At 42.2% G+C, this 144,179-nt stretch overlaps 2 protein-coding genes and 3 long non-coding RNA genes across 7 annotated transcripts; 2 read left to right on the forward strand and 3 right to left on the reverse strand.

Moving 5' to 3' along the window:
• Positions 1-1,000: 1,000 nt before the first annotated feature.
• Positions 1,001-52,989, reverse strand: PLCXD2 (phosphatidylinositol specific phospholipase C X domain containing 2). Of its 3 annotated transcripts, none has more exons than XM_066175033.1 (4): positions 52,872-52,979; positions 38,197-38,657; positions 36,734-36,975; positions 1,001-1,913 (listed from the first exon to the last, which is right to left on the reverse strand). In XM_066175033.1, exons 1-4 carry the CDS (start codon positions 52,951-52,953, stop codon positions 1,898-1,900), a joined length of 801 nt encoding a protein of 266 aa, XP_066031130.1. In that variant the 5' UTR covers positions 52,954-52,979; the 3' UTR covers positions 1,001-1,897. The 3 variants fall into 3 exon arrangements, with proteins under 3 accessions (XP_066031130.1, XP_066031122.1, XP_066031114.1); XM_066175025.1 differs by lacking the exon at positions 1,001-1,913 and adding an exon at positions 7,554-7,615; XM_066175017.1 differs by lacking the exon at positions 1,001-1,913 and adding an exon at positions 32,437-34,293 and having other exon boundaries at positions 52,872-52,989.
• Positions 52,990-60,956: 7,967 nt separating this feature from the next.
• Positions 60,957-89,438, reverse strand: CD96 (CD96 molecule). The gene is given in 16 exon segments (XM_066175043.1): positions 60,957-62,452; positions 63,503-63,623; positions 64,680-64,769; positions 67,328-67,396; positions 69,269-69,343; positions 70,234-70,278; positions 72,095-72,148; positions 73,327-73,475; positions 73,477-73,501; positions 73,859-73,906; positions 73,909-73,948; positions 76,595-76,650; positions 80,806-81,029; positions 82,494-82,602; positions 86,062-86,484; positions 89,381-89,438. Coding segments are annotated over 16 exon segments (1,695 nt in total). The 3' UTR covers positions 60,957-62,343.
• Positions 62,721-67,245, forward strand: LOC136284687 (uncharacterized). Its single transcript, XR_010719256.1, has 3 exons — positions 62,721-62,746; positions 64,600-64,702; positions 66,951-67,245. It is a non-coding gene; the product is annotated as an uncharacterized lncRNA (long non-coding RNA).
• A 7,182-nt stretch (positions 89,439-96,620) lies between the features above and the next one.
• On the forward strand, positions 96,621-102,624 carry LOC136285819 (uncharacterized). Its single transcript, XR_010719554.1, has 5 exons — positions 96,621-96,857; positions 96,996-97,063; positions 99,007-99,128; positions 99,988-100,092; positions 100,647-102,624. It is a non-coding gene; the product is annotated as an uncharacterized lncRNA (long non-coding RNA).
• Positions 102,625-118,331: 15,707 nt separating this feature from the next.
• On the reverse strand, positions 118,332-137,395 carry LOC136285820 (uncharacterized). The gene is made up of 4 exons (XR_010719555.1): positions 135,754-137,395; positions 132,679-132,810; positions 125,729-126,002; positions 118,332-118,768 (listed from the first exon to the last, which is right to left on the reverse strand). It is a non-coding gene; the product is annotated as an uncharacterized lncRNA (long non-coding RNA).
• Between the last annotated feature and the right edge of the window lie 6,784 nt (positions 137,396-144,179).

Raw genomic sequence — 144,179 nt, forward strand, 5'->3', positions numbered from 1 at the left:
CCCTCCTTCTGCACTGACCTTGGTGTCTGCAGAGATGTTTCTCTCACATGTTCTCACTCTACTTTTCTCTGGCTGCAGTTTGCTTCTGCACAATAACTTTTTTCCCCTTCTTACACACGTTGTAACAGAGGCATGACTATTGCCACTGATGGGCTCAGCCTTGATCCATGGCAGGTCCATCCTGGGGCCATGTGGCATTGGCTCCATCGGACACGGGGGAGGCTTCTGGCAGCTTCTCAGAAAAGCCTCCCTCCCCTGTAGCCCCCCTGCTAGCAGACCCTTGCCATGCAAACTCAGTTCAGTGGAGTTCCTGCCACAGCAAGGAAAGAGAACAGCAGCCGGGGCAGCTGTGGTGAGTGCGGCCATGCGCATGGCAGAGACCCCGGGAACAAAGCACAGCAATGCAGCAGGAGAGCCTCAGGAACCCAAAGGCCCCTTGCTTCCTGTGGAAAATGATAGCCTGTGACAAACACAAACCCCTGTGGCTAACAGCAATTTCATCAAATGCAGTAGCATGGGAAAAGAAAGCTTAAAATAAAGCATGGCTTTAAAAAGAAATTAAGCCAGTAACTTAATTTGTGTTCATTTACCAGACCAGAATATTAAGGGCTTGAGAATGTTTGGAGATTACCAAGTATTTGTAAAACTGTTCACGGCTCCTAAAGCAGTGATCAATATTAACAAGATTGTGAAATTTAGGATGTCTAAGTGTATTTCCTTTCTTTCTTTAATGCTCTTCTGCCACTGTATTTTGGTCATGTAGTGAGGAAATAGCATAATCGGGATTACTAGACCAGGTCCAGAGTACAAATAGCAAATAATCTGGAAAGAATGAAGCAAACCATATACACACACCATACAAAAATGACTAATGCCACATACATCTGGAAGAAATTAGAACTGATTGAAAATAATGAACAAACCAAGCAGGGCTAGCTTTATAGTCTCTATTATTTGTGGTGGCTAGAACTAGCAACAGTCAAAAGATACATCTGTATTTCTGTGTTCCATTTTTTAGCTGTCACTGCAGCTCTACGTAATTAATTCTATCACATCCCCCATCGTCCAGACATATTGCCTAATATGTAAAAACAAATTGCTATATTTCTTCTCATCTCTATCCTATCCAAACCACAGATATCTCCTGTATGTAGCTTATTATTAAAACTTTGAGTAAGGCAAAAGTTAATAACTGGTTTCTCCATAGGAAAATATTTTATGCTATGAAGGGATTTATTATCTGAAGTCAGGCAGGCTGCAAAGTCTGCTGATGAAAAACAACCCTTCTGCCATATTCAACTGTTTTGACAACTGTTAAATACAAGTGATGACACAGTCAAAATACCTAGTCTGAGACAAGATAAGATGAATACCTCACATTAAATGCTTTCTTGTCCTAATGCCTGTTTTTGCATGTATTAGCACAAATAGCAGAACAGCACTTGATACAGATGAAAGTAGAATTGGACTTGTAACCTTTACGTGAGTCAGATGCGATTCATAGCTCAATCTATATCATTCCTATCTGTACTTACTTATTTTATAATAAACAATGGACCTTTTATATTCTAATTATCACGGGATCCACAGCCTGGGCCACATGCTGACCATTCAAGCCTAGGACAGGGCATGAATGAAGAAAATACTGCTATTGCTGAATAGGGAGGCTCACCCCAAAACCCCAGCCGGCCAAACACAGGGATCTCCCCACCTTTCCTTGCTCCCAGCCCAAAGCCACTCTGTTTCTCCCAACATCTTTTCTTATTGAGCAGCAAAGTCATGGAACTGGGTCAAGGAGGCAGGTCTGAAGCTCCGATGCAAGAGTGAAAATCCCTGCGCTCAGCAGTGAGACTCACCCAGCATGACAACACCTCTCCAGCATCCCTCCAGAATTTCCTCAAGGACACAACAGGCTGGGGAAAAAACACACGTAATGAAAAAAATCTCAATGCACAGACTTATGCTTGGAAAGATATTAATACATCAATTTGTAAAAAGGCAACAGGCCACCAGACTGGAATTTCTTTGTAGGTAGCTTGCCAATAGTCTATGCAATAGCTTGCATAGAGTGAGTACTGAAATATTAAAGATAAATTTGTATTCAAAGGCCAGTAGAAACCCTCTAAGAGAGAATAAGCCATAAAGACTACTAATCTTTACTGTTCTAATGTATTTGCTGTGTAGCATTTTATAAGCAGGTGAAGAACACATTCTGTTCTCAGCTAAACCAATCATATATTAGCAGCCCGCCAAATTAAAGCTGAGATTTTTGTACTGTGTGGATTTCCTTAAGTCTAGCTTCCAGACTTGGCTAGCAGAATGAATTCTTTTCCTTTGATACACATCAGCACTGTCTCATGAATATTATAACATGTCCAAGTCCAAGCAACTGCGGAGTCAAATACTTGCATGCAGGAGATTACAGCACAGAGCTATGATGGGATTTGTCTTTCTAAATGCAATCAAGAGATGCTAGTGCACTAAGATGAAACCACAGTTAAAACCAAAACATTTCACACAGCTGCTTCCAGAGCAGGGCAGTGACTCTTTTGATTCTAGAGGGCTACCATAACTGGTTAAAAAAATATGGAAATTCAGTCTACAAAAGCAAAGCAAGTGAAGAAGCAACAGAAAATGACAGTGTTTTATTTAAAACACCACTGGTTTTCAGCTGTTCTCATTTACACAGTCTAGATTTACATACAGTTTAGTAGGGTTTCTCTATGAAGCTGACAGCTCCAGTGGCAGCACAGATTCAAAAGAAAGCTCATGCAACCCTAAAGTGAATTTCTCATCCTTTTAGTGTAAAAAGTACCACTGTTAGATCAACAGCAAAGCTTTGATCTAGCTTTTCTATTATAAAACCTTTCAGGACAGGGTAGCAGAGAGGCTCTAAGTCAGTGCATTGCATCTGTATGGCAGATCTGTCTTAAAACCCTCCTGAGGGAATGTTATCTATTTCACCATACTTGAATCTCAAGGAATAAATGGAAGAGGAATATTTCTACCCTGCCTCACAGAGACATGTAGAAGCAGTTCAGTCTCTGTGCCTGTTCTCTCCTCCTTCTGGCAATCCAGAGCAATGAGCCTTTCCTTGCAGCCCCCTAATTCAAACTCTGGACAAGGGTAATCACATTTCACACTTCATGGTTTAAACTGATCACCATATGGATGAGGAAAGAAACTGTGTCTCACTGTATATGAAACTATCACACAAGTTCATTGCTGTGTAATTGGTTTGTTTGTGGTAGGCTCAAGAATTGGGTATTTGCCCCAGAGGGAGATGTGGATGCTGGACATGCACATCTTGCTGCTTTACTTTTCTAGCTCTGTGTCTCTGTGTTTCTGAAACTTCTCCAGAGCAGAAATTAAGACAAGTTTCATTGCTCTGAGATGAGAATACCTTTTAGATATTTAACACATAGCACTTTCACATACCAATAATGACTTGCTAGGAAATTCCCTTGCTCTGCAAGTTAAAATGCCCTAGAAGAATGGCTTTGATCATCTTCAGATGGATTCAGTCCTTGGGGCAGATTTATCATTTCATATTAAGATTTAACATAGTCTCCAAGAAGACCTTTAGCCATTTTGGGGTGTTCTGGTTGGCACAAAAAAGGCACGCGTTTTGCATTTTAAAGAAATAAAATTTTTTCTAAAAATTGTTCTAGAGAAATCCAAATTTTAGAAAGAATTTTCTTTTTTTCTGCATAGTGCACCTACAGTCTGCCTGCCCAGGTGTCTGTCCTTTACATTTCTGAGAAACCCACAGGGTAAAACAGCTGAGGACCTTAGCAGTTTCCACAATTTTGGTGGGGAATATAACAACAGTTTCCAGGGCCTGAATCCCCATTCAAGAGATGTTGTACCTTCAGCAGCAAAGGTCTCTGAAGCAGGGCAGGTGACAGCAGTAATTTTTCCCAGTTTCTTCCCATCAACCAAAAAGCAAGCAGAATATAGCAGGGATGTTCATCAGAGGTAGAAAGCAGCAGGGCAGAGAAATGGAAAAAGAAAAGGGCTTTTGGCCCATTTCAAACAGCTCTGGATTCTTCAGTGCTTTGTGTAATCAGCTCTCAAGCAACAGAGCTGCCATTCCTTTGGAGACCATGTCTGATGGGAGTCACTTGGCTTCATACCCTGCATCTTTCACCCCTATATCTCACTCCCTCCCCAGCAACTATTGTTCATATCATCTCACTTTGAGAATTCCAAAGACTCTCTTTTCATTACCCCCTATCCAAACAAATGGGCTCTTTCAGCCATCTTTCCCATGGCTGGAGTTTGTTCCCTTTAGGAAGGCTCCACATACATTTCACACAATAGGTGCCATCTCCATGACACCATGTGCTGTCTGCACAAGGAAGAGCCACAAGTTTGCCACATAAATCCTACCATGTAATCAATTTTCTTGCCAACATTTCTGGGTCACAGCAAGCAGTCATGCTCTGGGGAGCTTTTCATAACCAAATGACTTCAGATTGCTCTGTTCTGAATAATCTACTCTGACAATGGTTATTGTTTATGCTTAGAGCGCCAATCAACACTGGAGCCCCACTGATGCCAGATAAATAGGCAGGTAAACACAGCCCTGCTTGAAAGGACTGGCTGCATAGTTTATGTCAACAAGCAGGCAGAACAGACTCTGAGTTCAGGAATTAGAAGCATGAGGTTGAAGAAAGGCAGAAGCAAACACTGGCCGAGAAGTTAAACCACCACAGGTTAAGGGTTCCTCCCTCCCCCACCACCTCCCAGTCTGATCAGAAGCACAAGACCAAGCAGGACCTTGAATTCACACCACACAGTCATGTTTCCAGGCAGAACCAGCTGAGTACACACTACCCCTGACAAATGTCACCTATATGGTTTGAACAGACAATCTGCAGCTTGCCTATTCCAGCCACTGTTACTTCCAGCAAAGCCATCTTAATGCCTATTTTGGCCACCATGCACCAGAGAACAGTGCATTGCTTTTGTCTTTGCAAAAGACAAAACCACTAATTTGGTTTCTTTCAGCCTTACTTTCCTGAAATTCCACAACCCATGTCTTTCTCTTCACTGTGTAGGGCCCCAGTCTTTCTTCTTACTCCTTTCATGCCTCTCCATTTGGTTTTAGATGGAGTAGGATCCCTTTGCATGTGTTATCACCTCTGTTAGTTTAACCTTGTGGAATAACTGACTATATATTACTGATAAATATAAATATATTACTGAGAAAAATATATATCATCTCAGTCACTGACATTTTAAGATCTTTTTCTGCAGAACTGCAATCTATTAATTTGTTTCCCACCTTGTGACCAACTGACCAATTATTGCTTGTTACAGTAAAGAAATTCACATTTGTCTTCCCTGGCTTACATAATCTGTTTTCAAATAATTTTTTCAATTTCTTTCAGTTATTTGGAACCAGAAACTCATTGCCTAGAAATCCTGAGCCCCACTTCTAGCCCAAATATGACTTTATCAAATATGCTTAATCATGAATCACTGTTCCACCATCCAAATCATTAGGGAAAATATTGACTTCAGGCCTCTCTGATGAATATTTTAATTTGGATGATGATCGCAGCTAGTACTGGAAGAGCACTTCTATGATCTGCTGTTTGATAAGATCATAGCTCCCTAGACTTATCAAGCAAGACAATACCAACATTTAGTTAGAATGTTTCATTAACAAAGGACACATCCACATTTGGCCGTATCATCTTTTAAAGACTGATGTAAACTACTGTGGTGTTGAAAGGGGACAATCAAAGTCCTTTTTCCTGCAGAGTTCAGACAGAAAACTTGCAGATTAAAACAACTTCAGCAAGCATGAATTTACTAAGCAGAAGAGGAGGTGACAAATATCCCATGTTCCCTCTCAGAAGACACAGCCACCTTTTGCCCTCTCTTTCAAAAAGCTGATCTCCTAATATCTCTTCTTGAGGCCTCTCTGCAGCAAATAAAGTTAACCATTGCTCATCTATTTCCACCATTCCCTAGAAAGACAGGTCCCAAGATGCTCTTTATAGGATTATAGAATGGTTTGAATTAAAAGGAATTTTAAAAGATCATCTAGTTCCAACTCCCCTGCCAAGGGCAGGGGCACCTTTCACTGGATGAGGTTGTTCAAACCCCCATCCAACCTGGCCTTGAACACTTTCAGTGATGAGGCATCTACCTCTTGGGGGAACCAAGTTCACCTCTTGAGTTGAGCCTTACCACCCTCATCATAATTGTCATTCTTCAAGAGCACCAAGAGGTTTGATTTGCTGCTTGTAGTTCATCACACAAAACTCTTTTTTTTCCCTCCAGCTCAAGGAATTTTGGCTGCCAGCCCAGCCCACAGTAACTGCAGAGCAAGAATATGCCTGCAATGCTCACAAGGACCAAGCCCACCTTATGGGCAGTCACAGCTCCTTGGCACACAAGATCCTGCTTCCCTTCCCACACGCACAGCCAGGCTGTGTCTAGTGTTTGTGCTGGGTGGAACAAAAACATTTTTGCTTGCTGCACCCTGCAAAAGGCAGTGTAAGAATTGCATTCACAAGTGTTAAGGCTTAAGGTCTGACCAGTTTCAATAAAGCCAGGATCCAAAAAGAAATAAAAGGAATAAGAAAGGAACAGTACCAAAAATACAATGCAGCTCAAGTTGAAAAACATCAGCTGACAGTGTCCATGATCAACGTGGTCTTGCACATTCTTGGTTTATTTCCCATTTACTTCCAAGGGAAATATAATGGCACAATAAAACCAGAGTTCTAAGAGGTCTGGATTTGAAAGTATTATTTGATGCACGCAAAACCTTCCATCACCTGAGCCCCACAGAAACTCAAAATCTCCAGATTTCCAGAATTACTAAGTTAAACTCTTTTGCAGCAATTTTGTTTTATTGTTCACAGTTGTACTATTCTCTTTCATAGTCAAGCATGGAATTACAGAAACTATTCCTTGTTGACTCTAATAGCATCATTTCTCATAAATATTTGTAGGTGGATCTTTCACCTTGAGGACCAAAGTAAGCACAGTCCTCATCGATTTGCATGAGAAAACAATTATCTTTGACTGCAAAAGGCATTTAAAGCTGGAAATCAAGAGATACTTGGTCATAACAAAAACTTATAGATCCTTACAGTTTCAAAGAGATTTAAAAACTGCCTATTGCAATTCCCTGAGATTTTTCCTTTCACTTGTAAACTTCAATGTTTCATAAATCTTACGATTCTGCTAAAGCCAAATGTTTAACACCATTACATACTACTCCATAAAATAATATGGTGAGCACATCACTTCCACAGCATAGGAAATAGACAATAAAATAGTGACTTGGTCTGTCTGAGAATCTTTAAAGAGACCACAGATTTTCCACAGTGAGAAGTGTCAGATGTCAGCAGCAAAACTGCCATTTACGCTGTACCATTGCTTCAGCAGGATTTCCTGCCATTGCAAAATATTCCTGTTTTGGCCATCATCAGGAATGGGCGAACTCTGCTAAAGAACAGCCTTTATTCCATTTCAGTACTGGCCACTGCAGTGTGGAGTACCTGAAGTTCAGTCTTGTTGAGCATTGTCCCAGCACTGTCACATCCTGCCCTCACACAGTCTATAGGACACTTTGGAGCAGTTTTCTTCCCTGCAAGCAGAAGGATGAGACTTAGACCAGCTGTAAGGAAGACTTGGTATTAACACCAGGCTTGTCACCCAGCACTCCACACTGCTGTCACACATGTCACCTGAAAGCAGCCATGGCCAATCCCCATGGCAAGAAGAATTCAGTGCTCTGAAACTGAGCCCTGCAATGTGATGCTTGAGAATGAACCTATGTAGGACATTTAAACTGCACCTCTCCTTAGCAGGTCCAGTGAACAACTCCACCATCTAGTAATGGGAAAGTGGAAAAACCTGCAAAAATGTGTTACATTTTGCATCTGTGAAATGCAGCCTTATAAAAGCCACACACTCTTTTGCACCATCTTTTTCATTTTTTATATATTTACAGAACTTTTAAACGCAGAGGCAGCCTTTAATCTCTGCAATTTAATAACCATTCCATACTCTAAAACAACAATTCCTAGGGTGGGAATTTGCACATCGTGACTTCATATTTGTTGCTAGAGGCACAATTCTTCCCCCCATGCCATGCTGCTTAATGCTCAGACAATTGAGCTCTGTGTTTATAGTACTTTGGGTTTGTAATACCTTTGGGCTTGCATGGAAATGTCAGTGCCCATCCCCATTGCTACACCTCTACCATTCTCCATTCTCCAACAGACAGGGCTTTGCTGAGCACATCGCTGTGTGACTATCCTTCTAAAATTATTTTCATAAAAAATGCTAAAAGAGTAGAGCCTAGCCTAGTACAAAGATGGAACCTGTGGAAACTCTGCAACCTCCCAAGGTGGCTTTCCCTGCCATAAGGGCTCATCTGCATGGATTCTCTGGTGTCTATGCAAGATTGTAATCACCTCTAAGTTCCCTCTGGGGAACAGCAGTATCTTCTTCTCTGTTTCACTGCACTTCATTGACAAAAATTAATCACTTTGAATACCTTCCTCCCACTATCACATCTAAAGTTGGACAATAGATAAAAAAGAGTTTTCAGACAGCAAAAGACATGCCGATACAGTACCAGGTCTGATTAAACAGCTCTGCATCCTTAGAAATCACGCTAATTTTTTACTTGCATTAACCCCCTTTTTGCTCCTAGTTTAACCTAAATTTAAGTGTTATATGACTTTTCAATACAGACTTTCCTATTTCTAGGTACAACACGAGAATCAGCACTTGATTCACACTACTTTGCAATGCCATAACATGTTTAAAAATAACAGGGCGCTAAAACATTTCCTTTTACACAAAGGCTTATAAGCCATTCCTCCCAGTTTTAAAATTAAACTTACATTTCAGATTGAGGCAGTTCTGATTCACATTTTCAAAATGTGGCACATGAAAAATATGCAACATTGGCTGCAACTGGCTACAAACTGCTGCCAGTTTAAAGTATTTATGCAAGACAGGAATAGACAGAGGGAAATAACTGTCCAAACCCTACTGAAGAATATGCCCTTTCCCAGGCCTTGTGTTTCGCTCAGTCCATAATAATTTTCCAATCTGCTGGAAGCCAGTGGTCCGGCTGCCAGGGAGTCTCTACTGACTCCTTCTAAAGCAATGTATGCTGGTCAGGGACTTCTTTCCCCTCCTGCTTAGTCTCTCACACTTCATTTTCCCATCACAAACATGCTTTGAATCGTTTCTTCTCATGGCTTTTCCAGCTGACTCAGGCATCCTCCAGGACCAGTGCAGCACAACAGAAGATCGAGATCCATGTTGTCTCTCCAAAGTTTCTGAGGACAATGAGCAAATCAAGCATACAAAGAGGTGCCCACAAATGTGATGATTTTTAAGTTCCCTGGTGTTGCAGGATGCTACTAAAAGGGAGTTCTATTCACACTAACACAGGTAGGAGGGTTTGGTCTTGCACAGCTTGCCAGGGTAGCACCACTTGGGCTTTTTCTTCCAAGAATCTAAAGCAAGTCAAGCTCAGATGTGATGTTGGGCTAGTTGTGTCTTCTCTGCCTGTTCCATGTGGTATGAAAACTCCTGGCAAAACACTGTGGCTGGAGATGGGGTGTTATTTCAAGTGAAGAGATTAACAGCCTAAATGAAATAATTAAAACACCAGTGTCCTGAAGGCTGTTTAGCAGTTACGTAGCTGCTTGAATGAAATGCTTTATTGTGGATAAGCCAGTCAAGAATCAGGTTTTGTTCTTGAAAATCATTGTGATGTTCAAGAGTTATTCAGTTTTAAGAAGCAAAAAAGACTGAAAAATTCCCACTTGTACGACAAATAAAAATCTTTTAGATTCACATTTCTGATTTCAGTCAAGCGAAACCTTGTGGCAAACATTCTTTCTTTACTTTCAAATCTACCTTAAGATACCCAATGCAGTTTGGCTTGATTATACTCTTCAACAAACCAAATGAAACACACTACTTTCCCAAAACACAGTTGACTAGGTGTAGACATTTCACCTTCACCAAACAGAGGAAACTAATCACTCATTTTATTTTCCACATAATTTTTTTTCAGGATCCGCAATTTCATAGCAGGTGTTTCAGTTTTGATAAAACTGCATTCTCAATTCTACAGAAAATCTTTTCATCAAAATTTTCCCCAGCATCTTAAGCTATAATGCTGGAGAAACCTGCTAAGGAAGTGCCTCATCCATAGCATCATGAGTTTCTCCCACAGTGGATACCAGTGTTTGCTGGGAGCTGGAAGCACAGAAATTTCATCTTTAAGCTGTCTGCATGCTCTTGACAGACAGCTATTGTGTCTGCATCAACACAGCTGCTATTTGATAATCCAAATCCCTTATTATTGTTTCCAAAGGAAAAGCATGCTTCCCTTCTTTCTTCTCAGGTCCTTAAAACAATTTCATTTTTTTCTTTTAGGAAAACTAAAATCAAAACCATTCCCTGATTTAAGAATTCAAGTCAATTATTCACAGAGTTGTCTGAAATTAACTGTTCTGATGGCATTCATATTCTACTTTACTGCAGAATAAGGGAGTTTTTGTACATTGCACAAGATCTCGTTCCCTAAGGCCACAGGTCATCCTGAAAGCCTCCTCTTCCACATGAGGGGCTGTTCCTCTGTGTCCTGCTCTGGGTTAGGATGATCTGGAGGGCAGCTGCTGGGTCCCAACTCAGACATTCCCTTTGCAAGTGCCACGCTTTGGCTGGTGCCACCAACCACCATCAGCCACAGCCTCCAGTTGCCTCAGGGAGATTGGAGCAGTGCCCATTCTTCCAAGAGGAAGCCGGAAGGGTAGATGAGGATATAAACAATGACTACCTTGTAATTAGCAACAACACAATTACACACAAAGAATACTGGGTTTGAAGGGACTACACGACTGCTTCAGAGAAACCCTTGTGCCAGATGAGCTTACATCCGCAGCTTCAGTGTACTGGGCTTATTCATATTTTAAATCAGACAGCAAAGAAGCTTCAGTGTTATAAAGGAGCACTGATAAACACATCATTCAAACAACTTTCAACTTTGCACAGACACTTTAAACCATTCACCCATGAAAAAATGTCAGACTCAGCTTCACATCACAGGTCTGATGCTGAATGGGAGGCACATTCCACCCCATAAATATTTAAGCTGCCAGTAATTAACTTATCGGAGGCCAGGAGAGCCCTTTGGTTGCTGGTGCCTCCTCCAAACAGACAGGCAGTGGGAGTGGGTTTGTTGGTATGCACCAGGCATTTCAGGCATGAATCCCAGCCTTTTCCCAACGTACCCCAGGATGTGGGCACAGGCTGCTGGCGGGAAGAGCCTCACAAACCATCTCTAAGCAAGTGGGCGGTGCTCGGAATCAAAACAGAGGCAGCTGAACAGCAATAACATCAGTATTACAGAAATCTGATAACTGCCTGACTGATTATTACTAAAAAGCCCACAGGAGCTGCAGGAGTGGTTTCATTCCTATAGCACATCTTGCCTGAGCTAGAGGAATAGACTGGCTCTTGTGAAAAGACATGAGCCTGCTGCATCCCCACTTTTGCACAGTACTTAGTTTCTTGACAATCTCCAAGGGCATGAGAAGATACAGCTTATCAAAATCCTATACCTTTTCCATAGAAAGGATGCACAAGAAATAGTCAAATTCATTAGCCTTGGGTACAGGCCATAGGGAGTAAAACAAGCCACTGTTTTAAGGGGACTTTGACTGTCTTCAGCTCTCACTTCTTCATTCACCAGCTACCTCAGGACCTCAGTCCCGAGCAGACTCCTGAACTGGTCACACATTTCCAAATTATAATTATTTTATAATTATAATTTCCAAATTATAATTATATTATTTTCCAAGTGAAATCAGTCCTCAGCAGACAAAGTCATCTTCTCCAAATATCAGCCCACCACCATGCAATAGTGATGTAAAAAAACAGTGCCAGCTGTGAGGAAAAATTGCAGCAAAATTTCCAGGGGAATATCCCTAATCCTGGTGCAGAGTCTAAGATGCCTCAAGCATAACTTGAGATAATCCTGAACCATCTCCAACCAAAGTCATTCACTCTTACAAATATTCAGGTACAAACCTGAGCACCAAAAAACAAACCAAAAATCAGAGGTCAGTAGTTATGTTGCTGTTGGACATGCAAATACACTTGATTTTTTTGGAGCTCTTTGCTCTCTGGCTTTCAAAACCATTTGGAAGACAACTGAGAATGTCATTCACATCGCAAATAAAAGAAGTTTTGTGGTGCTTCACATGTTCAAAGGTCTGCCAAGTCTTTAATCTACACAACACTTATGGGAACCAATATTTCCCTCCATCCAAAGTACAAATATTCACAGGAAGTCTGAAGGCAAAACTCCTTAACTTTAAAATCCTTCTCCTTTCACAGAAAACATTTTGAACAGAGATAGCAAGAACAGTCCAAAGCAATGTCCCAGGAAGAATTTTCCCTGTGAAATTTTTATTTTTCAGTAAAATCCTTTTCTGCAAAGCTCTTCCTACAAGAAAATTTCTACCAGCAGTAGTGAAAACAATCCAGGTGGTAATATATAAAAACATGAGGACACTGTAGCAGTTTAGAATTACTTTACCAAAAACAGATATCAAGAGAGGGCTGTCTTGTTCCCAACATATTCAAAGAGCATTTTAGATAATTCATGTTTTCATCTCCTCAGCTTGTGAAGCAACTGAGTTTGGAATGTAGCATGTTCCTAATCAAAATCTCCGCCTTTCCTCCATGATTTGCCTCAAGTTGCACTTAATAGAAAAGTTAAACTTTCACTGGGGTTTTTTTGACCTTTTTTTTTTTTTTTTTTTTCCTAAGTTGGGTTGGTCTGGGCTTTGTTTTTGTGAGCAGAGAATCATCTGTAAGGATTTTGGCCTGTAATCATTTCTGAAGAGCTAAAACTGCTAAACTAGCAAGAGGATCTAGCTCATATTGTCCCATCGGCAGTGCTCAAGTAAGCAGTAGGAGTTGTTTAACTACCTACACCTTTTTCCTAACATCTTCCTTGGTCCTGATAGCTCCCTGACTGCCTATGACTCCCCCTGTTCCTGCAAGAGTTCTTCAACATTTTGTTAGATTTTTTAGAAGTGGTTATATAGTCACTGCTTTATGCAACACATACTTTAAAACATCAATACTTCTCCATTGCTGTCCGCCTTACACTCTTCACCTCAGCCCAAGCATCAACAGGTTTCATGCCTAACAAAGCACTGAGGCGAACCCTTGTGAATAGGTAAATAAAACCTGTAGTCAGCAGAGGTTTTTGATCTGATACCACTCCTGTCCCAAGAGCTACGTTTTATAGGGCACACCTCAAACATATCACTTGACCAATATCAAATACTAAGTCAATATTTATTCCCTAAAACAATACATATCATTTGGCCAGCTTGTTTTATCTACTTGTACTTTTCAGATGAATTGTTGTTCACAGGACAGACTATTTAAAAAAAGAAAAAATTAGCAAAAAAGAAGAAAAGATGACGTATAGTCTCAGCTCACAAAAATCACTCAACTCTGATTCTCTGACCTGTCTGGTTTCATTTCAAGTTGTTTTAGACAACTGTAGCTGTCCTGTTCCCAAACTACTTCCCACTAAAATCAAGACAAGGTCCATGACTGTCGATGTTGGTACATCCCTGCACTCCCCCCACCTTCCAATACAGTCGCAGTCAAAGTCAAGGCTTGATGCTAAAAAGCTGCTGTGTGCCTGCCTTTTTAACTTGAAGGACATTGGGAATCTGTAACTCTGCCAGCAGACAGACTCATTTGTTATTAACACAGCCCATATTTAGCCATGTGTCTCCCAAGGAAAAAACACATAGTTTCTTCTTAACAGAGCCCAATCTCTGTGCCGCCAAATCCCTGGGGACTGCTGGATCCCATTTTGCATGGCCAAATAAGGTAAAGCAAGAATTTGAAAAATGCAAACCTGGACTGAAATTGCCCACAGCTTTCAGGAGTCATTTTTGCATCTGTTAACCTTTTGTTAAACATCAGAAGGTGCTGCAAGGCCTTTATTTTATCACTTTTCCCTGAATATCTAATTTCCAATTAATTATTTTGGAATACAAGTGAGCTTTAAGGAGATGAAGTAGTAGGAGACCATGGCTAAGAGCAGCAACAGGAAACAATTCTGAAGAAAACAGTGTTAAAGCTTGACTTGAAATAAAAATGGTACAATTCCCTAAGAGATATTGATTGGACATTCTCCAGATTACAGGCAAACACTCTTCTGAAATGCACGAGAGGGATTCCGGTAGATTACATAACACACTGCACTTCTCAAGAGGATTTTAATTCCGACTTCCCACTGAATTTCACTACCTTCCTTCTGAAGGAGTAGTCAGAGATGTCTGTTTCTCTGATGGAAAAAAATATTACACATTTAAGGCAGAAGAGATAGGATGAATAATTTGTGTCTACATGTAAACACCTTTGCAAAGACCTCCTTAAAGAGGGAACACTGACTTCATTTTCCTCTGTCCATCTTCCACCACAAATGTATCTTGTCCTCCAGCACTAGGCTTCCTGACCTGCCACATCTGAGCAGCAGGCAGCTGTTCCACAGGAACCCAGAGATTCAAGATCCCCATTATGATTGTGGATTGAAACTAAAAGCATCTGGGACATGGGGAAAAGTGAGCAGTTTCCTACCATCCCTGCTGAAAAATGTGTGTGCAGAAGTTAGTAGCTTTACATACAGCAAGTGCAAAGTAACACCATGTAGATCATTCGTGCATGGAGCAAATTCAAGGGGGTGTGGGAAGCACAGATTTTTCAACAGGCTGGAAGTGAAAGTAGAAACTCAGAAGAAATTGATTTTAGCTCTTTGTTCTAACTTAGTAATGAGAAGTGATTAGGCATCACGGGCCTTGTGTGACTGAGAAGCTGGTCTTGGCTTCCCTGAGAAGTGAAGACATTGTCATGCCCTGAAGCATTTCCTATTTTTGATCATAACCAGTGGTCTCCCATAGGACGATTTTAACACTAACTCAGCATCTCAGCTGACTACCAATTTTTATGGAAGCATCACATTATTTGTCACCTCAGCACACTGCTTGCTACCCTTCTGCAGAGACTGAGGAAATACCTGTGTCCATGCAGAACAAGCAATTGAAAGTCGCTAGGGAGAAGCAGTTATTCCCTTCCAAACCTCTGTGTTCTACAGGAGATTAGCAACTAAAACTGTTAATGTGCTAACTAATCCCTTTAAGCATTGCCATATTAGCAGCACTCAGCCTACTTTACCGAATTAAAGGTGAAAGAGCAGCTTTTAACATTCTCTTTCCCAGGAAACAATTCAAACAGAAACATACCAAAGTGGAAAACCAACAAGTTTAAAAGTGAGAAAGATCCACCTTTTGCATTCAAGGCACAAGGAACACAAGCCAGGTTTAGCCGGCATGGCCACATTCAGACTTCCAGAGCTGCAGATTTCACCACACACTTTTGTACCTGAGGTCAAGAATGTGGCCCACAGCAAAGAACAAAACAGCAACATTGATCCAGCAGGACCATTCAGGTTTCAAGTGATGGAGTATTGGGCAATGCCAGATAAAAGCACAGACAGGAAGAAGCAACCATTGAGAGCAGCCCTGTGGAGAAGGACAAAAAACTGGACATGACCCGGCAATGTGCTCTCACAGCCCAGAAAGCCAAACACATCCTGGGTTGCATCCAAAGCAGCCTGGCCAGCAGGTCAAGAGAGAGGATTCTTCCCTTTCAAGACACCACCTGGGGTGGGAGCATCCAGCTCTGGGGTCCCCAGCACAGAAAAAGCATTGGCCTGTTGGAGCAAATCCAGAAGAGTGTCATGAAGTTGATCAGAGGGATGGAGCACCTCTTTTACAAACCTAGGCTGAGAGATCTGAGCCTGTTTAGCCTGGAGAAGAGAAGGCCTCAAGGGACACCTCATGCAGCCTTCCGGTTCCTTATGGAAGGAGAGGAAATTTTCATATGGGCAGATAGTGACAGGACAAGGGGCAATGGTTTAAATTGAAAGAGGGAAGGTTTAGATTAGACATTAAGAAGAAATTGTTTCCTGTGAGAGTGGCAAGGCACTGGAACAGGCTGCCTAGGGAAATTTTCCCCATTTAATGAAGTGTTCAAGGGCCACCTTGGATGGGTCCTGAGCAGCAAAGTCTAGTGGGGGACATCCCTGCCCATAGCACAGGTGTTGAAACTAAATTATCTTTAAGGCCCCTTCCAACCTGAGCCATTCTATGATTCTATGTTTCTATAGCATAAGAGGACTTTGGAGGTTCCTTCTTTGCAGGCAAATCACATTGCTCATTACATGGGACCACAGATAGGGCTTCTGCTGGTTATGCCAACACAAGAGCTTTGAAGTGGCTGAGAACATGTGGATTTTAAGAACCATGACAGGACTTTAAATTTTTTTTTAACAGTCTGAATATCACTCAGAGTTGTAGGATTCAGAGCTAATTTTGCTGCAGATTTCAACCCTGTTCCACTTAGTGTGGGATTACAAAACAGAGACATAAAAATCTTCCCATCCAGTCATGAATGATGGAGACACCTCCTTCCTGCCACACTGAGGCTGGTACAAAGCAGCAGCACTCTCCCAAGGGAGGCAGAGGTAGGCTCCTTACAGGCCCTCTCCCTCATTCCCAGAGGTTCAGTTCTTGGCCTGCTGCATCCTTGCCCAGCAGGGCTGTAGCATGCCAAGTTGGCCAGGACCCAACGCTCCTGCCTGTGGCCAGACTCTGTGGCTCAGCTGCTGACCTGTAGAGAGCAGGGCTCCATGCAGAGGGCTGAAAGCTATCCTGTGCCAGCTGGCCGATGGCCAAAGCAGCTCCCTTTCCAAACCAAAGCCAGAAAATACTATGAAGGCTCTGACTGCAGCTTGAAACTAAATGTAAAATTATAGAAGCTTCCTCTTACTTTTCCCACAAGGTTTCCAAATTGGAGAAGGTCTTTTAAAGCTCTTCCAGGTAAATAGTCCAGGTAAAATTTGTACCTTTGCCTCTAATGTGTAGAGATCAGCTGTGGAAGTAAGATTGACTTAATGATTTTCTTTAGGTTTTGACTCACAGCAAACCAGGATCAGGACACTTCTTATGAACTGAAGGTCCCAGAGGTGTTAGAAAGCTTTAGTCACCTCAGTTTGGAAATATTTAGTTTGTTGTTTTTTATTTTAAAAAAGCTGAGTCTAGTTGAGGGAGACAATCATGCCATAAATACGATTGCACAGCATTATCAACAGGATTCCCTATTTAGTTTAACTTGGGATTATAAAAGAAAGACCACGTGGAAACACAGATTTTTATATTTAGACTTGGGAGGCAGGAAGATAAAAAGCAGATTTGACTTACCTGGATATCACATCAGGCTGCAGGTACTCTACAGAGCTGGTCAAGGTTTCTAGCAGAAATGGGCTTTACCAAGTATAAGTATGAGGTGCCATTCTGTAAGAAAGCTTGAGGGGGTAGCAAGGGGAGGAAAGCATCTGGGCAAGAGTCAGGAGTAATATCTTCAGACAGTTGATCACATCTGGAACCTCGCCAGATACATGCCATTAGCAACCTCCTGGATATCCACAGAAAACTGCCAAGCCAGCTCTTTGACAATTCTCATGCTGCCACATCACACACAACCATCCCCAGGAAAACCACATCAAAGCAGAACAAAACCGACACACAAACATATACACAAAAAAACCCCAACCAAAAAAAAAAAAAACCAAACCAAAAAACCCCCCAAAAACCCAAGCCGATGCTAGTTCTACTTCTGCTAACTGGAGTAAATGAAATTAAATAGATCTTTTTGTGCAATTACTATCTCTGTGCTCCAGTAGAATACAGAACAAAAGGCAACTTTATGCTTAAAACGTTCTTTGTAAATTCCGTTTTCTTCATCAGGGTGAAGGATTGGAGCGAGGATACATTTTCAAATGCTGTACTGGAAACAGGACTACACATAGGTTTAAAGTTCAGGGTGTGCTTAAATGACAAGCTTGGGACTTGAACTGCCAAAGCTGATTATTTCTTCCTCATACTCACACAGGCTAATGCTCCATATTCTTGGCCAGGGCCTGGACCACAGTGTCCAAGTGCAGGTCTTAAGTTACCCAGTCAAAGCAAACAGATTTAGGGTTTGGCTTACACACAATCCAGGCTGAACTTCAGCTGTCTTTGCTTGAGGCACATCTCCACTCTCTACAGCTCCGCAGGCTCAGCACTCAGCCCTACTCACCCTTCACATGTTTGGCCTCCTTCATCCTGGCAGCTGGAGTTTCCAGTGAGTGTCCTGCCTTCCGCCTGCCTGCCTTCGTGTGCAACTTATCACAGTAACATTCTCCAGACACAAAAGTGTTTGAAAAAACCTATTCCTCCATAAGGTTCTAGCCATCCTTCACAAAGCAGCCATGTGGACTTCAGCACAGAAACAACATGGGCCTGTTGGAGTGGATCCAGAGGAGCCATGATGATCTAAGGGCTGGAGCACCTCTCCTATGAGGATAAGCAAAAAGAGTCGTGGTTGTTCTTCCTGGGACAAGGAAGCTCTGGGGAAGCTTAAGAGCAGCCTTTCAGTGCTTAAAGGGGTCTTAGCAGTGCTGAGGTAAAGGTTGGACTTGATCATCTCAGAGGTCTCCTCCAGACTGGATGATTATCTGATTATAAGAAAGATAAGGAAAAACTTTTTAGCAGGGCCTATTGTGTCCCTTTTAGCAGGATGAGGGGTGATAGGATGAGGGGTGAATGAGAAGGCTGATTTAGATTACCTATGAAGAGCAAGTTTTTTATAATGAGTGTGATAAAACACTGGAGCAGGTTGCCCAGAAAGATGGTGGATGCCTCATTCTTGGAAACATTCAAGGTTAGGCCAGACAGGTCTCTGAGCAACCTGGTCTGGTTGAGAATGTCCCTGCTTATTCCAGGTTTTTTTTGACTAGATGGCCTTTAAAGGTCCCTTCCAACTCACACTATTTTATGATTCAACAAAAGGAAAAATCCCCAGAAAGTAACACTAGCCAAGAGATAGTAAAGATAGAAAATCAGGAAAACACAGGTAACAAAAGAGAAAAGCAAACCCACTAAATCAAAAAGACTATTTTGTTTAGTTTCTGAAAGAATGCTTCTGGGAAAAAATCTTCAGCTTTTGTCTTGGAGTACATAATGGCCAGCATCCTATGCATTTACCCAAAGAGTGCCCTAGGGCAGAGGTTCTCACAGCTGGAAATACAGATAGCTAGCTGGTGGGCCTGCAAAGGAGCCTGGAGACCACACCCCTATTCTGAGTTTGGGAATTCAAAGCTCTATTACAAGGGACAATATGGGTAAAAGCTGGTCCAAGAAGTTTGAGAATCAGTGCTGCAGCTTGAAGCTCTGCTTGTTCTGAGCAGAAAAGAGGCATGCTTCAGTTTGCAGAGCTTCCCAGATGAATTGCAATTTTGTACACCAGTTTATAGGCAGAGGAAATCCCTTTTTTTTTTTTTGTTTCCACCCTCCCACTTGTTCTTCCTCCTCCCTAGAAGTTTTTATACTCACAGTAAGCCAAGCATCAAATTATTTCAATGTGTGGTTACGCTCAGAGAGGGCAGAGACCTTGATGAAGCACATAGGGTGGGGAATCCATGATTGTCACCATTTCTTTTCCCTGTGACTCAGTTGCAAGGTATTTCAACAAGACAAATGAACTACTTTCAATTCACAGCAATTTTTAAATAAAAAAGCTGTTAAGAATTAAAATAACTATTCTCACATTTGACTGCAAAGATTAAAGAAAGTATTTCTTCACTGGTCACCTGAATCTATTTTATGAAGACATCTGAAAGGCATTTTATCAGCTGCGGAGCAGTATTTACTTATGAAACTGTTCCAATTGCTTTGGAATGTGCACACTTACTGCTGGAACAGCTCAGCCCTGCTAACACTGAGCAAAGTAATACTGGCTTGTAGGACATGCCAGTTTTATACAGCATTCATTCTTCATTCTCAAGGTAAACAGCATGGAATTTGAAAAGGAAAGGCAGCAAATACCTAATAACAATGACTTTTGCAGAGCTGCCCTATATGTTTACAAAACCATCAATACATCAGCAAAATTAATCATTGCCATGACTGAAATCATCACAGATCATTAATTTAGAATCAAACCCATTGGGCAGCTGGAAATTGCATGGGCAAAAACTTGTTCCTAGTGCCCAGTGAATAAGTGCTGGAGTCAAAATTCAGTATGGAAGAAGTAGTGTGTCCTGGCCATAAGTAAGCCCTTATATTAGCTTGCAGGCTTGCTCTCTCTTAGTAGATTAGCAGTGGAGGTCCTGGTAGGTGAAAGAAAATCTACTCAATCTTCTACAACGGACGCAGAACTCTGGTCTGCATTACACATGTCCAGACTCAGTAACAGCCCAACAAAAGAAAAAAAAAACCCTGGTTATAGCTGTATCTGTGTTTAAAACAAAGCAATCCCAAAGACTGAGTCACAACCTGGAAAGTGCAGTGGTTTGAACAGCACATTCTCTTTGTCTGTCTGTATCACAAAATCCCCATGTACTTTACCCAGCAGAGCTGGAAAAGCACAAAATAATTGCTATTATGCATGTTAATGCATAAAACATGGAAAATAAAGAGCAGTAAAGGGCAAATAATCCCAATCCTCCTAGCACTGATACAGAAGTGAACTGCTATATGTAGGAAACAGCCAAGCCAGTCCCATTGGCCTGGGCCAAACTTTTTATAAACAGACTTGGAAACTTCACATGTTTTGAGTTCATTTCATAGGAGGCAGTAAAGTCACATGCCCACCCCCTCCCACCCCCCTTCAAGCCTGAGTTAACACAATCCTTGGATAAAACAGCTTCAGACAAGACCAGGCCAGGCTCAGTGATAAATAGCCCTGGTGGCTGCTCAGAGCCCAGGTACCAGGCCTTGACAATCCAATCTTGGAGAAGGCTGAAGGTGAGACAGGGTTAGAGGCTCTCAGCTGAGAGGGCTCTTCTCATTTCTAACTCATTCAACAAGAAACTTTCTTGAGTTTTCTGCCTGACATCCCATCCAGGTCTTCTCCTGCTCTGTGAAGGCATTGTTTGCAGTCCTCTCTTATCTCTTCTCCAGATCTGAACTATTCAAGCAGCCCTCAACCTCCTCAACAGCTGCTGTCCTTTTCCCCTCCTGCTGTCAGTCATAACCTGCCTCCGCTGCTCCACTCCTGCTCTCCCATCACCAGGGAAAGAGTAAATACCTCTTAATTTCCTCCTTTTCCCTGCCTTTCCTCAGCTACCCACAGTTCACATTTCCCTTTGTTTTGTTTCCTACAGCAAATTATTTTTTTAGACGGCTGGTTTGTTTTCTAATTGGAAAATCTTTTTTGGCCTTAAGGCAGCATGAACCTCTCCTTGTTTTCTCCTGCTGAGAATCGATCTGACCTAGAGGTGAGAGCTTTGAGGCTGCCAAAGTGATCTCCCTGCATGACCTTTTTAATCCTTGGCCTCCATTGCTTCAGTCAACACCACAAGTGCCTTCTAGTATGACAATCACCATTTGTTGCTTAGGAATTAAACATTGACTAAACACATCATTCTGCATAGGCCATTGAACTGGAAGAATGTTTAGTGAGCTCAGCAGCTAAAGCTTTATTAACCATCTCTGGTGACCTCCTTTGCAAAGGCATTGCCTGGGCTCTGAGACTTTCCAAAGTACTCCTACAGCCCACAATGCTTTTAAAGCTCTAACACCCCCACACAACAAAGTCTGCTGTCTGCCAGCACATATATGCTAACTTATCCATCCCATCACAGCATAGTTTTTTGTTCCAAACTTCATGCCGTTCCCAGCTCTCTCCAAACCAGTTTAGCACCACCCACAGCACATCTACTGCTCCTTCTGCCACACCAGTGAGTTTAAGTGCTTCACTCCAAGTTGCAAGAAAGATTAGTTTCCTTCCTCAAGCATGCCTGCAATGTTTAACAGTTCTCTGGAGCATAGGTCAGCTAAGGGTGTGTTGAAACAGAACAACTAACAGACAGGACAGCAAATGGAGTTTTACAAACATCGGCAAATACAATAACAGGAGTTCAAAATACCCCTGGGGGAGGATGTTCCCTCTCCAGGTATCAAAATCACAAAGAAGTGTGTCATGGGGTAATAAATAGAGAACATGTTAAGGTACCAGCTTCTCACCCTAGCACTTTAAAATAAGCAAGGAGAAAAGTGAAATGAGAATTCCTTGCATTTTCTGAATTCTTCTCTTCCTTAACTTTGCACATACAAAAGAGAAAAGCATGGGAGAGAAGAGCCCAAATTTCCCTCAGGCTTAATGCTATTTATATATCCTGCTCCCATCAGATCAGGAGGAAAAAGTTGAATGAGTATTAGGTGGTCTTTTGTGGTTGTTATTCAGTAAAAATCACCAAAATAAGAGAGCTGTTATACCACCTTACCGGAATTGGACTCTGTTCCGCTTGGTGGCATCTTGCCAATGCTAATAATTTAGTTAGGATGGTTAAGTGTTTTGAAACTAAAAAGCTGCTTTCAACACTATTCCTAGACCAATCAGATCTGGAAAAAACCCAATCAGTCCAAATACTGTCTCAGCTTGGAGCCAGAAACCCATGCCTCATTAAACTCTGTTGCAGGACACAGTTAACACGCACAAGCTACCTTTGAGTTAGGAAAGGAACTGCACCAGCATTAATGATGAGACTTGCTGGACAGAGCAGATTGACTCTGATAGACAGAGGTCTATGCATGAGCTTGAGATAGTCCTGCAGGTAGAGTCCGCTCATTCTTCTCCTGCCCTACCACATCCAGGAGTCTTAAAGAAAAGAATAAGGTGTGGTGCCCTTAAATATTAAAGATGGTATCTCAAAACACATGCTTGAGCCTAAGTTTGACCCTGGAGGTCCAAATTCCCCAGGCAGGTGTGTCACAGGAAGAGCTAGGTGAGACAGCACCCCAGCATTTCACAGAGGGTGTTCTTGAGTCTATCCGCGGGAGTTTGGTTTCGGTCTGCTCAGACTAGTGCCTGTGTCAGGCTATGGATTTGCAGTCCTCAGCACGGGAGCAGGAATGTTCCTCAGGCTTTCGTGAATGTAGTGCAACACCTCTGTCATCTCAGCAGATATAATGATCACCACTGTCATTTGTAGCATATGAGAAGGCAGTCACTGTTTTCTTCTAAACAAACATAATAACACAGGTTTTTCAGTTTGCCACTTCCAAAACTTTTTGTAGTTTTGGCAAGGGTTGAGACCCATGCAAGAAATCTTGCCTATCCATTCCACAGGCACAAAGGGGTTGTGACAACCGCTAAAGCCATACTGGCCCCCAAACCAAGGTCCCAGGAACAGGACAGGGCAACTGCACATCAACAACAGAACACATGGTAGGCACCTGGGATATACTGGAGAGCCTGGGCAGCTGCCAGCCCATGCCACCCCAGAAGCAGGGGGGGACAACATATTGCATTTCAGTTGGTATAAGGACAGTGAGAAGGATTTTTCTTCTTATCTTTTCTAAAGTGCCCTAACCAACCACTCACAGCTAGTGGGGCATGAAAACAAGGATTTCAAGCTGATTGCTTGTTAGCCATCTTCAAAAGCACACAGGTTTAATGGGTATTCCAATGTTCTCTGGAAGCTTGATTTTCAGCTGTTCTCCTCAGACCCTGCTAAAAACCTGGCTCTAACAGCCTCTTCTGTTCAAAGAGTCACAGGATTGTAACAGAGAAGAGAACAAATTCAATGGCCAAGTCTCTCATTTCAGTTTTGGGTAAACAGAATTGCACTATAATCTTGAGAAGCCAGTTCCCTGGTACATTTATTAATGCTGCGTACATTATCCTTCAGCCTTGGAAAGGGGACAAACTTAGCCTCAAGACAGGAGGAAGGAACATGTGGAAGGGAAATTGAGCTACTTAAAGAGTTCTTGTCCTTGGCAATAAATGCAAGAAAACAAGACTGTAATTATCTAGTTTGTTGCCATAAACAAGCAATTTTTTTTAGTAGCTTAGTTTTTAGTAAATCTTTCTAGGAGATGACAGTCAAACAACCATCTGAGAAAGCAATCTCCTCTGTGCACAAAATCCAGGTTATCTGAAGATCATAGAATTGCTTGGGGTAGAAGGGATCTTAAAGCACATTTAGTTTCAAGTCCCCCTTCCATACCTTCCACTAGACCAGGTTGCTCAAAACCTCATTGAACCTGGCCTTGAACACTTCCAGGGATGGGGCAGCCACAGCTTCTCTGAGAAGCCAGAGCCTCACTACCCTCACAGTGAAGAATTTCTTCCTAGCATCTAATGTAAACCTACTAGCAGTTTCAAATCATTCCTCCCTTGTCCTGTTACTACATGTTCTTGTAGAAAGCCCCTTTCCATCTTTCTCAGATTCCCTTCAAGTACTGGAATGCCACAACTAGGTCACCCCAAGCCTCCTCCTTTCCAGGCTGAACAATCCCAATTATCTTTCCCAATTTGGCACCACCCAAACTTTTTCCAGTACTAGTACTGTGTAAACAAGCAATTATTTGGTAGGAATTTCTAGGATCCTCCAAATTACATAGACTCTGCTAGTGTAAACTCTTCTTGTAGCAGCCTTGCTCTTCCTTTGTGGACATATTTCAGGAAACCTACACTGAGTTTCGAATTCATTCTGGCTCTTAAAGCCTGGGAGGATACATCTGGCCTAAAGTGTTTTTGCCAGCATTGTGCATGCCTGCACAGTGAACATGCCCAGCAGACGGGGAAAACCAGCCTTGGGAAATACCAGTTCATCTCTCCCTGTACGTCATTGTGGTGTGCAGCAAAGGAGTGAGCCTGGTGAGAGAGCCCGTGTCATTGATCCTCAGACAACCCCGTTACTAAGGGCAATTTTCAAGACAGATTGATGGGGGGCCAGAAGGGTATTATCTTTGCAATACACACTTCTTTATTTTTTTCTTCTGGCAATGACCAAAGCACATTTTCCAGCACTAACCGCTATCACACAGGATGAGTTAGTTGCTTCTAAGAGTTCAAGTCATGATCCTTCAAGAAAAGCAGAAATAAAGAACCATAACTATTGGCATTTGAGATATTTAGGCTGAAATACTAGCAATTGTTATTTTTCTCGGGAGAAAGGCCTGGCACGTATGTTATTTGCTGTCAGTGCAGCCGTTCAAAAGAAGCAATCAAATCACATTCAGCATATTTGCAAATGTGGAACTGCATTTAATGTATCAAATGAACTTTGTACTGGATGTGGTTCAAAGAGTGAACTTGGTGTAATAATTTGTTCTGTCTCAAAAAAAAGCATTCCAAACCAAGATCTTTATTTTTTGTTCCAAAGGGCAAGTTACAGCACTATCACTGCTGCATACCTTTCCTCCTCCCATTCCACTGCTCCAGCCTGTCTTGATGATTTTTATTTCTTTCTTGCATTCGTAATTTTAAGTTTTGCAATTTCAAGCAGGAAGAAAACCCGGGAATATCAAAATCCAACCCTTTGCTCAGTTGCTATGAGCAAAATGAAAGATGAATGTTCAGTAAAAAAATTAAAGAAAAATATTTTTACCACCTTTAATTCTCATTTACACAGACCTTACCAAATAAACATGTTCTTCTCCACCCGATCTGCCAAAGGATGATTTTGATGCAGGGAGAAACACCTCCTAGACTGTGGGATTTATTTTCCCTTTCTTAGAGAGTATTTGCAAGAAGAAACACGATAGAAATAACTTGGCTCTCAATTTATTTTGTATTTTGCATTCACAAATGTCTAGTCCAAGAGGAATTTGCTATTAGAGATGCAAACATACCTGAAGTGCCAAAGGTGCTGTCCCACAGTATAAAGTGAGGGGCTGGGGGATGTGGCTGGGCCAGCCATTTGCCTGTCCCTCTGCTGAGCCACCCAAACAGCATCTGCACAAACTGTATCAAAACTTCCTCATGATTACAACAGAGATGAAACAACAATGGCACCTGCAACTCTGGTCAAACAGAAAATACCGTTTCAAACCCAAGCATGAGATACCATCTGGGCTTTACACACACCAGCCAAGCTTTTATGCCATTTCACTGAAACCTGCAAGCCTTTGCATGAAGACCAACACAGTGTCCAGCATCTCCTGACCCACCAGAACCTTTTAAAAGGTTCATCCATCTGCCTCAGTCATAAAGGGACAGTCTGTGCTGGCATTCTACCATACATTTCCCACTTTATGCAGCTACCAGCTAAGCTCCCTTGATGCTCTAGTGCCTAATGAACTGCCAGTTGCTTCCTTTCCTCCACTGAGAAACTGCCCACAACAGATAAGGCAGCAGAAAATAACCCTTGCACCAGTTTTAGGTTAGAAACCAGGGTAAGGAATTGTATCTTGCAAAAAATGGGGTTGTTTTGCTTTTAAACTCTAGAGAACAGAAAAACCTCAAAGCAGACGTGAGAAGCATTCACCTCTCTGACATACTACCCAATTTATAGCTGTATGCAATTTCAGACCACAGATTATGTTGGAAACTTTAATCCACAAATTTGGCCATGTAAGCAGTTCTGCCATGGACATGCACTCACATTGGTTGCTAAAAGGAACAGTAGTGACTTTAAGGCCAAATTTTTATTTAACCTGCAGATATAAACCTACACAGCTATGTGTACAACAGAAGCTTCTTCCTTGAGCAGACTCTGCACCACCCCGAAGTTCTTCCTCCAAGGTATTCTTATTACTACTGCAGATAAGAGCTATACAAGAAAGAACAAAAACAAAAGCCATTTTCTACTCTAAGCAAATTTTGCTTTTAATTTAAACAAATCCCTAAACTGAGGGAAAGTTGATTTTCAGTGTTATTGTATTAATAGCTTATCCATACAGCAAGTTACCTGATAACGGTCCTGGTCACATTCACCATCTTTTCCAGAAGAATCCACTTGGTCTTGACTTCAGGCAGTGGCACAATCAGCTGAGTGGATCAAACCCTGATCCCCAAGAAGAGCAGCTGGAATCACTAACCAGCAGTAGTTCAAAATTCACTTGGTTTCTTTTTCCAGCATCTGCTCACCCAAGAGCATGACAAGCTCACCCCACTTAGTACATTTAAATTAGACAGAGGATTTTGGGTCAAATACTCTTCTAGTCTGATGCAAGTGCCTGGTGTGTCACCTAACTGATGAGAAGAATCAGTGACATTACCATTACTCAGCTCCAGAGCCTGCCAGCATTTTGCTCACCTTCCAGCTAGACGTGGAACGAGAGCAGCTGGCAGCATACACCAGGTTCCAAACTGGCTGTTCCTCAGATAGCATGGAGAAGTTTATCCTCCACGGCTAAAAGAACTGCATGCAGGTTCAGCAGCATCCCTTAAGAGGTAAACAGTAAGACACATGCAGTTCAGGTTTCTGTTTGAACAGCTAATCACAGGTTTGTGGCAACAGCGAAACTGGGTATAAAGGGTGTGCATAAATTTGTCACAGGACATGCTTCTACTTTTTGCAGTCCCATTACATGCTTTCAAAATAACAATTTGCTTCATGCATATATGTGCATGTACATACACGTGTGACCTTGTCCAGCATTACTAAAGGCACAGACTGAAAAAAAAAAATCTCCATTATATCCCCTGGGGAAGCAATACAATGAAATCATGCTCACTCTTGCACCTGAAGCCCCCCTAAGGTACAAAATCTTCCTGGCCTGGGGAAACAGTATATAGGGGGTAGGGGGTGAAAGCCACAGTGCCACTCCAAGCTATTTAACCATCAACTTTTTACACACTGGCAGCTTACGCCAGTCACTTTAGATTCGTGCTAAAAAGTATATTCTGAAAAAAATAGTAGCACACTCCCTGCCTTGAGCACAATGCAGATGTTACTGACACCTATGGTTAGCTTTGTTTGAGTCACTGCTAATGAAGGCTGGTTTGAAAACACCTACTTCGAGGTCTGCGACAACAGGTAGTAATTAAGTTCAGAATTCCCAGCTCTAACTTTGGGATTAAAAAAAAAAAATATCTACAGATAGCTCCCGCTCAGTCACCATTGTCTGAAAAAATGAGGGAATCAGGGCCATCCATTCTCTCCCTCTCCCGACCCACAGAACTCCCACATCTTCAAGAAGGCACGCTGAAAGCAACTCAAAGGAAGGGTGTGTCTGATCTCACTAGGTTACAAGCATCTCACATTAGCCCAGGCTCCAGGAATCATTATCAATGCTTTGTTTCCTGATCAAGTATTACAATGGAGCTTCACCACCTGTCTTACAGCATAGAGGCTGCACAGAAATTGTACTTGCCTTCCAGGACAGAACTGGATCCATGGATTAGCATGCTTTTGTCCCAGTGCAGTCAGGCAAAGATGTTAGCTCTGTGTACATACAAGTGCAAGCACACACTGATTTTAATCCTTTTGCACTACTACTTGCACTGAGAAGTTGTCAGCACATCCTAATAATAAGGATGTGGTCTGGGTCTGCCTACTTAGGAGACAAATGCAGCAAGATGTAGCACCTCAAAAAAATCCCAAACCAACCTTCAATGACACCATTCTGCATCAGACAAATTACTGAGCTCAACTGATGTTAGTTGACTCACAATGTAATCATCCTGTATCAAAACAGTCACCAGTACAGAACACACAGGGATTATTAGTTCAAGTTCTACTTTTTATTTTCAGGATTAAACCCCCCAATGATATAAAGCAGAAGAAACAGATGTAAACCCCAAATTTATCTGCAGTTCAGATGAGGCATCCTGGTTTCACAAAATTGAATCAGACAGGTGGGTAAAGCACACACTGCCAAAAGAAGACAAACTGGACAAAATAAATACTGAGAATTTGTAACTCCTCTTCACCTGGTCCCCTCTGCACCCTTTCACAGTATGAATAAAAAAATATCCACCTGGAAAATACATTTGACACTGAGAAAAATTAAAGAACCATCTAAATTATTTTTAAATAGGATGTACTGATCAACACTGCTTTCAAAATTAAGAATACACTGCAGTTCAATGTAGATGGTCTGACAGGTCTAACAGAGAGTAAGAGAAGTACTGTTGAAACAGACAACACACAATGCATAAATATTCAGGGATATAAAATATAAGCAGATTCAGCACACAGTTCTAAAGCTGATATTCCTATTCCAGTCCCTACAATTAACAGTTTACTTGGTAAGACTTGTAGAGAAATAAATACACATACAGAAGTAAACACACTTCAACAGAACAAATGTATTGAATTAGTGGGACTGATTATTTTTAATGCAAAATAGAGACTGATTTAACAACCTAAACCAAAGAGCCGATAGTATTACCTTTAAAGGGGTCATTAAGTAAACCACCATACTCTTACCACAGTTAGTCCTACATACAGGTCCTTAGCATAAAATTTATTTGCTCTTCACCATATGCTCTGGCTTCTTCTACCCATCTGTTGAACTAAAAACCAAAGCTGGAATAAAAAATTGTCAAAGAAGAAAAAAAAAACAACTTATTTTTCATTGCCAAAAGGACTGCATTTAGACCTGATCTACACTTCAAATAATTTTTTGAGTCAGTTCTGTTCCCCACATTAGACAATTTCTCTGTGTTTTAACTAGCATTGAAAATTTGCCTGAAGTTTTGTCCCGAACAGTGGTCCTCTGACCAAAAAATCTGCCTATTAGGGATTGGTAACTATGTGTCCAAGTCAAGATGAAAGTCTTACAAAAACAGCATATGGACGTCATATTAAATACTGCATATTCAAGTAAACCTCAAGTCACACGTGCTCAGTCAGATTCCAAAGGCAACCCTATTCTAAATCAAAATATTCATGTCCTCTATCTAAGTCCTAAGCCCTGGTCAGCTAAATGATGCATCAATGAACTCTTGACACCTGAGACAGGTATGCAAAGAAAGTATTTCCAAAGGCTTGGCCAGATGAGAATAGATGAGCATCTTGGCAGAAGCCCTTCTCCTGTTTGAGCCAAAATCCCCGCTCAAAACTGTTTTTCAACCTTACAGTTCAGGTGCTTTTTAAACTCCATCATTCAATTAAGTCAGTACCAACAACATCAAAACTCAGCATGCGTTAGGAGCAAAGACACCATTTCTCTATTATTCTTTCCTCCAAAGAGGCTGTTTAATAGAATATGGGCCTTTTTGCAGCCAGCATTTCTACTCCGTATCATTGAATTGTTAAGGTTGGACAAGACCTCCAAGACCATCAAGTCCATCACTGCTGTTTTATTTAAAACACTGTATCCTCAAGTGCCATATCCACACATTTTTGAACACTTCCAGAGATGGTGACTCCACCATTTCCCTACATAGTTTAATATATTATGACAGTAGTCCCCAAGTAAAACCCAACAGTTTTGTCAGTCTGAAAAATCTAGTACTAACTCCTTTTTGTTTTCACCTACAGGACACAGTAAGAGGCTAAAAACCCATAGGTGCTCCATTACAAACATCTACTACTTCCCATCAGCCCAGCCCCCCTCAATCCTTTTGTATATGTGCCATCAGGGATACACACAGAAGTCTACTGTGCCTCAAATATGCCCTTAAACTGCACATAGCAGCAATCAGTGTGAGCAGAGGAATGCCACCAGTGTGCTTGGCATTCAGGGACTGCACACCAGGAAGAGAAACAACAGTCATAAAAACACCGTATAACTAACCTGAATCCATAGTAACAAACCATATGTATAATTATTCAAGAATACACAGTTTAAGTTCTTTGCCTCAAGCAGCTGCTTGTTTTCTGGCTTCTCCTCTCCCAGCAGCTACAAAATAGTCAAGAGGTCAGAACAATTCTTCTAGGGAGGTTTTCTTCCCAGTCTGTTTAAAAGCGAACTCTACTGCTTTGGGGATATATAAACAAGACTAAAACTGCTGTATTCACCAGATGTTCATCTACACGAACAGTAAGAACCCCCTGCCTTCTCCTGTACCCATCTTTATTCTCCTCAAGCTCACACATCCTGACCTTGCAGGCTGTTATTTGCTGATCTCAGAGGCAGACTGCTCAGGGGCCAGACGTGGCCAAGAGCCTCAGTGTGAGCTGCAGCTCTGTCACTCACCTGCCAGACCTGCTCCGCTCTGCTGCCCAGAACTGGGCTAAGCACTGCCACACCTTCCATGTGGGCACTGGATACAAACTACTGCCCTACTTCCTTGATCCTCCCTTCCTGCCCAGCTCACCTTTTAATTTTGTAATGCTGGAAAATAGAGTCCACAGCCCAAAGTCCAAGCCTAGATGAGCTCCATTTTGCAAAGCATCAGGAAGTCTGGATATGTTTTGGTGTTGAGTAAGCAAGATAAGCCTATTATATGGATAGCTTTTCTCTGTGTAAGAGAATAGATGAAGGAAAGGTAGTTCATATTGCTTAGGATGGTTTCAGACAACCTTAGGACCAATTCTAAACACCAGCATGAATGCTGCCCAGAGTAGCCAAGGGAGATGTCATGTCATGGACAAGTGTTATCCTGTCAATTGCCCAACTCACCATTTAAGACTGTCAGGCTCCTCACATTGGAAGCACACCACCAAGCATGGCTCTGAAATGACACACAAGTCTCTTCCAACAGGCCAAACTTACAGAAATGTTTTCCCCCCACACAAACTTAACCATTAATACTAAATCTATTTTTCATTTCTTTTCCCCCTGCTAACACTCTTAACACCCAGCATGTTTCAAGAGGCAAGAACTAACAGCAAATATGTTTGAGAAATTTCTGAGTTTGCATTTAAAAATGTCTAACCAAAGCCCTGAGCTCATCCCATCTCTATTCAAATAAATACAGCAGAAGGACTAATACCAGTCATTACTGTGCATACACAATACAAATACTGGTTAAGCCAAATAAGTCTCTTTTGAGGCAGATAGATATATATGGTACAAAATATATTAAGGGTCAAATACAAACATCATATTCACTTCACTTTGCTTTGTCTTCTGGTTCTGCAGGGAACCTTGCAAAGGTATTATTTCTGCCTCACTGGTATTCAAGTCAAGTTACAGAATCACAGAATATTCTGGGTTGGAAGGAACCCATAAGGGTCACGAATCAAGCTCTCAAATGAATGATCCATACAGGGATCAAACCTTGGTGTTAACACCCAACTGACCACCAAGACAATTTGTAGAAGAAATCCACCGAAACCAAACCCACATGGAGTTTCAGCTGGGGCCATGAGTAAAGTAGCAGTAAACATAAAATTCAGCTAAGGAAAATCCAGGTATTTTAAATAAACTTGCAGACTGAACAGAACTGCTCAAAACAGGTTCTGACACTTTCATTAACAAGAAACAAAACAGAACAAATCCAATAAAAACCTTCTGCTGTGGTTTTAAAAGGGAGCATTAAACAACAAATTTTAACATAGTTCCCAAACCCTGATTTTTATGACTCATCTCCTATCACTGAGACACAAGTGGAAAGGAGAAAGACAGTGAGCGACAGGCACTTCCCTCACTCCCAACTCTCTTCGAGAAATGATTCAGTTAAAAAATTCAAGGAACTCTAACAAAAGCCATGTAAACAACAGATAAATCAGATTACAGTCTGCTCTGACCTCGGACAGGGTTCACATGGAAGGTTTCCAAACCTTTACATTTCTCCTGAGTTGTGACAAGCAAAGAAAGAAGGTTGAGATTTTTCACAGCTGTCAGACCATGATGGCAGACACAGGATAAAACAACAAAATAAAAAATAAATCTGGGGATGAATTTTTCCTTTGAATTAAATAAATATAAAGACAATCCATTCTATAATAAATAAGCTTAGCGATAAATAAAAATTCATAGTCAGTGAATAATTAGTGCACCAATTGTTGCCTCAGGAAGATGACTGAGCAGTGTCTCATCTGCTAATCAATCCCTTTTGTGCCTTTTTAAACAAAAAAAAAATGAAGATAAATCAGACCATCAGCTAGTAAATTAAGTGCTGATAAGTACCAACATATGATTACATTGGCTTAAACATACATGGTCGCATTTCATTGTGAACCAGCACAAAAGTAAGTATGACTAAAGAAAGAAGCAGAACTAACACCTGGCTGTGCTTGTGCAATTATTGCTTACTCTGTCACAAGCAGGTGAAGGCTGGAGAAATTTCTCCCTTTATAGGTGTGTCTCTCTGTCCACAAGCACAGCTTTCAGGTCTGACTGCAGACATCATTGTCCCATCACAAATCACAGTGATCCAATATTTGGGCTTTGAGCAGTCCCTGTCAGCTCCCATTCTCTGAATATCAAGCAAGCCCTCACTTAGCCCACCTCCTTCCAGAGAAGAGCTGCCTGAGTGAGAGACTGTCCCCAAAGAAAATCTGATGGATTAAAAAACTGCAAGTGACCAATAGGTAAAAGAGAAAGGTTATGCTGTAGTTTCCTAAATGTCCCAGGAATTCAGGAAAATTAATGTTTCCCATATGTCACAGGAAACAGGAATTCAGACTTGAGTTGTAATCCTCAAAATTTGAGGACTGAAATATTCTCCAAATTAATGACAAAAGAAATACACTTAAACACGGTTACAATTAATGTACTGAAGTAATAAAGTAAAATAAAGAGGTCAAGAAGAAAGATTGTGCCAAGCCTACACCTCTTAGGCCCAAAGGACAGTTTGGATATTTAACGCAGTGTTAACAGCTTCTCCCTGAACAGCAGTATTGTCTCTTCAAGTAAGTCAGAGGTAGTGTATAAAACAGCATAATGAACAGAGCAGCAGCCTCCAGCTGAGCCCAACTATGCCAGTGGTGGCCCAAGAACAATGCCACTCTGGTCACGCTGCCATTATATCAGCAGCAATCCCTGGAGTGAGCCCTGGCCATGGAAGTGGGCAGGATGCACTCGCAGAGGCGCTGGGAGCATGGTCACCAGGGAGATGTGCACCACAATGGGGTACATCTGCTCCAGAGGCCAGCCCCTGTTGGCAGCAGATGTGTGTGCACAGATCAGCCAAACAGAGCACAGACAGACAGACAGACGCAGCAGCACTCACACAGCACTGGGCTCACTCAGGTCCACACGGCTCCAGGAGATGGGACCTGGCTGTATGTGATGTTTAACCACGTTTCCTCCAGGAAACCTTTTTTCATAAAGAGAGATTACAGTAGGTTTCACTTGACAAGTAAAACATTTAGCATAGTTCAAAAACGTCCACAAGGAGCACAAGTGGGACACAGCAATCAGGATTTAAGTGTCAGATTCTTCCTCTTCCAAAAGGAGGTCGTTCAGTGCAATAACTGTAGCAGCAAAGTCAACCAACTCCACAAAGTCTGATGTAATTATGTTAACACCCATAACACCAGGCTTCTGTTCTTTCACCCAATTCAAAATCATGGGCAAATTCCTAAAGAAATTGAAATAAAGACAATTAAACACTTTAAAAGAGGCACTTTTCTATACATACTGTACTCATTTCAAACACAACATGCTGTTTACAAAATATATTATCTCATATTTGTGATCAGGGCCTGGCTGTCACCCTAAATGCAACTGGCTGATGAGACGAGTGCTTAACACAGCACATGGTCATTAGCTATCAAACAGACATATTGGTCAGTCATCAATCCCAACTAGCAGCCATACAAGACCCCTCTATATTCACTGGGCAGCTGGTGCTTCAGGATTTAACACTGCACTACAATTTTCTCCACCGTGGTTTGTTTTGACCCAAGCACATGTTAAGTCAAATGCTCAATTTCACAGCAGACCAGTGTAACACAAAGCAAGGCTATACCTGGCCCAAGATGCTCCCATGCCCTTCTCTGCTTCAGGGTGGGCAGGAAAAAAGTTGTTGGAGGCAGCACATTGCATTTCTCCCAAAGTCTCTCCAGCCTCTAGACCCACTCAGAGCAATGAGGTCAGGGAAACTAAACCTAGAATGAAGCTGTCAGCTCCTTAGTGGTTGAACATCCTGCTATAATCACTATAACTGGATAAAGGAGAGGTGTGTCAGGAACTGAGTTAAATGAAATTAGAAATTCTACCACAGGGAGAAATTTCAAGTAATTTCTTGGACACACTGCAAGTCAGAAGTCCACACCATCTTTCTTGCACTCTAACATGAAACACCATGCTTATCAACAGTTAGACACATGCTAAATATGTCAGCATTATTTAGATTAGTGCTGTAACACGTGTACATTATTTGAGAAGGTGGTAGGCTAGCAAATTAGCTAACAGGATGATGAAGAGAAAAAAGCAAACCCAAAAAACTTAAAAAACACTTCACTCCTGCTGCATCAGGACAATAAAAGAAAAACTTATCAAGAACTATGAGTGAAGGCATAATTACTGCCAGGGGACACACCAGACTCCAGCCAGCTAAGGGTGACTTGTTTAAAGTCTCCTTTAGCAAGAGCTCAAGAACACTTAAATATTCAAATTCAGGGCAAAATTTCCATACAAGAAGGCAGGCATACACAAAAAAACCTGCAGAGACAGATTTGCATATCAGCTAGCTTGTGCAAACGCACACAAGTAATCGTGCTTATGCAAACAGCACCTATTTGGAACTTTCGGTTTGACTGCAAACAAGTGGTAAGGATGAAGGAAAGTGATGGACTTGAAAGCAGGCTTCCCGCTAACGGTGGCTTAGCGCACAGGTCTGTGCCAGGAGACCCTCGAAACAGAGCTGCTCGCCCATTCCACGAAACGCAACCATCCTTTGGCAGTTTCGGTCCAGGAATTCCGTCCTGGCTCGGCGCTCGCGGGCCCCCAGCGCCACCTGGTGCCGAGCGCGGCCCCGACACCAAACTCCAACAGCGGCGGGTTTACCCGGGCTTGTGCCAGAATAACGCCTCAACAGGAACGGGACTGGTTATACCTAACCTGCCATATTCTTATTCACGGAATCACTGAATGGCCTGGGCGGGAAAGGACCTTAAATATCATCGCATTCCAGTAGCCCTTGCCGTTTGCAGGGACACCTTCCCCTAGAACAGGTTGCTCAGAGCCTGACCCAACGTGGCCTTGAACACTTCCAGGGAATGGGGCATCCACAAGTTCTCCAGGCAACCTGTACTAGGGCCTCACCACTCTCACAGTAAAGAATTTCTTCCTAATATCCAAGAGGACTTCTACAGTTCTGGTAATTTTTAGCAAATGGGCTATAAGGTGATAATTCCATAAAATGAATCATATGGAACTATCCTGGTCATGCTGTTAATGCTAATAAAAATCACTGGTGCTCCATGCTAATCAAATCAAAACCCTCTTACAGTGACCTTCCTCATAGGAAAATTACTTATACAATGGTCAGTGGTATTAAAAAAAGTCAAATGGCGAATCTAATTTTTGGAAAACCTTCCCCCCACCGCCCCATAAAAATACAAGGTAAAATACTGCCCTAGGCCACACATCTCTGGCCATTACTGAAATTAATGAGACATTTGTATGGACAAAACAAATGCAAAACTAAGTCCAGAAATAAGTAGTTTTCCTCTGTGGCACAAGCTTTTTTCACCCCCCTAAACTCAACTTCAGCCAGTCTGAAATGAATCATTGCTTTGAAGCCACACATTCATCCTACATTTTACACAATCAAATCACATTCAGGAAAATGTTCCAATTACTAGGAAACACATATATATCCTGTTACTTTATTATTTGTACTAACTCTTTATTTTTAATGATTGCAAATATCTCTCATGAACAACAGTACTGAGCGAAACTGCATGCTTTCAGCAAGCCTAAGCAAACACTGCCTAGTCTCTTGCTTGTTCAGTGCCACTTTCAACACAAGACATGTTAAGTAAAGAACTGAGAAAACCAAGACAAGTCCTTACCTATGAACAAGTGTGTTCTTCAGACCACGAACTAGATGCCGTGCAATTGTTTTCACTCGAGGTGTGAGAATTGCTTGGGATACATGGAAAGTCCCATAACGACTTCGTTCCCCAAGTGTGGTCTCCAGGAACTGCAGCAGTTTGTGCACATTAGTTGTATTAGCCCATGGTGCTGGCATTTTATTACCTGGCCACAGGAAGGGATATTCCTGATGCAAAGGGTGGTGATAAAATATAAGAACCTAACAGAACAAAAAAAGAAGAAAACCAAACCAAAATAATAATTACAAAAAAACCCCAACAAAAAAATCACTATTATTATATCTTTATTTGAATAGGCTGCTGCATGGGTTTATGTCCACACAATACTCTTGCAACTAGCATAGCAGTGAAGAGGACCAAACAAAAAGAAGGTGCTCTTGAGTCATGAGTGTCAGTATATTTGTTGCACTACTGCCAAAGGAGGTAGAGATAAATTTGTTCAGCTTTGAGAACAGGATTGCTTTAGGCTTTACAGGTCATCAGTTTAAAATGATAAAGTTGCCTCTGTCATTTAAAGAGCTCATCTTAAATGTATTGCAACTTCTTACTGCCAGAAAATACTACATCTGTACTTGAAATAAAGGATTTTAGCAGTCTTGCCATCTCCTGAATACCTCCTACTATGAGGGTAAAGTGTGCTGGGCTGATTGGCACATGACTGACGTACTGGCATCGTGCTCACATTTGCTGCATGAGAAACCAAAGCCAGTTCTGCTGTCAGCAAAACTGTCAAATCCAGTTAGTCTTTTATACCTTGTAAGGTGCTTCTCTACAGCACAAAGAGGCAAGGCTTTTTACTAACACCCACATTTACACGAGATTCATTTTGAACCCTAGCATTGACAGCACCAGTTCGGAACAATTCCTCAAAGACTCATTTCCAGTTTAAGAATTATGTGCTGCTGCTGAAACCCTTATCTGGTCTCAGCTTTTGTGTACCTATGGCAGCAGTTAACAGAGAAGAGGCATTAACCTCACCTCTGCAGATCTGGATGGCTGCAAAGGAGGTAAGAAATTCAGTCCGTATCTTAGTCATGTTAAAGCTTATATGCTTCACACTGGCCAGAAAGACAACAGTTAATGAAATTTTCACCAACACATGTCTGCACTACCTGACCTTCCAGAAGAGAAAACCCTTTGTGAGAAGCACAACGCTCCCTGGACACTATAGTTTAATTATGTAACAAACATGCTTGGGAGCAGGACAGACTGGCCAGTCTGGATCCCCTCTGGATGTGGGGATACACAGCTGCATGTAAATGGAGGAAAACATGCACAATACAGAGGAGGCCCTAGTGGGCTTTGAGTTAACCATCAGCAGCATCCTTGGTCCAATACCTGTGAGTGGGAGCTACACCCAGCCTGTCTCTTCAAAATCTTAATATTTTGGATTTGAAAAACATTAAACATCCTTTCCCTACCTGGTGTTTCTTCTCCCACATGTACAGTAATGTCACATATTCTACACATTCAACACAACAAAGTTTGGATTCAAATGCTGAGTGGATCCTGCTGATCAAGAAGTGGTGATGGCTGTCATCCATGGCATAAAAATGATTGAAATCCAAGAAGATTACTTCCTTGGGGTGCTGCTCAAGAAAACTATTCATCTCCTCCAGCCCATCCCATACTTTGATGCCAAACAAGCCATGTATGAAGTAAATCTCTTGTCCTATTTCCCCAGGTTTGGAAGATACACGAAGATCAAAGTAGCGGATGCCACCTTCCAACTGCTCTTTGAAAGTCAAATTTTGAGTCACTGACCATTTCTTTATGATCTTTCTAACCAAAGAAATTCTGGCCAAACGTTTGATGGCTGTTGCTTGGTCTGGTCCCACGGGAGATTTCTCATCAACCCAGTAGCTGAAAGAATCATGTGATCCTAGAAAAAAAAGCCAAGAAAAATAATTTTAGAAAAAGTGACTCTCCCAACACACATATACCCATGTGCCCTGAAAACTGTATGCTTCAGGGGTGCAGAAGCATTACACTCACATGTGGGTCTTTCAGACTATCCTTTACACCTTCCTTTTCCCTGACAGTATAACAAGACTTAAATTTAAGGTTCTCAGTTTGAATTGCTTTCTTGGATGAGCTCCCAATTTCAGTGCTCCCTGAACACCACAAAACAAACATTTGTGGTAAAGGGAAACTTCCTTCTAACCTTGCTTCATTCCTTCCTTTACAAACTACAAATCAACCCCCACAGCTCTCCCAGAGCCTGGTGTATGACTGATCTAGGATGAGACTTCAGATTCATTTTAAGAATCTGAGACTTTATTTTGACCTGGTAAATTCAACTGTAATCTTATACACCAAACAACTTGAAACAGGTATTTTTATTCACATAATGGACTGAGGGATCTGCACGTGCCTTACCAGCACATCTCACCTTCGCCCCGAGATAAATGATAAGTTGTTTGATAAATGATTAGTAGTTTGAACAGTGGGAAATGACTGGCTGGACTTAGAGGTGGAACAATTGAACACACCACCAGTTACAGTGTGGATAGATGCCAAACTAATGTTAAACAAGCTCATTAACATGTCTTTTACCTGGCATGCTTTTGAGTGACCAAAGACATAATGAACAGAAAAGTCATCAAAAAAATACAACCAACAATCAAAATTACCAGTCCCTACCAAAATAATGGACATCCAAAAAAAGCTGCTGTAACACAATCTATACCTTGGCAGAAAAACTGCATCTCCAATTTAAAATTTTTGCTTATTAGAAAAACCTCCAATTGAAAATTTAGTAGTAAATGGGAAAAAAAAAACCTGAGAAGTAACAAAATTCCAAAATAAAAGTTTCAGAATCAATGAAATATTCCTACCTTAACCAAGTCAGTAACAGAACAAAGAGTGAAAAGGCAGTGTGTCTTGGTCTGCACTGTACCAGAACAGCATAAAGCAAAGACTGGCAGCAGCTGATCCACAGCAGACTGGGATTTACCAGGGATTTCTAATCATTTCCACCAGGCACCAGCAATCTAGCCAAGAAGCTGCAGCTGCTCCAGGCTCACCTTCCTTGTGAAGCTCCTGCCAGCAACAACACTGTTAGGAGCTCTAACAGACCTTGCTACCCTTTGTCTTCAGGACAGCAGAAGAGAGTTTGCCCATTAAGCCAAACCCCACCTGCTACCTGTGGACCCACTTGCTGAAGTGCAGAGAAAGCATTTTCAGCCAAGCAGCTCATTTTCCAGCTGCCACAAGGTACAGTGACCAGGCACCATGCTGCTGGCACCAGCGTTTTACATTCCTACATGCTTGTCCCTGCTTCTAGGACTATGCTTTTCTTGAATTTCCTCCTCTACCTCAGTCTGCAACTCTTGAAAATACCTATTTGTCATATTCAACCTCAAGGTAACATTTGAAGCATTCACAGCCTCCTTTATCCAAACCTTTTATTTACGTACCCCTGCTCACTTGAATGCTGATGCATTTCCTGTGATGCAAGATCAGAGCTACAAACAAGATTATGATCTCAACTGGATTATCTTGTTCGCATTTTTAATCCAGATAAAAGAACAAACTGTGGGTAAACTAAACATCACTTCTGAATAACCTTAAATGCACTGTTTCCATGGATTTCAGCTACTTTAAAACTAGTGAACAGATAGTGTGAAGGTTAGTTTTCCAGTTTCACAAATGGACACTAAAACTAACACTCTCCAAGAATTCTTCACATCATTTGTAAAAGTGGATCTCTGTTATGGCTTTCCATTCAGTCTTCTAGACAGAAGTGAGAAGTGCCAAAGACGCCAGCTTAAGCAGTTTTTTAGTACCTATCCCAGTAAACTACAAGACAAAGTGGCTGTCAGCTGTGGAACAACACCCAGATTTCCCCATCTCCAAGCATGCAAGCCCAAACATTTCAGAAGTCGTGATGCGTCAAACTGTAGTTTACAGATACTAGAGCTTCATCTACCTCCCTGCACAGCAGGAGTCATTCAAGCTTCTATAATATTTGGAAAGTAGACTTTAATCACGAGGGGCTTACCTTCTACCTTGGAATTAGTTGCTCTGCACAAAGAAATCTTTCATTTGGTTGTGTTTTTTGTTCGGTTTTTTCCTAGTTCTTAATTCTATAAGTTTTTATTTTTTCTTCTGTTTAGGTCACTGTAAAGATGGTTTAACATCGTAGAAAAATGACATAAGAAATATTTTCATTTTAACTAAGACAGTGCAGAATCCTTGAGACCTCTAGGAGTCACTCACACCATTTTGCTCCCTCAGAGCGATAATTCTGACTTATAAAGGAATGAGAATTTTATCTGGCCACTAATATATTGTTGTCACCTTGGAATTGTCTAAGTAAATCTGAACCAAAAAACAACTCGTTTTCCTAGTTCTGATCATTCCCTTTACAGCTACAAAAGTCTTTCCTTTGCAGTTTGTCACTTACAAGGTACTTTTAAGGATACAAAGAGCAAATTTTCTCCCTGCACTATCACAAACGAAATTCTATTTCTAGCCTAGCACTAGAAAGCAATATTAAAAAAAAACCAACAAAACCAAGTCAGCACATTGCAACATTTTCAACATATAGTTTAAAAAGTGCACTCCTTAACAGCAAACTAAACTATATGTGACATGCTTCTATAGTTAGAGAAGATCCTATTAACTCCTGCCCCATGGCTCTGCTAAAAGCCTAGGAAATGGAGTTTCCCTTCTACATCAAAGTCAACATGTATACCTAGATATAACCAAGCAGAACATGAGTTGGAGCATTTGCAAAACGTATCTTCCTTTTCACTGTTGGTAGCACATCACCTTCTAAGGAGGGCAGGGGAGCATCACAAATTCTATTGATTATTCTATGATAAATACTGAGGCTGGAAAGACAGCATAATCTCAATGAAGTCTTCAGTGGTCATTTAAAAAAGCCAGTCACCAATATCTAGGCCAAACCTGAACCCACAATGTTTTGACTCCGGTAAGAGTAAAAAAAAACCCAAACCAAAACCCTGCAGCAACAGCACTGGATGCCTGTGGGGTAACAGCAAAGTAAAGACCCACATCCTCCACCAGGCCCTTCTTAAATTTAAGTTTACTGTGATACACTACCAGCCCCAGCACTGCCTTTTAATATAGCTTAGCTGCGATGTTAAGTACATGCTAAGGTGATTACATCATGATGTCAAAATAATCCCTGCTCTCCTTCACTCTAATCCTAAGATAAAAAGTCATGACATTCTGCTGCTATGGGAGGAGCCAAGATGCTTGCTGATACATATGATACAGCAAGATTTCTTTTTAAAAAAACCTAACGTAAACCAACCCAAATCTGTAACACTTCAAAGGCAAAGGGCAGAGCCTACATCCCAAGAATGGAGCAGACCAGCCCCGTTTTGTCAGGAGCTCAGTGCAAGAGCTGCTCTGCAGATTCTCAATTCATGTCTAACACAAGGATGTGTGAAGGTACTTGGACACTGCCCAGTGACAGCAGCAAGTTCCTGGACAGAGCAAGAATCACAGAACTCTCAAAAGCAACATACTCTCTAAAGTCTTTTCCACGTGTAAAAAAATCCCTCACCATCTGTTGTTCCCCACCGCACAATGTGCATTGCCTCAAATTATGCTGAGTACTTTTCTTGGGAAAAAAACTACCTCAAGAATTACTGAAGCAAGACATTCACACTACAATTAACAACGTAAATATAAATAACACCCTATTCAGTAAAGCTGTTCCTTAAATCTGTTGACTGTGGACAAAGCAACTAACAAAACTAAGTGTTTATAACCTCCACCTCACCCACTGAGAAGTCAAAAGGCAGAGAAGGGCCAAGAAACTTTGTCCTCGTCCTTTAAGCAAGGAGAGGCCAGAAGCTCAGCCTGAACCACCTCGAAAGCATGTTCCTGCACATGCAGGACACGGATTTACTGTAGATGAGACCAGATTAGTGTTCAGACTGCAAACCTTACTGAGCTGCTTTAGTGACATGCCACCAGTCTGGTGCTCAGCTCTTCCCAAAACCAAGCCAGACACAGGAAATAAAACATAGAGATGATGATTTGCCAAATGCCTCCAACTGGGTGAAGATGTGCAGCGTGAAGTAGCAACCATTAAATTTAATCATGAAAGAGACTGCACATTCAAAGACAAAAATTAGGTGATTTCTAATCAGCTGGCAGCTTTATTTCAGTTTCATTTCTTTTATCTGACAAAGACTGGTTGCTTCAAGGAAAGAAGTCACATGCCATCAAATGCCCAGATATTTAACTATCACAGGCTCAGTTACAGATAGAGTAATATTATATAGGTATCCTCCAGATGCCAGACTTAAAATGATGGATAGACCTCTTAATTTTATCCCAGTAAATGGAACTGTGGTTTAAATTTCATTCGTATCTTTAAACATCTTTTTTCTTCTGCTTATACTAATTCCTCAAGTTAATTGTATGTTAAACAGCTCACTTTTCAATTCAATTTATATATTAAATAGATTGTAATTCACTGGTCAGGATGACTTTTTGTTGAAGCCCTTGTGCTAATTGTTAGACAGCAGCCTTTCATCATCACCTCTGCAGTAAAATCTGACTTCCCAGTGTGTTTATTTGTCATGCCGCTTACTCATAGATAGTCAAAGTAACCCACGGTGGAGCTGAAACAAATGACACTCCTCAACAGAATGTTATCAAGCCTCCAGTGTCAACAAATACCAGCTATAGCTCTTCACTCTCATGACCAGTGACAGGACTCAAGAAAACAGCACAAAGCTGAGTTGGGAGGCTCACATTGGATCCTGGGAAAATGTTCTTCACACATATGGTGGCTGAACACTGGAATAGGGAAGTGGTCACAGTACCAAACCTGTCCAAGTTCAAGGAGTGTTTAGAGAATGGTCTCAGGCACAGGGTATGACTCCTGGGAGCGTCCTGTGCAGGGCCAGCAGTTAGACTTGATCCTGTGGGTCCCTTCCAACTCAGCATATTCTATGATTCTATATAATTTGGTATTATCATTTGTTCCCATATATTACTTCCTGCAAATACAGTTGCAGGAGAGGGACAGGGATTAGCATCAAGCCACCAACCCCTTGTAAATTTACCTTCAGGGAACATTAAACATATGACTATACAGCATGCAAAGCACAGAGATCTTCCAACACAGAACATTACCTGTGCACTGCCAATCACTCAAAAACACAACAAAGATGAATGGGTTTTTGGATACGAGCATGTCTCCTAGCATATTGCAAGCCTCCCTGGTTCCAAGGCTGTGGACTAGTCAGAAGCAGCAGCTCAAGACACTTTCCACAAACATCTGGTCAACCAAGAAGCAATGCATAAAAGCACAAGGGCAGATGAGTGTGCTGTCAGCAAGCTTAGAAAGATCTGAGTAAGTTGATTGATCTTTACATGAATAGAATACTAACAGGACAAAAATTGCAAAAAACAAATGTTTAACATAACATGAAGCTAAGAAGCAAGGTAAAAAAACCATACCTGTCCCTTAAAAGTATTTCAGGGTCACTTATGACCAAATCACCCAGTTGTGGTGACGCTGAACTTCTTAGTACAAGCTTTGCTCACCAAAGTACATTCCCCACACATTACAAACCACTGCACATGACACAGCACAGCAGGCATTACACAGCCAAGATGGGCAGAAGAACAGTACTCAAGTTCCAAAAACACAGGATGTAAGTACTAGTGAGTCAAGGCTATTCCACTAATGCACTTTTAAACAAGATGTCCTGTGTGCGCCAAAACTAGGGAAAAACAGGATAAGCAAAAGTGCCTCTCAAAGTCTAGAAGTCCTCGGGATTCAGGTCATTAATAATCCATATTTTCTTATTAGAAGATTAACATCTTAAAAGTTCATCACCAATGAAAAGCAAGTCAAATAGTTCACACCAACTTGTCCAGCAAAAGATGACGTAGAAATAAGAAACATCCTGGTGATAATCAATTATCTAAAACTATAGAAATGAGTATATTTTAAAAAACCCACAAGAATCCTTTAGATGTTCTTAATGCAGTCCCATTAAGAAAGACAAATCCTAGTACAGACCAAATCCTCTTAGGAAAACTCCCTCTCTTTATCCAAGAACTATCCTGATTTCCCCCACTGCCCCTTTCAGGCAGTGCAGTGGGATGCAAGAGCTTAAAGACAACTTAAAACTGTCAGACACAATGTCACAGAGTAGTTTTCTTCTCTTTCCATACAGAAGAAATCCTTTTGGCACTGGTTGGAGTAATCACCATTGAAGTTTAAGATCATTTAGCAATGATTTCCTATTTATCAACAGTCTCATCTGTCTGCAATGGGAATGCAAGAAAGACACAGCATGTCTTTACCATTTCAAAGCCTGACTGGATGCACATGCTCAAAAAGGAAAAAAACCCTTCAGCTTTGTCCAGGGTTGAAGTATATTCTATCACCATCTTCATGAACTGTTGAAACCAGGTGAGGCAGTGCTCCCTGCCTCCCCCACTCTGGCTTATCTTCTGTTAATGGGCCCATCAGCACCTTGCCACATGACTCACAGATAACCCCCTCCTGGACTACCTCCTGTTAATGGGCCCATCAGGCCTTATCACATGACTCACCATCCCATTGTGAGATGCTCTGCCCAGAGGGAGGAACCAAGCATTCCAGCCTGGATATAAGCTGAGACTCTGAACACCAGAGCAGCTTTGACCGACTGGATTCCCAGAGGACCCGAGCTACCAGACCTTTCTACAGGATCACTGCTTCAGGTAGACCACCTCACCTGGACTGCTTCCACCACTCTGCTCAGGTTGTATTCTGACTCTGTCAGTGGTCTTTTGTATTATTGCATCTATTTTATTTTATTTTACTTTCTTTCCTTTCCTTCTATTAAATTGTATCTCTGACTTGGAGCCTCTCATTTGTTTTGCTTTCAAACCACTACAAGCTTAGAGTCCTAAACTCCTCTTTTGTGACCACTCAGAACTGAGTGGACCAAGGGTTCATTCTCTTCTGAGAAGGGTCTTGAGAAATTTTTATTACATGGTTTATTTCCCTCTTTTGGCGTCTTCACTGGAAAAGCAGGCAAACAAACTTTTACAACATGATAGGAGAGCAACAACCATTTATATGAACATTTTTCTCCATTTGAAGTAAAACTTCAGCACGTTCTGCATCCATTTACCATTTACATCTCTCCTTGGAGATCAGTGAACAGTCAAGTCGAAGTCACTTTACCAGATTCATTTACCAGACACACTTAAGTCCCTCTCTAGGGTACAGATTTTAATAAGCAACAGGAAGAAATTTTTTCCAGATTAAAAAAAAAAGAATAAAAATTAGGACCTTTGTATACGGTCTGAAGAAACTTTTGTAGCATTTCAAGAGTATTTTGGTTTTGGCTAAACAGGTGACAGAAGTTCTTCAAAAAGAGCAGCCCTAACAATGGCTTTTCAGGGGAGCTCCTGCAGACCCAGTGTCTGCCAGACCAGTTCCTCACAGAGGAACATACAAAAGGAATACTTGGTTACTTAGGAATAGTGGAATAACTTCCATCAAATGTTCTTCTTAGTGTAATAGTGCAGATAATTTAATAGACTCTCTAAAAATATTTCAGAGTTGCTGTTAAAATCAAATAGCCTACCAAGGTAATAAAATAACTTGTCTTCAGAAAATTCTGCATTTACGTATCATACTCAACATCACTATACTTATGCAGATACTTTCTTCTAGTGGTTACCACCTGACTCATTGGTAGATGTGAACTAAATTGAGAAGGAAAATAAAGCTTGGTGAATCAGAACATAAATCTTATATTTCTTCCATTTGAGCTTCAACCCAACAGATGGCGAGTTTAGCTGATTCAATGATCTTTTTAATCAGAACTCCAAAGGAATACTGTTTGAAGGAGGATGCAGCCTCAAGGTCACCACCACTCCTCTCAGCATGCACATCCACAGCCCACACCAGCCCATGAACAAATAAACAAGAAAATCACAGCATTAGCAAGGTCAGCAGCTCACCTCAGGGTCATGCAAAGAGAAAAACCACCCAGTCCAGTCAGAGCCTAGTGGTCAGCTCTCAGCTGGACAGCACTGCTGCTGCTTCTTTTCAGAACCATTTTGGTTCTGCTTGGCCAACTCCAAGTCAAGCAGCTCATGGGACTTTTGGGGAACAGTTGCACTTTCAGGACAGCAGAGTTGGCCAGCTGCTGGATGGGAAGATGGCATCCTGTACAGAAGATGCTCAGGCCCCCCCCCCCCCTCCAGCTGTTCTTCATGAACCTGGCACATTAGGACAGTCACAGTACCAACTCAGTCATTCACAGCAGGTACCAACACAGGAAACACCTCTCCATGCTTTCTGTCTCCCCTTTAAGCTGAACCATGGGCTTTGCCAGCAGGGCTGCTCCTTGTTAAGACTGCCTACCAGCTGTATTTGTAAAGCTTTGTTTTCCAGGGATGATGATTTCATAGTACTTTGATCATTTAAATCAAAATGAGGAGGCTTCTTACTGAGGCTCTTAGATGAACATCTCAGAGAAGGGCAGAAACAATGGCACACTCTGTACTATGGCAAGTTTTGGGCTAGTCATACTGACACTACCATGAACAAATAATGCAAAGTTATTATATTAAAAGTTGGCTAGAAAGTCAAGAGTGTATGAGTCATATGGGGGAATTAGGCAGCTTGACTGTGCTATAGTTTGGAGCAGCAAAGGTTTACCATTCTGGAAGAGCAAGAACACATCTCCCCCTGGGGATCAGTGAACAGTCAGGTTGAAGACACTTTACCAACTGTTCTGAGTCTCCAATATGGTCTTGTTCTGGCCATATTCAGGTCAATATGATTTTCTCTATTTAAAAAAAATGTTTCTGGAACTGTAAACCCGATTTTTTTTCTGTCAGCTCCGGCTACCCAGCATCCCACAGAATACTCCTCAGCAGTTGTCCAACCTGATGCTGACTGGAACGGCTCCATATTCCAAATGCTCTGCATGATGTAGAAATGAGATTCTGGCCAGCCTTCCACATGCTTTCTGAGGAAGCAAGAACACACCAGCTGGGATTGCTAGAAGATGACAGAAGAGGCCATGCACACCAGCAGAAGCCACAGGTGGAGAGCTGTCCCACCTCTCCCTGGAAGGACAGCCTGCCCAGCCTGCACGTTCCACGGCAGCAGAGCACTCTGCTGAGTGTGACATTTGGCTCTAGCTGTACCAGTGGCTGAAAAACTGACTTGTGGTGACAAAAGCTTCCTTACTGTTTCAAATCAGCCTTAGATAGACCAAGTTTGATGTAGAACACAAAAACCTTTAATTCAAAATTTTAAAAAAGAAATCTTACACTCTAGGAGGAAATCATTGGTTTTCTTAGTATCACATTTCAATGTGCTAAAGTAATATATTTTACTTTTCCCAAATTTTCCATCCTTTAGCTCTCCTCTTCAGTGACTCCTATCAAACAACTTAGTTCAGATTCAAATAAATTGTTCCCCAACTAAGCTTAGCTTTTTACTAATAGCCTTTGTTTCAGCCAAGCTATGTGAAAGAAAACAATCACCCATTTATACTACATACAGCCATTCCACCTGTTGTTCTTTCCTGTCTGCATGTGCAGCGCCATGACACATCAGGTCACAACTTTTGTGTTCCCTCAGGACACCCACACAGTCCAGCACCCACTCTGGGGCTTGCCCAGCTCCGTGAGCAGCTATTGCAAACAGCTTTTCTGATAAGAACCACTTTCAAAAAATCCCTCTAAATCATCATCACTACAAAAACCTTCACACCAGGTTAGCTTGGGGAACACACTCATTTGTATTGGGAAGGGGAGAGAAGGAAAGGCAGGAGACAGAAGAGACTTTTGATTACCTTACTTTATTTATGAAAGGGCACCTGTAACTCTTCTGGGTGCTCCTGCAAGCAGCAGTGGATCCCTACCTAAGCCATCGTGTTTTCTCTGGAAGACAAAGATAGAAAATTAGCAGCAGGGAAAAACTCACAGCTAGCTATCCTGACCAGAACTGGGAATCAGTCAAGGCATACAGACTGATCCAGAACTCTAAGTAAATATCTGTTACATCATGGCTCTTACAAATTTAAAGTTGGAATAGTCCAGACAGAATTAAGTAAATGTATTATTACCAAGACCCAAAGGAAAACAAAACTGCCTGCTCTTCTCCTCACAACATTCATCCAGCACCTTGGAGGATGGACTAATGAAACACTCAAACAAACTCTGATAGCTGGCAGTGAACACCTGCCAGACTGCCTTGCTGTCTGAAACCAAAAGGCACAAGCTTATCATGACCTCACACAGTGAAGATTAGGACAAAGTCTTTCACCTGTTCTAATACAAGTATTCATGTAAAAGTTTGATGAAAATGGTGCCATGCCTTCAGATGCAGAGACTTCAGACTCTAGTGCTGTGGTTGAGCAGGACAAAGGCTTTTGCCTAAGGCCATGGGAAAAATCCCCTCAGTTATGGCGAGCAAAAAACTCACCCGCATTGCCCCTGGGAGTTTTTATGTAAATGTTACTAGAAAGTTCTTTGCTTCTCCAGTTGCCACTGATCCATGTTTGGTGCACTGATTTTAACATTCCTAACCGCAGTTTGTTATTGGAACCTTTCCCTCAGACTCCGCCCTTATCCTCCCCTATAGAAGTTACTGTTTCCACCCTGGCCCTCGCTCTTTCTGGCGAACCCCATCCTGTGCACAGCTTCTCCTGTTTGTTATTTTACTTACCATTAAAACCTCTTCTGTTTCGGGTCACCAAATTGTGCCAGTCTCTTGACTGATTCTCCACTCGGACTTTCTGCCGACAGTCCTGAGGCAGCCGCTGGCCGCACCATCCAGCTGGCGTGTTACACTCCAGCACAAACATCAGCAAGAGACTTGCCTTCCTAAAATCTTCTGCACCAGTTCAAATGAAACGCTACAAACGGGACACACCATGGTGCTATCAACTATCAGGATGCAAGTACAAGCAAGGAACTACTAGGCTCTCCAGCTAATTCTTTAAATAGCTGATTTACTTTGAAAGCTGATCAGTGAGAGCTTTTTGTGCTCCATTTCTGCATGGAGAAATAAGTAGCAGATGCAGATCAAAAGATGACCAAGGAAAGCAGTAAGTATCACAGCTGTGATTTCATAAAATTCTTTATTGTAAACCAGCTTGAGATTAAACAAGCACTATACAATACCTTGCCAAGGGTCACATCACAATCAAAATGTTTAAGGGCTCATTTTTAAACCCACATCCAAAGAGGATTACTGGAATATAATTAAGAGAAAACCCTCTAGACTTTCACACAAAGTCACCACTTGTTGAGGGTGGTTATTTTTGTTGACTGCATGCTTGTAAAGTGGATGACATTTTAGTTACTTGATATCTGGCAGTTTTTCATGGTACAAGATCCCTCCTCTAATGACATTGCACAGGAAACCTCATCTCTTTTCCTTGCATATGATATATTGGTATAGCATTTTGGCTAGAGTTTTTCCCAATAGAAGTAACAGAAAAGCCCAAACACAGGAACTGATCACACACAAGATATGGAGAAGGACCTTAACTTTTTCAAAGTCTCTCTTAATTTTGAGCAGAGTTAAATAATCATGTAAACACCCCATATACCTCATGAACACCCATCTTCAACTTTATTTGCTTGCTACCAGTTGGTTCTGAGGCCTGAAGAAAGAATGACCTTCTCTACCATCAAGTAAAGGTGTTTCACACCATTGCTTAATAGTTCACAGAACCATGGAATAATGTAGCTTTAAAAGCACCCCCAGAAGTCACAGCTACCTTTTCTCAAGCCAGTGAAAACAAGCAGCTACAAAAGCAAAACGTTTACAACAAATAAAGCAGGAGAACTCTCTGAAGACATCATGGGCAATATAAAAGGGAGTTTCCAACTCACAGTAGTACATAATAAATTAAATCTACCAAGTTTCTTTTGTGTATACACTCTCAATTCTTTCAATTTAAATAGCCCCACGAGAACACAATTTTGCACTTTTCTTAAAAAAAAGGTAAAATTTTATTCTTTAAATGCAATTCTTCAAAGTGCAAAAAGTATAAAACAACAACAGTTTCATGATTTTGAGTGTTGATTTATTTCAAGTTAAAAGGAGTTTTAAGGTTTCCACTCCTGGAGCTCTTTCTCTGTTCCTATGTACAAAGGATGACAAGGAGTGTCGGGGGAAACAAACAAACTCCCCAAATCAAAACCAATTGAGTCCATCATTCCAGGGGAGGAAACAAATGTATCCTGAGATGGACTAAAACTGGCCACTCCTATCAGATGCACACACAGGGATCAAACACAGACAAAACTGCTTCTCATTCTACCTTTCATCTCTCATTTGAAGGCAACACTGGTCCCTATTGCTGTTCGGAATCTGCAAAGATTCCTCAACTGCAACCTGTATTACACACTGCTAGGAACACCCCCCTGGCTCTCAAAAAGGCTGCTCTGTCAAACACAATACCAAAACCCCACTTCAGCAAAATAATCCTTGGACTAAAGTAATATAATAAAAAATGACAAAAATCTACCCAAAATACCTTTTGCTTGCTCATGCAGGTTGCATGAGGTACATACAGGAAAGTGGTGGGGAGATACACCAACCCTGATCACAAATAAACATGTACTGCAAGCATTAAAAAAAAAGGAAAAAAAAAAAAGGCATTGCCCATTTTAAAAGCACCATGGCATGACTGAAACAACCACTCATTTACCAGGTTTCTGTGCTGCAACACTGGTTGCATGTTTGCAAGTGACAGCAGCATTGCACCTAATGCAATCTAAATCATAACATTCTGCAGGGTTTCACAGTCTTTAAGTGGCTACAACAGCAAGAAGTTGATTTATTAGTTCACTAAAACAGAGAAGCCTTTATTTGCCAGAAGTTTCAAAGTCTGTTGGCATTTGAGTTTTATATGAACATTGAATTTCCTTTCTGTCTTGCTTCCCTCTTCAATAGAACACGGTCACATAAAACATTTTCTCTACTGTCAGGATAGGAAAGGGAACCATTTTTGATTGAAACCTGTCATTTTAACTGTTCTGATTCAGGTAACATAGCAGTCGGAGCACAGCAGGCGCACAGCCCTTTCTCGACAGGCTTCAAGGGCATTTGAGCATGTGGAGAAGCAGCTATGTTCCCTCTGACCCAAAAAAAGTTACTCTGTTTCTAGGGAAGTATCTCTGAATGTCTGCTATATAGAATCACAATCAATTAGACTGGAAAACACCGCTGAGATCAGAGTCCAACCTAAGCCGTAACACCACCTTGCCGGCTAGACCGTGGCACCGAGCGCTACATCCAGTCTCTCCTTAAAGACCTCTAGGGACAGTGACTCCCTCACCTCCCTGGGCAGGCCCAATCACTGTCTATTCACCCCTTCTGTGAGGAAACTCCTCCTAAGCCCATCCTGAACCTCCCCAGGCATAGCTTAATACTGTATGTATGCTACAACACATATTCAAAGTGCTAGCGACAGGCTAAATGACAACCAAGCCTGGACCAGTCTAATACCCAGCATCAGAAGGAGCAACAGTGACCACCCCTAAAATCTTCCCTACTGACATTTGCAAGGAAGAGCATTTTATGCCCTTTACAGATAGAAAATCAACCTAAGTAAATTTCAGGTTACCTGTGGTTGTCGTTTATAAGTTTATCTATCTGTAAACCAGGCTATAAAAGACACACCACATAATGGTCTGGGTTGAGAGGGATCCTGAAGACCACACAGTTCCAAGCCCCCTGACACGAGCAGGAGCACTTTTCACAAGAGCAGGCTGCTCACAGCCCCATCTCAGCAGACCTTCCATTTGATAAACCTCCAGCTGTTGGGTCAAAGGAACCGAGCCTTTTTCCCTGCCCGATTTCATCCTCACGTAAAGCAAACGCTCAGGAGGGCCGCCAGCGGTCACAGCTGCCTTTTCTACAGGCAGTCAGAGCAGCAGGCCAGCGGTTAGCGTCTCACAGCGCTATTTACGGATTAAGCCCTCCATTCTCTGCTGCGATGGACAGGGCTCCTCTCAGCCTCAGCACTTTATTACGGGTGACGCGACGCCGCGGCCCAGCCGACTACCCCACCACCGCCCGGGCAGCACCGGCCCCACAGGCCCCGTCCCGCCGCCCTACCCGGGATGGCGAGGTTGGAGAGCGGCAGGGAGCGCAGCGCAGGCGGCAGCGAGCCCATCCAGTCAGCGTTGGCGTCAGCCATGGTCCCCGCGGCGCCGCTCCGCCGGCGCTCCCTCATAGCGGGCAGCGCGGCTGCGCCGGCACGGCCGGGGCAACAGCGGCACCTGGCGCCCTTATGTAACCCGGGTGACGTCACGGGGCACGGCGGCCCACCATTGGCCGCCTCCCCGCGCCCCGCCCCCGGCCGCGCGCCCCGGTGGGGTCGGTGTGCTGGGATTGCGGTATCCAAGGAATGCCGGCGGGATGGGGCGGCCGCGGGGCGCTGCGCTCTCCGCCCTGCTCCAGCAGTCTCAGCCCAGGGCACATGGCACGGAATTGCGTCCAGGCGGGTCTGGCATGCCTCCAGGGGGAGAGACTCCACACCCTGTGTGCACACTCTTGTTCTAGTGCCCCGTCACTGCACGGGAAAGAAGTTCTTCCTCATGTTCAAGTGGAACTTCCTGGGGCTCAGGTTCCGCCCATGGCCTCTTGTCTTGTTGCTGGGCACCACCGATCAGAGTCTGGCTCCATCCTGTTGAAACTCTCCCTTCAGATACTCATAGACACTGACGAGGGCCCCTCTCGGGCTTCTCCCGACCAAACAGGCCCGGTTCCCTCAGCCGTTCCACATCAGAGACACCAGTCTCCAAAAATTCGTCCATTCCCTCTACCATAGCACCAGAGAAGCCACCCCCGATAGAGAGAGCCAGCACCTTGGTTTTAGGATGCTGGCTGGTGAGTTAAGTGTATTATCTGGAGAGATTTACACACTGTGCCTGGCAAGAGCCAACAGCGGAAGGCTTAAGGAACAAGATAGCACAGGCTCCATCCCCACCACCTGCTCTTCCACAATTACCTTTTCCCGACAGTCTCACAGTTGACCGACCTTTCACTGCATTTGGTTGATGGGGAAAAAATTTTCTCCAAAACAATTTCTGGATTTGAAGTGACACACAAAATTGATGCTCTAAGAGACGCTTTTTCTCCCTTGCATTTTTATGTGTCTTTGAGGGATAATGCTTTGTGAGCAAGTTCTCTTAACTGCTCCTTAAAAATATGTACATACTATTTCCATACTCTTCCCATAGGATATAGAGATTAGCAGGTATACAACACTGAAACCTACTCCATCATATGCTAGTGAAAAAAACCCAACAAAACCCACATATATAATTCTGAAAGATTTTTTTTTCACTGTCAAATTACTAAAGGCTGAATACAAAATACCAAAGATATGTATTTTGGGAGTCCTCTGTTTTGTCTGTAAGGAAGTATTTTTTATTTAAGCAGGTATTTTTCATTTGGTATATTACAGCTTGCACATTATTCACAGAATGCTTTAATTGATATAGTGAAACTGCTGGCTGAACTGTATGTTTGAAGTATACATAAACTTAATGTATTTGTAAACACACATTAACTATGTATTTTCATAGAATACAACCAGAATCTATCTCTTTCCATGAGTCAGCACTTTCCTTCTCAAGGAAGCCAACAAAGATATTTGGTTTTAGATCTTAGATACTGAAGAATCTGAAACCCAGTGTAATTTGTATTATAAATTTTCACAAGGCACTCCTGACCCTCACACTCGAAAAAGAACATGAAGGGTGGGTTTGGCATGCATTCCACTATCCTGCAGCCCTGCTCCCCCTTCCCATTAAGACCACACTTGCCCCGATGTAGGAGACAGCAGAGTACACTCTTCAAAGCCATATGTATGAGATCATGAATGTTTTCTCTTATAAATAAAATTTTATCGTCAACTAAGAGACTGGTTATGTTATGTTATGTTATGTTATGTTATGTTATGTTATGTTATGTTATGTTATGTTATGTTATGTTATGTTATGGCTTCAAACACTCCCTACCCCTGCAAGTTTATCTCCTTTAAATCTTTTCTACTGTGTTATTCAGTCTCTCATGCTCCCACCTTTGCAGCTTGTGTCTGTCCAGGAAAAGAGCACTTGTGAACACCTTGAATGCAGCTGGCAACCATGGCTGTGCCAAGTGTAGCTTTCCAGGAGGAGAAAGCCTTGCAGTTCAGGGGTATCCATGTCACAGAGGTTGGTATGTTCCCAGGGACATCTTTTGCCTTTGGGCAGGGAAACTGTAAACACTCAAGTCTAGAACCAAAACTGTTAAGGCTGACTGCTGACACAGGACTGCTGGCCGTCCTTGCCAGGTCCCGTCCTCCATTTCCCATCTCTCAAAGGACATAAAGATGGGATGTGTATGACAGGCAACAGAGTATTTAGAGGAACAGTAGGGTGTGCTCTGACATGGGAGAAGAAATCTAATCACATCTATCATGAGAGCAAGTCTTACCAGTCCTCTGCAACCAGATCAGCTAGAAAAGAGAGGGCTACAGCTGAAACAGGAAGAGACTCAAACCTTCTCCCTTTACAGCTTCCCCAAAACCTCTGAGCATTTGCCATCACTCTCTCATGGTACTGGAGAATGTGACAGCCTCAGGGTAGTAATGTGTGCTACCACAGTGCAGTGACTTTCTCCCTCGTGCACAGGTAGTTTCAGCACCCCGGGCTATGATGTGCAGGATGAGCAGGCCCTGGCTCTCGTGGTTAAGATGGTGTCTAGATCTCCAACCTGCAAAGGACATTTAGACTGCGTGGGACACCACCAGCTCACAGCCAGAATGGTAAGAGAAGGAGCACATGCATTCATTCAGCATTGTGGGGTGAGACTTCAGCTGTATCAGATATGATGCACAGACACTTGCAAGTGGCAACCACTAGCAAAACTTTCTTGTGGTCCAAAAAATCCTTCCTTTTCTAAGAAAGAAGAGTATTAAATTAGCTGTTGCCTCCACAAAACCTCAACCTCTTTCCATCTACACAAAACTTTCTAATTTTCTTCTGTAATCAGTACCAAACCTTGCAAGCATGATCATTAATTGAGATGGCCAGAGGGAAAAATGGCATTAATAATACGACTTTATTTTCCACAGACTAAAGTCACAAATTATGTAGGGTCTTGTCACTTGAGGCCATTCAAATACTCCTCTTCCAGCAAGTGTTTAAGTGGCTGCAAAAATGAATGCCTAAGCAGACAGGAAAAACATCACATTATTGACATTTTTAAATTCTATATCAAGGTCAGTAGGCTGTTGTATTTTTCCATGTTGCTGGAGCATTCCCATATGAATCACATTCAGCAATGAGAATAGCCTGACTAAAACTTTACTACTGATTTTTCCCCACAGATTTATATAGTCACATTTATGCCTTATGTGGATTTACTGAGAGCTCAGCTATTCCCTTTTGCCGGAGTGCAGAGCACAAGCCAATGTCACAGGCAGCCCAGACAATCTAGCAGCTCAAATCCCATTCCCATCCTCCTAACCCTCCTGTTGCAAATGCATAGTAAAAAGATTAACTGTGCAGATCAGGCTGATGCTATTTAAGCACCAAGAGGCATATGGCTTTCACAGCCAATTCCAAACACACAAATGTGGTTTATTTCAATTTTAACACAGGGGCTGCCATATACAGAATATAAATCCAGAATATGAACTTTCTTTTAAAAGAACTTTAAAGGAACTGAAAAGAAGCTGATAATATCAGGTGCTACAGCAAGCTTAGACTCTTTCTCCTTACACACTGAATACACTGAAAACATACCCAGGCTACATTTCCACTATTAGGAAGCTTTCTGTTAATGTTTTAAAAATCTTCCTTTTCAGCCCAAAGTCCACAGTGCCATGTAAATTCCAAATCCTTACAATGCAATTTATCAGCAGGCAAGAGATCAAATAAGTTATTGGAACAGCTTCTGTGTCTTCCATGAATTTGAAAGGTCACTTTGCTGCTGATAAGAAAACTGCAGGATTCATTCACAGAGAGAGAAGCTAATTGCTCAACATTTCATGTAAGTGTACTCAGACTCTTCCAAGCTGTTCATTACCATTTTTACTCTGACTGCAATGGAATTATTTAACATTTCAAACCATCAGACACACTCAATCACAAAGCTCTGCAGACATCACTGCATTTAAAATGCCACTTCTTTCAAGTGCACCACAAGTAGTGGTGTTCATTTTCCATTTTACATCAAGTCAGAAAACCACCGTTACTATCACAGCAGTTTTTGCACTTCCTAAGCCCATTGCAAATACTTAAGATTTCTACCATACAATATACTCTGTGTAATATTGACTTCCCCTGCCTTTTCTACCCACCACTCATAGCCTCAGTGTCAGTTCTATTAATATATTGCCTGCTTCTCTCTCCCCCTTTGTTTGCTGTAAGCCTAGCCCTGGCATCTGTGAGCCATATGTTTGACAATAGTGAGCTATTCAATTCTTCCTTTACACCACACGAGGGTGTTTCAGGCTGTGCAGGATGCCAAAATCAATCTGGAAGTCATCCCATTTGGAAAGGAACCAAGGGGAAAACATACATTATTTTCCCACTGATTAAAAGTTTTATCAGGGCAAACTGGTACAGGAGACTTTGAAAGGAAAAAGATGAAACATCATAAACTAGAAAACAGATGGAAGAGGAATTTTACAGACATAATCAGATGTTCCCTGAAATCAAGTAATCTTTACTGTGGCCTTCCCTGAGCTTTGTCTTAAAGAACAATTTCAAATATAATACGATTTTATATTATTTCTATAAATTTTCTTAGATGTGATTAAGCAATCATTATCCCCCTACAGAGCTTTTTAAGAGCTTTCCATTAGTTTATTGCTCAAAAGTTAATTGCAGAGTCAGGAAGAATTGCTTACTAACATAAACAATAAATAAACCAAAATTTCTACTTTATATCCTGCTTCTTCTGGAGTCAAAGTGTACACATACCTTTCTAATATCTGCCACTTCTAACACATGATGGCTTTAAATCCAGCAAAGACCTTGCAAAGTAAGCAATACCCTGTGCTGGTTAACAGGTATAATTTCTGTGCACAGCTTTGTAAAACAAATACAGACACTTAAACGAAGCTGGAGCACTTCTCAAGGCTTTCAACACAGCTGCAAGTAGTGTAGCTTTACTTTCACATCCCTGAAAAGAGAAAACATCATACATCTGTATTAAGATGGGCGAAACAGCCCATTCCAGGAAATCCCAAGTGGCAAAGCCTCTTATCAGCCACTGTTATCTAATGAGTCTGGCACTGGAGTGGCCAGGGAGCCCGTGCTCTCCCACAGCCTGCTCCCAAGCACTGCCACACCTCTGCCTGCATTCCAATTACTGGAGCACGCCTTGCAAACTATAGGGGTACTTCTTAAATAAACAAGCCCAGCTTGATTAATTTACAGGACCAAAAGGTGCCTTGTAAGAGAAGCTTCTGCAATACTGTTTAAAAAGAAGGTGTGATTCAGAGTGAGGCAGAAGGTAATTCCGGGGGATTCAGGCTTGGCATGGATGTCAGGTGTGCCAGGAGCAGGGCATCCTCTAAGCTCACAGCTGTCCTCTCTGTTGTCAGAGAGGTGGAAAACAGGGTGAGGACACCTGTCTGCTCCCCACACCCTATGGGCTTGGGGCTGGCAGCTTTTCCTGGCCCTCTATCAGCAGGGCCCAGCACCACCTGGATGCAACAGGCAGGAATACAAACCAGAAAGTCCTGAGAAAGGTTCCTCACTCCACTGAAATCCCAGGCCTTGCCACTGACTTCACAAGGCACAGCAGCAACTGCAAACAAATACTGAGAACAAATTCCTTCCTTTTGTAATTTTTTTTCCCTTCACCCTGTAGCATTCACCATCTCCTCAGGAGCAGATGAAAACCACTTGTGCATAAAACCACTTAGCTGCTTGGCTTTCCAGTGTGTTGCTTTTACAGCTGTGTAATGCTGGTATTAAAGACCATATACAGCAGGCCCAGCTAATTTCACAGTATGACATTACATGTCATTACGTGACCTCAGATTCTGACTTGGGTCTGCTTTACAGGTTTTATTCTGTCATGGATTTACATTTACCAATGTGGTTTTGGCTGGGGGTTGTTCATTCTCTTTATAGTATCTGGTATGAGGATTTATGAGCTGTTGTTCTGGATTTATGATACAGTGTTGATAATGCAGAGATATTTCCATTACTGCTGAGCAGTGCTTACACAATGTCAAAGCCTTTTCTGCCTCTCACCCCACCACTGAGTGGGCTGGGGTTGCATAGGGAGTTGTGAGGGGACACAGCTGCGACAGCTGGCCCCAAGTGACCACAGTGATGTCGCACACAATATGGTGTCATGTTTGGGATGTAAAGCTGGGGAAGGAGAAGGGGACATTCAGAGCAACGGTGTTTTGCGTTCCCAATTCACCATTACACGTGATGGAGTCTGGCTTTCCTGGCATTGACTGCCCATAGGAAACAATGAAGGAATTCTTTATTTCTCTTTGATAGTGTGCAGCTTTTGTTTTCCCTATTAAACTCAGTCTTTATTTCAGCCCATGGTTTTTCTCACTTTTACTCTTCCAGTTCTCTCTCCATCCTACTGGTGAATGATCTGCCAGCTGGGGTTAAACCACAACATTTAAGACTCTCTTAAAAAATCTTTACTATACCCACACAGCAAGCTTTGAACGTTTTCCACTTATAGAAAAGCTTTTATCTAATACTCCCATAGCCACCTTCAAGCATCTGGTAACTTCATCTGGGCCAAATAATTCCAGAGTTGACAGAACCCAAGTCCAAGTTAGTGATTCCAGCTTACATAGCAGGGCAGCAGCTGCCAAAAACAATCACTGAATTGCAGAATGGTCTGGGTTTAAAGAAATCCCGAAGTTATCACCAGAGGGGTCCCAACCCCTCTGCCATGGGCAGGGACACCTTCCACTAGACAAGGTTGCTCAATGCCCCATCCAGCCTTCCAGGGACGAGGCAGTTGAAATTGCTGCAGTTGTGCGTTGGTAGGGGTTTTTTTGGGTTTTGTGTGTGTGTTGGGGGGGGAGGGGTGTTGGGGGTTTTTTGCGTTTTTTTTTTTTTTTCCCTCTTTAAAGCAGGTGTCAATTTTGAGCTAAATTACAGTTCTTGAGTAAACTCTATGTTCCATTCTTACCGTGGTGAGGACCAGATAGAGGCAAACAGAAACATAAACCACCCTACACCAAATTTACCTGCAGAAAACCACGAAGATGGGGCTGGCGCGGGGGGGGTTTCCTTCCTTAGGTCCCAGTTTCTTGACTGCCCCTTTCCCTGTTCCCTCTCTGAAGCCGGCAGAGGAGGTCAGGCACCCTCGTAGTGCCCGTCCCTCCGCCCCGGGTGGGCAGCGACACGGCCGCATTCCCGCGCTGCTGCCGGCGGGAGGGGACGGGACGGGGACGGGGCAGGAACGGAGCGGAACGACAAGCGGGAAGAGCCCCGCTCACTGCCGGGCGCGGTGCTGCGGCGCCACCTGCTGGTGAGCGGCGGGAGCGCGACCGCCGTGCCCGCCCGCGTGTCCTGGCGCAGGGATTTGAGAGGAAAAGCCTCGGGGGCGCTGGAAGCGCCCCAGCCAGGCGGGGCTCTGCCGGGCGTCGTTACCCTGCGGAGCACCGCTTGCGGAGACGGCAGCAGCAGCAGCAGCAGCCTTCGGGGATGGGCGGTCGGGGAGCGGCGCTCACCGCTGGAAGCGGTGACACCCATGGGCACTGCTCACGGTCAGAGGGAGCATCTCCGGCCAGAGGCAACCGTGGGGATCAGAATACCCGAGACAATAAAATAGCCCCATTCGGCGTGTATGCTACGGACACTCATCCTTGTCTAATGACAAGGAGGAACGTCCTGGCTCTCCACGCCCCTTGGAATATTGCTATCCGTCTGTTCGGGGGTGTTTTTTGTTGTTTGTTTGTGTTTTTTTTTCCAATTTAGTTTTTATGGGCAACGATCTGCCTTCTTTTGCAGCGATGGATAGTATGACAACAGTTAAACTACTGTGCTTCTACAACACTGACAAGAAATGCTCAAATTAACATTGACCCTTCCATGCATAGAAGGTCGGTATAGTTTTGTAGGAAACAAAGTGTTTTCTGTTCAGCACGGATGATGGATGTGGAACTGCTTGTACTATAACGTAAATAATACAACAGAATACTCTAAAAAAGGTCTGTTAGATCATTATTTCCAGTAAGCCATTCATTTAATCTAAAGTCCTGGGAAATCCAGTGCTCTGAACCGTGACACTCATCGACCAGTGTTTAGCAGTAAATAAAGCAAATCCCATTCCTAAATCAGAATATCAATTTCAAGCCTGGCATGATTGAATTTTAGCTGATTTGCATTAATTACAGAAACACCATTGTGGTAACAATACATTTCCAAACGAGCTTAGGGGAATGGTTTCTTGGCTGCCTGAAGGCACAGTAATTGCTGCCAAAAGCAGTGCTCCTCCTGCAGCTCTGGTGCCTTGTATTTGTGGTCACACAGCTGCTGACTGGGCTGAGACCTGTGCAGAGGGCCAAGCCGAGCCCACCCTCTGCACCATCATTTATTCATTAGTGTCAATATGATGAGATCTGTAGCTTGGGCAGGATGGTAGGAAGACTGGATCATCTCTTTCTGAGGCTTAAACCACCTGAGAAACTACTCCTGAAGTCTTGGAAAATGTGAAGATAGCAAATGATGGAAGCTCATTAAGACCAAAGAACAAGAAAATTGTTACTTTTTTTTTTCCTTTCTTCATGTATACTGGAAATATAATTCCTGAAAATCAGACTTAAAAGTAAATATTATTTCAAAGGCATAGCACTTCCAAAAGGACTAGAATTTTCCATTATCTTTAGGCTTTCTTCAGTCCTTAAGTCTCTGGCCCAAAACTGACTTTCTTGTGACTTTCCCGATCACAACTGGGACTTCTTTGCATACACTTGCACCAGACCTGCACCATGATCTTTCATCTCACCAACCACCCTTCATGATCCAGTGCTGCAATCCTGTGCCAAGAGATGCAGATTATTTTCTTTCTGTGTATGGTGCTGATTGTTTCTTTTGGTTTCACAGTGATAGAAAATTATATGTTGGGTTATGTAAGTCCACAGTAAAAATAAATAATTGCAAGAAAAGTTCATGTAGGTCTCAAAATCTTGTGTTCAGCCACTGTTTCCCATGTAACCATGGTGTCCATACAGCAGAGCTGTCATCTCTATGCATTTAATAGATGGACAAGCTTCAACACTCTTCAATCAGGCTGGCAGTGATGTGTTAATCTGCTGCCGTGGATGAGACAGCAAATTCCCATCTGATCACCCAATTCAAATTAAACACATGTAATCTCACAGTGACACTCATCATGCTGTTAACATAGTGGATACATAGAGATAGACAGGATGAAAGGAGCTTCCTAAGGAGTGCTCAGCTTCCAGAATTAATGTCATGTAGGAGCTTTAAATTTTAATATGGATCATTAACACCAAGCTCCTGTAACCACTGTTCTAAAGACAGAGCTTTTAAACTGTGTCAGTCTTCTGTGTGCTGCACAAGGGGTGCAGGTGATGTTACAGGTTTTCCAGTTCGTGGCAGGATGGGAGAGTTCCATCAGACTCTACCATGCAGGTGTACTTTATTGGAGGTGGCGGTGGCTTGAAAGATGGAGGTCTGTTCATACTGAAATAGAAGAGAGAAAATGCACTATCACACAAAAGTAGCATAAAAGACAGTTGTAAAATGTTCACAGGAGGAGGTGGATTGGCACAGAGTCATTAAAAGAGCACCTGACATTAGCTCTTACATACTGCAACTTCTCTGAGTCTGTTTTATAACCTCAGCACACCTGCTATTCATTTGGCTTTCTTAGCTCCCACCTCACAGTTTTACTTCATTTGTGTTTTAAAAGACAGAGCTTGGGCCTGATGAACCATTCAAAACCCTTGCACAGGCCTTTTGCTCACACTGCTCTCTGTAAGTATATTTCAAGACTTGTAACTTTTTTGGGGATCAATTTATAAATAAAGGTACCATCTCAAATCAGTTAAAAAAATCAATCCTCTTTTTACCTTTGCTATACAGGATTTGCAGTTGTGTTCCGTGAGGGTTTTCTAGAATCATAGGTGATTAATTATAACTATGATTTTTTGGGTATTTTAGTAATGTTAGTAAGATTTAAAATAATTGTCTCTTAGATATTGCTTTCACCAGTAGATCTTAGAGTGCTTTAGTAGGGAATGAACCTTTAGTAATAATTACAAACTCAATGCTTCTTTGACTGGGATTGAGTTTTGGGTAGCCTACTTTCACATATATTATTCAAAACTCAAACAAGTCTGCCCTAGAAGTACAATTTCATTAAAACATGTCCTCAAGTAACCATAGAAAATGAGAGAGCAAAAGCAGCTGGCAGGGAGGCTAATAGAAATGGAGGGCTCTGGGGACAAAAATTGACTGCTCTTCTTCCCTTACACCCTGAAGCTGCACTGCAGCTCTTTTCTTAAAGTATATTTTACAGATAACCCACAGAACAGATGAAAGAGCTGAGAACACTCCACTTTACATACTGCTGTATGAAAAAAATAGCATTAGTGATTCATGTACTTAAAGGTCTTGTGTGCTATGCGTTGTCTTAAATGAAAAGGTGTAAATCCAAACAGCTGGGTTAGAGTTGGTGCTGCCCTCTGTGCCACCCCTCCCACCCCTGTGGCTCCATTCACTGGTACTTACATTTCTTTCTGGTACTGACACCATTTCCTAATGCCTAAAGCCACCAGAGAGCTGCGGAAGAGGAGCAGGACAGCTACAGTTGGCCAGGGGAAGTGACTGGCTTTGGTGTTCCTCCTGTCACCTGTAAGGGACACACAGTGCTCATCTGAATGTCCTCAGAGAGGAGAGAAATCCAGGCTTGCTGCCTGTGGCTCACTGCTCCTTGGCCTGCACAGCGCTGGTGTCAGTGCAGCCCCTCATCACCCGTCTGAGGATCCCAAACTCTGAGCATTGCAGCTCTGATTTATGGACTTAGCCCACTTTGTTCTGACTGGGTGTGTGAGCTGATTTCAGCCACCCACTGGTTCACTTGACAAGACTATTTAGGCACAGTCCAGAGAGCATTTAATCCAAAACCCATCAGCTTTCTCTGTTCCCCTGTGAGAAGCTGCATGTCACAGTGCAGATGGGCACATCTGCCCACCCCAGCCCTCCTTCCCAATGGTTTATTTTTCACACCACTGACACCAGACCCTGCCAAAATATCTGGCCAAGGGCTCAGCTGCCTTTTGAGGTGAGCTCTTGTCAGCAGCACAGTATCCCAATCCTATTCCTACTGCAGTGCTGGGATTCCCCTCCCCTTCCCCCTTCTGCACAGCCACCCCTGGGGGTGCTAACAGAGGAGCCCTCAGGTCCTGGGTATGGAGAAGAAGGAGAGAAGGACCACAGTCCTCCTCCAGCTGCCAGAGAGTGCAGCAGTGGCCTGGGTGTGAGAGAGATCCATGGGTGACAGGCCTCAGTGTCACCTCCCACTGTGCTGGCATCAGCACCCTGTGCAAGGCTGGCCACACTGATGTGTCACCGAGGCTGGGTCTTACCCACCATGGCAACCAGTGCTGTGGCCAGGCCACCACACTGTATGAGCCATGAGATTTCCCTGAGGCACAAGAATGTCACTGGCCAAATTTTGCTGCTGGAAGAAAGCATGCACTGTAACTTTGCTTGCAGATGGAGGGAGAAAGCTGGAATGCCAAAAGCCTGTGACAACCTGTGGTATGAGGATACAGCAGCTGTGACTCCTCTTTTCATCTCTTTTCCCTTTTTTTGAAATCCCCTAGTCAACTGGACATGAGTCTCCAGGTTTTGTGCTTCTGCAGTGGCATGCTGAAAGAAGATGATTTGTAGGATAATGTCTCACCAGTACTATTCAGCAGGCTGCTGGTAGGAAAGAAATCTTTTCCTCTGGTAAATGTAATTGTCTGGTTTGGGATGCTGTAGGACAGGTTACCTATAAAGATATGGGCAAAGAACATTTTCGGTAACTTATTTGGTCTTTTAAAAATGTAGGTTGTCTTTTCAACCCTCTGTTATTCATCCTGCTGAAAACAGGAAATAAAATTCCAGAATCAGGGTGTAAAACTTCAATTGGCAAGATGCCTACATTTTTGGCCTACAACCTGATGTTGGATAAAAAAAAAGTGCTTGTATCAAATTAAATATTATAAGAAGGGGAGGGGAAGGGAGAGGAAGGGGAAGGGAGGCAGGAAACGAGAAAGAAAGAGAAAGAGGAAAAGGAAATGGAAGAGGAAAAAAAAGAAAGAAAGAATACCTGTTAAGATGTTCTAGCAAGCCGACATTGAGCCAGCTTTGAGCTGCACAGCCGTCTGGGAGAATGATAAGCTTTTTACCTCTTTGATGGTAATGAGAAACCTAAAGATACTAAGTGGCTTAGCAGCAACATAAAGAGTCTGTCATGACTGAGCAAAACCTCAGTCTCCTCTGTCAAGTACTGTCTGAACCACAAAAATCAACCATCATCTGTTTATAGACAGTTTTTTCCCTTCCTAATACAGTTAAGCAACTGATGTTTAAGATCAGTGCTCCATAAGGATACATTTCTGTTTTTTTGAGCCATCTTCACATCCACAGCTTCTGAAATAATAGCTAAAATACTCAGCTACACAATGGCACAGCATTTCCAGAGCACTTCGGATGTGGGGATTCAGTAGTGGAATCATTCAGATTTGTACAAAAAGAAATAATGACCTTCAATTATCTTACAAGCCTGTACATGACTACTTCATTAGGCTCTACTATGGCTATTTTGTACTCTTTGACTTTCTCTGATGCAAACAACAAATGAAATAACAGAGGAACCTGGCAGTCTCTGATATAACTGCTGATTTATAAATCTAAGACAAAACCCCAGCTTTAAATGATGTAAATGACAAACCAGACAGAACCAAGAAAATCTCTTTATTGTGAAATGCTTGCTGGCTTTGATTGAAATTGAGAGTTCAAGTGTGTGTGTCTGTGTGTGTATGTATGCATTCATGAAAATCAGTCCAATTTTAGGGGACTCTAAAAGTTCACTGAGATTTTTGGATATTAATTCCATTCTTTTCTACTTCCTTTTTAGGTGTTTGATTTTATATGAATAGGCATGACACATCTCACATTTGTAAAATGCATGGCATTTTACTAAGTTTTGTACAAAAAAAAAGGATATACACTTAGAGATCTGATTGCACTGTGCTCTACACAGCACATGGATGAGCACTATTTATTCTTATTTACATAATGGCTTGTGTTAGAGCATCCCGGGACCAAAATGATAATGATAATCAGTGTTGTAGGAGCCCAGTGGCCCTGGGGATAGGTGTGTATCCCTCAGCAGGCTCAGTCTGAAACTGCCCTGAATTACAGCTGCTGCACCAAGGACCCTTCAAGGCCATTATCTCTTACCTGGTGTTCAGGCAGGCATGGGTGTAGGGAAGCAGTGGCAGGGATGTGGGGATGAGTGGAGCAATGCACGGTATCCCCTGCAAATAGTAGAGTAATTCAGCATGCTTTTAGCAAAAATTGCAACCAGCAAGCTGTGCAAGAGCAGAATTGTGAAGCATTAGAAGCTGTCACAAGGTTGTGGTATAAATGCACAATTGTGGGTTGTATGAGGGTAGATAAGCACCAGAGTGCTACCAAAAATACATTCACAGAACAGAAAGCGGCTGCTACACTTGTGCCTCAGCCAAAAGATGACTCCCATGCAAATTGCAAAAGCACATTGACAGGTCCTGCCTGTTCCAAAAACACAAAGGCAAATCAAGATGTTAAAAAGAAAGTCACTTTGGGCTTTATACTGCTGAGCAGAGATTTTCTAAATGGAAAGACTAGTAAAAAATGTTCACCCTAGGGTTGTTTTATTGATTTATTGATCTTTAATGAGGCTGTCTTTCAATGTTCTATTAGCCAGCCTTTATTACTCCACATTATATCATTATTTCACTGCTGCTCTGCGATTTTATTTAGTTTCTCTGGCAATTTATTTCATCTAAAAACTACCTTCAGCACTCACTACATTTGCCTAGCAACTATCTCAATTGTAATGTTATTAAAGTAAATACGTCTAATGAAACCAGGATACTCAAATGTTTTTCATTTCTCTTTTGTCACTGCAAATCCTGGACAGCTTGGAAAGCCAAGCATTTATCTTCTACCTCAGTGGAACTCAACAGGGAAATTGCTTCTATGAAGTACTGAAAATCTGGTACATGTTACTCCACATGACTTTGGCCTCTCCTCAGACACAACTTTTCCATGCTTAGTAATAATTTTTGCATGGTAATGTGGTGACTCTCAACTAGCAGCTGAAAATAAGCATCCACAGAGCTAATGCTCTGAGAAAAGGCAACACAAATTGAGGACCTGCTGCTGTGGTTTTTGCAAGATGCTCCAGAATACTGTAGGTTTGCAACCCAACATTCTCTAAGCTGGTGCCACATCTGCACTTTGGCTTCACAACTCCTCTGCTGCAGTCCTGTGAAGCACAGGAGATGTGTTGTCTACTCACTGCCTCACTGAAAGCTGTGGCACTGGTATAGCCTTTTGCCTCTGTGGTAGAAATCAGTGCTCCGGCTGAAAAGCACACAAGCTGGTAAAAATTGCTGTAGGGACCATATCACTTGTTTTTCATTTTCTCCCTCTTTCTTCCCTGATTTCTGACTAATGAGGTCAAACAGGTGTAGCTCACTACTTGAGATGCTGGCTTCCCTCAGACAGGCACTACACCATGCTGTGTCTAGTTTGAAAACCCATGACAAGCTAGAAACTCAAGAGGAGTTTTACTGAGATAGGTAAATAAACTTATACAAAACATTTGAAGCCTTTTCGTATTTCAGCTTAGTTTCAGGTGAACCTCAGGAGCTTGAATGCACTGGCTTGTTTTGACCTGAAACTAGTAGAGCGATGAACAAACATACATAAATCAGAATTTAGACAGGATGTCACCAGCTCCAGTGAAACAAAACTGTTTTCCCAACTAACAAAAGGAAGTTTTGAAAAAGTTAGAGTAGAAGAGTCACACATGCAATGTCTGATGCCATGTACCAAGTTATTTAACATTTTCCTTTAAGCATTTTTTAAAGTGCGAAGATTTCTAGAGCTCAGCTAGCTATTTATCTGATATTCAAACACAGACAGTGTCTAGCACATAGACCTTCATTTTCCCAAGAGAACTATTTCACATTTGCTAAAAAGAATCCGTATTTCTTAACAACTGTCTCATTTTTGGAAAAATATCAAGCCATCTGAACAAACCTGCGAAGGTGAACTGCAGCTGTAACTGATCACTCAAAGCCTAAACATCTCTGGCTCAGTGATGGAGCAGTTGTGGAAGCTAGCCAAAACCAGGCTAGTTTTAGCAGCCTTGTATTTGTGTCCCCTCTTTCTCCTCTTGCTCATATGTGTGCACTCTTCTCTCATATCCTTTCTCAGCTGTCTTCTACATTTGCATCAAAACTTGCAAAATAACAGGAGCTGAACTAAACCAGTAGAATAAAACAGAAGGCTTGGTCTTGGTGTCCTGTCTTGACTGTAGCCCAGAGGATTTGCTCAAGAAGCTGTCCTCATCAGTGTGAGGACCAGCAGCGAGCTAGAGAGGAGAAGCACTGACCCAGGGTTGTCAGACCATGATTGGCACACATTGGGACCCCTGGTTAAAAGGAAATTGGTTCCCTGGCTATTTGCAGAAGAAAAATGGCTCAGATCCATCTTACATTATGAGTTTGGCCTTGTACCACCTAACCAGAGAAAATGTAAAATTCAGTGAGGAGAATCCTCTCTCTTCACATTGTCTATTTATAGCCTTTGTTGTGAATTTTTTTGTTGAGGCAGAAGGGCTTTTAGTCCACTTGGACAAGCAACTTTGCCGTTTTGCTGTCAGCCAGGTAAGTGTCTCTGTTTTGGGGATGGGGAAGGCAGCATGAGAAGTAGCAAACTTTCCTTTCAGCACTGCTGCAATCTGTGTTCCTGCCTTGGTGTATCTCAGTCAAGCCTCTGCAAGCCCCTGGGCTTTCTGGTGAGTGATTCAGCTCCCAAAGATCATTCTTTTGGGGCAGACCTTGTGTTTAGTATCTTTCTCCAGGATTCCATTTAGGCACGATAATTAGCTAAAGACAATAGGTATTCTTTGTAAACACTACAATAACACTAATAAACTTTGTAAACACTAATAATACTCAGTGTCTGTTCAGTTGCCAAAACTAATGTATCTTAAACAGAGCACTAAAAAAGATAAAATCAAGACAGTATTTTCTCATATATTTATTCCTGAACTGTGGTCACAATGACAGTGGTTAGTGTACTTCCTAGTGTGTAAAGCACTAGAAAAAGTACTTCAATGAACATTAAATTTCTTGCTTCAAAAAGAGTAAGATGATTATTGTGTTTATGTGTCTTTCTTCTACATTGTTGAAACAATAGAGAAAACAGTTTGATTCAATTGATTACCTTGTGTTGTGGAAGCAGGAGCCAAATTTGCTTGACTTGTGAAATCCAGAGAGGCCACAGATGTCGACTGGTGTTCTAAAGACGTTTACATGGTATCACATTTAGTCAATAGGTTCTTTAGAAAAGAATGTTAATAAATCACAAAACAACCTAGATGAAAGAGCTTGCAGTAGCTGTTGGGTAAATGCAGACTGTGCAGCAGAAATCCTGCTGTGGGAGTTCAGGCTAAATGCTCAAAACACATTTCACAACTCCAGTGGGCACTTGTAAGCAGCTGATGTTATCAATGCTGACCCTTTCCTGCTGGCTGGCTGCAGGCATTGCTTATTTGTGCTTTTGTACACAGGGTTCAGTTTGACTGCTGTGGGGTGGATTGTGCACTTGAATGTGGTGCTCCCCAGCTAAACCAGGGCCTTGCCAGAAATGGTCCATGACTACAGGTCACAGCCATATCAGCCCAGGAGATCACCTGCTCTTGCAAGTTTTCCTCTCAATTGCTGAAGATAGTTTTATGTAATTATCCATATCCATGCTCTGGTAAAACAGAGTTAGTGATATAATTAATGAATGGGAACGATGCCCCACTGTTGGGTCAAGGAAAAGTGATGGCTTTAACATTTCTATCACGTGCACCTCTCTGTCACAATAGGGCAAATTTATTTACAGTTTTACAGGCATATTATTCCATTTTATAAAAATTCGTAAGAATGATATATAATATTCAGCATGCCATTTTATGTGCTGTCCTAACACGGCAGTTTTAGCAAGATTTCTGTCAGATCTCTGCTTGGGTAACCTCACACCTCACAAATTCCCAAGCAGCAGCACACTGGTGCTGAGCTGTACCAGAGCACACTGACCTTTGCCTGTCGCACCTCTGACTTTGTGTGCATGGCATTTATGCAGTGGTCAAATAGAAATCCTACATATATCGAATAAATAATAAAGTATTTTCCCCCCCTTACCTCAGTCTGTCATGACAGCTGATGTAAGTGTTGAATTACTGAAGTCTATAACAAATCAAAGCAAACATTCAGCATGAGAAAGGTGTTTATTCTGCTTTAGGAAAGTAGGTGATTGAAAGGTTCAGGAGCAAGAAACTGTATCACACCTAATTTCCAAATAATCTTTCCATGCACAACTTAGCCAAGCAGTCCAGAAGGAAACATGAAGTACCTTTGGTAACTGTGCTAAGAAATCCCTAGGGAAACAAAGGTTTTGGGAAGAAAAGCTTTGGGGCACTTCAACTGTCACCTCAACTTAAAAACCAGAAATGAATCACATAGGTTTATTCCATACAAAGAGGTGCACCGTATTAGCACAGATGCTGAAATAGCATTTATGACCTGGTGGTGGCACCTGCACAGTTTCATCCATGAGGCACTTCAGAGGCTGCAACTCTGAGAGGAAATTTCAGAGCCATTCTGCACTGAAAAAGTGCTCACTGAATCCTCAGAGAAGAGGAGGGGAAATTATTCCTTCTGATTAAAAACTGTAACCACACAGGCAAGCTCAGCAGAGACACCATTCTACCCAAGCAGCATATATGTCCTGAGATGTCTGTTTTCCGTCTTTTCTTTTTTTTTTTTTCCAGGAAGAGAGGCAAAGTACTCTCTGAGTAGGCCAGGAGGGTGGATTTTGTCTCCCCAAAGAGGTCCATGAAGAAGTGATCTATTAAAGCTCATACACTTCATTAGAAAAACATATCTGGAAGGCAGCCAGAAAGTACCTCTGTCTGGTCAGGCTTGTGTGGAGGGCGTTGGGTGGGACTGCAGACTAGATCTTAGCATAGGCAGGTAACCATCCACTCTCCAGCTGCTTTTCTGTGCTAACACTTCTACCTCTGACTGCTGCTCTTCCTTTTGCATTTCAGCCTAGCCTTGCCTGCACTATCAGGGACTTCACAGTAGCTGGCTGACATAAAGGACTCTTTACCAAAGATGCAACAGGCCTAAAAACCAGTTCAGTGAGGCTATTTGAGATGTGCCTGGCTCCCAGAGGATCCCAGAGTGTGCAAGGTGAAGCAGGGTGGTGGCCTGATGCAAGCTGCTAGGCTTCCTTTGAGAATTCACCTTGCAGAGGCCAGCAGAGGAAAAAGTCTCCTACTCTCAGGGTGCCCCAATATCTGGGATGGTTTTCTGGTGCCCTGTGGGGTATTGACTGAGCCCCCAGGACCTGCCACAACCTGCACTTGCAGAAGTTTTTCCCACAAAACCCATAATTTTTTTATGCCATCTTTTTACAGCATTTCTCTGACACACTCATGTAAGCCCCTGCTAAAGTGCAGCTGCCTCCCATGCAGAGCAGAGCAAAGAAAATTGCTCCAGGAGAGATGTTTCCAAAGGGCTTCAGCTGAGGTGTGGGAAGAACATTTATCTGTTTGCAATAAGCTGATAATAAGACAAACTTGCGGGGGAAGAGCAGGGATTTACCAAATTTACACAAATTAAGAAACATCCTATCAGTTCTTTAACATGGTGAAATGTTTAGGATCTTGGCTCTGTACTTAAGCAGAAGGTAGAACCATTAGCAGGGCTGTTATTTTTAATTATTAGTTCAGTACTGAAAGAGCTATATTCAAATGCCAGCTGAAGCATCAGAAATAACATTAAGTGCCCCTCAAGGCTGGAGTTTAATTATACTTGGTCTTAACTATAATAGATCACATCACCAAAATACTGGTTTATAGTATTTTCTCTGAAGTGAGATCTGCAGATAGGGGTTCCTTACTACCCATTTAGAGTAGTAAATACTACATCAGCTTTAGGACTTTATAAACGCACCTCGAGCACAACCCAAGTTATTTTATTCTCTAATTTATCCTACCATCTGAAGCTGTGGTAGTAAAAACTTCAGCTGAAGAGTCATTAGACTTATTGTCTGTGAAGGAAAAAAAAAGAGAAAGATTAAAGCCTATCTCAAAAGTAGTTATAATGGCTGAAAAATTAGTTTGGGCTTGTGTCATACTGTGCACCTTAACAGAAGGTATGGCTGAGAATTAATGTCATTCTTTCCTTTCTGTCACATCTAAATACTTTAACATTTTTATACAGAGTGGATCTATCTCAGCATTAGCATAGCCTGCAGGCAAGAACACAGACTGCTTTAATTGGCAGCTCTTCAATGTGAATACATTTCTAGAAAACTGCAAATTGAGGGAAATGAGTAATTTTTGAGAAAAAATTATGATTTATCTCCCTCCCCTTTGAAGGTATGTTTCCAGAGTAGTAAGCTGTGGCTTTTGCTGCAGTATTACTTTGTGGAAAAACATATCAATGTGAATGTACACAGCCACAAGAGAACCCAGCTGAGCTGCAAGTAGTTGCCACGGTAGGTCCTGTGTCCCTAAATGCTTCTAAGGGGTCAGCAGCTCAGTTGTATTATCTGTGCAACAGGGAGCATACATAATAAAAAAAAAATTAAAAAGGTATAAATATGCATTTGCACTTGAAGAGGAGACATGCACAAGAGCATGCCAAAGGAAATCTGCCTGCCCTTCTCACCAGTCACCCTGCATCCTCAGAGGTGCTGCAAACTGTACCTCCAAGTCTCCTGCTTTCACCAAAAAAGCAGGACAGTGTTTCTCCCCACTTCCCTCTTCATGTAGCTAATTCTTACAGAATAGGCTATAGAGGAGTTTCTCCACTATCCACAGAGGTGCAGCCTTTTGAATGTTTTCCTGAAGGTGTATAACATAGCCCTGATTCTGAGGATTTGATTTCCCAGGGAGCCATGAGTGCTCCATGAGAAACACATGATTATAATAGCTCACTGGTGCCATACTGGCTATGCTGGAGTATTTTTGTGTATGGGAAGTTCAGCAAGATTCTACCTAAACAAACATGTGTCTTTTGTTTGTACAGGAGTTTCTTAGCTCATTCAGAGGCTTGAGCAAAGATGTGAGCCAAAAAATCTGCCAGAAAGTTCAAGCTGCATGATGAACTTGTACAATGAAGCTTCTATGCTGTTGGCATTTCTTCAGTATTTCAAATAAGAAGTGAATACATGTGTTTGGCGTTCTTAACATTTTTAGATGTTTCCTATCTATAAAAACTTACCAAAGGAAACAAATATTTCTTTAGATGAAATATTCCTTGTTTCATTTCCTGGGACGGGAAACAGACACACACACGAGAACGTCTTATATGTCTCATGGGTCCCTTGCAGCATCAGTGCTGTTCTCAACTCATAGAAACCTTCACTGTTTCAAGTCTTCTTGTACTACGGAAATTTCTTGGGGAGAGAAAAAAAAAGAAAAGGTCCTTTTGTTACACTCCAAACTATAAGTCAGAGCTATGCAAAATGCTGGTATTGGAAAGCAGACTCATATAGCTGCAGGTTTCTTTGCTGGGGCACTGTCAAAGATTTGGCAAGAATAGTGTGGTCATGCCAAACCACAGTTCCCATCCCTGGCAGGGGGCTCTGGTTACAGCCATTTGCCAGCTGTTTCCTTTGAGGAGGCCTGGTGCTCTCCACTTCATCCAGATAGACAGCTACAGGTTCCCTGTGGCAGGAATAGAAAACAGTCATGACTTTCCCTGGGAATCACTCCTGAAGCAGTGCTGTTTCCCTGCAGACAGGTTGCTTTGCCTCCAGGCTGCTCCATCAGGCTTGCTCTGTCCATGTACCACAGGAGCTTGGCTTGGGAAACGCCTTCCTCACGACACAGCTCACATTTGGCTGTGGGGCAGCACAAGGCACTTGTTAGGTTACATATATATATATATATATATATATATATATATATATATATATATATATATATATATATATATATGCACACACACATACACACACACACACACACGTATATGTACGTATGTTAGGTGAGCCTCTGACCTTTCCCTCCTGGCTGCCAGCTTCTAAACTCCTGTATGGTCAGTGCTTGTTTACTCACAGTCCTGCTCTGGAAGCAAGCACTTGCTTCCTCTTTATTGTGTTTCTTGCTTACTCCCCTCATTTTTCTGATTGCAGACACTGTTGAATGAGAGCCCAGGGACACCCCCATTGCCCTGGGTTTCAGGACTCCAACCCCCTCCAGTCCTGTGCTGTGGCTGAAAAGATCTAGAGTTGCCCCCACTCTCCTGCTCCCAGCAACAAACACTCATATGGAAAAACACTGGAACTGGTAATGGGCACAGTGTGTGTGAGGAGAATGAGACACTTTCTGATTGCCATGGAAATCCTTTCTTCATTAGGCAGATAAAGAGACAATTCCCATGAAAAAGACTGCCTAGCCCAATGATATGTTGAATATACAAAATTGAATACCTTTGTAGCAGAGACTATATGTAAGAGATTTCCAGAAATCACAAGGAATTGGATACTTTAGACACAGTAGTCCTGGTTTTATGCCAATTGTTCCAAAGATCTGTGTTTGTGCTCTGTTTAATTTCTAAGCAAGCAATTTTGAGCAGGATCTCAAAATCAAGGCTAGATGAAGGGTTGGGCACTAGGAAGGTGAGAGGTCTCATCCTCGTGCTGGCCGGACCTTCCCAAGTATGTTTCTTTAGCAGGTTATGATACTGCTAAGTACTAAACACTGTTATAAGAGAAATGGCCTTGTTCTTTTCAAGAGAAGAAAAAAGCATGTGCAACTCATGCAGCACAAACCTCTCTTGCTCCCTCATTCAAAGAAAGTGGTTCCCAGATATAGTTGAATGCAAGGTTGATGTATTGAAGCCGGCAGAAGTCAATCATTCAGTAGGAAGACTGAAACTATCCAGCTGAAACTCTTTCCCTGCCATGGCAAATAGCACCTGAGCTTGTAGTGAAATTGCTTTCTCCTATTTTTCTGTTCATTATTCCCTTATTTTTCAGGCACTTTTAGGTTGTAATACTTTAAAAATTCTTCCTATGTAGAAATACAAAACTGATATCCTCACTAGATTAAAGCCCTGGGGGGGGGGGAGGGGGGGGGGGGAAGGTGGAAAAGAGAAGTAAAGAAGTTTGTGTTTGTTTGGAGGTGAAGAACAGAGGCTCTTGGGGGATGTCTTGGTTTAGATAGGTATCTGCCAGGGAGGGTTGGAGTCTCCTTTAAAATGTAAGCCCCTCTCCCCTTTTCCAAATTATTATAAATTTGCAATTAAAAGGCTGTCAGGCAAAAATTTTGGGAATAGGTACAGCAGTTCTTTACTAGGGATATAAAAATACAGATGTTGTAGTACAGAAGAATAAGCAAGCAAATAAACAAGAAATCCTAGAAAACCCTGACAGAGTCAGAAATATAACCAGACACCCTGTTGGTCAGGGTGTTGGAAGCAATCCAAAGTAAGCTCTCCTGGAGTGGCAGATGTGGTTCTGTTGGAGTAGAGATGGTCCCGTTGGAGAAAAAGGGTCCAGTAATGGTGAAATGGGTCCAGTCTTCCTCCAGGGATCTGGTGGAAAACTGGATACCTAGTGGTACTGTGGCTCCTTTTTTATCTAGGTTAAGATGGTTTGGCTCCTCCTCCCTGTGTGGAGCATCTTACAATAGTACAATGTAATGTGTCATGTCATTGATGAGCTCTTAATGGTCCATTAGCAGAAGACATTCTCATGGAAGTAGTGAAACAATGAAGAGAGGTAAGTAGCACTTCACCATCTGATAAGCGACACTGACCCATTTGGGCAAAGATAAGCAATTCTGCTCCACCCAGATGGAATAGAATAACATGTTCTTTTCAAAACCCACGACAGTGGAGATTCTATTGCCCAGTCTTGTGATAGCAGCACCCTTTGCTCTGTTCAACAGGACAGTGCAGACAAAAGCCTGCAATGTCCAACACCACACCCAGAAATAGGTCACCAGGAAAATTATACCAGTTTGCAGAACCAGCTGACTCCTGGATTGTGTGAAGGGGGTTGGTATGGACGGTACAAGGTTCTGCCTGCCTACAAGCTCTGTTTCCAAGAAAAACCTTCTTGATTTGAGATACCTTCAGATGAAAAACTTTATCTTGGAGAGGTGGAACAGAAGCAAAGCACCATAGCTAATAGCCAGAGAGGCTTACTAGTCAGTCATATGAGCCATGAATATATTTTATGCCAAGCGTGGCCAGTGCAATTCAGCAGACTTTTAGGTTTTCCATTACCAAAACTAAAACAGAGGCCTGCACAACATAGAAGTCCTTAGCTAGCTTGGGTTTGTGCTCACTGCTATGGGGGTGGGAGTCTCTCAGAGGAAAGGGCATGAGCATCTCATGTTAACTCCAAGCCTTGCCTGCTGCCCTGTGAGCTCAGTCGTTGGAGCTCTCTCCTATGCCTGACTCAGCTCAGCTTGCCTGGCCCCGCTGGGGTGGCATGGTGGCAGTCACAAGCATCACTCTTTGCTCCAAAACTGCTCACCTTCTGCGAGGTGCTGGCTGAGCCCTCCTGCAGTCTAATGAAGATCTCAGGGTAAGCTGTAAAGCAAACATGAACGTAATAGTGAAATGGACACTTTGTGGATCCCAGTAACAGCTTCTAATAACACTTAACAGCCTTATTTCATAAGAAGAGTGGAAATTAAATCCTACCTCCAGCCACACATCAAGCAAGATAAAAGTGTGCACAGCTGCAATTTGAGGTCAAGGAAGTGGTTTACAAGGCTTTATCAGCAGCTATTGCCACAGGATCCAGGATGCATTTCAACGCCTACCCCAACCAGGCTTGGGTGGCTTTGCTGGGGAAGCAAACTGGAATCATCCTGCAGCCACAGCTCCAGCAACACAGCCACCCTTCCCAGGCCCCATGAAATCAAACACACTCCAGCTGCTGGTTCCTCTGTGTGCTTGCCAAAGGTATCTCTGAAGGCTTTAGCCATGCCCTGAAATGTTGATTGGTTTTGGGTGCCAGCCACCCTGACGCTGTTGCTGGACAGATGCGTCGCAGTGTCCCCCCACAGATGCTTTCTGCCGTGTCAGGAAGCCCAGAGCCCGCCTTCACAGCAGAGCAGCAGGGCACCAATGACCACATCCACAGGAAACAAAAAGCTGCTTTCTTCTGTTTTTTGCAGAATTTTGGTTCTAGGCACAGCTGACCGTATTAATGAAAGCTATCAGGTAGAGTAAGCCTCCCTAAACTGCATTTCTAAATTAGCCATTGGGATGCCTGGTTTGGAGCAATATAGACTGACTTATTAAGTAACGACTATGGAAACTGTGTTAATATATAACAAATCTCAAAAGCCTCAGATAAATTTGGCTTCTGGCCCTTTCTGAGCCCTGAAACTGGGCCAGAAAGAAATGATCTCCCTGAATTACTTAGAAGATCCAAAATTCTTTATCTTTCCGACCTAAACCTCGCTTTAATCTCTACTATTAAAATAATTTTCTCTTTTTGTTATCCTGTTAATTGATATAGGACCACCTCAGTTAATTACATTCCCCCCCAGGGTGAACTATTCAGGTTTCCCTATTGTTTTATATAGCTAATCCACCCAGGACTTTCCTGACTTTATTTTTAATTTCCTTTTTTCCGCCTGATGTTACTGATGGATTCTGCCTGGATATGACTTACATTTAATTATCATGGCCTTATGGTTTTCTGGACTTATGGTACTTTTTTAAAGTGGAATTTCCTGTTTTTTTAATCTCTTCTGGGTTTTGGTTTTTCGGAGGGTGGGGTGAGGCAGGGGTTATAGATTCTTCCTATCAGTAAATGAACGTCCTAAGATTTCATTCTTGCTTCTTTGCCAAAACTATACAGATGGTAGTGGAGCTGGCAGAAGACAGACACACTTTTTCAGATACAGGGGCAAGTCTGGTAAACTAGATTCTCTAATCGCTGCAGAAGTTGGCAGGGAGGCTAAATGATGTCTGGTCTAGTGCATGCTCTTCCTTTTATTTATTTTTTTTTTTCTGACAAGAATGGGTATGCTTTTCCACACCTGTATTGAGTGCTGTCCTCTGCTTTCTCAGAAGATGTGTTTGCTGGGTAGCTGTCATGGCAGGGCATCTCTCACACATAACTCTGAATGGTCTAATAGATCTTTTCCAATTAACATCTCAGCTCCTGTTTACACTTTGACATTCATTTGTCTTGCTAGGATATTTACCAATGTTTTGGATCTAGCAGAAATTCAATATTTAGTTCAGTAGTTTCTGCTGCTGAGCTTTTACTCTTACAAAAAGGAGAAATCAATATTTGGCAAACTTAGACATGAAAAGGTCATACTTTTCCACAGAAATTTGTATCTAAAAGAACTCTATTCTAGAAGAGAAATATTTTAAAGTATTTCAATCCAAAAGCACCCTCTTAAAAAAAGCTATCTTGATTGAATGTCTGTTTTTACCCAACATACCAAGACTCTCAACTTCCTTGAGAGATCTTTTCATGTCTTCTCCATCCTCTCCACTCCAATTCTCAGCCTCGCTTGGGCCACCTCAAGCAAATGTGAGAGAACACTCCTTGGCACCCTTCAGACTTGGCCTGTCTCTGCTGTGTTTAGCCCTGCCTGAAGTATTTCTCATAGGGATCCTCCATGGGGAGTTTTGCACAGGCACCCTCTTCTCCTCCTGTCCTTTACAGCTCTGTGCTGCAATAGCTGCCTGTCCTCCCTGCCCTGCTTTTAAGCCACCCAGCCTGAGGGGTTCAACTGCATGAGTTTTTGGGGGACAAGGGAGATGCTGGCTTGCCAAGATGGGAAAACCTCCCCAGGTTTCAACTGGCCTTTTTTCCCCTAGCAGTGTCTTTGCTAATGGCCAGGATGACAGATAGAACCAACTGTTGTTGGTTCTATCTTCAGGTTCTGTCCCACCCATTTGAGGCTGGATCTAACAGCCAGAACAAAAATATTAATTTCTGTATTTTCTGGTCAGCACAAGGAATAAGAGAGGTGCTGCCATCTGAAAGGGCTCTTTGTCCCCAGATGTCACCTAGAGAGTGCTGGATTGTTCTGGGCAGTGTTTCTGCCAGTGCTGCACAGGGCTTTGGGCTGGCTCAGGGCAGGCTCTAAGCCCTCTGCTCTTGGTCTCTCCTCCTGCTGCAGCACAAGAGAATAAATGGAAAAAGGCTGGGATGGTGCAATCATAACTGGCATTACTTCAGCAAATGGTGACAGGAAAGACTGAGACAGGATGCAAATAGTTATTTCACCTGCAAAATTCAGACATGAAAGGGCTAGGACCACAAAAGCACACTGCTTCCAAGTGGTGGACTTTACTTAGCTGAGGTCTGAGAGAGGTTCCTCAGCACCCACTGCAAACCTCAGGGCTCTCAGGAAGCCCCTGCACCCAGCTCTGCCCTTGGGACCCCTGCGAGAGAGGCTGGTGGCACAGCACCCTGCTCCAAAGCCAGGCAGCTCTTCCTGGGAAATGCAGACTGTTCACCACTGAGGGCCATGGCTGCTTTCTCTAGTTTGCCTCCCTAGCCTGCTGTACTGATATTTTGATGTGGGTTCATGCACAGTTAAGCAGACATCTCACAGTTATTCTGAGAAAAAGCCAAATAAAGCAACTTCTTAGTAAGAGACACACAAATCTAGGCAAGAACATTAGCAGTGATGGAAGAGAGAGAGTTCAAGTATATTTGTTTCCTTGAATGATTACCCAGGTAACACTGTTGCTATTTGAGAAATATTGATTTGAAAAAGTGTCTGAATCATGCAAACGCAAGACGAGGTTTCAGATCATTAACTTCTATTTTTATTTCTTTTACATCAGTGACCAACAGCCCCCAGACACATTTTGGTTTTTTCATCTGCTCCCTGTGGAACCTTTCTTTGAATTCAGAGCATCAGCCTTGAATGGTCATGCCATGCTCAAGCGGTGGGCTTCCTTGGACAATCAGCTACTGTCAAGGGACTGTTGATAGGCCTGGTGCTTAACACTCATTTACTTTCTGAGCTTTGGAAATATGTTTTGCAGACCAACTGATCTCCAAAGAGAAAATAAAGCCTGGTTTTCAAGTGGGCAGCAATTTTCTGATTCAGTTGTACCTTAGTGATTGTAGAGCAGTTCCTAAGCCACTTGAAAGGGAACAAGACAAGTAACTAAAAATGGAGAAGGCTTACAAAATGAAATGCCAGCCCACATGTTTGCAGTACACAGGCTCTGCCACTCCTGACCAATTTGAGACCCCCACCAGGACCCTCAATTCCAGAGCCAGAGCCTTTGGCAGCAGTTGAATGTCACATGCCTTTGAGGATGTGATTTTGCTACAGCTGTAGTCAAATTGCTTACTAGATTTTGGCCATGATTTCCTAACCACAGACAGCATAGCCATTGGGACACAGAGATCTTGATGACCAGTGTGCTTCCTTGTAACCCACAAAATCCCAACATAAGCCTACACATCAGGGTAAGATTCTTGCCATATGCATGACAGTGAGATTGATACATGTGCAATGAATCTACTATTTTTTCCTGCCAGAAATTGAAGGAGTAGACTCAAATTCTTCTAAGAACTCCAGGGTATTTACTAACATTTTATGCTGTTGGAGCTGAAAAAAATGACTAGGTAAATATGTTTATATTTTAAAAAACCCAGTGTCTGTCAAAAGTTGTTGGCTTCAGAACCAGACAGGGGTGTCACCCTTCCAAGTGCAAGGCAGCAGGCAGTTGGAAAAAGCCACTTACCAAATACTCTCACAGTGGTGCTGCTCTTCTGGACTCTCTCTGGGTGGTACAGCATGTGGCAGGAAAAGACTCTGCCATCATCAGTGATTTTGGTGGGGAAAACCTTTAGGGCATTGTTCAAACCCCGGAGGACTCTTTGCCTGAGCAGCATGCTGCTGTTCCTGTACACAGCAGGACAGGAGGGCCCTTTGGTCACAAGTTCCTCTTCCCTGCCATTTTCACCTTGTGTACAGAAAAACACACAAAATTGTCCGGACACACAAACACACACAAAGAAATATATTTGTAAGCCAGCTCTATCCCCACTATGAAAAGCTTCCCTTGCACATTGTGTAGCAGTAAGTGGACATTTGCAACATCTGGGTTTTTTTTTTTTCAAATATATTCTCTCTCAGAACTTCAATACCAAGACTAGTCATCATCTTGACAATAAAATACAGAATAAATAGCTGTGTCTTGTGTGTCCTGATCTCTGTAGCCTGCAGAGAGAGCAGCAGAGGTGCTTCCTCACTGCACCAGTCTTTAAGTTATGCTGAACATCCCATACATATTAAATACAACTGAAATTTCAAGGAAAACTTTGCTCTTCTAGAATTTTAAGTAGAAGAGCCTGATAATAATAACAACTAAAATTTATCTCTCTTTTTGTCTGTGTGACAGCCACCCTTTGCAATAAGGGCAGCCAGCATGTTCTGGACATCTGTGCCTCAGTACATATTTGCAAGCTTTAATCTGTTTGATTCATGGCGACCCACATATATCATTGTGCTGACCTTTAGGGGTTTTTTTCCCTTTCCTCTGTTACTTTGTAGAGCGAACTGACAAAACTGATGTAGTAAAAGTAAGGGTGTTCCCTACAAAAAGATTAAAATTTTAATATTCAGAGTGACCTGCATAAGAGAGATCTAAATAGATAATGAACCAGGAAAGAAGGTTAAAACCCCTAAACTATTTGAAAGTCACCTTTAAGGAAATCCTCAGCAGTTACAGCTTCTCAGTGACAATGCATAAAAATGAACAGACAAAGCTCAAGGACACTGCTCACTGGTACTTTTCTCTACACACTGAAATGAATGCTAAAAGGTTACATTAAAACATGTATACAAATATTTATCCAGAAAACGAGATAAAGTACAAAATACAGCAAAGCTTCATATCTGACAGAAAATTGCTTAAAAATAGTTTTTCATGTGGTTAGCTTGATAACTGGGTTTGCATGTCTTCAGTGGCATTTGTGACATAGAGGTTCACAAAACCAAAAACATTAGCCAGTACCTTTCTTTTCTGTGTCAAAGCAGCCTGATATCTCACTTTCCTACAAAGTAACCATGTACTTTTCAGATACTAAAGCTTCACTACAGAAAAACTCACTGAAAGTCCAACACAAGAAATATTTTAGTTTTATTAGCCACTTTCCCAAGACCTGCTCTGTATATGCTTCTAAAAATTCAAAGCATTAAGATGGAATTTTTCCTCTTTGTTTCTTTAACCACTATTATTTGCAGTGTATATTTTGAAACCCTATGGTTATACTTTTTTCCCTTTTTTATCACTGTCCAGTATGACTGATAAGTTTTTTAGCAGATTCTGCAGGCAGAACAGAGTAGAGTAGAACATTTTCATTTCAATCTGCCGAAATACCCTGTATTTCTTTCTGAACTTTATATCTGAGATGAAAAATAATTATCACTAGCCATTTTAAAGGATAAATGGACAAATTTTCTGAGGTCGCATCCTCAAGGCATGGAATTTCTAAAGTCTGCTTTAACCACACTTCCTTCAGGTAGTGCCTCTCCTCTTTTATCATTGGAACAACAACAACAACAACAAAAACAACAAAACCCAAGAAGGAAAATCAGAAACATGATGTTCATTGTGCTTTGAAAACCAATGCTGACTAGTCTTCTATTCAAGGAACAGGCACTTGTTGGTTTAGAAAGGAACTGTGATTTTCAACCATTACCCCCAGACACATTTTTTAAGTAAAAGGCCTGCGTCTGATTCTAGTTGCAGTTTCATGACTCAATTCACAGCATTACCTGAATTTTTTGGCAATTCTTAAAAAAGCTTTTCTTAACTGCAGGATCACAATGTCTCCTTTTGGAGCTGAGAATAATTTGAAGCTTCCATTTTTATCTTACAATTTTTTTTTTCTGTGGCAATAAACCTTCACATAAATTTTGTGCACCTCTATTTCCTTTTCTCTGAAGATATCTGCAGACCTGCTTTTCACTAAGCAAGCTATTCAGCATGTCAGTTAGGTTAAGATTAACCCTGTTTTTCAGTGTAAGTGCTCCTTTTGTTATTCTCCGACCTGCCCACTACCATAAAACTTGTCCCTCTTTCCTTTCTCATCCATTTCAAAAGCCATTTCACCATCTCCTACCCTACCTATTCTCAATCCAGGGCTCTATCCAGCTGTGGAGGCTGTGCAGAGTGGTGCAGTGAACAGTGCACTGCTGTGGTCCAGATGTTGGGGCTGTGAGTGTGCATGTGTGTATTTAAGCAGGAAGAGCAGTGGTGATGGGTGGGAGATGCTGTGAGTGCTACGGTCAGCACTGACCTCTCTGCCCCTTGGCCACGGGGCAGGCAGGGGTGTGGCACATCCTGCCATCCTCCCTCCCCTCAGACCTGCCTCCCCTCTCCCTTGGAGGCAAAGCACCAACACACACTACAGGGAAACTCCTCAGGCCTGCTCCTCTGGTAGCTCTGGCTTGCATGTTGAGATAGAATAGATATGTATTTCATTTATTTCTTATCTTGAGGGGAATGAGAATATCCAGCTGTCCCAGACTGCCGTGTCAGAGGGAACTTTCTAGTGACTAACTTCCTTTGTACCTGGCACTCAAGCCCAAAGCAATGGTGCCAGCACGCAGCCTGTGCCACAGAGATGTGACAAAAGGCAGTGCCCTGAGCTGTGCTCAGGAGAGCCAGCAGGAGAAGCAGCTTCCCTCCACTGTCCCTGAGAGTGAAGAATCTGAGGAGCCAGCTCTCAAAAGCAGAACAAAGAGTACAGAAGCCTTAACAGGACTGGACAGTGCAGAAAGGATAATGAAAGGACAAAGCAAGTAAATCTATAGTATCTCCAGGAACAAAACTGTACTGAAGATTTTGCTGGGACAAACCACCATGCAAAAATGCTGTGCAGAACACAAGCGAGGAGATGAGTAGTAACCCCAGGAATTCAATCTGGAAAAAGCTTCTGCCTACTCTCACAGTCACATGTTCCAGCTGCATGCTTGTTCCTGTTGGCTGAAGTTCTGTGTGTGTGTCTGACTGCCTGTCCCATGAAGCCCTGCTGCTCTGTGAGCTTTTTACAAGTTGACTGCATCTGGATTCACTTCCCTTTGATGTAAATGAAAAATGTACTTCATCATAGACTATCACCTTTATCCATCCCACTCACAGGCTGGATTAAGGTTTTTTCCTTCTTTTGAGTCAAAGTGGTTCATTGCAAAAGATCTGGTTACTTAAAACACAAACCTGCAACAGGTAGAAAACGCAATTTTTTAGTTCTCTTTAGCAAGCAGTCATCAGTAGCACAGCTTGCTACATCTTGTAGTTACTGAAAAACAGCCACAATGATGCTGATATGAACAAGAACTGCCCACACTGTTGACAGAAGTAAGAGCATTGAACCTGTCTGTATCAAGCAAGGGCAAGAGAAAACAAGCAATGCCTGGTTAGCACAGTTACTGTGCTAAGGGGGAGAGAGAGAAACTTTGCATGAAGAACAGAAGTGTGGGAGGGTTTCACAGGGTTACCAGCATGGTTTGTACCTCACTGCACTCTCCTTGATCTTTCTGCCCTGTGGAGCACAGGGAAATTCCAAAAGGGTAGTCTACCACAACACACTCCCATACAGCAGGTAGAGTGGCAGCTTCAGCTTTGGCACAATTATTCAGTGTGTAGTGTTTAAACACACCCATCCTCTGTGTGGGTGTGTTTAAACACCCAGACAGGTGCTGGCTCTCACTTTGCCTCTATGAGTTCATCAGGGCAGGCAGGTGCTGCAGGGTTGCCCCAGGTGTGTCTCCAGGATAACAGCACCAAAATGCTTGGAGCCACTGCCATGCAGGGGCCATCAGTGTTAGGCATCCCTGAGTATGAATTTTGCACAGGACCTGCTCTTGCTACAGGAGCAACGTTGTCCAGTGTGGGGACTACCAGTCTGGCCTTGTGTTTTAGCTAAAAGGGCAGTGGGAGCACACTAAAATACCCCTAAAATAACCTGCATCTCCTGCTCCTAACTCTTGAATGTCTGCTGTGTCTACAGCCCTGGGCACAAGCAGGGTGAGCACGTTGGCCTTGCAGCTATGATCTGAAACAGTGCCAGGTTTGTTGTATTTGCTTTAATCCTTCTTGAGTTGTTAGCAGAAACCTGGGTCTGAAAGAGGTTTCTGGGCTCATCAGATCCAGTTCCCCATGTGCACAACAACAAGCTTGCTCAACACTCCTGCCAAGTTCTGTCTTCACAGCAGGTTGGGCTTTTGCCCTCACTGCTGGCACTAAATAGCTGTTCCCAAAGTTGCTACACTGGCAGTTGCTATTGTTGTTTAATTTGTTGTTAAATCCATTCTCATCTGATTTAAATAAATTTGTTCCTTTACCAGGATAATTTAAATATCCTCCCTGGAGTTCACACTCTCCCCTGAGGCTTACTTACCAGGAGCAGTCATGCTGCTTTCCAGCTTCCTTTTGCCTGACAGAAGCAGCCAAATCTCCATTCCTGTGATTCTCCTAAGCAATTCCCTGCTTTGCTCCAGTGTGTTTTTGGTGGTGGGGACCCACATCCTTCCATGAAGCTAGCACCCAGCATGTTCTGCAGATGCCAACCCTCAGCCTCAATCAGACAAGGCTGTTTTTTCTTTCTAGTGCCAGGTGCTGCACACCCACAACATCAGCACAACATCGTTTGAAGATCCAACATCCATAGTCCCACCATATCCTGAGCTGCTCATCCAGTCTCCTCCACAATGTTTCTCCAAAATGAAAATGCAGAAACTGCCACCTCATCACCCTTTTTTACTTTACTATCTAACTTTTTATTCCACCTAACAAAAAAGGTTTCCCAATCATGAGCTGGATAAAACAGCTAAAAAGTGCCTGGTAAATGGGAAACTGTATAAGCAACATTCAGTGGCACCACTGTAAATCCCAAACAAGTCACCATCACCAACCAAGAAGTATTCATTTACCCTGATATTTTTCCCCACCCCATTAGGAAACAGCAAAATCTCATTTTCAATCACTTACCTTCTGCCTTGACAGGAAGTTGAATTCTTGCAGCCTTTGTCCCATATGGGTAAGTAGCAAAAGTGCATTTGTACTGCCCACTAAGGGATACAGTAACGTTTTCCAGATGCAGAACCCAAATGCATTCAGACGTGGTGTTTGGATTGGTGAAACACAAGGACCCTGTGTCACCCCCACCACAGCACCTTCTTGTGCTGAAGGACACTGAAAAGTTGTAAGGAGCCTCAGAAAACTCGAAATAATAAGTGCCATAGGTGGGGTGATACACAGCTATTTTGGTAGACTGGCTGCCATTAGTCTTGGACCACTGTGTCTGTATGATGTGGGTGGTGTGCAGTTTTGGGAACATGCACACCAGGGTCACACCAGTACCTGGCAGACCATGGACCACTTCTGTCTGGGTAATGACATCTGCAGTCTGACCTTAAAAACAAACAGGATCATTTTCAGTGCAAGTAATGTTTAAACAAAGCTTTTCCTAATCCATCTTTGACATGATTTGGTTCCTTAGCCACAGACAATGATGAAGACCCCACAACTGTAACCACAGGCTTCCCAGCAAGAAGTTTACAGCAAATCACCACCAGTACAGACTGCAGAGAGAAAACTGGGTGAGCAAATGCACGTGCATCTGGAAGAGGCCAGGGAGGTCCTGTCACACTTGTGGGAGAGATATGAGAGCTCTGAGGGCTTCTGTGAAAATGAAAATCTTTCAAGTAATATAAATAAAGCAGAAGCTGGGCGCAGTTATTCCCCAGTTCTTTCTGCAAGAACAAATGAGCTATCCCCGCTGGCTAATTCCCTGCACCATCCTCCTGCCCACTGCCTTCATGGCTTCAGCAGAAAAAGCCATTCTTTGTGTTATTAAACAGCTCCTGCATGTCCTAAACAAGTGTCTGTCTCAGTGTCAGAGAGAGCTGCTCTGGTGTCTGTGGTTTCTTCCTCAATTAATTTCATAAAGCAGGTGGCAGTCCTTAGTGTGCCATATAAAGGAATAATGGATCGATGAAATGAAGGGGCTTTCAGCAGGAGCCTGTACCACTTGGTTTAGCTGCTGTTGTAGTAGAATTGATTTATATCCTTTTCTCCCTGCTATGAGTAAGAGTCTAGAAGTCCCCAAACCCCTGAGTGCAGGGCACTGACAAACTCAAGGAGATGAAGAATTTATGGAGGGGGTTATTGCAGTGAGATGAGTCATCAATCACTCCCATAGAGCTGTACACAAAAAATTCCGTTTTCCAAAAGTACATGTGGGTCCACAGAAGAAAAAAATGAGTTGTGCAGCTGTCTGTAGGTACAGACTTGTTACCCCCCACTTACATTCCATTTTATCCTCCCTGTGTATCATAAGATTCCTGTATATTTGCCTTGGGAATTTGCCCTGCAGTCCTGCCAGCTGCAAGTACCCACTGCTCACCTTTACTTGAAAGAGGCAGGTCCCAATTCCTTTCCTTTGACATTTGCTGTGCTGTGTGGTGCACAGCTCTGGGGCACCTGAGCAGGGGTTGCCCTGCCAGGGCTCAGGCATCCTCAGCTGTGCTGCATTGTGCCTCAGCTCAGCCAGGGAGGAGCCAGGCAGGAACCCTGTGCTCCCTCAGCTCTGGCTCAACAGGGGAAAGGCACAGGGGCAAAGTGACACATCCCCACAGAGTTGGCTCCGAGTTGGTACCTGTCTTCTGAAGGGTGACATGGGCACTTGGAGACTAGATGTGTGGAGGACAAAGCTACTGAATGGCCATGGCCAACCTTAATCTCTGCTGTTCCATCACTGCACATGTTCTGCTCTTTTTCTATTCTAAAAAATGTGATGATGTAAGAGGATAAATAAAAATAAGCCTGAATGACAAGTCTCACAGCCTTGTGCTGTAAGAAAAATCACTAAAACTACTTTTGTTAGTCCAAGGAGCTTATTATGGGAAATGCTCTCTGATTTCACCACAAGTTTTGCATCAGTAAAAGTTAAGGAAAAAGCAATTAGGAATCTTGCAATCAGACTATCAAGCAAAAGACACACAGCATTTTTTCTCTCATATTAATGTTGATGCTGCCTTAGGTCTAAGGATCATATAAAGAATGTCTATGAAGAATCACTTGAATAATTTATATTAAGTTGAAAAAGTTGTATATGTAGAAACATTTTAATTTGCATTGTTTCTTAGTAGCTTAGCACATTAGATTATTTTAACTGAAAATATTTTGCACAAAAATGTTCTTAACTTTTTGCCGCATCTCAATATAAGTAATCTCATTTAATGTCAATTTTATTTTTCAAAATCAAATACTGTCCATTAGAGCATACCTGTGCTCCAACTGAAATTTCTTAGAGCAACTCCCAGACATCTAGGTGTCTGAGTTCCACAAAGAGAAATTTGAGTAACTTCAGTGAGGATTTCATCCTCAGGGGAAAAAACCTCCCCATTTCCTATTTTTCTGTAATTGCTATTTCTTTCTTACATGTGCATGTTTTGAGGCTTCTTTTCCTTTCTTTGCACTTGGGATTTTCTATTTTCTATGAATACATGCATGAATTATTTTTATTTTAAGAACCAGTTTGCCTCAGTGATGTAGAAAGAAGAACAGCCTATGCCAGATTGCGAGATGCATCCTTCCGTGCTAGTCAAATACATGCAGTTTTCCCCTTCTTAACCAGAAAATTCTGTATCCTACAAAATTGTTCTTCCTAGCTGGTAATAAGTATTCCTGTATTTATCATGGCCAGAATTTTCAAGGAGTGGGGGTTTGTGGACATCATACTTTTTCTTGGTTTTCCTCAGATTGCTTTTGGTTAAATTCCCTCTGACAAGGGTGCAGCCCTCCTTAGTCAACTTTTCTGTTTTACTTGAATGACAAACTTGTTTCTCAAGACATTAGCACATGGGGCTAGGCAGAGAAGAGGAAGGGAAGAATCTGTTTAAGGGGTTGCACCTGTACAGTTTACTCTTGCCTTGAGGTATTTAAATTATTCCTCTTTCTGCATATACAGGTATGTAAGACAGAGAGGTATTTTTTATTTTCCCATTGAAAGCAGTTTTTCTTTTGGCCCATTTGAGAGGAGCACACATTGCCCTAACTTCAAGTGAGCTCATCCCAGTGATTATTCTGGCAGGTTAGGCATACTGAATATAGTAATCTGGTAGTCAGCACAAGCCATTTAGTCCTTACTAGCTTCACATTATAACTAGGGTTATTAGAAAATTGCCAGGAAATAGAAAATCATCGCCAGTAGCTACAGCTCATCCTAGTGAGACCCACTAATCCCAGCCTGCCCCTGACCACCCTCCATCATAAGCTGAGCCAAAGTGTCCCCTGACACTCTTACCTGTGACACTGGGCACTGGGACCAAACAAAAGAGAGAGAAGAGCCACCTTGCTTTCATCTTCACTTGATGAAGTTCTGGTGGATGTGTAGCTCCCTTGGTGCTCCCTGAGAGAAGGAAGTTGAAGTGGCCTGCCCTGTGCAGACAGGCAGATGTGCAGCACAGTCACTCTGCATGACTTCAAAGAAATGCTTCATTAAACTGAAAGCCTCAGTTTCCTGCCAGAGTGATAAAAGAAGTACATCCTGTGAAACCTTTAAGACAAAAACATTACCTACATTTTAGCCCATGCTGAAAACCAATTATTTTTCCTTTGTCTTTTCAGATTAACTCAGCGTAAGCAGTTTACTGGTTTACACACTCTCAAAAACAAACCAGGTACCTAAGTTTGAATATAAAATTTTTGGGAATATAGTTTAGGGGTGATTATGGTGGTGCCAGGTTAGCTGTTGGAATTGTTCTCGAAAGTCTCTTCCAACCCTAATGATTCTGTATGTTCTGTGTACTGTATCCTAGAGAGTATACAAAAAAGCTGATTTTCTTTCTTCCTTAATTTCCTTCATGTGCTAGTGTCACATATACTATTTCTATACTCTCTACACTCAGTATCTTTAAAAAACAGAGCAAAACATCAAAAACAATCTCCAGGAATTAAGAGTAAGAGTTTTTACATTCACTTTTTTCCCTCCTTTTCCTTCCTAAGAAGAACATGAATTATTTTCCACAGTTTGCTGAATTCCAATATCACATGTGACCATGTCCCTTGGTGTGATTAATCCCTGTACTGTCCTTCAGCTGTCAGTTTTGGTAATGGCAGCACCCTCAGGTGGAGGAGCGTGATTCCTGGCAGTCATGTCACCTGTCTTTATTGCAGGTCACCCGTACACACTTCTGAGCTGTCCTGGAAGCACGCAGCATTTCTGTGAGCTAGGCACACACCTGCCAGCAAAGCATCTCATTGCAGGCAAGTCATGCAAATTTGCTGCTGTTGGCAGCTTTTCAGAAAGAAACAGGTTTGAGTCTTGCTTATCATGCTTCTTTCCCCCAAGCCAAAAAGAGCAGGGCAGGACACCTCATGTGCACGGCATGGATATGTGTTATGTGCTGGTTCTTCATGGTGTGGATGTTTGGCAGTACAGATGGGCAGGATGCTTCTTGCCTCTCATAGCTCCGAGGGGCCCAAGGACAAGGCACCATTTGGACTTTGGGACAGAGCCTACTACAGCCCATTCCTCAGGGAAGACAAAGCAAGTGTCACAGTCCCTTAAACAGGCACCTCTCCCTGCCAGCAGTGCCCTCCTTCAGGAGGGAGTCCCTGACTGAGCTGACTCCTGACATGTCTTTTCCTGACTGCCAACTTTTGCTAACCATGGAGCTCCCCATAGGTCCAGTATGCAAGGTACAAAGTAAAAGGTGAAAAATAAAGACTCTCTGGTCATTTTCCTATTTTGTAACCTGCCAGGTGTTAACAAAATATATACCACTTCCCTAATTTGTGCATATGCAAACTTTTGGTGGCACATTTAAATAGGCTCCAGCTGGATCTAGTAGTGCTGGCCAGGCTATGTCAGGGCTCCAGAGAGAAGAATAAATGCACATCTTGGAGAATAAATGCTGCTGCACAATCGTTTTTTGTTTGTACTGCTCTTCTACCTGAGGAAATGCAGTTGTAGGAAATGCACTGGATGCCCATGTTACTGCTAAAGGAATTTTCCCTGGGGATGAAATCTCTGCTTGTCATTCAGAAATCTGACAGAGAAAGATCTGTCCTAGAGGATCAAGAAGTCCTGAAGCTGAGGATGAACAGAATATTCAAGTCATTGTAATTGACAGCCACAGAAGGGAGTAAAAATACTTGAGATATGTTTTGGTTTTCACTTCAGAGCAAAGACCACAAAGAACACAGAGATTACCTGCAGATACTAGAGTCCAAGAAAATCTGACTGAAGTCTAAAATTTGGATTTTCATTTATGACTGCAGTTATCTCAGCTTCTCCTGCTGATCAGGTCATGTAAGCTTTGTACCATGAGAGAATGTATTTTGTCTTAAATGAGCTTTTTTATTGATCTGAAACACACATCACAAATTGACAAGACAGCCCAAATGCTGTGTGGCATATTCAAGAGACAAAGAAATCCCTGAGCAGCTTGTTTGAGTTACTAGATCACTGTATCTTGCTCTCAGAATTTGTTTCCCCCCCTAAAATAACATCCTAAAAATATACTGCTGCCATGTTTCATTGTGTTGGCTGAATGCAGCCACCCAGCTCTGTTGCTGTGCTTGATGATTAAAGACAGACAAGAAAGAAACCTCCCAGCATGATGGGCTTTTGTTCCATTCAGAGCTGTGTTTTGTCCCAATTCCTACCTTAAGCCCATGTCCTGAAATAGTCACCCTGCTGCCAACATTCACGTGCAGGAACAGCATAGTCCTGCCTCTGCAAACAACAGCAAAACCCATTCTGAGACATGCCACTTATCTCACCTCCTGGCAGGTAGACACCTTTCCCTGGAGTCAGACTTGAGGTCTTGCTCACAGCAAATTATTATGAGAATTTCTTCCCCCACCACCCCTTTCCTGGGAAGTTACTTACAGGCAGCTTTGCAAATGCCACGGTTGGATAGGACACACCAGGATGCGAGGAGGTACTGAAACATATCCAGGGACAGTGGACCTCGCTGGTAGCTGGAGGGTGGACGCATCTGTATTTGGCTTTTCCTTGGTGGAGAAGCTACGGGGATGATTATCTCAGAGCTGGGATGTGCAGTCTTTTCCTGCCATTCCAGAGACACCCAGAAATCGCTGCAAGGCTGGGAGGTTTCAGAGCGAAAGAAGCTGTGCCCAAGCAAGTGACACACCTTGTCAGTGGATGTGTAAATCACAGTGTTTTCTTTTAGGCTGCATAAGCATTTGACCTGGTTGATAGTCCCATGTCCCAGGTGGTGTCAGGTACAGATGGGCTCTGAATATCATTGAGGATGGGTCCTTGACAGTGCACTGCAGTGAGGGGCTGTGCCCACTGCATGGGGACATCTCATGCAGGATTAATTTTTCCCCATTCCTGTGGGAGTAGAAGATGGCAGTGGGAGATCTTTTAATTATTTTCTGCAGATCTGTTCACCACTGAAGGAAGTATTTTAAACACTACAAATGACTCTTTCCATGGCAATCACCCTGTTGTGCGTCATGCTCACAGAACCCTCCACTGCAATACACTTCTTCTGCCTCAATTACAGCGAGCCGTACCTAAGGAGGAAGCATAGCTACAGTCAGTCCCATGGAAAAAGAAATCTTGAACTCCAGAGACAAATTCAATTATTCAGAAAGAGAGCCTTTTTAGAAATGCTACTGCACGAGCCCTTCCTGCCAGAGGCGGGGATGATTACCCTTGCAGACTGGTGTCCTCTAAACATTGCCTAAAGACAGCACAGATCCCTGGTGGAAAAGAGGGAGACTTTGAAGCAGGCATTTCATTAAAGAGTAAACTAACCTTTCAGGTTCTCTTGGCACTTGGCACAGAAACTCCCACTTCATCACTGTGTTTTGGTTTTGAACTTCTTCGAAACCTGCACTAATGACTCTGCAGCCAGCTGGCCCCTTTGACCACAGCACCTCCTGGGGGGTTGGATGAGTGGGTGGCATGGGCTGGGGTGGGGCAGCTTTGCAGGGGACAGGGCACTGAATTGGCAGTGGGACACCCAGTAGGCTTTTTCAGTGACCCTCTGCTTCCTCTGTCACCCCTTCCCACCCCTAGCTCTGGTGCCTCTCTCCTGGTTGCAGCATGGCCTCTTCTGCATGTGGGGGACAAGAGGGAAGAAGATTTCTTCCTCTGCTTCCTGCTTGTACTCCTCCTCCCTCACGGCTGCATGTGCACACCTACACCCCATGTATGACACAATCCAGACCCAGTTCCAGCCAGGCTCTGGGGACAGCATGGCGAGGCACACACACTTCCCTCTCACCAGCAGTTTTTCCATCTGAAAGATGTTTAATGCTCTGAGTGAATTTTTGTTACCTATTACCTCACTGACAGGTCAGAGTATGGGAGAAAAGCAAGAATAGCTCAGCCCTAGGTGCCTTCCTGCTTCAACTTTCTAATTACTTTTTTTCTAATTTGAAGGCCTAACTTACAGGTGGTGTTTCAGAGAAAGAGAGCATATGTTTGGGGACAGAGGAGAATGAGCTCCCTCACCTTCTCTGCCAATCCAGCCACAGGTCCCTGTGGTCCTCTGCTCCTGTTTAATGCCATTTCTGACCAATTATGTTCTATTGGGGTAAGCTGTTTAGCATTTCCTTGTGCAAAGTGCAAGTTGCTGAAAAAGCAGAGTGTAAAAAGTGCAACCAATGAGCAAAACAAAACAAATAACAGGCACATTGACCCAACAATTACACACTAATGAAATACCACCATGTAAAAGCCAGCCAGATATTTCCATCAAAATTAAAGACTCTGCACAGCCATTACTTTTAAAATGAAAAGGAAGGCACACATGGGACCAGCCCTGCTTTCTTCGATTCTTTCTCTCTTCTACATACAGCAGAAGATATGCTACCCCATTGTTTTCAACAACTGTCAGCTAAAGGTTTTTCTCTTGTACATCTCATCTTCCAGATTTTGTAAGAAAATGTTTCAAAGTAGATTAAGAACTGTGTAACAAAGTGTAATAGTACCCCTGGCTTTGAAAAAGACATTTGTTTGGAAAGGGTAACCCACTGCCAGTGCTGGAGAACACCTGCTCATGTGAGACTACAAGGTCAAGATTCCACTGAAACCTCCCAGAAGGGCCATGACATCCCCTGGTCACTTTGGCAGCAGCTTCAAAGACTTGGAGCAGCTTTTGCCAATCACTCCAGCAAGAGGAATCTGCTTGTGAAAGAACTTTTCTCAGACACAGCTTGTGGGCCTTTATTTTGAGTGGTGCATGAGAGAGGGAGTTAATAAGACAAGCAACAGACCACTTGGTCAGAACTGTACAGCTCATTTTACCATGCAGACTATCTCCAAAGGATTGTGTTTCCCAACTAATTTAAATTTATCCATACTATTGTATGCAAATACCTTCTTGAAGGCACACAGACACCTGGCAAGGGCACAACATGGCATGCTGGTTAGAATTCACCACTGAAGAAACACATGAAATAGAAAAGATTAAAGGTATGAATGAATAGTAAGATTAAAAGTGTGAAAGTTCAGATACAGTAGCAGTGACAATTTGAGGACAGCAAAGCTGTCTTTATTAGAAAAGAAATCAAATAATTTACAACAATAAAAGGCCAAGTTTACAGTGACACTGAGAACCGTAACTTGGATTTTTTTTGACAGAATATTTTGAAAGTATCAGATGTTAATGAATTTGTTTGCATGCAGTATCTCTGTAGCCTATAAATACCTTTCATGTTATCAGCATGTCAGAAGCAACCACAGGAAAATGAGGTATTACTCCCATCACGTCCGTCATCTACTAAATTGTGCACTAAACCCTAATTCCCTGTCTCTTTAGAAAAGTTGGTGAAGTACAAACCAAAAAATCAAAACAGAGGTTGTTTCTCATGTTGAGCCTGACTCTGCAGAGAAGAGAGTGTATCTCAGTGAAGCCTATGTTTGGATTTTTGAGGTGCTTTAGCCTGAGCCTTGCATAGCAGGACACCTCACCCAGATCCTGGGAAGAGCAGGGTCATCTCCAGGAAGCAGTGCAGAGCTGAGTGCTCGTTATATGAGCACAGCATGGCATGAAGCATTCCTGGATCTGGGTATCTCAACAGAATTAGCAGCCTGCAGTCAGGTGGGGTAAACACAGCACAGCAGCTGCTAGAAGGCAAAATGGAGAGTAGGAAAATTCTTGGATATTTCTGCATAGTGTTATTTTCCACACCATAAGCAGGGTAACATGTAGCTACTGCAGACGTGAATCCTTTTGGTTCACTCTGTGCTCAAAGGCATAATGTGAATGTGCCTTGAGGAGCCTGCAAGGAGTTCTTGGTGTGGCAACGTGTACTGAACACCAGAGTCCCTCCAGAATGCTCCTGGCCAAGTAGCTGAGGAAAAGAATGGAGAATTAAGATGATTTTTAACAGAAACCCCTTCTTTCAACATTCAGTATAACTTACTAAAGTTTCAATCACCACTAAAATTAAGAAAGGCTTCCACTTTTAGGTTGACTTTTAAGGGTCACTGTCCATGTCAAATACACGTTCAGTTTCCAGCTGAATCTGTCACCGCCCAAAACAAAACCAGCCAGGGCCTGCACTGCTGCTGTTTCTTTCAGTGAAACTTCATATCTCAGCTAATGGGGATTTAAAAAGTCACTGTTCACACATTTTTTGCAACAGAGAAAAGACAACCTAGTAATGAAAATTATCCCTGAGTGCCAACTGAAGTGGGGTTTTAGTTGTGAACAAAGAATAGGTTAGTAGTCGTCTCCTCTAGCCCTCCTCCCAGTCTGACCCCTTGTCTTCAATACTATTTCCATCCCAGCCACTGATGTGTTACCCAACCACTCCCAGGAGCCCGCTTGTGACCCACTGACATACAGGCACCACTCCACTGAACACCACTCTTCCTCTGCCTGAAATGAGGTTATGCTTTAACTTCTCCACAGCTGATTAAGCTTAGCCATGCTGCTAATGGCAATGAAATCATTTGAGACCTCTAGCAGAGCAGTTAACTTCTATTTTGCATGATTGCCTCCATTTTCAAAATGAATATGTAGTGGCTCGGTGGGTTTAACTGCCCAAGTTGATGGGTGGCTTCTGGTGCTTCCAGGCTGTGTCCCAAAATGTGCATGACTCTGTAGACAAGGAAAGCCACTCATGTTACCCAAGCCTTCCTTCCCAAAAGGCTGAAGCCACCTTCTGCCCCTTGGAAAATCAATGATTTCAGTAAATGAATTTCAGTCTGTTACTGTAATTGGATTTAAAAAAAAAAAAAAGGCAGCATCTTGCAAGACTTAGGAAATTCAGTATGCTGGAGAATTTTACTGTGACTGAGCACAAATCAAATAGTATATTTGACATTTTAATTGCAAAAAAGGAAAAAAACCCCACTCATTACAGAACTGAACAAAGTTGACTTGTGTGAATCAGACTCTCCAGAGAACCTTCCTCCCCTGTCCTCTGCTCAGATGCATGGCAGCTGCAGCACCAAACATCATGCAAACTATGGCAGCTGTGGCCATTACTGGTCATTCTTTCTCCCTATAAAACTGTACTGACTCACATGGTGAAGTAAAGGGCATGTCAAAGAAGAATAAAAAAAGCCCATCTCAGAATTGCATGAAAACACAAGTTTAGAAGCCACAGATCTGCTTGCAGGAGGCAGAATCAGAATCGCTTCAGGCTCGTTTTGGTGATTTACCTGAATACACCAGAGACACATTTGGCTCGCAGCGCTTCTGCCACGTCTTGGCTGTGGTTTTTCAAGATGCAAGAGCAAGTACTGAGCCACAATCAGCACAGCTGACCAGCTGTTCTGAGTACAGGTACAATTTTAGAAGTCTGATTTAATATCTGCTTCAAACAGAAATGCTCGTGGCTAAATTGGAAATAAAACTAATCTATCCTTATTAGATTGGGGCTGTAATTTCATAACACCCTCAGATACTGGACTTCCCTGACAGGCTTCCTGCTTTGCACTGGCCCTCATTCCCAAGAAGCTGAAGAGAGTGAAGTGAACAATGAAAAAAATGTAAGTTCAAAGAAAATTTGTATATGGTTCAGTCGCTTGTATAACAGAAGCTTTTAACAACCCATATATAGAACAAAAAGGGAAGGAAGCAGTTGATGAATGTGGTCCATTTACCCAGAAGGTAAGTTTTATTATACCAGTGTGGATGCTGCACAGATCTGAAAACACTGGGTGCAACAAGTGTATGACTTGGGATTCTAGGTAGGATAGCTTACTTTTCCTGAATAGAAAAAGTACATGCTCAGCTTTGTGGCATTGGCACACTGGTTGACCATAGGAAAGAACTGGGATTAATTTTTTTTTTTGTTTCAGGGAAGTAATCAGCTGTTTAAAAAAGGACAAAATATTGAACAGAGCTAGCTATCTATTAGGTATCTTACTATTAGAATTATTGCCTCTAAAAAATATTGACCGAAAATAGCTTAGGTGCAGTTAGTCTGACCTTGGCAAAACATGAAAAATTAGATCTCTTGCCAGGCTCTCCAGCATGTTTTCCTGCGATGTTCCATTTTCAGTTGCCATTTTCAGCACTATTTCTCTGTGGCTGACCTTTCCTTCCCTCACCAGAATCATGTTTTGCCAGCCCCTGATTTGCTGTGTGTAGAACAGTTCCAGCACCCAGGCCGTTCCTCTGGACAGAAGGTTCCCAGACTTGGGAGTTACCTCTGCAAGACCTCACCCACCACCCCCGCAACAGGCAGGGATGACCTTCTGTTTTGTTTTATATAACCCCCCACACCAGTTCTCAGAAAAAACCTCACCATCCATCACCTGTACAAAACAAGTTCCTTGCCAACAGCACAAACTTTTCCACAGGACCTGAAGTGCACCTAAAAGCTTGACATTTACTGCTTTGCATTTTCAAGGAAGCAGGATTTAGCAACCTACATTTAAACACCACAGAGAAGTCTTTCTTTTTTTTTTCCTGGTTCCCCATGCTTTGTACTTTCTCTTTGGGAAACAGCCAAAGTCTCTCTCAGGAGGTTGTTATTTTGCTCCAAGAGACCAAAATCAATCAATCAATCCATGACTTGGCAGAGTTGGAAGAGAAGATTAAGACTCTCAAGGCAGATTATAAACACAATCCCCTCAATTAACTTCTCTGGGATGGGCTAGAGGCTGTTAGATCCTCATTAAGTTCATTATTAACACGGCTGGTCAGTGTGCATATTTTTTATGACAACTTGTATTAATTTCAATCCTAAAGCAGGAAACCCAGAGAGAGGCTAAGAAGCAGGGCCACTGCCCTGCCTGCCAGGCTGCTGGGAACAAGCTTCATGGAACACATTTGGCCCCTGCCATGTGTAAACAGCCACCTTGCTCTGGCCAGCAATGCCAGGGCTGTTTCCCAGTCTCCTTGGTTTCCAGGCGTTTGGGACTCTGTGCCCTGTGCATCTTTCCTGAGTACATTAAAGGGATGTCACTATTGGAGAGACCGCTGAATTACACTGCTGGTGTTGGGGGAGCTTTTTAAAGCTCCTACTTTGCAGGCCAAGGCTGTGCTCCTGCTGTGGTGTGGGGAGAAGGGCTGGTTAGGGCACCTCTGGCACCTCCAGTCGCAGACTCCCGCGACCCTCAAGGGAGAAAGCTCCACCAGCATCCATGATTCCCACCCTCTGCATGGAACATCAGCTGAAGGAAACATTTTGTGCCTGTGTAGTTTAATCCATAACTACACAGCTCCTAAGGAATTTTAAGTGCCCAGTTTTCTGGGCCTAAATAAGCTTGCCAGAACACAGGAATTTTTTTCTACTGGAAAGCAGGAACAAAGCTTGCCCTGAAATTGCTCTGGCAATTTAGTCCTGATGCAGTTTTGCTTCCCTTATGATCATCATTCTCAAAATGCCCTGCCATAATAGCCTGTTGCATTTTTAACAATAGAATTTCACCTGCCTTGTTCCAGAATTCTTCAGGATTTAGCCTTAAAATTATGTCATCTACAGTTAATCTTACTACAGAAACTTGTCAAGAGGATGGAAGCTACATATGGAAGTCACAGTCTTTGGGTCTCAGACCCTGCACATTAAGACCAGTTTCCCCTGCTGATTCATGCCATGCCTAAGAGGTAGGTTCCTCATTTCATCCTCATGGGATCAGGCTCCCTATTTGAAAAATTAAGGCATTCATGGCTCTGTCAGAAGGGCACAGAAAACTGAGCACTGGAACAGTTAACACTGGGTGTAGATTGGATTCCCCTTCAAGAGTTCAAAGGAAAGAAGGTGAACTGTGGCCCAGAAAGACTGAAATTGGTTAAAAAATGTCATGTTCTGTGACACAGCACTATATCCATCCTCCTTGCTCAGCAATAATTTATTAAAACTCCTTACTGCCTGAACAACATTTAAAGGCAGTTAAATGAACAGCAGCACTGGCAGGCAGTACCTTGCACTGTCCTGTTGGGCAATTAAAACTGTGCCAGGCAAATGTCTGATTTAACCTTTTTGTCAGGCTCCTGAAGCCGGTTGAAATCATACAACATCCTGGCAGTACTGCTGACCCCCAGAGACAGAGCCCCAAATTGTTCCCCTATGAAAGGCTGGCAGATGGACCTTCTCCAGTGTCTGATGTGCTTGGCACAGCCTGGAGAGTGACTGGGAGCAGCCCAATGAGGGGAAGGAAGGGCTGGCCAGCAGCTGAAGACACCCAGATACTCTCAGCAGGGAAGATGACATGTCAGCAAGACCCACCAGTGACATTTGTGACTAGCTAGGAGCAGTGACAGCTTGAGGCTAAAACTGATTCTTGCATTCATCCATCTGGATAAATATTTGCTGCTGTTAAGTGTGCTCACCAATGGGAATACATGATTAAAACATTTCTAATTTGCAGTGCCTTCAAATGCATTCAAGTCAGGCTCCCTTCTCCAGGGAATAAATGGCATTTATAAATCCTCAATATTTTTCTAACTTCTGGTATCATTGCAGGTGCAAAATCAGAATATTTGTACTTCAGCAGCCTGTAAGGTGGATGTTGCCATTTGATGAAGATTCAGATGTATATCTGCAACCCCAGGCCAAGCTCATCTTCCAGTAAATATGTAATTCATACGGGTTGACAATGGAAAAAGGCAATAATCAGTTTTTATAGAATCACAGGCTGGTTTGGGTTGAAAGAGACCTTCAAAGATCATCTAGTCAACCCCCCCTGGGTTGACTAGATGATCTGAAATTGAATGATCTGAGCAGGACATTTTTTACTAGGCCAAAAGCCCTGCCCAACCAGACTTGGCAGGAATGGGGCATTCTGCTACTTCTTCAACCTGTCCTGCTAGGGAAAAAAAAAAAAAAAAATCTGGAAAAAGCCTTTTGTTCTACTCTTTTTTTTTTTTTTTTTTTTTTTTTTTTTTTTTTTTTTTTTTTTGTGTGGGTGTGTGGGTGTGAGGGTGTGTGAAATGGTAATCTATGTTATTGATCATTTTGGTTGCTGGCCTTGTGTTAGCACCCTTTTGTTCTGCTCAGCACCCCAGCTTGATAGGATTCAGCACAGGATGTGCATGACCAGGGTTCTTACCTTACACTGCTGACTGCTCACAGTGGTGATCCTTTCTTTCTTACATCTTCTTCTTCTTCTGGTCTTTATACAGGGTAAGGTAGTACCAGCCAGACCAGAAAAGCAGGAATCCTAATTGCTAGGGCTGTGCAACTGAAATGATGGAGTTTCCTAACAACTGAGATAAGAAGCTGCATAATAAAGAAACAAACAAACAGGATTCCTGTCCTCTGTCAGAGAAGTAATCAAAGCCTGGATAAGACATTTGGTGTACTTTAAGACAAGGCTGTGTAGACTTGGAGAATTGAAGACAGGGTTGATGGCAAACAGACCTGGAATTAAAGCTGAGCACTTGGCAGAAGTCAGAAATTGACAAGGAAACACAGAGTTTTCTGTAAGAAGAGATTCCCTGTAAATAACTTACTCAATTTATGTAAAAGGAAAGTCCGGCTCCAGTCTTTAGACAGGTATTTCTACAGTGTTGGACCCCACCAGGTGCAGTGCTGTGTTTGCTGCTTTTCAACCAAGGAATCAAGAAAGCTGGGGATGACAAATACAATACTGAATCAGACCTGTGCCAAAAGACGGCTGAGTAAATTAGGAATCCTAGCTGGGGAACTGGAGGGGGCAGAAGGGGCAAGGACAGCCTGCTGAGCACTCCTTATGACCAGCCTGTGATTTCACGCAGGCAGCCTGGCAGAGCTCATCAAATCACCAGTGTGCTGTGGTGACTAGGGGGAGGCACATCCTGGGGAGAAAGCAACAGTCCAGGCTGCATAGCAGCACTTGCAAAGTCCAGCACAGCTTCCTGACAAGCAAGGTTTGAAGCATTCATAATTAGAGAGGCTGCACAGTCATAAAGCTTCCATCCATTTTAATTTCTGTTGGTGATTGAAAAACAAAATGTGGACAGGCCACCCAATCTTTTTTTTTTTCTTAGTATAGAAAATAATCTGGGAAAATGGAATTTAAAATAAAAAATAATTTCCAGGAATATATCTTTTATCACAAGAGCTCTGGTGGTACAGAAGAAGGGTACAGATCTTGAGCTGCTCTAGCTGAAGCCAGAGTGTCTGCTCCCCACTCCCCATGGGCTCTGACGTACTTATCTGAGGCACCAGATGCATCCAACACCTGCATGCCCAAGGTGAAGATGGGGGAAACAACTTGACACAGTCATTGTGCCCTAAAAGGGACGTGACCAGACACCATCCCAGACCTCAACATCCCCACAGGTGCTCCCCAGCTTTACCAGGCTTGTGACTTTTCCCCCTCTCAGCTAAAGGTACAGGTATCTGCTGCCTGTAACATAATGCTACCATGCTTGGACCTTTAGCCACTGGAAGAAATGGACTCTTTGGAGGTCCCCCGAGACCAGACTCAGTGGAACCCCATGGCTCTGCCTGCACCCCCGGCAAGGCAGCCATCCTACAGGTCTCTCTCCCAGCCCTCATATTTGTAATCAGTGCCTCAATGAGATAAATGCTAATGAGTAAGACAAGCAATTCTGAAGGTTAAACACTTTTGCAGCTGGCGATGCCATTCCTCTACAATTAAAGGCAAATGTCTCAAAGGTACTTAAATCCTTGTTTGCTGCCAAGGCAACTACACTTCTTGGAATGACAGGCTTAAACCTTTCAAGAGAACATTGCTGTGCCTCTGTAATTTATGGGCTTTTCAGAGATACAGTAATTGTTATGCTCCGGGCAAAACCATGTAAAACAAAAACAAAAACCTAACTTATTCATAAATCAGAGATATTTTCCTTCAAGAAGGGTAGAATCATTAATAGCAGCAACACTGTAATATGTGCTAATGACATGTTTAGTGAATGGTTTCCAGGAAAGAGACACAAGGCAGTGCCGCAGCCCAAGCCACTAACATTCCAGGCTTTACCTTTAAAACAGAGGCTTGGTTTACAGCTATTTTGCCTGGTGGTAATTTTTCCCACCACCTCAGCAGGGCCATCAGCTAGACAGTCTTGGATTTCTGTTCACACTTACTGGCATTCTCTGAACTCAGCTCTCCATGAGTCTAGGCTGAGACTGGTTGCTGCTGCTGCTGCTTAATTTCATTCCTCCAGTTAAGTTTTTTGGGCTCTCTTCGGGCCCATACTGCTTTGAAACCTCAAGTTTCTCACTGCTGGTTACCTCATAGCAACCTTCTACCATTTCCAAAACTCTCCATCTTCCATTCTTAGTGTTTGTATTGAGATTTGGGGAGTAACCCCCAGAAACTGGATTTTTAATTATTATCTCACCAAGATGGATTTGCTCTGTTCATCTAATCTAGAATTTTTTAGTATGCGAAACTTGTCTGCAGGTTCAGTCTTTACAGAGGACTTAGAGAAAAAAAGTTTAGTTGAACTTTGGCTCAGCAGTGTCTATGTCCACTTAGGGAATGCAGGTGCTCCTGAAAAATGTGTACTGATCTGGGATATTTTATTCTTATTTGTTCTGTTTCCAAGCACTATTCTCAACACAAAATCTACAGAAGATAGATCTAGCAAATGCTGCATCCCCTCAGTGCTTTGCAGAGAATTATCTTTAGACTCTCAACTCATCAAGGATGAAGAATTCTGTCAGGTAATCCCATCCATCCCACTGCTCTATCCAGAGTACATCCAAACACATTGTGCTTGTTGTCTACACATAAGCAAAAAATATTTAAAAAAAATTTAAAAGAAAAAATCCCTTCCTTTAATGCTGGGGAATCTCCCCGGTCCAGCCAGCAGTACTGTGCACGGCTGGTTATATGGGAGAAGCAATGTTGAAAGGGCAGAAGCAGGGACAACCGAAACTCCTGTGGTCATCGGGAGACATGGCTCCTGAAACAGTCTGTTGGCACCACGAGGTGGGGACATGGAGTAAAAGAAAACCAAACTCACACATAAATAACCTTTGGAAATGTGCCAGCAATTTGTTTGCACACAAAAATCAAAAGAAGCCTTACGGGAAAGCCTTCCTTATCCCTCCCTCAATGCTGGCCTGACTGCTGACTGCAGTCTGTCTCAAAGCTAAAGTTTGCTGGTGCCTGTGGTTTTCCAGCCACAGGGTTAGCTCATTCAGTCTTTGTCTGGGGCTTTGTCCAGAGAAAGTATCTGTGACCTGCAGCAGAAGTTGGTTTTCCCCTTTCCAGTTTATCTGGTTATTGGGAAGCTCCATCTCTGAGCCCACCACAAAATTTTCTTCCTGCCTGTCATTTAGAAGTCACGTCTGCTGGTTCAATAGTGGCAGTGCATTTTCAAACAGGCTCAAAATTCAAACTGACTCAAATTATCTCAAGGTAATTAACCCATAAACTGCCAAGGTAAGAGCATCAGACTGTCCAGGTATCACTGAGGCTAAAGGAACCAAGCTATTTTGAGTATACAGAAACAAGCTGCTTGTAGCTCGTGTCTTGAATTGCTTTTAGTCCAACAATTCACCTTAAAGCAGGCACAGAGCAGAATATCACCCTCACTGCCTCCTAAAGCACTTTGCAATGAATTAGGTTTTAATATCAGAATATTACAGTTTCCAGTACCAAGAGATAATGGGTGAAACACAGGGTTTCCATGAGACATTGGTGTATTTTGTCTTTTACGTTTGCTCTGAGCTCTGCTTTGGTGACACAATACGCTGATATGCCATTACCATAAATTCAATTGTTTGCACATTCTGTCTCAGTTTTCCATCCTCTGGCAATAAAGCTAATAAAGCTACATTTAGAAAGGGCTGTCTTTAGCAATTGCTTGCCATCCTTTTATTGATGGATTCTCAGAGCAGCTCATTGCACTGTTTCTCTATTATCCATTTAATGGTTTTTCATTTACTCCAACATAGATGGACCAAGGAATGTTTCACCACAATAGCTGCGACTTCCACTTTCCACTTAGGAGTAAACTGGGGGGTGGAGTGAGAATAGTGGGGATTTTGTCCATGAATTAATTTTTAAATTAACATTACTTTTATATGCTACATCTTTATTGCCCTGAAGAGTTTTCTTGTTTCTTGTCCCTGAAATATATGAATCATGCATTTTAAACTGACATTTATAATTCTGCTAAAATAAGTGTTGGCTGTTTAAACACCTGCTTTGTATCACAAAGAACTCAAACTGAAAAAATTATTTTGACAATGATTTTGACCAGATTTAACTTATTAAACTTACCCTAAGATGTTGCTGTTACTGGTAAAATTAGGTGAATTAACATTGTTTACAGTTTGTTCCAATGTCTTTTGTTGCATCTGGTTGCCCAAAGAGGATGTATCTGAGTTAGGAAGGCACTAGTCTTTCTTAGAAATACAGTGGTCCATAGATATAAATGAGACCTGCAAGGAAAAGGAATATCTTTCACAAAACCAGATGATATAACAATAAAAACCCTCACAAGAACCATGCATACAGCTCAGCACCTGAGACTTCTGGTATGAAGTATAAAAAGCTATGAACAGTTTTAATTATGATACACAAAACATGTAAGAATGAAATTACAGCAGACAAACAACTGTTTCATTTTCTTAGCTTATTTTATTCAGCCAAATTGCTCTGTTGTTTAAAAAACACAGTCTAGTCTAACAAAGCATTATCTATTCCCTCTATGGCTTCAGCAAAATCCCACAATCTAAAGGAACCATTTTTCTTTTTTTAAGCCTTTTAACTTCCATCTCCCTCCATATCAGCAGGCTCAGCCCTTTCACGGCTCAGAAGCCTTCTTACTACTGCTTTGATAGTCTTGCACAGAGATGACATTGCAACATCTTGAGAAAATGCCTCTCTTTTTCATCATGTTTATAGTGGGGTGTGTATTCCTTCAGGAGGCTCCAATCACCCTAAGTACCCACTACATGAATTCCTGCACCATGAACAGTAACACAGGAGTCATTCAATGCACTTTCAGGCTAAACTGACCTTATTAGATGCAGGTTCAATAGGCTATTTTCTGTCCTCATGAGGTGGCGTGAGCAGGAATTAGCTCCTAGGCTCCCTCAGCTGAGATATCTATTGAGGTCTGTGGGAAGCCAGGCACATGGGAGCTGTGCCATCAGCCTCTGAGGGACTTAATGATGTTGGGATGCTTCCACCATATATGATAGAGAAAGAACTCAGTTCTGGCCAAAGAAGGGAAAATGGGCCAAAGCAGACAAAGTACTGTCAACTCAGTGATTGAGTAGAAACAGGTACAAATTAAATCTCATCTGCTGAAGAGGTGAGGTGAAATACCTAATACCAAACCCCAGAAATTACATTTAAAAACATTTTTAAAAGAGCAGTTAAATCTCAGCTTAGGGTTAAACAATCACCTGTTCAATAATGTTTGATTATTGGATTAAATAATATCTATATGGCTGAAACAAGAAATAGCCATCAAAATAAATCTTCTGCAGCAGATATTTGCCTGTTGTGTTTGAAGGTGCTTTTGTCATTGAAATGTGAATCTAAGACGTGCTAGATATCTTCTTCAAAAGTTTATTTTAAAAAAATAGCTGAAGGCTGAATAATTCTCCACATCATTGTGTCTGGGAAAAAAAAAAAAAAAAAACAAACACCAAAAAAACCCCCCTGACCAACCTCAAGGAACACTTAAATGGCAAGGAGAAGTAAAACAGTAGAATAAGCAAAAAAACACCAATCCCACAACTCCCCCAAAATACCACCCTCCTCCTACTGTTTTTTCTAACTTGCAACAACATGGTTTTCCATGTCAGGATTATGTGGGGTTGTGTGCAAGGGCAGCCTGAGGCCCCCAGGGGTTGCTGGATGCGTTTAGCAGAAGGACAAACCTGGCACCCCTGGGCCAATGGCTCTGATGCCACTTGCTCAGACTGGTTCCAGGTGAACTGTTTGGAAGATGAGCTCATTTACAAAAAAATCCTGCAGGACACAGGTCACCTTAGCTTAAAAATGTGCAGGCTGCCTGGCTGAAACCCTGAATTCCCAAATAATGATTCCTGAACTAACTAAATTCAAAGGGTGAGACTGGAGTGCAGCAGGTTCAGAAGTTTCTGTTTGACAACAGAGAAATAATTTTATTTTCTTGTCACTGTTCTGCAACTGAGAAAATCACCATCTTGTCATGAATTTACAGATCATTTCATTCATGCAACAAAAGAAAAACACCCAGGAAGTACGATCTCTTTGTTTGAACTCAATCATTTATTCTGCTCAATATCATTCTGGGCTGAAATTAAATATTTTCCTCTTCTCCACCTAAATAAAATGTGATCCAACATATTATGCAGTTCTAATCTATTTTGGCCAGCTACATTTTTATGCTGATAATGGAAAATTAATTTAACCATATATTCCCAGGAATATCATCACAATTTTCATGGAAGATAAAATCTCATGAGGCATTTGACTCATGAATGTAGCTTCCAGGAAGATGTTCATTTCCAATTGCATTTTCCCCCCAATAGATTCTTAATTTGCCTTGTTCTATATGGTTTCCAGTTATCATTTTGTATGGCAATAAAAATCAGTGAAGCAGAAAAAGCTTATAGGCCCCTGCCTAGGTTTGATTTATATAATGAACGGCACAATATCGTTGGTCTGTGTAATTGAAATTCATTCATCTCCCACTGTTTGTAACACAGTCATAAAGTGCTTTATGTATTTATTGATAAACAATCATTTTATTTGCTGTAGTGTTGGGGAAAAAACCCATGCTACCTTCATTTTCTTGTTCCATGTATGCTTTACATGTGTGAAATTTATAGATCTGTGTAAAACCTGTTTATTTCCACCACTTTCTGCTTTAAAGCTCAAAAGGTCCTTATAAAGCACCATTAATCTAAAAAAAAAAAAAGGCTGTGACAAAAAGTCAGGATTTTAAGACTTGAATTAATACTCATCTATAAGAAAAAAATCTGAGTAGTAAGTAAATTCAACAGCTGACCTGAACATGTTTCAGACAGCCTGCTTTCAGACAGCTCCAACCATTTTTCTGAAGTTAAATTTTTCCCCTATCAGGGAAAAAACATTGAAATACAACTTTTTTGAGACATTTCCTGTAAGAATTTTTTTTAAAAACCCATTTATTTAAATAAAAATTTAAGCCTCCCTTGAGAAACCACAACTGCCTCTTGCACAAATGTAATCAGGTGTTTTAATCCTATTGTCAGGAAAAATTTCATGTGCTTCCCCCACCCCCTCTTTTTTTTCAGAAATGCTATGTGCTATATTTATATCTCTGAAGGCATCATTTTACCATTCTGCTTTCCTCTGTTGTCCCATCTGCCTTGTGGTGCAATTAGACAAAATCATATTTTCCATAAAAAAATGTTTTTATTCTGGTGGGGGTCATTAGACTGACAGCTTTGAAGTGAAGAAATATTCATTTATCCTACAAGCAACCAGGAGAAAAGCAATAACGTGCCTTTATCCTAACCCTGAACGAACTGCTTCTGAAGACTGTTCAGAGTACACACAGTCTCGAGGGCCTGCTCCAGTTCATGACACCTCTCTGGGAGTGCTTGAAAGGATCAATAGAATTTCCTGTACAACAAGAATTCAATAACACGGCCCTTTCTCTAAGGGATGTGCCCATCTCCAAAAAAACTTATTTCATAACAGCCAAATCTAAGTCACTGAAAGGTCATCACTTTAATTTAGGTCTGGATTGTACTGGATACTTTCGAAGTCCTGTTTTTAAAAATGTGGCATTTTACTGCACCAGATCCTCGATTTACCACATGAAGATTTCAGTATGTTTTACTCTGGGGTGGAAAAGACAGTTTATTGCATTTTACTCCTTGGCTTCAACTGGAACTCTTTTGGAGATGTCTCAGGCCAGCATTTAGGCTTGGCAATCTCCTGCACTGTCCCCTAACAATGAAATCTGCATCCACACATTTCAATGTATTCTGCTTCTTGAGAAACGACAGTAATGGGAACTGATGCCTTTTGTGCCTAAAGCCGGTGCTTAAACGTGTTGCAAGGGCAGGGCAAAGAAAGTCTTGTTGATCACTGCATATCCACATTGCCTGGGAGAAAAGGACGTGGTGGTGAAGGGAGTGAAGGCTCCCCTTCTCATAGCAACTAAACTTACTATTCAAAGGCATTGTCTGAAGCACTGAACACCAACGTTTGCCTTTACAGCAGGCTGCAGCACTAGAGGCAGCATCTCTCTTTTACTGCTCCTTGGGAACAAAACAAATGAAAGCATCCCCTCTGAAACAAACCAACCAACCCCAAAACCTAAACCAAGGCACGACTTGGTATTTCTTTACATCTTCTGACCAAACCTCCTCTCATTCTAGCAATCTAGAGGGTTGATTTATGGTGTTCAATGCCATTCCTGACATACATAGAGCCATAGGTATTGGCATACAGTGCTATTTCAAAGGGACCTCACCACTTTTTCCTCTTTTAAATGTTGGTGGCAGTTGGATTTATGGCCCCTTATGAGGCAATTTCAGCTGCTCCACTCACAAGTGTATATGGACTGTGCTATTTGCTTATTTACCTTTGATTTCTTGCCATTGAACAAAAAATTAGGAGGTACATGGGGGTCTGATTGATAGAGCAGGGTACCACACCACTGTTTTTGGATACCAGGTCTCTCTCATGGGGTTTCCTGTTGGGTTTTTGGTGGTATTTGACTTCAGAAAGCTGGTCTCAAGGCCTCCCTCCATGCCAGCACTGATGCTCTGAGGGCAGGGAAAGTTCCCAGACATTTGAGAGCTGGATGCCAAAACAAAAAGTCCAGACACAAGAGAGCATCAAGGATAAGCTGCTCTTAAAAGCAGCCCTAGCAAGGAGGCACCCCACACTCCTTGGTCATGGTATTCATGACAGAGGGAACTTGCAGGGATGGCAGGATGAAGAAATCAATAGTATGCCAAAGAACAATTTTTCAAGGGCAGAGCTGTTCCCTGGTGGTTCCTCTCACACTGACAAGATGACACAAGCACCAGTGAATAGCTGTAGGTTTGCTCCACCATGACTGGAGTTATGCTTCAGTTGGATTTGGTGCATGAGGTATCAGAACTGAGGCTGGGCCAGACCATGTTTTCGCTAACTAGTGAAGTCTTGAAAACAATGGTTCCCCTGTTCACCCATCTCACCCACAAATGGTGGGGAAAAAGGAACTAATTTTGCTTCATGTAAGGAAAACTCAATATTTAGGATGGTTTTAAATGTTAAAAAGAAGCTTGAGCTTGAACTAGTATTTGGTAATTTTCTTTTTCATATATAGAAAAGTAACATTCTGTTGTACAAATATTTCACTTCCTCAGATTAAACTAAAAGCTGGATTTCTCAATTACTTTGGTCATCTTTAAATTACTTGGTCTATTCAAACATTTATTTGAAACTCCTCAAGAATCTTTTACTAACATTTAATGACATTTAAAAAAAGTTCTTTTATGTCCCAAGTGCTGTAAATCTCCTTCCCTTTCCTATGCTTTATTTGATATTCTCATTTGAATCCTTACATCTTGTACTTGCCAGCTCCACTGACCAATGTGTACATGAGCAGCTAGCTATCTGTGATTTTTGGCACAAGGAAAATAACAGCACACAACATAGGACACTGAGAAACTGAGCACAGAAAATTTTAGGACAACCAGTGAAGAACGTATTTGAATATTTGGGGCCTTAAAAGAGATATTTTGGACTGGGGGTTCTTTTTCTAGGACGTGGTCCTCTTCCCCCCTAGAGAATATAAATAATTTTTGCAGTTGTCATTCAAAATTATAGCATGTAGATTTGTTAGTGTTGACCTTCCTTTCCCTCCTTTAACTATCAAACGTTGTTACTTGAAATACAGAAGAAGCCTCAAAAGGCATAGCAAATTGTAAAAAAAGAACTGGGAGAAATGGAGAGTCCTCCCTCCCCACATCTCAAAAAGTTGAAACCAGTCATTGTCACTGTGTGAGAAAAAACACAAAAACCCTTCTGAAAATTGAGGTACCTTGCAGACTGCTGTAGTTTAGCATGCAGTTCTCAAGACATTCTAGCATGTACTAAAAAAAAAATAAAATCCTGCTTTCAATAATGTGTCAAAATAAAAAATCATTTTCAATTTAAAAAAGACGTGTAGCAGAGAGGGATCAGTGAAGTTTAATGATAGAAGATTTTATGGCCGTTTAAGAAATGTTTCTCTAGGAAAAGATAAGTAGTTACACAGAAGAATTATTAAAACATAGTGGATAGGCTTGTCTCACTCAAGTTTGCTTGTGATTTACAAGACTACTCCAAACAAGAATCTGGCTTTTGTAGGCCATTTACTTACAAATTAAAATGGAAGAGATGGACATATTTAAGGTCTTTGCTGGCCTCATACCCAAAAAGATGGATCCTCCTCCACTTCCCTGTAACAATGCTGACTGAATGTGCTGTTCAGATATGAGATGGTCCCAAAGTAGACCATCAAAGACCAATCAAAGATGATGACAGCCACAAGGAGCTAGGTTTTTGGATAATTCATTGCTTTGGAGACAGACTGGGCAGTAGTTGACAGGGATAACTTGCCTGATGACCAGCAGAACGCTGCCAATACTTTTTAACAGAGTTTCTACAACTTTTCCCTTGACAAAATGAACTTGTGCTCTAAAGCACAGACCTGGGAGTGCTGGTTGACATCCAGCTGAATGTGAGCCTACATCTGCCCAGATTTCCAAGAAGGTCAATGGGACTTGGACTGTATCAGCAATAGTGTGACCAGCAGGACCAGGACAGTGATTGTCTCCCTGCATTTGGCACTGGTGAGGCCACACCTTGTGTGCGGTGTCCAGTTCTGGGTCCATCACTACAAGAAGGACATTGAAGTGCTGGAGTCCAGAGAAGGGCAATGGAGCTGCTGAAGGGTCTGGAGCACAGGTTGTGTAAGCAGCATCTGAGAGAACTGAGGTTTTTCAACTTGGAGAAAAGGAGGTTCAGGGACGACTTTGTTGCTCTCCACAGCTGTCTGGAAGGAGGGTGTTTGTCTCTTTTACTAAAAGAAGTGGCAGAACAGTAGAAAAAGGCCTCAAGTTGTGGTAGGAAATGTTTAGTAGGAAAAACATAGGTGATAGTAGGAAAAATTTCTTCACTGAAAATATGGTGAGACATTGGAATAGGCTGTCCATGGATATGGTGGAATCTCCATCCCTGCAAACATTCAGAAAAATGTCTGGATGTTGCACACAGGGTATGCTTTAGTAGTAAACAGTACAGGACTGGGTTACTGGTTGGACTGGAGGAATGTAGAAGCTTTTTCCATCCTTATTGATGCTATGGTTCTAAAGCTGGTGACCTGAGCAAAACTGTCTGTGGGCTGATAGCACAAAACTCCTCAATGACTAGTTGGAACAGGCATGGGAGAGACTGGTTATGTGCGAACAGGTTTCACATATACTTGAAAGAAGTATTTGTCTGTCTTTCAGGTTATCAAAGCAAGCCTTGAATTGGTCAGGAGGGTATCTGGGAAAGCATGATGATGATGAAGCTTCACGCCTTGGGTTGAGTCATTTTTGTGTTTTCACACCACTAAATGTGAACATGAAGATCCATGACTGTGTATCCAGATACAGCACATGTCCAGGGAGCCATAAATCCATGTACGAAGCTGTACAGCACACAGGATGAAAAGAATGGCACCTGATTGTGTGATAAACTACTGACTAAATACAAATACAGAGGACAGAATTTTGAAGAGCTCCACTTGTGATTCTGCAAAAGAACATTTTGATTCTCTCGTCCCGACGTTATGCATCTGAGCAGTGGAGATGACCCAGCGAGTATCACATCACATCCTCTTCTAACTGAACCATAGCATCCCTGACTTCTGAATGCAAAAAGAAGTCATATCCACAGTAAGAACTATTAACTGTTTCCAGTGAATAATTCAGCAAGCTCCAGCCATGAAACCCACAGCAAGCACTGCAAGGAAGATGAAGCATTTTTGCTGCCCATCATTATGTATGTTCATGCCACAGGGATTTTTCAGTTATTGAACAGTGTAGAGTTGCCTTTGTTTGTAGAAAATGTCAATTTGAATTGTGTGGCTTCTGTGTATTCATTTATGTTTGCCAAAGGCTGCTTAACATTAGCTTGGCTTTTTACTTCTTTGCCACATGAAGATGCAGATCAAAAGTATGAACGATTACTAACATTTTACAAAGCATCTTAAATTAGATGCTTTAGCTCTTGAGACATTTCCAATAATTTCTTCTGATGTTTTCTTATCAGAAGAAGCCCTATTAACTTTATTTTTATTCACCAACCTAACTATTATAAACAGCTACTAATGTTACAAAAGTTCAAGTGTCACAAGGAGCAAGACATGAAAGGTGAAGTAGCTATTATTAAGTTTATAAGCTTATAACTGGAATATGTTGCTGCTATTACTTAATTCATCTTGCAATTCAACCCGCAGCTTAAGAAGGACATGTCTTTTCAATTTACAAAGGGTATGAGAACAGTGCTTTGTGCAACAATATTTTGCATGCAGATAAACTCAGCTTCAGTTTGGTGGTGCAAATGACTTATTTTAGCTAGTCATGATAGAAATGAGGGAGTTCCTGATGTGTGAGCTTAGAGGCAAGCATCTACCATTTCCTGGGGCACCAGCAAAAATGGAAATACACCTTGGAATTACTGTTATGTGTATTGTGTGGCAAGAGCCAATTTAATTTAATTTATTTGTGAGTGATGAGAAAGAAACTCAAGTTTGTTCTATAATTATAATTGTGGTGTAAGCAAATCCGTGCCTGTACATCCTGTGTCTTTATGTCCTTAATTCCTTGGATTCTGGGAATTTAACAGACTCACGTTAACAGAACAGGTTCTTTTCTGCACAGAAAAATCAGTGGACTGGTAAGAGAAAACTGGATCTGAAGAATGGTGTTGACCTGTCTTGGTTTAGATAGACAGGTGTCTAAACACATCTGCCAGGGAAGACTGGAGTCTTCCTTGGAATGTGAGGCCCTCCCCCCCTTTCTAAATTATTATAAATTTACAATTAAAAGGCTGTCAGGCAAAGATTTTGGGAATAGGTACAGCAGTTCTTTACTAGAGATATAAAAAATACAAATGTAGTACAGAAGAATAAGCAAGCAAACAGACAAACAAGAAATCCTAGAAAACCCTGAGAGAGTCAGAAATACAACCTGATGCCCTGTTGGTCAGGGTGTTGGAAGCAGTCCAAAGTAAGCCCACCTAGAGTGGTAGATGTGGTTCTGCTGGAGTAGAGATGGTCCAGTAGAAAAAAGGTCCAGCAATGCTGAGATGGATCTGGTCTTCCTCCTGGAATCCGGTGGAAAACTGAATGACTGGTGACCCTTGTGGCTCCTTTTATCTGGATGGAAATGGTTTGGCTCCTTCTCCCTGGGTGGAGCATCTTACAATGGGATGATGTAATGTGTCATGTCATTGGTGAGCTTTAATGGCCCATTAACAAAAGATATCTCCATGGAGGGAATGGGAGGGTGAACAGAGATAAGAAACACTGCTCAACTGAGCAGGGATAAGAAACAATGCTCCACCCAGTTTTGAACAGCTGGCTTGTTATCAGAGAAGGCAGTTACCCCCTCCCTTCTGGAGTTACAACAGATAAAGAAAAAAATCTCCCCAACTGGGTTTCAATAGATGGAATAGAATAAACATTTTTTTGGTTACAAAACCCAAGATATGTCCCAACTCCTAGTCTGTATCACAGCAACTCAACTAACTGTCTCAGGAGCTATTCAGGAAGGAATTTTGGAAAATGTTATATTTCCCCAGGTAGATCCCTGCTATGGGTAGAGCACCGTCTGTGCTACTGTGTGCTGATGATTAAACATCATATGCCATTTGTATTTCTAAATGTGTGTAATAATTTTAGTCCCCCTCCCCCCCTCCCAGTTCTGCAGTCTGTGCTATAAACATTAGAAATGCCTACTCAGCCCAAGAAACTTGCCAGATATCACTGCATACCTGTGATACGCATTATGAGCACCCAAATCTATTGCACTTACATGCCAGATGCATTCTCTAGACAGGAATGACTGTAAGCACACATCCTGGTGGGCTCTGCTGACCCAGCTTCCCTTTTGTGAAATGCAGCCAGAATCTCTGCTCTTTTCCTTCCCCAGAGGGACACCCCAAATGAGAGCTACTCCTTTAATAACTGGTTCCTTACAGCCATCAACTTAACCTGATCACAGTGAAGGGAGCACCACCATCACCACAGGCTTTCCTGAGAGGCAGAGCTTGATCTCAGACCAGCATCTCAGGAAGACTAGCCCAAAAATCCATTAAAGCAAGCTACAATGCTAGATTATTGCTGGGGCTGCTCACAGAGCCTCCTTGTACCCCACCCTGGGTAAGATCTCAGGTTTGCTGAGGTGGCTCTCATGCACACAACTGCTGCTTTCTCTGTACCAGTGCCCCCAGGCAACCAACCAGCAGCTTGCTGAAAAATAGTTATCTGATTATATGATACAACAAATGCTCATTGGTCTCATTCCTCCTTGGAGAAGTGCCTTTGAATGTACACCGTATCTGCCTCCACAACACCGACACGCAGGGAAGAATTACCACTGGACTTACCCACCTCTGGTAGAGTTAATTTAACTTGTGTGATCCTCTCTAGACACCATTTCCTGCTATCTGCTTATCAGTGTATTTTTCAAAGGTACAAAAAGAACAGTGCAAAGGTATTATTGAAGGGACTTATGATGAATATGAGGTCGTGAGCAATCACTGTGTCCTGCTCCTGACCTTTCTGACAACACACCATTTCATAACTCAGAGATATTTATGACATCCCCATTACCTAAGCCCATTTTCCCACTTCTAATTTGCATAAATCAGAGTGACTGTCATGCATCTGTCCTTCCAGAGACATAACGACAGTAGGTCTAAAATATGTTAAATAAGGTAACTAACAAATAACAAGCTCAGTCTATAACAAGTTCAGCTGAAAATCATTGTTGTATCTTCCATGCTTCAGAAAACAGTTTGTCCTGCAACAAGCAAGCCAGGGAGCTTGTATTCCTGAAAGAAATCTGGTTTTCTGTGTATATAAGAAGGAACATAGAGATACTTTTCAGACTCCAAATATCCCAACTCTGTTCTCAGCTCCTGCTGGCTTAGTAAGCCTGGTGAACTAGCTTCACCTCTCCATCCTTCAGCTTTCCACAGAAATGTGAGTTGCTATTTCCCCTCCATTTTCCTTCAGGACAGGATCCCTTCATCTTACCCACCGAGCCTGACAAAACTGAATTTTCTAGCTATTGATATCCCACACAAGCTTCATGTTTAAGCTACACCAAGTAAAAGTGCCAATTTCAAAGCCAGCCTGGCTTCAAGCCAGCATTTCTCCTGTGGGGTCTGACACAGAGTCATAGGATGATTCAGGCTGGAGGGGAACCCAGGTGTTCCCAGTCCAGCCTCCTGCCTGAAGTGGGGTCTGTCATGGAGGGTTCAAATCTTGAACAGAAGTGAGGGAGATGCTGCAGCACTGCTGTATGCTGGGAGAAAAAATACATGGTCCTACTGCATAGGCAACAACTTTTAACAGATATGGATGTTTTGGTCAACCCCAGCCTTTGCCCAACCCCTTTTGTGGCTCTGAAACAGACTTTGCATGTAGGTGCAGCTCTGGCTGAAAAGGTACATTGCTCACAGGAAATACTGTGAACTTCAGGCTGCTGATCTGGGGAGACTTTCAGAAAGTCATCTGAGACAGCTTTGAGTGGTCTTCACCATAGCTATTAATTTAGAAATTTGTGCAACAACAACAACACTGTGCTTCCCTTGAAGGTTGTCTTCTGTCAGTCTTGTATTGTAAAAATACCATCTGACCAAAATATCATTGGCTCTACCATTGACCTCACCTTTCTCTGGCTGCTGTGTGAACCTTCACTGGTACAGAGCCTTAAGGACACAATGGCTTGCCTAAGACAGCTTCTTTCCTACAGAGGCCCATTAAAAAACTCATGCATTTTACTGGGTACTTATTATGTCATGATATATTACTCATTATTGTAACCTGAAATTTCATTTCCATGTAAATGGCTTTCAGATCTGTCCTAGTGATGGAAAAGCCATAAATTTCTCTATGTTTTTGAGTTGCCTTTAGGAAACATAAAAGCTGAATCAGTCCAGCCTTTCATTCTCAAATGTGTCCTGGTGAGGCTTCAAATGGGTGCTGTGTGTTCTCAGACTTGGTCCTTGACCACTGCCTACATACACTGATACTTCAAAAGCACCACTTGATGTCTGAGCAAAGATCATGTCTGCAGGGAGAAAGGTCATACAGAGCTGATATTCAATTAGCTTTTTAATTAGGCAGACCATGAGAAAGATGAGGCCATCTTTCAGATCACTGTGTTTTTTCAACCAGGTCTGTTGGCAGCTTCCATAAAACCAAGCCTTTGGATATGATAAGAGCAAGACTCATGTGGAACACCTGCTCCACTTAAAATGAACTCTCTTTCATCAGCACCTTTGCAGCATGGCTCAAAGCATACCACAGAGCATTGGCACAAAAGATGGTTCAGCAAATATAGCAATTTTACTTGCAACAGAGAATGCTAAAGGAAGAAAGATTAATTTGAAGGTTATGGTGCTAATGTGCAAAACATTTTAAAGGGATAAACATAGATTGTATTTGCTCTTTCATATCTGGGTGCAATTTACTTCTGTTATTAATGGTCTAGGAAGTCACTCCTCCTGAGCGTTGACATCCACGTGTCTCAGCAACTATGACTTGCTAGATTTGTGTTCTGTACATAAAAATCTCCCTTGGGACTCCAAGCCTCTGAATAAACTCTTTTATTTTTGATTCCTGAATTTTGTCCTTCTATTTATCTTATTTCCCCTTTTGGAATGGTTGCACTTGGACATGCAAGTGCAAATCAGGCTTGTAACAAGCAGGTGTCATGCACTGAAGTTAGCACTTTGGCAGGACTGAACAATGAGGTTAATCAAATAAATTAATAGCACTGAAGCGAAGGAATATCTAAAACAAAAACCTCCCCACAAACCCACATAGCCATTACGTTCATGTCTCCAGTTTTGGAGACATTTATTCTTATTTTTTGCTTTTGTGTTGTTATGGATAATTAATTACATGCCTTAGTCAGATATGGTTGTGGAGAGAAAGAACTGAAGTTTGCATGGCAAGAAGAACAGGGTAAACACAGGATTCTGATTTGAGCTGGAGACACATGCCAAACTCTAGGACAGTGCCTCTTTCTACTAGGAAATTTAGGTCCAGCATGCAGTTCAATGTCTCCATTGGAAAAATATGTTTAGTCCTAACAACAAAAAAAACCCCAAACCAACAAACTAATCAAATTTGATTAAATATTATTGAGATCAGGTTTCCACTTGCTTCTAAGGCCAGAACTGAAGTGCTGTGTAATTTACAGGATTTACATTAGAGAGAACTTAGTGCCAATGAAAGCTAATAGGACCAAGAAAATTTGCAGCCATGTAAAGAAAGTTTTTTTCAGGCCTCTATGCTTTTAGTTGAACTTATTATTAGGTGCTGCAAAGAAAGGATTTTCCTTTATCAAACACATTAAGTGAGAGTGGGAGAATCCTTCCCTTGTTTTTGTTTGCTTCACACAGACACTTGAAGTCAGATCAGAACTGTAAACAGCCCACATTGTTTCTAATGAAGCCAATGTGCCTTTTATAATGAGACAGAAAAAAAGCTTGATTTATTAATCAGGAAAAAATCCTGACTGGCTAAAATTAGCAATTCTGTTTTTAATCTACAGAGTAAAAAACTGAAGTAATGTATTTTTATAAAGACAAGGATAATTACAGTATAAAACTAAGCAAGCAGGTCAGCAGCTTCACACTCAAGTGGGTAAAAGCTGTTTTAGGCCTAAGCAGGTTAGATTTTAGAGGATATTTCATTCTAATATTGTATTAAGACCAGTGATTTATTTCATCCAGGTCAACAATCGTTGCTGCCTTTGCTTGAAGAGCAGGGATCACATGGAAGGCTGCTTTCTTGCAGGCAGACACTGCACAGATGGATTTTTAAAATGCGTCAGAGATTGATTCCTAAAACCTACATCCTTGCTTTCTCTGCAATCAAAGCTCATCACACACCTCTCAGCTGATATTCTATTTAAAATCCTGAAATTACAAAGTCTTCATATGATTTTGTCTTGTTTTCCATTCTATTACTTTTTAGCAAATTGCCACACTTAAGTAAGTTGTTTTGACATGCTTTCAGGAGGGTCTGCATCAGCCACAAGGACAGGTTTATAACAAGTGTGGTGTTAATTTTCCTCAGTCTCAGCATGCCTGAAAAAGAAAAAGACAAAAAGAAGAGACATGAGTTATCAGCATCATCAGTCTTCACATGGGCTCTTGTAAAGAGAATAGTGAAAGAGTTTCAGAGCCATATTGCCCAGCCCATACGATGTACCTCAGCATCAGGGTGGGGGGAGAAGGGAAGAGCAACATAATCTCAGGAGATAGAGATGCTCAGCCATTTCAGAAATGAGGATGCAGGTTTCAGCTCTCAAAAGGACTAGTGCATGGAAGCCTGGCTACAAGGAAAAGTGCAGACCTTTGGTGACAGTTGAGGGACCTAGAGCACCTCCAACAAAAATGCGGATAAAAGGCATCCAGATATTAGAAAATAGTCCTGTTCTGTTAGTACATTTTAAGCACATCTAGTCCCTATACCTCAGTGCCAAGCTGTGCCAGAGACTTTGTGCTCGGGCCCCTGCAGAGAAGGAATAAAAAGGTCTAATATATCTCTTCCTTTCAGGATCAGGAAAAATCATCAGCCCCTGAAAAGACCTTAACAGACCAGCTCATACATAGGTGTCTGTTTTACACTCAGAACAGTAGCTGAAGGAAGGAACACAGAGGGGGAACAAAAAGAGAAAGAAAAGAAACTAATAACGCTGTCAAGATCTAACACCGAGTTCGTTGAGTGAGGCCAGAATTTATAACTTTTGTGCAGAATCCTTAAATACCAGCAGTGTCATGAACCTCCTACAGTAATTTTACCACTGTTTTTTTCAGGCTAAGAAGAGTCAGCAATGTCACCCGTTATCATCCACAGCTGTGATATATTCCAAGAACATCACTTCAGGCTCATATGGGTAATTTTGTCTTCCTCCACACCTTCACTTATAAAAAAACCCCAAAGCCTTAATTTTTTATAAAATTTGGATTTTCCTCTATCATGCATGGTGTTTACATTGCTAGGCAGAAGCTACTGCAGGCAGGTAAAACGAAGAGCTTAGCCTTACAGTGTCACATCTCTCTGAAGTAAATTATTGCATTGCTATGATCTTCGCAGGGCAAGGAGATACAGTAGCAGAAAGATGTAGTTGTTTATGGGACTCCAATGATGACCAGTTCAGGTTAAACAAAAGCTAGAGAGTACAGTGTACTGCTAATTCTTTGACAACATTTCCCAAGCTGCTTGCTAGCTTTGAACAACATACCTTCTGTGTCTGACTAGGAGCAGAAGGAAAAGCCTTATGTATTTCTGTGCTAGAGGTAAGCAAGATTAGATCCAGAGGCTGTGTTTGTTTTCTAAAAGGTTATACCCCTTCTTTGACTCAGTTTTCCCTGCAGAAGCAATGACGCTTACCTGTAACACAGACAGACCTCTACAGCTTAACCCAAGCTCCAGCTGTTTAAACAGCCTTATAGGAAAAAATACTCAAAACCTCAAACAAACAACTAAATATCCCCAAATGAATAACAACCACAGCAACAAAAACCAAAAAAACCCCAACAAACCAACAAAAACAAAACAAAACAAAAACACCAAAAAACAACCCCCCCAAAACAAAACAAAACAAAACAAACAAACAAACAAAAACAAAACCCAAAAAAAAACCCAAAAGAAGAGCACCATCTAATCTATTTGGAAGCCTTTTTTTGCAGTATTTGCTACAACTAGAGGTCAATTTAAATATGAGTGGAAAGATCCAGAAAGGTAATGGGTCCCAAGGGTAGTGAATATGCATGGCATATGTTAATCCTCCGACTTTCTTAAGGAATAAAATCCACCAGGGAGCACAAATTTTACCCTTGGCTCTGCTGTGAATTTGGGGTGAACAGTGAGCCTTGCTGTGTGCAGCAAGATGGGCATGGAAATGAACCAGCACCCCTACCTTCACCCTTGCAGCAGAAGAGAAATGGGAAAAATTGAGACTGCCCAAAACACTGGGATGAGTGCAGTTCCTGCTCCAAACAGCCTTGTTATGGCCAACAGGCCACAGTGGCCTCATGGAAGTATCTGTACAGACAGAGAAAATCTTACCTGTATCTTCTGTCATGAGAATATTGATTATGTTGTTTGGTTGGTTTGAGGCTTGCTAGAGTTTTTTTGTTTGGTTGGTTTCTTTTTTCTAATTCAAAATCTCTTACATGTCTTCCATGATAAAGGTGGCTATACAAGCATGAATTTTATGAAAAGAGGACTATTGCAATTTAACCAAGTCTCTTGCCAGGAACAGCAGCAAAATGTGGAGTGAGGATGCTAAATTTGAGTCCATGAGGCCTTCAACACAGAAGTTAATAGCTCATCAGTAAACCACTGTTGGCAGATCATGAGTGGGGTTGCCTGTGCTGAGATTTGGTGCTGGAAGTTAAGAACAGTAGCTCTAAAATGGTTTCTTTCATCTGGGGAGAGCTGCTGTCAAGCTGTTTCTGACAAAAGCTATTTCTGTCAAAACAGAGGCTACACAGTTACATGTGCATCTGGACAAGATTTTATTATTATTTCTCTTTGAGGAAGCTTTATTTTATGTTTTCTATTCTTGGAAGTAAAATATTTCCAATTTTCTTAGAAAGGAAATAAAAATTAATTGTACTTAAACAAATTGGGGATTTAAATTTGAAAAAGCAAGGTGTAGTATCAAGAAGTCTCCAGTGAGCTCCCCCACCTTCTATTTTCCTGAGGCTCTCAGGACCCTGCCAGATAGATGTGTCATGATTGTACAAAGTGGGTCTTATCCACTGTGTATAGAAAGTAATCCCGTGCTCATCCAGCACAGCAAGCTGTGCTGCTCTGTCACTGTATTCATAGCATGAAAATCAAGACAGTGAATAAAGGTATCAGCTGTGCCACTAACACAGCATGGACCTCTCAGTATGTCACCATTTCTATCTCTAGAACAGAAAGAAAACCAGACTACAAAACATAAATTTCAACCTGTTCATATTTCTGAAGCTTTTTTTTTTTTTTTTTTTTTTTTCAGTTACCAGAAAAAAACCCCTATCTGAGAACAAATTTCTCTTTCATTAGATGCATTACTGGCAGCAAGAACAGTTCTCCTGGGCACCAGCCTTCCACCAGCTTTGGTCCATCCAGGACGTGCAGCCGCCCACCTGTCCCCTCCCTGCTTCCTGATGGAACGACAAGGCTGGCATCCAGGCTCCCATCACCAGCTCCCTCTCCCCATGCCCCACTCATGCCCACCACTTGCCACCAACCCATTCTCAAGTGTCAGTGCAAGGATCTGCCTGTGAAAAGGATCCATTGCTGACAGAGAACAGAAAACAGGGAACAGATCCAGATCAAAAAGAAATTAAGGCAGAAGGGAAAAAAGATTTAATTCAACAACAGCTCATATGACAAAGATCTGAAGGACTGAAGAAAATCACTCCTGAATGCTGCTCTCTGCCTAGGGGCTACTCAGGACCATGGATTTCACCTAAACCAAGGCATTTCCAGTCACAGTAGGGCAGGTTGAGAGGGCCATAAGATACAGCAAAACGTGAACAAAGACAGCTCCTCACACATTCAGATTGTCCCAATTCCCTCACATGTTTAGCCTGAGACTGGGGTCAGCCTCTGCTGAGTACAGGCTGCTTGGTGGGGCACAACTGCTTTGGATGAAGCAAACAAGGAAGGTAATCCAAGAGCTGCCACAGCAGCACAGACTGAAGTTCTGTGCAAAACATGACACAGGAACAGAGTGCATTTCCTAATCACAGATCAGTTTTGCCTACCTTGTGTCCAAACACCCTTGGGCTGTCAGTCTGTCGACAGTAGTAGTCTGCACATGTATTGGGCTGCATAAGCTGAAGGTTCCCCCATTCCCCCAGAAGAAAGCACATCTGTCTCCCTGGTCCTACTGCTGAGGTTTCCCTGCCTGGCTCCAAGTGCTTTCCTGGTTACACTGTACGTAATTCAGATTTTCTTCACTGCTTTGTGCCGTGGATGATGTTCCTCTTCTTTTGTCAGCATGTAATGTATTTCATCTCCCACTATCTCATAAAGTGACAGTTTGATTATAATGTAATTACTTTTTTAGTGAACCTAGTGCATAATTTTATTTCCAGATGGGTTTATGCTCCTTATATTTAAGCTCATTATGAACAAGAAGGCTGCATAGGAAAAATACAAAGTAAGCTGCCTCTTTTCTTTAAAGGGTGAACATTTTGAAAAGCCTACATTGTGAGGGTAAAGATACCAATGTCACATGGTAGAAACGATTAATTTCAAACATGAGAGCATAAATGAGCTTGAGAACCCTTTAAGGCATTTACATGGAAATTGAAAGAATAAATGTTTAATTTTCATTGCTTGGAATTTGGTAAAAGCTAAGAGCCTGAATAGCTTCAATATCCAAAAATCAAGAGCAGGGATCAGCAAGCGGCTGCAGACAACCATGGCAGGGACAGTGCCAGCTCAGAAATTGGTGAAATGAAAGTCTTTTTTATACAGTCAAGTCTCCAATCCTCCTGTGGCTGGGTACTTGCCAAGGAGCTCGTTTGCAAGTCAAGTATTATTTGTTGATGCTAAGAAGCACAAGCTGATACATTTTGCCAAAACATGTGACAAGAAAATCCAAGTAAATCAGCAGTGCTTTGCTGTAGAAACTGTGGTTCTACTCTGAAAACTGTCTTAGTAAAATGGCACCCTGGGGCTTCCTGTTTTTGCATCTCAGTGACATCCAAATCAAACATGATGAGCTCAGACCCATGTGATAATGATTTTTTAAACTGCTGCTTCTATGAAAATAGAAATAAAATAGTACAGTCAAGATATGCTTTCTGGCTTACATGTTGGCAGTGTATATCCTACAACTGCTCTTTAGTCAATAATCCTATTTATGACTCACAATGCAGTTTCTTTTCTATCGTCCTATTTGCAGTTTATTGGCAGTTACAGGAAAAAATACATCCAGGAAAAAAAAAAAGTAATGCCAAAGCAAACACATTTACTTATCCCAAAACTGAAATCAGATCCTCATAAGGACCCATTTCATCTGCTCAAGCATTTGCTGATGCATCTCCTGTCCCAACTAAAGGTGCAAGGCAGTGCACTTTGTTGATAACACATTTTCTTTTTCTGTAGTGGGAAATTATTTAAAGAAGAACCAATAGAATCAAACATTTTACAGTGTAGGGTGTAAGACAGAAGCAAGAGATACCTTGAATATACCCACTTCTCATTGTCACTTTGCCACCTGTGACACTGCAGATGCAGCTAGATAGTGGTGACATTTGAAATCTGTGGCTTGTGTAATTGTTGGCACCACCAACCAGGCTGCACCCTGGGAATCAGGGACCAGCTGCTGAAAACTCCCACATTTCATTCCTTGCAACACCTCAGGCCTCTTCCTCTTTGACCAGAGGTTGCTTTAAATCATGTTTGCTGAAAAAGCAGATTATTGCTTTAGAAATATATGTACATAGGTTCCTTTTCCCAAAGTGTTCTGGTCTCATTTCCCCATGTTTCCGAGTTTTAGGCTGCTGATAAGCCACCAAATCTGCTGTAACAAGAATATCATCCGCTTTTCATGCAGTATCTGTCCAGTAGTTCTCCTGGGACACTTTAAACTAGCGTGCAAGATTTTGATATTCCCGGCACGTATTCTACCTTATTCCATTGCCTTGCCACAGACCTCAGTGCACCAACTTAGTTGTTCATTTGTCTGGGCCTGTCAATTCCTCCATTTCTGCACTCCTACTCCAGTATGAGCCTTCTGCCAGGTGGTGGGAAAACTCAGAGATTATCACATAGCACAACATCATTTATTTAATCTATCAAACAGGAACTATTGATTGAATGAGCTTGTTCACTAGCGAACCTGCAACATTATTTCAGCAAGAAATAGCTTAGCTCTACACAAGAACTGGACCCTAGAAATTTAGATAAAAGGTTTGAAACACCATTGCTTTGCTGTTACCTTTTCAAGTGAAATAATTAACACTATAATAACAAAATCTAGACATGTTGAAAAAACAAAAGAGGAAATCATCTGAGAGGAAAATGAGAGATAAAACCATCTTATATTAAAGCCTAACAGTCCCTGAGGGTGTCATGAAAGCTTTTGAATAGATGAAGCATTTCCAGTAATTACAGTGAATTGAACAAATACTGTCAACTTCAGGTTTGCCACAAAATATCTTTTTCTAAAGAAAGGACAACTGGATTTATTTTTTTTTGAAACCAAATCATTGTCTTGTTTAAAAGACTAGGATCTACACACCAGAAAAGCTTTTTGTATGGTATTTTCAACACTTAAGATATAAACTCAAATAAATTCTTTTGTTTTTAATACCCCACCCCCGAACAACCTATTCCCTTCCTCCTCAATCAACTCAGAATGAGCAGTTTTTGTAGATGAGTCAAAGACCATCAGAAAACCAGTATCATTATTGAAATTATCTTATATAAAAGCAAAGCAACTGGAGGAGGTTAAAGTTCAAATACTTACCATGCTTGTGGACATTCAAATTTCATTTTAAGGTCCATAGGAAGACTTGAAACACTGTCCCTGCAGAGACATCCACACTCCACTTTCCTTTTGTTTCTCTTTTGCCACATATTTTGGCAATTATTCAATGCTGAGGTATCAGACCTTTTCCTGTTCTCCTATGAGAGGTCACTGAACAGCCCAGGGACATAAAGGCTGACAGGAAGCCTCCTGGCTTGTAGAGTTCCCAAATCCACATTGTAGAGTTCCCAAATCCCAATGGCTGTAGAGTTCCCAAATCCACAAAACAAAGATTTTGCAGAGGAAAGCCATAGATGGGAATGGATAAGGTCATGATAAAGTTGGGATCCTCCTCCTTTTCCAATACTATCCAACACCACAGAGCAGCTCTTGAATTCAACTTGTCTGACTTTTGCCCACCTTACTGAAATATGAGTCATAGTTGAAGTTGTCTCCTCATGTATTTAACTATTTCTTTCTTTGGTTTTGTTCCAGGCTAAAAAATAACTGAACTAAGAATTATAATTATTAAGCCAAAAAAACATTTGAAATCAGAACTTACCAAATTTTCTGTTTCAAAAGTGCAAAGGATGCATTTGAATTAAGGCCACAAGATCAGTCCTTCAGAAGATAATCCAAAGCAGCCTTCAGCTTCTTCATGTCAGTGTAATATGAGAAAATTATTCACAAGTGGGAAAGGAGTAGATAATTTTGCAGTTGTGTTTTCTCCAAACACAGGATTGGTCCAGAGGTCAAAGTCTTAAACAACTGAGAAGCCATCAAGATGGTGACAGTTTTACAAAACAAAATGCTGAAGTTTCTGTAAAAAATCAGCTCTGTCAAAGCAGAAAAAAGAAAAACCAAACCCACGTCAAGGGTCTTATAATATGACTACATTAAGAAGATTTTTAAAATCAATACATGGTATACAGTCTTAATTCAATTTGAGAAAATTTTAACTAGATTACACCCTGGCAAGTGACCAGTTAGGTCATTTTAAACTCAATTTTTATCTGTCCAAATAATGAACTCTAGAAGGTTAAGAAATTAGCACTTCAGAATATTTTTTAGTGCAATCAAAGACTTCCTGAGAGGAGGCTATTGTACTGAAATTGTCAAAATCCTGTCTGGATAATCATATAGACAAGAAAAACCCTAAGAATTGCTATCTATCTGCTAGTTTCCTCTGAAAGGATTAAATAAAGCACAGACAAGATGCTAAAAGAAATGCAGACAGTCATTGCCATTACTGAAAAAGCTTATCCCAAAATGGTTGGAGGAATGCTAGGAAAAAGTAAAGTAATGATTTCCCCAACAAACAACTAAAAAGCAAAGAAAGTAGAAATCTGTAAGATGTCATTTAAAATATAAGTAAATATCTTATTTTCCAGGAGCAATTATTGACTGTTCCTTCTTTTCAGTCATAAATGATTGATGTCTTTGGATATTATTCTTTTCTCTGTGTGTCAAATCCTTTACTCTGTGTTTTTGTTTTGATCTTTAGGGGAGATGTATGTGCAAATCCCAGCATCTCTGTTCCCTCTGGCTTGCATTTCCACAGAGAATGGAGGGGAAAGAGAATTAAGAGCCAGCCTGACCCATCCAATCTGCTGGGAGGGAGGAGCCCATCATATGTGTGTCAGATTTGACAGACTCATGGTTCAGGCACTCCTTTCAAACCACCAGCAGCTGAAATGCCACCAGCTCCCCAGGTGCTCTGTTCCCAAGCTTCACTCTCTTTACTCACCAAGAAATTTATTCTTACTTCCAGCCCAGAGGAACTACTTCATTTTGTTCTGCCCATGAAGCTGGAGAGAACTGAACACTTTCCCCACCACCACAGTTCTTTTACTTTCCTACAGGCTGCAGTGTCCCCATTTTCAGTGATCTATACTGAGCTGTTCACTTCTTCCAGCCCTTCCTACTGCTGTCCCATCTCCCAGCACCTCACGGACACAGGAGAAGCTGCCTTGGAGGGTGCTGCCCCACCTCTGAGGTGCCATGCCTGTGGTGGGGCCCAGGGGCACATGTTGGGGCCAGGCTGCCAGGCCCAGCGGACATTTTGGGCAAAGAGCAGCTGCTGCAGCAGAACCAGCAGTGCCGTGTTCCAGTGAGACACAGGGTGTCCTGGCTGTGCACTGCATGCCAGCTGGGCAGTGCTGGAGCTCATGGCTGTGACCCCAGAGGACTCTGCTGCCACTGTTGCGAAATGCCATCAGTGAAGCCCCTCAGTGAAGGCTGATGGACACACAGCTGCCAAGGAACAGGGCTCCTCAGGCTCCTCAGGAAGCCACAGCCCAGCCACTTCCACTCAGAATTGCAGTCCAAGGGCTCTTACAGACATAAAATACCACTTATGAACTGTTTGGCTTTTCCTGGCTTTTGAGAAATGAAAGCTACTCCAGAGCTGGTGTATGCCATATAGGAAAAGCCTCTGGGAGGTCAGGGAATAGGATGGCTGTATTCCTGCAGAGACCCTCAATGGAAACCCCAAAAGGCATTAAAAAGAAGAAACAGGGGTATAATCCTTCCACAGTATGGAAACCACTACAACCTGCATTTACTATGAATGCTGTTATCAGACTCCAGTAATGTTCTTTTGCTAGTGTCAACAGACAGCCTATACAGCATCTCTGGCCATCAGCCTCATTACTGTTTCTGGACAGTCTATTTTTCACTGCCTGATGCAGTCGCATGTGACTTACTTACATCCTCTCTGTGATGAAGGGGTAACTTTGGTGATCCAGAGCAAGGGTAATTAAAAATAACATGATGCCAACCAGACAGAGATAAGTGAATATTAAAGCATCTGGGCAGGCCAGGTGCTTGAAGATATCACTGAAAAGATCTTCAGTGTAAAAAAAAAAAAAGAAAAAAGACAACAAATTACCACCTTGACAGATTATTAAATGTTTAAACCTTCTGGCAATAAGAGTTGCTAATAAAGAAGCAGTGTAAACCAGAAGACAGTGGCAGGAACAGTAATTATACAGCAGAATGATTAAAAAGCACACATTGCTATAATGACTTTAATCTACTTTATGAGAGAAACTCAAAGATTCGGCATTCAAAAAAATAAACAATTAGGGAGCAAGGGAAATGGAAAAAAATCTATTTAAACTGAATTCCTACAATCAAGTGATAAATCAGTCATGAGTAATTGTAGGAATTACTGCAATTCACCATGTTTCGATAACGCTGGCCTCTCCACCAGAGACTCAAGAGCAACTGCTCAGTTTCTCAGCATCCAAAGGGACTCCACAGAGCAATTTCTGAGAAATTGCTGTGCTCAACAAGTTCTGCTGCTTAGCTGGAACAATATCCAGCATGACCAAAGTTAAGATCTCGGTTTGGAGAACTTTTCTTATTTTCATAGCAAGAGTAATTTCAGTTCAGTGGCACCTAACAGGCAGGCTCCTTGACTCTTAACCACTTAGGGATGTGTTCCAGGCTCTCCCTGCCCTCAGCCACCCCACTCCACAGCAGCGTCCCTGTGGTGACATCTCCACATCCTTGGAACTGCCCTGGTGTTCTGGGGTGACTTTGTGACTTGTATCCCCAACTGTCCTGTTTATGCTGGATGTTAAGACTGGTTCTTAGGGTGAAGGGGGGGGACGAAGAAGCACACAGTTTGTTTGCAGAAACTGCACTCATTCCTCTGCATTCTGCTCCTGGACTGTATTGTCTATGGACAGACAGCGAGAGAGAGAAAGCTCTCCTTTGCTTTTTAGTTAGCTTTTACCTAGCTGAGGCAGAGAAGCTCCCTGGACTGTTTTCTCTTCTTTCCCTTGGAGCTGTTTAAACCTGTTCTGGACTGAAAACCCAAAAACCACCTGGAGCTCACGCCTGTGGCCCATTGGGGCCCAGGACGGCATTTTCCAGCACCAGAGGGGCTGATGAGAGACTGGGTGAGCTGAGCTACACTCACGGCAAGGACTTCCTCAATTTTGCCACCTCTCTTCAGAACGGTGAGAGGTTCTGTTTTTTGATATTGTTTATTGGTTTTGTGCTTGTGGGCACATTGCTTGTTGAATAAACAGGGTTTTCCCCCTTTTCTCTAAGGAAATTTTTTTCCCACACCAGTTAGGGGAGGGGCCACTTGATTTTGCCTTCTAGAGGGACCCCATTTGGAGATTTTCTCCCAAATTTGCCCTAAACCAGGACACCTAGGAAAGGAGTTCTGTTCACTGTACTCTCACTGGGACCCCGACCTTCTGGCAGGGAAGTGGCAGGAAAGAGAGATAGGGACTGGTGTGGGCAGCAGCCTGGACTTGTGTCATGTTGAGTGTGCAAAGAAAAAAACTTGTATTGAAATGTTTCTACACCTGAGTAAAGACCTGTATTATTCTGAAGGCAAAAATATATTACTCTGTTCCCCCATGTATCCCCTCCCACTTATTCTAGTGAGAGGATTTTGTATATTAAAAATCAGGGCCTTTATAAAACTTTTGATTTTATTCCTGTAGCTCTTTCCCTCCCATTTGCAAAAAAGTTTTGCAATGTAGAAAATTGACACTATCAGATATCTGCTTTAAAAATATCAGAGAAAAATCAAACAGCTTCCACCCCACAAATCAATTTAGACATCAATATGTCTGTATGGGAAAAATATTTATATAGGCTCTTTTTAACATGGTGGTGTTGGTCTGACATGCTTTGTTTGCTATTACCCTCTTCAAGGTCTTTGTGTGCCAGGATGAGACCCCTGCTCCACCACCTTGATGAAATAAATGCTTCTGAGAGCAGGGAATTGGACTGGGACAAATGCTCCAGGTGAAAGGACTAAGTATGAAATACAAATAACAAGAACATGGCCCAGATCACATGAAAAAGCAGTCTGTGGGTCAAGATAAAAAATTTAATTTCTCATTTGCTGCTTTCCTGTGTAATTCTTTTATTTGTATTTTAAATAAGTACATTAAAAGAATTTTTAATATTACAACTGTGCACCTCAACTTTATGTAAAGCAAGCATTACACCATTAACTACCAAATATTTAAAAATTCAATTTCAGAAGAAGGGAGAGAAACCAACTCACTAAGGACTTAGCTGTGTCAAAGCTGCTCTGCTTCTCAACATCTCCCAGGAAAAAAATAAGCATTGATCATTATCACCATATCATCCCTCCTAGTTTGCTTAATGTTCAAATTTCAGAGTGGGATGCAATTAATTAATATGGGCTTACATGTGCTATGTTTTCAGACCTAGTATCTATTGACAGCCACTTGACATTAATTATTTGTATTATTGACCTCTTTGCATCATAGAAAGCTCTCTGGAGAGGAGCTTGGGAACATGCCAGAGGTGGCGAGGCACAGTTGCCGACGGCAGGCAGAGAAATGCTGCAGTTGCACTTCTGCAGACTGGGAATGCAGGTGTTGCAACACTGAGATCAGAGTGCTCGAGTTATTGTTGTTGTTTTCATCAGTGAGGCTTAAAGTGGGAAAAAGGCAGCCTTGGTTGTGTTCAAATCCATAGTGTGACTCTACCTGGCCTGGGGATGTGCCTGTGGCACAGAAGACAGTGAGATGCTTCTCTTGCCACGTGCACTTGAAAAAGCAGCCTAGCCCACCCCAGCTAGGAGCTCTTGGGTGGGTGAGCTCAAAGTTAGGCAAGCCTCTGAGGTTTCCAATAGAGATGCATACACACAAAATTAGCAAATAAATGAGTCAAGCAATGAGCAGAACATTAAACTTCAGAAACAGCACCAGAGAGATGAAGTTCTAATTGTAGGGACACAACATCAACACAGAAATCAGAAGAATCCAAGCACCACATGCAGAGCAGCATGGCCCCAGTGACTGGTCTGAGGACAGGTATGGGGGACCCACACAGACCCACAGTGATTCCTGGACAGCAGCAGCCAGGAGGAGAACAACACTGACATAACTTGGGGCAGTGTAAGACCTGCAGCTGTCTGAGAAGGCATCACTCAAAAGCTCACAGTGCTGGGAGGAAATTACCAGTGATTAATCTGCCTTAGGTCGACTGCCAGCCTGGTTACAGAACAAGTGAGGGACCTTGAAGGCAGGAATCAAATTGAAAAAAACTAAAGATGTACAAAAAAATTGTGACGGTGGAGAGAAACATTGGAATAGGAGTGTGGTGGTCAAAAACCAGTTAGAAATCCAGGAAGTCATAGGTGTTTGTTAATGTTTGCATGTCTAATATTGTATTTCATAGTTGATATTTGTGAGAAATGACACCCGCTTTTAAAATTTCAAAGGTTTATTAAACCTTAACAAAATACAACAAAAGCTGGAATAAGGAGAAACAGCAGCACTGGGAGTACAGAATTAAACCCTCATATGCTCACCTACAAAATGGCTGCTCCACCTTTTATACCCCTGAGGTTGTGTTAGGTAACCCTGGCCCCTCCCAAAGTCTGCCAATCAACTCTTCTCCCCTGTCCATTGGTGGAGACTACTTTCTTGCAATTTGATTGGATATCAGGTGTTGCCATGCTGCTTAGTAACAAGCCTGCCCTCCCCCCAGATGCCTCATATAAGGACCGCAGGTATCCACCATCCTTCCATGTCTTGACTACCAGGGCCATCCCTTGGCAACCATACAAAAGGGGGGAAAGGGGACTATGGTGAGAATAGAGGACATCCAAACAACTAATCACAATAGCATAACTATATATTGTTGCACTTTGGAACATGAAAGAATGAGGCAGGTAGCAAGAAGGTCAGCAGGAAAGTTCTATCTTTAATTTTCTGACTCCATCTATATATATAATTCTTTCAGAAGGCACAAGATTGGCTACATAGGTTGCCACCTCTTTGACCTCCTTTTTGGTGAAGACCGCCATCTCTTTCAAGAGTCACCTTTCTCTTCCCAGAGAAGAAATATGTAAACAAAGAGATAAATTCTAAAAATATACATTGTTTTCTTGAAGCTGTGTGAGAACAAAATGGAAACACTGAAAAGTAGGCATATATATCATATATATATATATCATATATATCAATAAAACTTCTCTTAACATACACATAATAGTCATCCCTTAATTGTGAGAGCCAATCATTGCATTACTCATCTATAACAATATTGGTCCAGAATGTGTTTCATTAATTGTTCTTCGATTACTTTTCATTAAAAAAAAGCAGATCAAAATGCTTAGATCCTGATTTGATTTAACCACATAAATTGTACAGTGCTTTTCCTGAGAAAGTAGGCTTAAAAAAGGACACACATTACAAGTGAGGAGTCAAAGAAACTGCCCAGAGGAACTATTTCCTGTTCACCTGTAGGTATTGGAGTTGGGGTGAGCACTCACCCAATGCTCACATGCTGTTGGAAGGCAATGAGCTGAAGAGAGGCAGGATGCCCACAGGTTTTGCCCTTTGCCTTGTTCAGGCAACAGTCCAAAGACAGGACTCAAGAGAAAATGGAGTTTCCCACTCAGAGAAAAGTTCTCCCCTTAATGAGCAGTAGTACGAAATTCAGCTTTTCCCTCTCCCCATGCATTATGTTTTTAGGAAGGTGCAAACAGAGGAAATTTAATACCAAGACAGGATGCTGCTTCCCAGCCAACAACTCCTCCACAGAGGTCACCAGCCACCACTGCAGGTATCACTGCTCTCCAGGTCAGGGGAAGACACACCCATGCTTTTCATACTCGTGGCTTCTTCTGTGAGCCTACAGAAAGAAATAGGAAGCAAAAGCAGCTCATAGAGCTGTTTAATGGTGAAATACCTTACTAGTGACCACCAGAACAGATCTAAAAGCTTAAAGCTTTAACAGCTGTCCTTATCATTTATCAGTTACACCCACAAAAACCCAGAAGCAGAGCCTTTGTTTCCTTCCCACCAGATAAGTTTTGGTTTCCTTATCAAAGTCATATCCCAGCATGCTCCCCCTCCTCTCACTTTGCTTTGAGCAGGTGATGCAGCTCCCAGAGGTCTGCTGTTATTCTTCACACCCCAAACCCAGCCCCAAATGCTCCCTTTAAGATTGAAATGCACATTTGTCTCTGGTGGCTTCTCTTCATTTTGCGGTGTGCTTCAATTGCCAGAGCAACCAGCTGGGCCAGTAAGTTAGAGAAAGACATTGTTCCCACAGTAACTCATTTTCTCTACCCACTCATTAGATTAACACATTTCAGATCAAAGATAGACATGAAAATGTCTCAGAAATGATAGTCCAAGGCATTTCTTAAATATGAACAAAACCCACCTCACTATCTCAAAAAGCACCCACGTGTATGCTTGATATCAGAGCATACATCTATAGCTGCTATGCTCATTGTGCTGTCCTGCCTGGAAGTTATCAAAAGCATCTTGGATAGTTCCTTTTGTTTCTAGTTTGCAGACAATCGCATAAGTACAGAAACAAACAGGTATTCCCCACTATCAGATCAGAGCTATAACCAAGAAAAGGAGCTCAATGTCTCTGTGTACTCAACATTCAGATAATGTTTGCAACTTTGCTGCAGAAAAGGTCTGATTCACACTCCCAGTAGCAGCCAATCTCATCAGTTTTGCCTTCCCCCAATTCAATTTTGTTACATTTTTAGTACTACAGCATGAGTTGACTTAATGGAAGTTCAAGCCCAAGGAACAGATCAATGTGCCAACACCATGTGTCTACACAGTACAAAAAGCCTTTGGGCTGCTTCTGCTCCATCATCATACAGCAACTCTGCAGTGCACCTGAAAGAACAAAAAAATTCTTGATACTGCACAGACCCTTTGCCACTAAAGATTTCCAATAACGCCTTCTGGTAAAATAAAAAGGACATGGAAATAAGCAATGAGAAATCTGGAGCTTTACATAGTGTTTATTTTTATTTCCTCCCCACGTGCAACTCTGCAGGTGGAGTATGAGCAAGTTTTTTGATTGCCATTAATGTCTCCAGATGGATTTAATGGTTCTCAGGGAGCTTCACTACGTATACATGTAAACTAAAAACTTTAAATGTATTTATGTATACTTACACAACAGCTTCAATGTATACCACTTGTGAAAACTGCAGTTGGAATTATGGGTCCTGAACATGCCTGTAATGCTACTGTAATGGAAGCAATAACCATGAGCTTGCTGAAACTCTGTCTTCACCCTTTGCCAAGAACCAGGTGAAGACTATTTACACCTAAAAACATAATTCAGAGACTGACTCACACTGGCATTTTCATGTCAATGTCCACTGTCCATTTGTGTCTGAAAAACAGGATTTTCCCAATGACAGCCTGCAATTTCAGCAGTCTGTTCAAATCACCAGGAATTGAACTTGGGGTTTTTTTGTTTTTTTGTTTTTTTTTTTTTTTTTTCCTCTTTTTTTTTTTTTTTTTTTCCCCTCAACATCTCTCCTTGTCAGAAATCTCATTTGTCAGCTGTGCAGCCTTGGTGCACCAGCTCACCCCACCGACATCTCACCTACCTTTTCCTCAGTATGACTCCTCACAAAAGTGCAATTTACAGGTGACAAAAAATAATTCTCATCTCAGAAAATTGCCCCATAGTTCTGGCAAAAATTCATACAAAAGGTGTGATGTATATTAAGAACTCAGATGAGCTGATGCTCTTCATCATTTCTGATGGCAAAGTCAGTGCAATCCTTTGCCTGGTGAGGTGGGGCAAAACGTTATGCATGTCCCGATTAAGGTCTCTCACGTCAGGTTCTGTAACACCCTCCCCTAACTGCTTCATTATATTGACTAATTTTAATTTTTTTCTCCATTTTCTTCTGTCTCATTGGCTCTCTGACTGTCCTGCCCCTGTCTGCTTTACTTCTACTAAAGAAAGGTGTCACTGGATTCTTGGAAAATAGGTTCTACAGGGCTGGTTGATGCATGACTGTGTCCCTGCTTTTGTACTGGGGACTCTCTGCTGTTTTCTGTCACCTCAGGAGACTGAAATTTGGTCGTAGTTTTCAAGTAAACTGCAGATGAAAGAGACTTTGCCTACTTTGTTGTGCTGTAACCTTAGGCTAGAGCTTTCAAATACATATGATTTTGGTCATTAAAAAACTGGAGCCTATTTCCTGTCATTTATGTTCTCTACACTTTGTGCCTCATTAGAAACATGAGGGGCATACAGGCACTCCAACATGATGGAAATGTCAGCCCGTACATTTTGAGTGTTAAAATGCACACAGTAAAATGGTAACTGAATGTAAAGAACAAACCATTTTCCTCTTAGCTTCTATTATTTTCTGCATTTAAAGAATAGTAGTCAGAACAAAATCACAGACTTTTAAAATGGTGAAAGGAAGCTGAGTAGGAAAGCTGGCCACGAATTTCATAATTCCTGCTACTTAATAGATGTAGCTTACTGGATCTTCACAAGAAAATACATGTCAGCCATGTCATTACCCAGGGAATAATCATTCTCTGACACTTATCTTCCTGCTTCTTTTCATTGGCAGAGGATAACTGGTTAAGCTGCCCTGTTTCTATTGGGAAAAGCTAAATACTCTGCTCTCCCAAGGCAGGCAGGCAGTCCCTGATCTGAGTGGCAACACAGGGAGCAAAGGGACATTGTCTGTACTGAACTAAGAGCAGTTCCCTCAGGAAGAAAGTGCTGCCATTCTCAGGGCGCTGCAGAGAAAGGGGGGGGGGGGGGGGGGGGGGGGTGTCTTACCTTTGATCATCAGATCCCAAAGTAACATTGACTGTTTTTCCTCTCTCTCTCGTCTGATATGTTGCTTTCCTCATTTTAAGCATCCAAAATCAAGAGAAAAAAGAGATCAGTTTTCCCCAGAAGTCGGCAATCACTTTAACGTGCATGAACTCTTTCTCTTGCTTCTTTTTACAAAAGGAGATGGCCAGCAATTAGCAGGCAGGCAGTGCTTTGGGAATAATTTTACTGTTCTCTCTGTTTTGGTATTTCAGAAGCTTCCTCAGTTAAATTCCCACAAACAGCAGATGAATATCCTTTCAAGTCTACCTCTGGACTAGATTTGGTGTCATTTGTGCCTGTGAATAAGTGGTGCTTTCTACTTTGCAGGTAGAAAATAACCTACTTCACAGATTTCAAGGTTAACAGAGCTCTTCAGGGACCCGGAGACTTTATCATAGAAGGGTAAACTCTACTACACAGCATGTTACAGGCTGAGAAGGAGGATAACCTTCCCTGATGTTTCTGAGGTGGTCATTTTTCAACCTTTACTCAAAATGTTGGTGGGACTGGCTGGCACACCAACCCCAAAAGAGCTCCATTTTTCTCACTACTCTTTATCATTGCAAATACAGAGAAAACTCCATCCACCTTTTTTTTTTTTTTTAAATCTCTCTTGCTCCTTGCCAGCCTCATCTCCCACAGAACACCTTTTTTTCATCTGAGCCAAGTGATTTTACAGCTGGCAGACAGGAATGGCACTGCACTGAGCAAGCTTTTCTGCTTAGCCGTGGTCTGTGCACATGCATGTGCCCTATTTCAATGTCTTCACTGGTATCACTGATTGGCACTTACTACCGCTTTACTTCAGAGTACTCTTGGCCCCGACACATGCTACTTATTTGTATTCTACGTTTAACAACACATAACTCTCAACGAGCATTTTCTTTTTCCTTTGGTGCAATTTTTTTTTTTTGTTTTGTTTTGTTTTGTTATAAGTAGACATTATACGAGCTGTTCCCAGCATTTAAACGTGCCTCTGATTAAAATGTCATGCTCTGGTACGTGATGTTCGTGTTCAGCCCCTGGGATCCATCCACAAAGCCAATCAATACACCGTGCAGAACACAGATTACAAGAGGTGCCACCCAGACACCTCCGTGCATGCAGTTGCTCTCTCCCTGGCAGCATTCCAACAGCCCTGCAGACGGCAGACACAGCCTAAGGGAGAGCAAAAGTAGTTTATTGGTGGAGATGTGCGCTGTCACACAAATTGCAGGCAGCTGCCCTAACACATCCTGACAAGGAAGCTCTGACTGGGCTTGACACCTACATGATATACAACTCTCCAACTATACGGGTCCTAAGGGAGTGTGTGGGAGACCTTTTCCCTAGGAGAGAACACGCTTCCCAGGTTAACATGCCAGCAGTTAGTCAGCACTGCTGGTCTCTCGGTAATATAAACAGCAACTTGCCTTAAAGAGGACAGCACAAAGTGACCTTCACCGCCTGACAGTCAGCAGTCTTAAATCCAGCAACAAGCGCAACACAATGCCTTACAAGTCTCAGAATGGTTTTCAAAGAGAGCTGGAACATAATAGCCACCTCCCCCGCCGATATCTCAATTTGGCCCTCGACTTTGACCGTGATGTGCTCTCCTCCTGAACCCTCCATGGCGATTGCTGCAGCTGCCTGGTGCCGGAGGGCTGTGCCAGCTGCACAGCCAGTGCCCCGGCGGTGCACACCGGCTGCGGGGAACACCACATGGGGATGGGGCACACAGCAGCACCCCTGCATGTGTGTGTGTGCCCGCTGCCCAGCGGAATGCATTCCACAGCTTGCCAAGGGCTCCTGAGCCAAGGGGCTCCGCAAACTGCTCCTGCCGTGGGACAGCAGCCCGGCCCGGCGTGAGGAGCCGCCCAGCAGATCCGCCACAAAGGCGCTGGCGACCCGAGCTCGGCAAGGCTTTCAGCAGAGCAGGTGGCACTGGTAGGAGTAAACGCCTGGCTGGTACAGCCTGCCAGCGTGCCAGCTGCTCTCCAAGCAGCTCTGCCAAGGAGGGAAGCAGTCTTGGAAGAAGAACCTCCCAGAGAACTGTCAGACAGTGATCCACTTCTCTGAAACCACGAAGCTTTGCTTGAATTTTAATTACCTGTTTACTAAAAGCAGTGAGGCTGAGGGATTTCAGGAGGATTCTGGTGGTTGCAGCACCCAAAGGTGTTCTGGACCCTGGTGTTGCTTCCCTCCCCTTTTCTGACGCCCAGCATTTCCTCTGTAATTGTTGCCTGTAAGCTGGTTTTCATCTTTGTCTCCTAGCACTCGTGATGTAAGAAAACATCAGTGTCACAAGCTGTGACACTCTTTCTCTGAACTGGCAACTGCTGACCCATCTCTGTTCCTCCACAAGTTTTTAGGATAAGACTGGGCTTCTCAGAATGACACAGATCAGCTGTATCAGCTGATATCAGCCTTCTCAAGCAATAAAGATTTTTTTTTAAGCTGTAAATCAGCAGCGTACAATGCGTGACAGTGACAAATATTGTAATAATGTGCTAATATTGTAATAACTCTCCAAACTGCTCTTCCATCTTCCAGAATGTTTCTGAGTTGTTCAGTGACAAGTGTCATATTAGGAACCTTGACCACTGTAGTGGACTGCAAATCTCAGTTCTGATCACATCCCTTCAGAGGAGCCTGGTCTGTGTCCACCACAGAAAATCACAGCAACCCTACACTGTGACCCAGCATCCTGCAGTGAAATACCTTAATTGTGCTTCTCAAGCTCAGCCTGACAGCTGGTAACACACTCAGACACACTTGGCATTACCTTCCACTCAGCACCACAAAGAGCCTGAAGTTGGTAAGATTTCAGGTGCTGCCAGCACGAGCCATCAGCTGGACAACATTTTTATTCCAATTTACCCAACACACAGCACCCTAGGAAAAGTCTCTGGCTTAGGTCTACAGAAAAGTATTTCAGGCAAGCATCTCATTGGGGTTTGGTTTAGTTTAATTTTGGTTTTTGGATGAATGGAGGGTAAGGATATAGACAGGCACATGCAAAAAGAGCATTAGGAAGCTGTCAGCTTCCCTTCACTATGATTCGTGTGATCCTGAGAAACAGGGTAAAATCTTATGCTGAAGAGTAATACAGCACACCAAGGTGCGCTGTACAAAGTCATCTATTTTTGCTCTTCTGCTGCTTCTCAAGTGACAGTCACTTAATAAAGAAAATCTACAGGAGCTCTGTGAACAAGTACACTAAAGGCACAATTACATACATTTTTATTTCCAGTCTCATCTCATCTATGCCTTTGCTCTTAAGACTTCTCATCACAATGGGACCAAACACATTCTGGTATGTTCTAATATGTTATCATTGGCTCCGTGGTGAATGAATCATGCATAGCAAGGGAGCTTTTTAGTCAGATTCTGTGCTCACAGTCATTCAACTTCAGAGCAGGAAATTCCATTAACTGAAATATATTTCAAGGTAAAGATAAGGTTGAAGAAATATAAATTATTTTGATGATCACTTGGCTGGGTCTGAAGTACATTTTAAAATAAAATGCAGAGTACCTCTCAATCTTCACAACCTTGTTTATCAATCACCAGAAAGAATAAATATTTGATCCAAAAGGCACTTGTTTGGCCTTAACCCTGTAGTTTGACTTAATAAATCTTTTGTAATGCATCCTGAGTAAACTACCCAGGATATCTGGGATACACACACAGGAACTCCCTGTAACCTTACTAAATGTTTTAAATCCTTATTCTTGATTGAGTACATCTAAATGGTGTTTTACCTAGCTGAAAGAACAAATGTAATTTTGCTATTGAAGACTTACATCCTTACACTTTTGAAGCTCTCCACTACACTATATGCCATACAGATAAATCATAGTGGAGAACCATAGTGTTATTTTTTTTTCCCCTACAAAACGTGCAAACACAAACACCAAGGATGCCCTTGCCCCCTAACAAAAGAAAAACAGGAACAAAAATCCTGTCTTTGCCCCTGTGGAAGTGGAGGAGAGCTGCCTGTTTTCTGGGACTGGGAGACTGTGTACTGACATGTCACACCTTGCTCTGCCCCAAACCTTCTGGGTGGTCTGGGACACACACTTCTCATTCAAGCTGGAAAATCAGTGTATGAGTGGATGTCCCCTACTAGAGAAGTAACTTTTCACCAGTTCACAGTGTCTCTGTTTCAGCGTGTGTGAAACAAGAGCTCACAGCACTGCTGGGCTGACAAGCCCTGTGAGACCAAACTGCTGAAACAGCCTGAGGAACTGCCTGCAACACAGGCTGTAACCTAATGCACAAAAAGCCCCACTCGAGCATGAACTGCCTTTTCAGGGCCACCACACTGTGCTTGAGGAGCCCAGCTGCCACTTACCACTGCTTGGGCAGAGTGCTAAGCCTGGACTTTTTCCTGTGCCTGGACTTGCCTTCTGCTATGGAATACAGGGGAAGTTGCAATCTCAGGCAGACACCAAAAGGTTACGGAGTTGTCATTGTTCCAAATCAACTCTTGCCCCATCTGCTTCCCTAGCATCTGTTCCCATAACAGTTCCTGACTCCCCCCAGTGAAGGAAATTGATCTGCTGCACACAGTTGGTACGGAAAGGATGGGAAAGGAGGAAGCAAAATTGGCACGGTACCAAGCTTGTAAGTATTTTGCAGGCCCTGTTGACAAATCTGTTCTGCACAGGGCACAAATCACTGGCAATGATGAAATTTTACCTACTCCTGAGATCCCTGTGGAAGTGCCAAGCATGATTTTCACTTTTCTAGTTCCTGGACAGGGGAGCAGAGATAAGTGACTGCATTGGGAGAATAGTCATCTAAAGTCATTTGTGAATACAGTCATATGTGGCTTCCTAAAGAACTTGAGACATTTTGATTAGGTCTAACATCCTCACACCTTAACAGATGCCATGAGTATGTCACTAGGGAAAAAAAAAAGCAGAAATGTAGGGATGTTCGTGAACAATAATAAAGGGCAGGGTGGAAAATGTAGGAAGAAGCAATTAATTTATTTGGAATGGATATTAGGGTAATAGGGAATAATTTGAAATATAGAATTAGACTTCATAATATAATATAATATAATATAATATAATATAATATAATATAATATAATATAATATAATAAGAATATAGAAATAAAGAATTGATTGCAGTCATGAGACAGATCATGTTTTACAAAGGCAAACTTACAAAAGCAGATATGGATTAATAGTGTCAAGACTGCACGGTGAAAATTATTAGAAAGGGCAAAACAAAACCAAGGCCCCACACTTCAGTTTTGCTCACCAGAGTAAATATAATGTCCTTGCACTTGCTAGAAAACTGTGGTGAGTGGGATCCTAGTGATGCCTTTGTAAAGCCAGGGGATCAACTAGGATATTTGGAGGAGTAGGCGGTGGCAGCAGCAGAGTTCAAACATCTGAATAAACCCGTCTTTCTTATAAGTCTGCTAAAGATCTGTACCTGTAACTCCCCAAATTGTCATTAAATAATTTAGTCTTTCCTTTCAATACTGAACCAGGAGTACAGGCACAGCATTTTAATTAGTGTCTCAATTATCATTTAAATGTTTGCCCATCAAGTTCAATAAAGATCAAGCAGCTGAATTTTGAGACAAGTGGCTGTGTCATCAACGATCTCCCAAGCGGTGACTTATTTGAAGGTTAGAAATTCATGCAAGTGGTTCTCTAAAAGCAGTTAATCAGTATAAATTCTTCGGCTGCAGAGCCTGCCCCTGTGACAGGGGATTAGGATGTATTTCACACATCACAGGAACAAACATCCCAAGCTGCAGTCACGAGCTTCAGAGAGGTCATATCTCTAAAAATATTTTCTATCAAGCAATTGTATTGCAGAAAATTAGCAAGTCATTCACCAAAATAACATCAGCTACTGAAATAAAGATGTAGAAAGGTGTGCAGCTGCAACCAACTGTGACTTCAAATAAGTGTTCTAGTGGCTAGAAATCTGCCTCTCAAAAGAAAGAGTCTTAGATCTGCCTGGTCTCCTTGCAATCATCAGTCATCAGCCTATTTCATGAAATACTTATTTCTAATCTCTGGAAGGGAAGAAAAAGAGCAATGAAAAATCCTCAAGCTTAACGTGCCTTTTTGAACAAAGATGCATCATCTTTGCTTCTGTCTCTGGGATGCCTACAGTGTCTCCTACTTGCAGAAATGTGTGAGTTTTCCTTGAGCTTAGGAAGTTGTAGGGACTTTAGAGATGAAGAGTGTGGAGTTCAGGTCTTGGGTGTCACAAGCAAGATACGTAAGGGATTCTTCCCAGAAAGCAGGCACATTATTTGTAAATCAAGTTAGTACTGGAAGACCAATGCCAAGATATTCCCAAAGGTTGCCTGGGACTGAAAACCATAACTATCATCTGTTGTCTTCATCTTCCAACAAATACCCCTATAACAGTGACAGTTCAGTGAACAAACATAGTTAAACTTCCCAGAATAATTTTCAGTGGAGAGGGAAAGAGAGAACCACAATCTTCAGTCAGTCCCTAAGACTGAATTGCTGGAGGTCAAAAGGCCAACAAGGACAAAAAGCTGGCCAGACCAAGCACACCCAGCTGATCCCCGCACAGCACACACACAAAAGCTCAGGCAGCCCCACAGGACACCTCTCACAGCCCTCCTGGTCTGATGCAATCCCTGAGCAGACTTATAAAGCTGGAGAACTTTGTCTGCAGGGAAGGGATCCTCTGCCATTTGAAGCCACCCAAGCAGACAATCTTGATTAGTGCCTCGGTAACCTCGTATCTGATGTTTGCTACCCTGCCTCTTGCAAGTTATGTATTGCCTCAGATTTCAAATCACTGGCAAAATGGTAGAAACATCCAGCACTGCTAAATCAGGAAAAAATCATCACTATGAACTCATGAACGACCTCCCCTTGACAGGCTGAGGGATGCCAGTAAGCAAACTAGTTCTGAATTTATCCATTTTTTGGTAACACCTTGTATGATCTAACTAGGGTATTTTTGTTTTGGAGTTTTTATCCAAAGCCAAAAATTGGATGTCATATGGCATTTGAAGCCAAATGTCTCAGAGAAATGCAAGGGAACTGTATCAACTCAATTTATTTTGTTCATCAGACATGTAATCCCACAAAACAATGAAACTAATTTTACCAAGGCCATCAATGCATGATGCAGACTTACCATGATAGTCCAAGCTTTATGGACAGAATTCTAAATTAACTATTTCATTAAACTGTTCAGCTGATGAACTAGCCAATCTACAGTTCCTATTCACTATTTTACATTTATTTACTATCACAAGATTTACCTGTTTTAGGCAGAGATTTGTTTAACTGTCTGCAAGCAATTAAATTTATTGGAAGCTTCTGTCATAGGCTTTTTCCTCGGAATTTTGCCCATTACAAAAGAGGCTTAAAGATAGCAATCAAAATCCACACTAACATGGCTAAGATTATACTTTGTGCTAACAAAATTGAACAAAAACAACTTGGCACCACCTGCAACAAGCATGTGAAATCAGGCTACACAAATAGTTGATTTCTCAGATTGGTTGCTAACTTAACTTTTTTCCCCCCCTAATTAGAAGAATTATACCTTTGTCTTTAAAAAAGTCCAATAAATTGAGAAAAGTAGGTTAGTTTTATTGGTGCTGAAACAAGCTGCCATGTTTCCATGCTGGTGGTTTTAACCCACTCAATGCAACTGAGATTCCACAAGCATTAGTCACCGAAGACAGGGCAGGGAAGGGATTGATGCCTGATGCCCTTTCTCCCCTCTCTAGTCAGGTTTCAGAGGACTCAGTGGGAAACATGGGAGACCTTTTGCTGCATGCTGAGGACATGCATTGAGGTGTCCCCACCACAAGGGAACTGCAGCTGTCAGTCAATCTTTGCAGATGTCCACAGCACCCTGATTCATTGGCTCTGTCTCCTCCTTCCCCGAGGCTCTGAGCTGGGAATTGACTGTTATGTTACCCCAGTGCTCAGTTGCACTGTGTGCTGTAATTTCTAGGACATTCAGTTAGGTACGAATAACCTCTGAACTAGATGGAGGACCACGAGGTGCCAGCCTGCGGCACATCTCCAGCTCAGGCAATTACCAGATGGCATAGATGAATATAGGGGAGGAGCAGAAGCTTTCCCAAGGTGAAAAGTTAGCACATCAATGCTTTATGCTTTCAAGAACTCCTCACAGAGAAGTCTGTATTTTTTTTTTTTTTTGTGTGTGTGTGTGTTTGTGCTTTTTTTGTTCAGTGATATGAGTTGTAAATCCGTGAGTCAGTTCCCAAACATTTCATGTCAAGACTGTAATTGAATCACAGCCATTGTGAAATGCCCTGTCTCCCTTTTCATGCAGCATTGTTCTTTCCTACTGTTGTTTCTACTGTTGCCTGAGCACTGCAAGCCAGCCTTACAACAGGAACCGTGTAA

The sequence above is a fragment of the Chamaea fasciata genome, unplaced genomic scaffold (assembly GCF_029207755.1).
Source record: "Chamaea fasciata isolate MVZ Bird 193981 ecotype frontalis unplaced genomic scaffold, bChaFas1.0.hap1 SCAF_2, whole genome shotgun sequence".
NCBI lineage: Eukaryota > Metazoa > Chordata > Aves > Passeriformes > Sylviidae > Chamaea > Chamaea fasciata.

Excerpts from the sequence above, each read along its gene's own strand:
- PLCXD2 (XM_066175017.1), bottom strand. The coding sequence starts at position 52,989 with ATGAGGGAGCGCCGGCGGAGCGGCGCCGCGGGGACCATGGCTGACGCC. Across the intron at positions 38,658-52,871 it reads CTCCAACCTCGCCATCCCGG|GATCACATGATTCTTTCAGC; the intron begins GTAGGGCGGCGG and ends TTTTTTTTCTAG. Across the intron at positions 36,976-38,196 it reads TGTGGGAGAAGAAACACCAG|GTTCTTATATTTTATCACCA; the intron begins GTAGGGAAAGGA and ends TTGTTCTGTTAG.